The sequence below is a fragment of the Emydura macquarii genome, unplaced genomic scaffold, assembly GCF_026122565.2.
Source record: "Emydura macquarii macquarii isolate MOO-44397 ecotype Brisbane River unplaced genomic scaffold, CSIRO-AGI_Emac_v2 contig_3348, whole genome shotgun sequence".
NCBI lineage: Eukaryota > Metazoa > Chordata > Testudines > Chelidae > Emydura > Emydura macquarii.
The window spans coordinates 2,662,996-2,778,617 of NW_027133485.1; the positions used below are offsets into that span (position 1 = coordinate 2,662,996).

The 115,622-nt window shown below is 50.9% G+C and overlaps 1 protein-coding gene across 1 annotated transcript; it reads left to right on the top strand.

Moving 5' to 3' along the window:
• Window positions 1-475: 475 nt before the first annotated feature.
• COL8A2 (collagen type VIII alpha 2 chain) lies at window positions 476-115,388 on the top strand. Its single transcript, XM_067533955.1, has 3 exons — window positions 476-515; window positions 93,230-93,414; window positions 110,435-115,388. Exons 2-3 carry the CDS (start codon window positions 93,252-93,254, stop codon window positions 112,354-112,356), a joined length of 2,085 nt encoding a protein of 694 aa, XP_067390056.1. The 5' UTR covers window positions 476-515; window positions 93,230-93,251; the 3' UTR covers window positions 112,357-115,388.
• The last annotated feature ends 234 nt before the right edge of the window (window positions 115,389-115,622 follow it).

Sequence of the window (115,622 nt, forward strand, 5' to 3'; positions counted from 1 at the left end):
CTCAGCTGAAGATGGGGGTAATTGGTGCTGAAATCGTTCATAGCCGGAGTCTTTGAGCAGAGACTCTTCTGCACTTGTAGGGTTGGGGTGTGTGTGTGGGGGGGTGAGGGGGGGATTGTTTTTTAAAATAAACACGCTTCCTTCTGTGTCTGTGAAACGGAGAAACAATTCAGAGCTGGAACCCACTCAAAAAAAAAAAAAAAAAAAAAAAAAAAAATCCCGACCAGCCAACCCAGTCCTGAGCTGTGTTAGCCCATCAAAGAGTCTGTGAAAACCTTTCCTCCCTCCCTCATGCGCTCATTTGCCGTGCTGCCCAGGACAGCTCTGTCCTCTCTCTCTCTCTCTCTCTCCCCCTCTGCAAGGTAGCCTCAGTGACTGCTGCAGTTCCCATGGAGTAGGCTGTTCTAACTGCAAATAAACACTAGTTCATTAAATTTCAGAGAACCTCCCTTCCCTCCCCAGACCAAAACCAAACTCCCCTCCGCAAGCCTGAGGAGACTGTTTCAACTAACAAGGTAAGGACTTTATTTCTCTTTCTTGACATATTCCCCGTTCCTCCTCTTTCCTGTCGTTCACCTCGATACCTATCACATGCTGCATTAAGCTCAGACTACAGAAAATCTCTAATTTCTCAGTCACGAGACCCTCTAATTCTGATTAGTTTTTCCCTGTGCAGAGAGGAATATTACAAAGGCTTTTCCAGACTTCTTTCCAGGAGAACAGTCTGTGCTTTCCTGGATTTTTTTTTCTTTCTTTCCCTTTTATCATCCCTTTATTTTTCCCCTGACCCATTTTTAATTCTGTTACTTTTTTTTTTTTAAAGGATCATGAGTTTGTGATGCTCAAACTGTGTTAATGAGAACCAGACTCAGGTGGGTCAGAAATGGCTCTAATGGCTGGACCCCACTTTCCTATTTCCAAAATGCATGTAAGAAGGGACCTTGATTCTGAGCAAATAGACTTCTTTTAGTTCAATTCCATAGTCTGACCGGGAGGCTGTCCTCCTCCAATGTTAGACATCTGTACTCAGCCTTTCCTTACCCTGCTTCGGAGAAGCACTGATTCACTTCAGCTAGCTTCACACACACCTTGGGCTAGAAAGTAGAAGGTGCTTTAGTCTATTGTTTTTAAGGACACATCTGTTAATTGAGCAGTTTGTTAATCCGCCAGTGTGTGAGCTTTGTGAACATTCTTAATAAGCCAAGAGAGTCGCCCCTATAAATTTGCCCCAGGCTGACCTACTGGGGATATTTTCTCATCTACGGGCAGCTTAGCTCTAAGGAACATGTTTAATAAATCCTAAGGCCAGCAAATTCCTGGGATTTTTATTGCTTCTATAAAAATGCAGTTTTGATCCATCAGCAAGGGACCCTGGGAAACTGTTCTTTTTAGCGGCTGTGTCCCATGAATACTGAATGCTAAAGCAATAGCACGGTCTGCATTAGTAAGTTTCATCTTCTCAGGCTGGGGTTGTAATGCTCTGTGTGGTATAAAAGAACTTTCTCTCTCTCTCTCTCTCTCTCAAATGCTGCGTCACACCACATCAAATCGTGCATGGGGCAATCATCAGGCTAACTTCTTTAACTGAATCAGTCTAACTACTATGGTTATAGATCCTCCAAACCCCAAGAAGCGGAACATGAAAGAATATTTGGGAATCTGTTAATATCCATGAGTTATGCCATTTTGCTACAATGTATGACAGATAACACACCATTCCCCCCACTTTTTCACACTCCCAAACTGAAATAGTAAAAACATGCCTGAAGTGAAGCCAGCAATGTTATTGCTAGAAATTTGTTTAGATTGTGGGTGAGGCTTTTCATCCCATTTCTCTCAATCTATTGCTGTAAGGCATAAAAAAGGGAAAAAAAATCTGCCGGAAAATTGGTTCCATTCTTTAATAAAGAACAATCCTTTTTCATTTATTCAGCACAACTTCCAAGATTAGTTTCACTGAAACATTTATCTGTTTTATTTTTCTTCCCTAGTCCACCTGGGTCAGAAAAGACCAGAGCCCTATTGTATAACTTTACTGGAATTTACTTTACTACCAAGTAGTTTTTTATTCACCTGTTCCAACCTGAAGCAATGTTTGCCCAAGAATCGGGGGTGGTGGGGCTAGCTGTAATTTTAGAAGCACATTCAAGTTTGAATTCAAGAGCTTGTCCGGACCTTGTCAAGTTTTTGGAAAATGTGTGATCCTCTAACTGTGGAATTCACTTATGCTTCTAAGTGGGTGGAGGAAGGAACCCAGTTTGGGTCACAATACTGCGGACTGGACCTGAACAGCTGATCTCCTCTGTGTGAGTGTAACAGCTGAGTTGCCCTTTTAAAAAAGAAAGTGTCACTGTCTGGATATATTTGTTTCCTGTTGCCTTCGTTTTAGGCTATGGAAAGCCAGACTGCAATAACCAGGGGTGGAGAATTCAGCTTTCCTTTGTACTGGGTTGTACTGAAGTTCTTTGCAGTGATTCATATATTCCATTCATATGAAACACCAGTATTTCTGAGTGTGAATGGGGACTGCGTGTTTTGTTTTGTTTTGTTTAAAGCAATAAGCTCCCGAAGTGTCAAAAGTTATTCACACCCTGGTGAAATCTAGGAGTTTTCTGTCTGTGTTTTTTGGCAGTGGCTCAGCATAACTCGCCAGGTCAGGTTTTTCCGTTTTCCCTTTTGATATCCTTTCATATTATTGCAGGGGGAGGGCTGCCACAGCAGTTTCTCTCAGATTTCCAAATGTTCCTTGGTCTTTTGTCGCTATCTTGACCTGCAGTCCTGAGGAGCAGTGTGCCCAACGTTGTGTTGGGGGAACCCCAGAACCACAAATTTTGCCACCCGATGCAATCTGAATTCAGTGGCTTGGAGCTAGTTCCTGTTCTCTCTTCCTATTGTAAATTTTACCTGTGGGTTTTCCCCGAGTGCAGGGCTGGCTGCCTTCTCTGCAATGTGCTAAGTAAGATACTAGAGAGACAAGGTGGGTGACCAGCTTCTGCTGGTGAGAGAGACAAGAATCTCTCAGTAAGATACAGCATTTGAAAAGCAGCCACTATTAGCAGCAGCGTTTCAGTAGCTTTGTGGCTTGGTGAACCACTGCCTCCAACGTTTAACTACTCATGAAATGGTAACCGAGGCCATCAGGATTGCAACCACAAATACAAGCAGACTTTTCCCATCAAGAGTGGAGCACTGTCCTGTGTGCACCTCACTGTAAAAGCACACCCAGGGAAGACTGGAGAATGGACAGGCTGGAAAGAAAGTCATTGACTTTCAGGAGTCTGCAGAACAACTTAGAAATCCAGTCAAAGCAAGACGGGTCTCCAAGGCATCCTCCTATTTAAATGCAGTTGAGAGAGATTACTCCACACTGAAGAGGCCTGTTTAACTATCCCCTTCACTCTGTGGGGAAAGGTTCAGGCTTTGGGCCAATGAATGAGCCTTTTCCCCCTTGCTACCTGCTGCAAGACCATACCTTGGAGTAAATTCTTTTGCAGAAAGAGAACGCCAACAAGCCAAACGCAAGAGACTGCAAAAAAAACTCCAGTGACATCCACTGAGTTACTCTGAGGATGACTTTGGTCCAGTGAGTTTTTTTGGAAAGGCCAATAAGTTACTTAAAAAGTTCTGAGGCTAAATTCTGCCCTTGGATATGCTCATAAATCCTACTGAAGTCAATGAGTTCCATGGACATAAACAGATTGTGGCCCTTATAAGATTGAATTAGGCTTTGTTGTTCCTTTGGTGTGACTGGGACACAGTAACTGGGTGGAAGAACCTCTCCCTAGTGGTAAGATGAAAATTGCCAACTGGTTCCTACTGGGGCTCCATTTTAGCAATTGGATTTTGGAACAGAATAATGGGTGTGAGGGTTCCTGGAACTCCTGGTCCTCCAGCTGATAGCAGAGACTCTAAGAGACCAAGAGAAGGAACCTACTGGAATCTCCATCAGATCTTTCATGGTTGGGGACAGAAGGGCAGGTGACAACTAGCCCAGTTGTTCCTCCAGCCCCATACCCTACCTCTGGCTGTGGGCAATCTCTGTTGCTACAGAGGAGGCTGAAAATTATTTAACATGGAACCTCTCCCCTGTGTAGCCCATCTGCCTGCATGTGATAAATGCATTGTGTTGACACCTGGGGGAACTTGGCCAATAATTGTGCTTTGAGCAGGGCCACAGTCTGTCGGTTTATGGCACGCAGAAGCCTTCATTTCAATGGAGCCCCTGTTGCAGGTGGGCCAGCATGGTCTCTAAAGTTGCAGACAGGACTTCTGGGTTCTATTAATGACTCTAGGCAAGTCATGCCCCACCCCTGCCTCAGTTTCACCATCTGTAGAATGGGCTTAATACTGATCCACTGTAACGTGATTTGAGAAGCAGAGTTGCACTAAAAATGTGAGGCGCTCAGATATCACAATAATGGGGGGCCGTTTAAGTATCTTAGATGGAGTGCACTAAGTGCTAAGCATCTTTGTAGCATGAATCTGTCTAGTGCGTGTGGAGCATCAGCGTAGGGTGACATAAAATACAGGGGCTAACCTCAAGGATAAGAGGCCTCTTCCCACCTGGCTCTCCTGGACGGCAGAGTTCAACTCTTGGGGCCCTTCTTTTGCTCTGAGTTTGCCAAGACTGTAGCGGCGAGGCTGGTAGTGGGATAGAGCATGTAGGAATGCAACAATATTCCACGCCGCTGCTCTGTAGAGGGTTTATGGGATTTATGCTTTGTTATAATTCCATTCCAAAGGCACTTAGGAGACGGTTTTTATAGATCTATAGGAAGTGTTGTTAGTTGGGTGGGAGTTTGAACTGATATATAAGGGGATCATTATAAGATATCTAGCTATTTGTAGGTAATTTTCTAGCATGGGTCTTTGGGGGCGTTATTTTCCTACAGAACATTTTTTGTTACTGAAAGAAAAATGGTGAGAGGAAAATGCCTGTTTCAGATGCTCTTACGATAAAGGTTCTGCATTAGAAGGTTATAATGGACCTGTTGCCACAAAGGTTCCCATATGTGACCCCCTGAGTTCCTGACATCCCTTGCTATTACATGGAAAGTGACACCGTCCACTGCCCTGTAGCGAGGGAACGTTGCAGCCACAGTATGTCAGGGAACGTCACCTGCAAAATACATTAGCCCTGGTTGAAAGACCGCGAAGGGCTTTTCTCACACACGCAGTCTCTCGCTCATATTTCAGCTTGTCCACAGCTAGGAAAGCAGCAGAGTTTCCATCTGCTTGTGCTGCAGACAGCTCTGTAACAACACAACTTCATAGTTCTGCAGGGCGGGGCAATAAAACGATAGCGTTCAGGACAAGAAGTGAAATTGTCTCTCCCCCACCCCACCTTCTTTCCCACTGCTCCAAAAGGATCTGCCCTTGCAGAGAGCAGAGCCTCGGTTCTTTTTATATAACCCTTCCCCTGCCTTTGCCAAACTCCACTTCACTTTCGATCCTCATCTGTCCAGGCACGGAGGGGAACCGTTAGCGAGCCCTTGCCAGCCGACTGACTGAAAAGGCAGAAGGTGTTCAGTTCATGACCAGCCTCCTGGTCCCGTTTATACGCATAGACCCGCACATGCTCCCAACGCTGACTCAAGGATCTGAGGAGCTTCCTGCACCTTCCCGCCCTCTTTGCCTGTGTTGTGGTTGCCTGCATTCTACGCAGGGAGGTTAGTGAGGGAAAGGAAAGGAGATTTCCAAAGAAACCAACTGTTCCCTGTGGAATGTCGGAGACTCCAAATTATCCGGTCAAGAGTGGGGGGGGGGGGGGGAGGGAAGAAGGAGAGGGTGTGTGTGTGTGTGTGTGTGTGTGTGTGTGTGTGTGTGTGTGTGTGTGTGTGTGTGTGTGTGTGTGTGTGTGTGTGTGTGTGTGTGTGTGTGTGTGTGTGTGTGTGTGTGTGTGTGTGTGTGTGTGTGTGTGTGTTCTCCATGGAATTTCCACACTTTGACCAGCAAAGAATTTCTCCAAGGCATGTGAATTTCCTCAGCTCGGTTTCTGGTCGGCTCCGGCTCTTCTCACTCTGCCTCCGGAAAAGTGCCTCTTTGAAATGACACAGCCATCCTCTCTATCCAAGACAGTAATAAACCTCGCCCAGTGTGGAAACTGTCTTCAAGTAATTGTCCCCTCTTGAGCAGTGAGCGCAGGACACAGACATGCTGCTTCCTGCAGACTCCAGCGCTGGGGACTGGCCTTTGGTAAGTCCCAGCTCCCATGTAGACATGACACTTTCAGAAGAGCTTCAGCGTGTTGGGTGCTGAATGCTTTGGAGAACCTGTCAGGCACCAAAGTAACCGACAAAGTGGAATCTACTGAAATGAATAACCTTAAAATCATACAATACAAAAGAATAAACTTGTGGAGGAGGAGGAGGAAGGGGTGCTGGCAGAGACAGGGCTGCATGGGGAGTGAAGGCCCTTGGAGAGCATTCAGGGCAGCTTGATAGAGGTGAAGACGAGGGAGGGAAAAGAGGAGGAAGAACGTGAAGAGGAACAGGCGGCAGTGAGCACAGGACAGAGGTGAGGGTAAGATTCTTCTTTTAGCGAAGTGCTCATGCAGCCTCATCCTAGGACCCGAGCACCTGCTGGGGCTGCACTGGCAAGCCAGAACTGCAGTGGGAGAGGAACCCCCTGGGACTGGATTTGGGGTGCCTTGCCTTGTCAAGCCATTTAACTCAAGGAAATCCCTCGTGGCTTCCAGCAAAGCAGCAGATCACAGGGAAGAAAGCCCAAGGCTTCCTCTCCAGCAAGGGTCTTCTTCCTGCACTGAGACCTTAGCTCAAGGCGCTTCCTTTGCCCGGAGTTGGGCTCCTGTCTCTCTTGACCCCACCTAGACATCATCTTCCAGCCTTACTTTACAATAGCCTTTCCAGAGGGCTTCCTTCCTCCTTTCTGGTAAGAATTGGGCGAGAAGCCCCTGGTTGCTTTGGCATCCCTGCACCTTCCAGTCGGAGCGTTTAATAACACTCAGCACTTCACAAAGTGCTGCACAAACCTTTGCTAAGTAATCTTCCCGGCGTCCGCAGGAGGCGGAAGTTGCGTGGGTAGCCCTGTTCTCCGCCCTTCTACCTGCTTTGTACGATGGAGATACAGAGGCAAAGGCCCCACTTCCAAACAGGGGTGTTAAGCATGTCAGAAACAAATGCGCCTGATTATTCCTAAGTGCAGAGCACTCGCCGCTCCCGCTGGCTTCACTGGACTTACCCCCAGTGTAAAGCCGCAGTAACTGGCAGAACTCTGTAGGTTAACTGGCAGGAATGTCTGGCAGAACTCTGTAGGTTGTCTCCTCAAAGGCTGATTGACTTAGAAATCCCAGGTCTAGCTATACGTCCCATGCGGCTCATACTGGGAATAGTTCAGCACTTTCTCTATTGTTCTTCCAGAGGGTTTTATTTCGTTGCTGCTTTCCAAGCCGAGAGGGATTTAAACCCTAAAGAAGGGGGTCTTATCCAGACCCTCCTCCAGGGGAAGGAGATGATATTGCTGGCTATCGAGCGGAGATCTAACCTCTGTCTTGGTGTGCAGACAATGTGCCAGCGGGAGCAAACAGAAACGCAGACGTTCTTCGGAGGTGAATCAGTCAGATGAGAGCCTCTTTCTTTGTCTTGGACAGAAAACCAAGCCCCTGCAGCCAGACCGTCTTGTGCCGTTGCAGTCTTCTTGTGACTCCCCTGCTGTTTCTGCAGGAAGTGGGGTTGGTATAAAAGGTGGTGCTCCACTCTCGGTCAGGCCCAGCGGTGCTCACATCCTGATGAGTGGATTGCCAGTGTATGGAGCTGGATAGACCGGGTTGTGCTAGGAGGGCGCTGCGTTATGGAGAGGTGCCGTCTTTTGCGTGAAACATAAACCCAAGGTCCTGACCCTTGTCGACCGGCAACACTTCATAGCACTCTGCAGGATCTCCGGGTCCTAGCGAAATTCCAGCAGGTGGGCAGTTGTATTCTGCCTACTGTAATTCCTGCACTTTCACGTGGAGAATGTATGCTTCTCTGCTTCCTGATTTAACCTGCTGTGTAGTTAGGGTGACCAGATAGCAAGTGTGTGAAATTGGGACGGGGGTGGCGGGTAATAGGCGCCTATGTAAGGCAAAGCCCCGAATATCAGGACTGCCCCTACAAAATAAGGGCATCTGGACACCCATGTGTAGTGTAGCTGTGGGCCTTTGAACAGTTTGTGTTTCACTCCAGAAGTGGCTGCATTTCAGTGGTGAGGGAGGGTGACCCCTGTGTATAGTTGACATTTGTAAAGTCTGCTGGGGTCATTTTAGGAGAGAGGCAGTGGTGTCATCACCCCAGATGCCTGAAGATGTTTAACTGTTTAACATTTTAAAGAAGTATTGGAGTTGTGGTAATCGGACATGGCTCAGGATCAGGGCCTGCATGGAACACCTTTGCATCAGGTCTCTGAAATAGTTGTCATGCTATTTAAAGCCAAGTGATATTTCATGCACCTGCTTTCAGGTTTTGATACAAGTGCTAACGCTCAGCCCAGTTCTTATTTTTAAAAAGTTACCTGAGGTTGAGCAGCCCTGGGACTGATTTTATGGCTTCCTCTTGAAATCCTGTGGTTTTGCCATGAAACTTGGCGGCTCTGACTGCTTTTGATTTGAGAGATTGGCTTTGTTCCATCCCCCAACTCAGAATAAAATTCCTGGAGGGGGTGGAGTGTGTGAATCCCACGTGCATCAGAGCTTGCCACCTCCACTGCAAAGCAAAACTGAGGCGGCTTGCATGGGTGTAGTGGGGATGTTTTAGTTCTGGGCTCAAGCAATAACCTCTTTGGGGACAAGATGCCACTAAAGCAACGTTTGCAGCTGGGTGGAAGCAATGGGTGGAAGGGTGGGGCTGAAATTCTGCAAAATTTCCTTTGAATTCAAAAGCAGATTTAAATTCTGATTTGTTTGCAGCCCTTGTGTGTTCATTTCCTGCAAAACATTTGAGCAATTGGGCTTTCACAGCACAAAAACGCACAGAGCCAAACTCCCCACCACCGTCTGGTGTAGAGCGCCGGCACAAGGCTCCACTTATGTCCCGCCTCCTCCTTATTTTGAGAACTTAGGTGGGACACAGAGCACAGGCCCCATGCCAGCCATGGACACAGAAGCGAATTTTTCCCAGAAAAGCCTGTTTCTAGCCAAAAATGTGTATAATGAGAGAATTTTGAAGGTACTTTCAACTGTGAAATCCATGCTTTCTCGAGGCCGTGCGTAAATCATCCATTCAGTGGAAAGGAACAATGCTCCATTTGTGATTATGTATTTGTATTGCATAGTATTGCCAACCCCGAGCCTTCAAAATTAATGAGTCAGGCCCCCCAAAATCATGAGATTGGCTTAAATATCTTGAGATTTTTATTTAAACATTGAGCTTGGGGTTCTTGGCTGCCCAGTTTCTGAGTCTTCAGCTGCAGTCAAATCACATTCTCAATTTCTTCTCCAGCTCTGCGGGTTAGAAACTGACTTTTGTTTGTAATGAAAGCTGAGATACATGGAAAATGGCTTGATTCAAGCAGCTGGGATGTTAACAAAAATACAAAATATCGCAAGAATTGTTAGCGCTGTTGTTGTAGCGTTTCTAGACCCCTCCTGTGATCAGCATCTCGCTGTTCTGGGCGCCGCACAGGCAGAGTAAGACACTCCGCTGCTCCTGAGGAGTCAGTCTCAAAAGACAAGACTTGAGTAACCCATCTAACCTCCTGGGGCTTTCCAGCTGTAAACCTACAAAGCAGCACGTTCTGAAGACTAACGATTCTTCGTTGGAGAAGCTCCAGAACAGTTCTGAATACCACATTTGAAAATCTTGGCCACTGGCTTGCTGACCGTTCCTAAACTCGAAAATCGGAACGAGATCGTCACAGAAATAGGGCTGTGAATTATTTTCTCATTTCGAGCCATGAAACGTGAGCCATTTTGTCCTGAAATACTGAAGCTTTCACCCGAGCGGAGGAAGGCTGGACAGTAGGAAGTTGCTGGAGGGTTTAAGTATTTTTGGTTTTTTTAATTTAGCTGCTTGTGACAGTGAAGAGGAAAAGGAAGAACCAGGCAGTTTGGCATCAGTCCCCCCCCCTGCTGTGTGGTAAAAGGAAGATTTTTCTTCCTTTTCTCTTGAACTGGAGGTGAGAAGTGGGGCGGAGCGATTAGCCCCACAATTTCGCTGTCTGGTTCCATAATCCCTTCATTCCTTCCCACCCTGCTTCACAAAACCTGCCCGTGTCCGTGCCAAAGCAACTCCTGAGCCGGCTGACTGGGAAATTGCAAGCTCACGTGGCATGGCCTTCCTGCAGGAATTAGAGCGGCCCCTTTTTGTTCTTGCTGCGCGTTTGAAATGCTGCTTGGCCCTTTCCAGCCTGCCTTCTCCACGAGGAGTTCTCTCGTCTGTGTTCTTCAAAGATCACCTTTAATGTCGTTGCTGAACATAAACTAAGTACTAGGATGAAACCCCTTGAGATCCGGCAAACGGTTATAAAACGTTCATTGTACAGCTCAGCTTACACCAACGCCCTTATTTTCCCTTCCCCTAGTGCAAGTCTAATGCAGAGTAGAGGGGGAGCCCCATGCCAAGCCATACCAAGTCAGGGCTTTGTATGAAATGTTGGGTTCATAAGAATTAATTTAAAACATTCTTTTCATTTTTCATAAAGCACAGCAAATCCGTGGTACTTATTGCAGGAATGCACCAAGAATGCTGTTGGGCAGACGGTGTATTAGCTACAATATATGAAATGTGATGGTGGGAGAAACAGGGTTTGTGGCTGATTAATCTAGTCCAAGCCTTGTACTAGATCAAACGCCCTGAGATGCTTCCAAATAAAGCATATGCGTGGTAAGGCAAGTTTCTGGAGCTTTCGTATCAGGTTCCTTCGTGAGAATGGCTTTAACAAAGCAGGGACTGGTGCGTCTTCTGGAATTGCATGTGATGACGCTTAAAAGGCCGGAAACGTCTCACCAAAGATTCAGGGATTGGCATCTCTGGAGAACCCTTTAATGGCTTCACAGGTTGTTACAGGACCAACGTCCCGGTTCTCAAGCCGCAAAGTCAATGGGTCTTGTACCTGTGCCAGCCTGAACAGCTCTTAACCACTGGGACTGTCGGCCTCCAGTGAAAACTGGCATGTGCAGTAGATGGAGCTTTTTCAACGACTGGCCAACAAACCTACAACTCCTGGAGGACACCAGGCTGGCCAGAGACCTCAGGGGTTCAGAGCAAAATGCCAAGCCCTCATATTCTCACCTAGCTTTCCCAGGAAAACAGGCAAATAAAAAAACCCTCAAAACATGTAAATTCCAGTCTGAGTGGCCTTCAGGATCTCCCTAGACTATCGCTGCATGCTGCCTTGCCTACTAAATGTTCTTGGTGTCTTGTGATGAGAAGAAAGACAGCACCAAGAGAGATACAGGTGGAGACGGTGTTCAGCTGACTTCAGCGTCACTACAGAGGTGCCAATGTTGCCCAGTGGATAGGGAACGGGTCTTGGCGGCAGGAGAGCTGCGTTCGATTCCTGGCTCTCTCATTGACCAGCCTTGATCTCGAGCACGAAGTCGCTGCCCTTTGTTGTGTCCATGTAAATCACAAGCTTTAGGGCGCAGGGAAGGTCTCTTGCTGCGTGTGCACAGTACCCAGCAAACAGGGCCTCGCTCTGCGTTTGGGCACCATGTGGTACCAGAACACGACAGAGTAACTGGTACTCTCGGTGATGAGACTTCCCGGGGCTCATGATGTGGGAATCTTGGGCTTACGGTGTCTTTACACATTGAGGAAACAAGTCACAGGATTTCATTCGTTACAGCTCAGTGGTTGGGCAGCCACCATTTCCCTCCCTCTCGCCCTCCCCGCCCCGTGCTGGCAGGCGGAGGACTAATCCTTCCCGCCCCACAGCAGCGCCCACCAAACAGCAGATGGATTAAAAGTTGCATGGTCTCTGCTTTTCTGTTTATACCAACAACTTGACTTTAGAGGATATGGCTCCTTACCAAGGACCCCTCTGATCACTTCACTCTCCCTTGGCCCCCCCAGCATCGGTGTCAAGGAAAGTCCAAATTCTCTTTAGCTCATAGGAGGAAGTCCAGCCTGGGATGTTCCTCTATGCCCTGCTGGGAGCTGATCAGCCCCCACAAATTAAGCAGGGTCTGAATGAGCTCTCCCCAGCTGAGCTGCTGGCGGGAGGAGAGCAGGCGTTGGGGCCAGACTATTTGCATAGGCACACCCACCCTGCCTCGGTGTCAGCATGATGGGACGGCTTTGCCCAAATGATCCCTTTGGCTGGTGTTGGGTTACAAATCACTTTCATGTTAAATGCAGGGGCATTGCAATGTTTCCCCCCTCGTTGTATGAGCAAAGGCAACAGAACTGTGCTTAGCCTGGTCTAATGGAAGGGTCACGCTCATCTGAATAGAACTGGCTAAGCACCCGGCTTGGATGTTGAGCCCTGTGATGGTTGATAAGGGGCGGGGACAGGTATCCTTGCCTGGAAGTGGGGGCTCTGCCTAAGGCCTTGTCTACACTAGCACTTATTCCAGGAAAACTCTGGTTGCTCAGGGTGTGAAAAAGCCCACTGTGGCTCAGATGCAGCCCTGAACTCTGGGTCATCCCTGACCAAGGACACTTACTGCAAGTGGGGAGTGCGGGAGAAAGAAAGGCAAGGCACAGGACACTGCCCAGTGTGTTCTGGGATGGGCGTTTTGCTCATGGTTTTATGTTGATGAATCCTGCCTGCACTGGTTTCCCCAATTAATGCTGTGTTGCTTCTCTCCTTTTTATTGAACAGTTTTCTTTCTACACTCCAACTCTGCTTGCGGGAGGGGAGGTATCACCTTTTGGAGGCGCCTGGGAGGCTGGCGTGTAATTTCCCAGGTGACTGGGGGCTCAAGCCAGTTTTGTGTTGTATTGTTGAAAGGACCCCTAAATACTGAAACTCGTCCTCCTTCTGCAGACTCCAGCTGGCAGAAGGGTTACACGGACTTGTACCTGGTCAGTACTTGGATGGCAGATTCCCAGGGAAACCCTCCTGCTGTATTTCATTTTGAGTTCGTATTGAACCAATGAGCCAGGATGGTGCCAGAGAGCGCTGCATACCTGCCGGCTCTGTCTATGGGGGAAGAGTAAATCCATGGTCCTGTGGCGGTTAGAAGAACTCAGGGCCCGGTTTCCCAAGAGATTCTACCAAGGCTCATTTCCCCAGCACAAAATCCCCAATACAGTTGTAACTGGATACACGATTCCTCAGGCTGTCCTAACCTGCTGTGCGCTGTCGGCGTGTACTCGGAAACAGCGCCTGTGTAATACCCTGGAGGTGGCTGCATTTCAGAGATGGGCAGGATTGCTCTGTGTGCGTGGGTTTGGAGAGCCACGCGCTCAGTGTGACAGATGCCACCGAGGGCAAAATTCAGCCTCTCCCTTGCAAAAGGGTTCCAGGCTGAAGGGCGTTGTAGGAAGTCTGTTACCACAGAAACAGTGCAAACCTAGACTCCATAGAAACTCTTACAGCTGCGTAATGGCGCTTGACTCGCATTTCCCTGCCCCAAGTGCTGTCACTTACATCTGTGCCAAGTCCATTCGAAGTGCCAGCATGCTGAACGGATAACCTCTTACACACTTTGCACTGGTGTGGATCAGCTGCAGGGCAGAAGGGAATCCGGCTTCTCTCCACTGCAGACACGATATTGAAATCATTCGGTGCATGGTGCAGACCAAAACGGTGATCGAAATGGCTAAGAATGCACCGTAAACTTCTGGGTCTTGCTTTCCCGCTTGTCCCGGTTTTGATGGTCCAAGCCCTGCCGGCTGTTGGCGAGAAGGGATAGTGTCTAGGAGGTAGGTTGCTGGACTGGGGACTCAGGCACTGCAACTGACGTGCTGTGCGATACTGGGCAAATCATTTACCCTTCTGTTTCTGCCATGCTTTGTCTGTCTTGCCTGTTTGAAGGGGAAGCTCTTTGGGGCGGAGACGGTCCCTTGCAGCGTGTCTGTTCTGTGTCTAGAACAACGGGGCCCTGACCATGGTTGGGGCTTTGAAGTGCCACTGTTACCATTATCTGGCAACGTGTGCGCACTTGGGGTAGCGGTCTTCCATTCCTGCTGCATGCCCGGCTCCATCTGGGACTCGCTTGTGGTGTGGGGCATTCACGTTCCGCTCCTGCTCCCTCCCTTCGCTCTGCGAGGTGGTGATGTGTCACTGAGCAGCATGGAAGTAGCCAACCCATCACCCTGCGTGTTACCGCGTTTGGTAAGGAATGGCGCACATCCGATGGCTCAGTTCAGTGTGTCCCCGCTTCCAGTCTCCTGGACATCAGACTGAATCAATGACTGCGGCAGTGCTGTTCATAGTGTGTATTTGGACACACATCATGGCCCTCATTCGGCAGCCTCTTAAGCCCTTGGGTAACGTCACTTGCACGAGGTGGGCCCACTGAGTTCATTGGATAGCTAATAAGTCAAGTCACATCCATGCTGACACGTTTGGGGTGGGAGGAGGGGGAGGGGCGCCTCTCTGGATTGCAAAATTAATGTCAGAAGTGAAAGACTCAGTTTCCTCTTCCTAACCCTAGACCAAGCTTAAAAGCTACCGGCAGCGTGATAAAGGCACAGCCATCATTGCAAGCACCTCTCCAGTCATCCCCGGTGAGCACAGCACTGCAGCACGGGCTCAGTGTTAAGCACGTGGGTAACCCCGGTACTCCTGAGGTCCATGGAATTGAAGCGCATGCTCCATGTTCAGCACATGCTGACGTGCTCGGTGGAGTTGGGACTTGAACGTCTTTCACTTCTGGGGCCCTGACTCGAATTCCGGGCTCAGAGCAGAAGTGAAGATGACGTCCGAGGTCCCGTCCTAGACCCCGTTTCTGCACGTAATAAAATGGCTAGGCCCGACCAGCGCTCACCCCAGCTCCAGGGCTGACAGGAGTTACTGTAGGTCACAGATGACCAGCAGTCCCTGAGCTGTGCAGGAGACGTTTGTAACATACCTGGTCTCTAGCAATAAACTGACGCCAAAAGATTCTTCGAACAAGTAAAGGGAAAAGCTGTGCAGTGGGTGAAAGACACCTCTGTGCGAAGAGCCAGTCTAAGGCCCAGGCACCAGTTACATCCCTCTCATGCCCATCGTTTCTCCAGGGATTTCTGCCCTGCCAACGGTAAAGCAGCCCCTGGAATCGTCCTTGCAGTAACTTGAAATCTTGCAGTCAGATCTTCACTTGCATGACCCTGCCATGGTTGGAAATAGCAAAACAAATAGAAAATCTTCCTTTTCCAAGCCCACCAGCAGATTTTCAAAGCCACTCCGCTGCTAATAATTAAGCAGTGAGCAATCAAAGGAGAAAGCTGGTCCCATTAAATATTGCTGGGGAAGTGCAAAGTAGGTCTCCTGGCATGCCACTTGTTGTTTGCTCTTATTTCAGGTTTGGTGCGTCCAAGAGGATGCTAGCCCAGGTCCCTCTAGTGGCTGAATATCAACTGAACATCTGCCTTTCTTTTCTTCTGTCGGCCGTTTTTGTATCAGCCAGCACTGCTTTTTATATCTGAGCAGCATCTTGTCACCGATTGCATTACATGGCAGGAGGCTGGAATGTTACTGGTTTCTCCTCACGCAGAGAAAGTAACGTTGTGAATTCCAGTGGTCACTTCTCCCCCCTTTCCTTTCCCCTTTGCAACATGTGCATGGAAAATGTTGACTCAACCTAGGGGCTGCTACAAAACCTTAATGCTCAATTCTGCTGACCTCCAAGATTCGATGTGGTATCTGTGCCAGCTTTTGCGCATTTTATGAGGATTTAATCTCTCTATTTACAGCTGCTCTGAAACTGCCGAAAACCATCAGTCTAGACTCAGCACTTCCAAGCTTGCTTTTGTGATCCCTGGGGCCAACTTTCTGTACCACTCAGGAATGGGGTCTGTGGCCTTGTTTGTGAGCAGCTGAGTGCAGGGGTCTTCGGAGCTCCTCAGTTGCAGTTTTGCAGGCTGTAGCACAAGTGGAAGGAAATGTCAGTGAAATACTGGCATGGAAATTGCAAAACCGAGGTCATGATGCAGCTTATAGATGGTTGTTCATTGCCCAATGCTCAGTGGGTTTCAGCACCCTGCAAAGCTGAGAAGAGATGTAATTAATACTGAGTTTGTTTTTGGCTGGCAGTTGTCAAGCTCATTGGGAAGTGGGAGCTGACTTATTCAGGCGATCTGAGAGATTTCCAAGGGCTCATCTGAATTAATGTTTTAAAAAAAAATGTAAAATTGATTCACACCAGGGAGCAGTGTGACTCACAAGCAGACACTGACTGGAGTGACTTTCCTGCACCCTGCAGACAGTGGCCAGCATCGTGGGTGCACTAAGTCTGCTTTTATCTGATCCCCACTGCTGCAAGATTTAGGGAAGAAGGGGAAACTTGCACCGACACAACTCCCTGTCACCCATCACCAACATCTGGGGCCCAAGTCAGTCCGAGTGGTAGTGTGGGTTCAAATCATATTCAAGTGCCTGGGCCAAATCCAGTGGCAATGTAAGTCCCTCGTTAGGTAGAACATATTCCCTGGGGACTGGCTGTCCTGTAAGTAGAGTTTCACACCTTCCTCTGAAGCAGCTGGCGCTGTCTGCTGTCCGAGATCGGATCCTGGACTAGATGAAGTGTGACTGATCCAGTCTGGCAATTCCTGCGTTCTTAGGCATGGATCGAGTGTGGCAGGGCAAAGCGGCCGTGATGGGTAAGGTGAAGTTGGGGAAGAGGATGGCTTTCTTTTTCCCTATCACTGCCCTGCCTCAGCCGTGCAAGGTGTTCACCTGCTGAATACCAGCGGGTGCAGATTACAATACGTTGCCCTTGCACCTGTTCTCCAGCCCAGTGACAGCTAACCTGCTGCTTACATCATTGTCCTCATGGATGTGTTTGGCCCGTTGCGCGGGGGATGTTTTCAGGTCCATATTCTCTGGCAAGAGGACCTTCCTTGCAGACATGCTAAATACAGGGGGTGTAGATGGGTAACAGGAAAATTAATACTCACAATCCCTTTGGCTGTCCCAAAGGGTCTCATCCTGGGAGATGTTGAGCAACCCACAGCTCTCCAGGGCTTCCTGGATGCTCAGCACCTAGCAGGATGGTTCCCAGAGAGACCTTCCTCCTGTCGGGAGAAATTTGGGGCCCTGTACATCACGTTCTCTGGGACCGCACCCTCTACCATCTCACCCCTGTTACAGATATCTGGGGAGCCCCCCAGAGCTTGGGTCTCTGGTACTATTGGTCCCCTCTTTCATCCCCTCTCGTCAACCCTGGTTATCAGTAACGATTTGCCTGGCTCTGTTACTCAGACACGTACAAACTCCTGGCAGGGCCTCCTGTTTGATTTTGCACCCTAGACTTCAAACTCCACGTCCTCTAACCCCCGCAAATGTGCCAGGGATTTATTCTGGGTAAAATCTGTGCAAGCCAGACCCCGAAAATTCAATCTTCACCCCAGCATTTCAGTTCTGCATGTTCATTTTGTTCTGTGCTGGCAACATGGGTGCATCCTTAAATCACAGAACCTCTGGGACTTTTCATTGCTGGTTGGCAGACGGGTGGGTGGGTGTATTGGCACCTGGGATGCGTGTGCATGTTGGAAAAATAAAACCTGCTCTTTGGCTTTAAATCAATGGATCTCATGAGTGATTTGCAGAGGATTGCTCTTCTTCTTCTGCCCAAATGGTGGCTGTTCTACCGCTTGGAAACGAAGCGATCTGATTGACTCCAGACTCAAACTGAATTATAGATGCAAAGCTTTATTTATATAGTGGGAGGTTGCTGTGCCGTTGCTTCTTGTTAAAGGGCCTGTGTTGGGATTCCAAAAGAGATTGCATGTCTTCAGGACGCACAAAGAACTTTATTGAACATGTTGATTTTTAAAGAACAACTAGTGCTGTTCTTGGCTGCGGCCCAGCCACTCTTTTATGAGTTTCATAAAGGCTCCCCCCCCCCTTTTTTTTTTTTTTTTGCTGCCGTTCTCTTAATTCAAACCAGAAAATTGACCGCTTAGCCTGGCAGAGGCAGGAGAAGTGGTGCAGCATGGACTGACTGCTCCCACTCCCTGGCAGCGACGTTAAGAGAACCGCAGCGTCTGCACGAGCCGTCTTTGCAGTCCTCGTCCTCCAGAGTGGAACTGGCTGCTAGACTGTGAACTGGAGAGAGGGAGAGGCCAGGACATAATGTTGACTGCGGGATGTGAGCAAGGCCTGTCTACCCAGGACTGTGCAAGTCTGAGGTGTCGTTTGCCGTGCAGCTGCCCCCTTGACTGTGGTTTGCTCCTCCAAACTTTTCATAGGTCTAAATGCTCCCCTCTCCTCCCCCTGCAGCTTCACAGGATATAGTATAATCACAGATAAGCCATACGCTGGCTCAGCTTTTCTCCCCTGCCCTCTGAATGTCTCTGAAATAAAACCCCTGGTTCAAGCCAGCGTCCAGAGAGCCAGCTTGCATTTGACCTCCTTGCTCCCAATGCTGCCTCATGGGGTTAGTCGTGTACAGATGGCACCATGCCACTGAGGACCCCCACACGGATGTGATGACCTCTCTAATGTGGTGTATCCTCTTGTGCAGCGCAACCCGGTGAGTGCTGATGGCTACAATTGCGTGTGCTGCTGCGCAGTCCTGGAGGCCATCTTGTCAGTATTGTGATGTGTTGCGCCATTTTTGCAACTGTCCTGTTGCACTGACTCACTTTTGCAGAATTCTGCGCATGCATGTCACGGTTTCGTTGCCATGCGTTCTTGCAGTGAGGCGCTGAGTGTCGTCTGCTGGGTCAGGTTTCCTTGGTGCACCATTTTACAACATAACCCCATTGCGTTGCACTGTGATATTGCACCTGTATGTATGCTATACGAACGGCACTGTTAGAATTACTTTGTAAGCCGTTGACACAGCAGTGCAGGATAGCGCGCTAATCACAACGCCACGTGCATTATTTCAGTGCAGCCTGGTACACAATGAGAGTTTGCTGCCCCATATTGCTGCATTGCTCCTTTGTGTCTGATGAAGTTAATATTAAGAGGGGTCACGATGCAATCTCAGGCACAGGTTTCTGTGCTGGGTCGCATTGCGTTGCTGCATAGCGTCATGTGTCACAAAGTGTTGTGGTTGCAGTAGTGTGAGGCGATGGCAATGTTGTTACAGGCAGATGCAGCTATGCAGAAACTTCCCAATGAAGCATGAATCTCCTCATCCAACAGTCCTTCACCCCCTGTCATGGGCATCAAGTAATGGAAACACACGATAGCTGGGAGGATCTAGGGCTTACCTTCCAAATCCAACGTCCTACCCACCTTTCCAGCCCCTGCAGATCCAGTTCTTAGCTCTGTTGCAGAAGAAAAGAACTGGAGACGGACGTGAATTGGTAATAAGGCCTGACCTGGAGGGGCCGAGCACCCTGTGCACCTGCTGGCTTGCGTTAAGACCTATGACCGTTACCCGGAGCTCAGGGTTCGCTCTGGTAGGCTGAGCTATTGGTTGTGTATTGATTACGTTATTACCCAAGACTTGCCAATGAACATTCTGAAACCGGGCAGCTCCCTGTCCCGAGATCAGGTGCAGGATTCTCAGGCTCCGGGGAGTTGGGAACCTTCATGCGCACAGCAGTGACATCAATGATCATGCTCCAGGAAGGTCTTTTATAACGGCAACCCTGTTCTAGGACTGATCATAGCAACACAAAGTGAAAACCACTCGCGCCCTTCCTCGTGTATACACGCTCACCGGACAGATCTGACCTGACTCCAGCATGCCAGGAGAGAACTCAACAGCTTGACTCACGGCTGAATGTCGTATAGGCCTCGCTGTCCATCACACAGGAACGATTCCTTCCTCCTTCACCGTATCTTAGCTGCCTCACCCTCATCATAGTGAGGGGCTCTTATGCTATAGGTTAGTATATTAATTAGTTTAATCTGATTAGCATATATGTCAATGACTCTCCATAGCTACCTGCGGTTAGGCATCTGCTGCTGCTTTCCTCCAGAAATACTCTGAAGTGCTCCAAACTGCCGCCTGGAGGTCGCCTGTCCGCAGTTCTATTCTTCTGTGCAGCACTGGATTATGACAAAACCGTCTCATGCCAGCTTGTGACTTAAGGTCACTGTTCGGTGACTTCCTGACATTGGCTTTGTTAAGCAACTTAGTCCTGCTCAGTCCTGCTGTTGGGCTTTGCCCTGCTTAGCTGCTGCTCCTAGGTCTAGCGCGCTAGGGCTCTTGCATTTCTGCGCGAGATTTCTCTTCGGGTGTTACCTTATCTGCTTAACGGAAGCCTGGAGGCTACATGCCCAGTCACTGCAATGCTCAGTCCCCATCTGCCCAGTGGGGACAATAGATCTTCCCTTCTCCCGGGGGCAGAGCATCATTAATTTCTGGCCTCCACTGCAGGGTCTGCGCAGCTTCCCGTGAAGTACCTAGACAGGGCAGCCTCTCAGGGGGCACTCGGAGAACTGGTGGAGAGAGGACGTGAATGGAGCAAGATGCTGAGTCACTGGAGCCAGCCTGGGGACCTGACTGGAATATCAGTGGGTGATTTACCCTAACTCAGCTCCTGGCTGGATGTTTGCCTGGGTTCGGAGGCTTTCGTGTCCCTCTCGATCCATCCTGCTTCCGCCGCCGTTTGCTGGCTTCCGAGAGCTGCAGTAGCTGAAGCTGGGATGGCCTCTGGGAGCGTGTTAACCATGCCCTATCGGATCAGCACCGAGTTGATCCCCACAGTTCCTGCCCCTGTATCCTGCCTCTGATCAGCCTCCGACCGCATCGGATTGTTCTGTGCGGGTAGCAGGAATTCCCTCAGCTGAGATGCCAGTTGCTGCTGCTTACGCATTCTTACAGGAGTCACGAAGATGGGCCTTTCCCTCCGATACTCACATACATCATTTTACCAGGCGGGTGCATGTGTGGAAAATTGACTGCAGGGCATCACGCCCCCTATCTGCAAGAGATCCCAGCCTTGAAGCCATCTTGCAAACAGACTGGCGGAAACCAGGGCGGATGGAGAAGGAAGGTGCAGGCCGAGGCTCAGCAGCTTTGCCGGGAGGTGATGGATCTATTTCCATAGAAACAGGCGGTGACTGTTGTCAACAGCTGCAAAAAATCATTTCCACATTTGCATCCTGGTTGCATGCTGAGGTTAATAATATGGCTTGGGGGGGAGACTCCACCTTTCCATTCCATTCATCTTTTCGCCTTTTAAATATATTTCGCCCCTCCCACCCGGTTCGCCCTGCTTGCTCCAATCTGATTGGTCACCTGAGAAGCCAGGCCCACTGAGAAGGCAGCTCTCTCTGAAAATGCCAATCAAAGCTCTGCTAAATTGGGGCGCAATCCAGCCAGGAAGCTTTTAATTCGTCTCCCTTAAGCCTTGTCTCCCTGTCTCCACCTATGAGCAGAGAGAAGTGAAATATCTGAATTGGCAGCTGCATGCAGTGCCTCTTCTAATTCAATTCCACATGATTGAGCTTGGGAGACCCTGCCTCAGCTCAGGGGGCTAGAACCCGAGCGTCATATCTTGAGCTGGGAGTCTGTGGGAGTCTGGCCGCACAGGAAGCGGAATAAAGAACACAGCAATTAGCCTCTGGAAGTTAAAGACTGAAAAGGTCCCATCTGGCTTTAGGTCCTACCAGGCTGGATTACTCCCTATCTTACATTTACCAGGGGTTCCCAAAGAGAGGGAGAGACTGTCTGTCTCTCCTAAATCTTTCCCTTACACCGGGTTTTATCTCCTCTGGGCCTGTTTTACAGACTAGTGGTGATAAATCAGAGGAGGATTAGGGGGCTTAAGACTTGTCGACAGAACATCTTTCCTTCGGAGGAGGTGATGCACACGTCTTGCTCTCCAGTGCAGTTGTGCGGATCCCCCTTGGCACAGGCCAGCAGAGCTGCTCTTCCAGGATCCACAAAAGATTTGTTTTTTCCCTTGGTGCTGCCATTAATCAAACGGTGAACCCTTCTGAAACTGGGTTTAAAATAACTTGGAAAAAAAGTTGGCAAAAACCAGGCGGCTCATGAACTCTGTCATGGCTACTCCTGCCAGGTTGATGTTGTAGCTTGTGTGAGGCACTAGGGCACAGGCAAATAGAGGGGTGTAAACGCTGTGCACACGTGTGTGTCCAGTTCTGTTTGTATTTCCTGGTGGGTTGTGCCGCCCCGTTAGTGTTACATTGAATTGTAAACCCCAGTTTACAATGGATGACCCATCCATACTGCACTATGCAGGCTTTCCAACTCCAGTCTGCAGCTGGAGCTGTGTCCACACTGCAAAATAACAGGGCTTGAATCCGAGTCCTACCAAGACTCGGGCTCTGGAGTGGGACCCCACTCCCCTAGACGCGTCCTAGGACCCAGGTCCTGAGAGGCTGGCTGATCCAAGTCAGACTGATTTGCGTGTGGACAGAAAAGGGAACTGGGACTCAAACCGAAGTCAGAGACCAAGGTTCCATGTGCAGTGTAGACATAACCTCAGTGTCTGCCTGGAGCACGGAGGCCTCTCTGTTTTGCTAGCACCCATTCGGTCATCACTGATCCCCGCAGGCCGGCGGTCCTGGGAGCCTTTCAGTGGCATGAATCTGCCCCATTCAGCCAAGGGGGCTCATCGTCCTTGTGCCATTGCCTGTCAGGGGGTGAGGGCTGCAGGCACTTCCCAGGCTGGGAGAATGGGGAGGACCGTACCAAGGTGAGTGGGGACCAGTGGGCAGTGCTGGGAATGGGAGGGATAGGGGAAGTGCCAAGGTTTGGGAGGGGGGGGCGGGGGGGACACACTGAGAATACTATTGTGGGTGAGGATGGGGGGTGTGAAGAAGCAGAAATAAAATGCTGCTTTCTAATGCCATGTGCTGTGATCTCAGCAGCTTCCTTGCGCAGGTACTTGGCCCCTCCTCCCTTCCCCATGCCCTGGCAAACATTTCAGAGCTGCTCTTCTGTTTCTCGCCTCTCTTGGCCGGGAGCCGAAGATCAGAGAGGAACCCTACCTGCCCTGGCCCAGCCACGGCTTTCCTCTCTGTGAGCCCTTTGTGGATGGGCCTGTGTTGAAGGCTGTCTCGAGGGCCCTGCACCCCTTCCACCCCCAGGGAAGACCTGTCTTGTCTACCCAAGTTATTACATGGTGCCTGCCACCATCATTTCTCAAGGACGGGTCCATCTGCACTTCGAGCAGGGGTGGGATTTGCAGCTGGAGGAGACACACCCACGCTAGCATGAGCGAAAAAATGATGGTTTCTTACATCAGTGTCGCCATAGGAGCATTCAGCAGACACTCCAGGTGACCCCGTATAGGCGAGGTCAGATCAATGCAAGAACTGCCGAATTTCTCCCGTTAATCTGAAACCAACAGTAACTAGCAGAGGGACAAAATGGGCTTGAACAAGTTGGAAGAAAGACTATTCTAGACAACCGCTGAAATAGTAACAGCCGAACAGATTCTGCTGCAGCGCTAAATTCCAGGCATTTCGTACCTTCCAACTTTCTGGAAGCTTTGGGTAATAAATCTTTGAATTTATTTGAAAATGAAAGATCAGCAACTTTTTGCTATTATAAAGCAAAGCGTTCATTGAAAGACAGACAGCTGGGCTTGGCTGATGCTTGCAAAGGCTTCATTTCGGAAGGAGATAGTGGGGTAGCCATAAATCCAGGATCATTCCCCAATTGCTGTCCAGATGGAAAAGGGGATTTCTGAAATTTATTTAAACTCCACGATTTATTCCTAATTTAAAACCACCAAAAAGCTCGTACGAAGGGGAGAGACCTGCAAAAGCACCGGTTCTGAGCCCTGCTGTGCTTCACCTGCGTGCTGCTGCCATGTCCGCACCTGCCATTGTGGGATTTTCTCCAACAGGCCGGCTCAGCGTTAGTGCATAGTGATGCGCAGGGAGTTGTGGATTCTGGGGGTAGGTGCATTTCTTGTCTGTTCCTCTCTAAGGCTGCTGGGGTGCGTCTACACTGCCATGGGGAGGGATGGCTGTACCACGGGGAGATGGGCCTCAGCCAGCTTTGCTCTTGTTACAATAACAGGGACTCTGGGGCAGCTCTGACAAATGCCCAAGCTAACCCGGCTTGCCCATCACCCTGGGTACATACTCCAGCAACCTGGGGCATCGACCCCTTTTTTTGCCCCTCTAGGAACCAGTTTCCAAATGTCTGTCTTGGTGCCTAGGATGGGGCTGGTCTGGGGTCTGATGGCAGGGGGCAGCTGGGGTCAGGCCCTGAGACACACAACTTCCAAACAGGGGTGCCTACAGCACCCTAAAGAAATGGACTGAGAAATGCCTGATGCCCCACTGGTCCCACTGACGGCCTGTGGGGCCCTGTCGGGTACACAGCCGAACCCTGTTCGTTGCATGCCTCGAGAGGGCCGGCAGACTGGGATGCGGCGAGATCAGTGTTCAGGTTCCCTGGCGCTTTGCGTGATGAACTGACTGCATTGGGCTTGGTGCCCATGTGTGGCTCTCCGGGTGCATTTAGTTGTTATCCGTAAGGACCTAGGGCTCCACCCTCCCTGGATATTTGTGTGAGCAACCCTGCCCCAGCCTGGTCCCCCTCCTGCCCTCACAGGCTGTTGTTTGTGAGCTGGTCCTGGCTCCGGTTCTCCGCAGACAGGAATGTTTCTCAACTCGGGGGGATTTAGATTTCAAAAGACAAGGTTTTGTTAGAGTCCATTGTGTGCCCTGGAAATGGAGAATGTGTTTTTGCCAGCGGCCCGGCCCCCCGCCGGTGCCTTTCCCAGAGCTCTTTGGGAGCAGATTCGTCCCTCAACCAATGTTCACGTGTGAACACCAGTGTGGGCGGCCTTGGTCCCAGGTGTGCACCGGGGATTCAGCCACCGCAGCAGTGTGAGTGCCTCATCCGGCTGTGACTGTGCTGCTGCAGAGTGACCTGGCTTCACCCATGCTGATTGTGCTCACACAAGGGGTTTGCTCGGGGGGCTGCGGTCCCCAGGCAGACTGGACTGAGGCCTGACAGACAGCCCCCACATTGCCTCTTGCCCCTGGAGTCCCTTTAAGGGGCAGTGAGAACACAATGGTACTAGCAGGGCAAGCCAACCTAAGCTTTCCTGGCCTCCCATCTATGGGCCCCGCTTTTACAAACGTGGTTCACACACTTGGTGCAAACTGGAGGTTTGAGGTGGGAGCAGCTCCGCGGGGGAGCAGCCTGCTTTGTCTCTCTCTGGGCTGGGCACTGTGTGGAATTGTTCTGGAGTCGAAGAGTAAAAGCATTGTTGGGCTGCACCCTTCCAGGAAAAGTATTTGGTAGCTTTTTTTAATCCAACTTCTCTGGATGTTTGCTGTGAACGTAACCAGGACCAGCGAGGGCGGGTAGATCAGCGGATCGGACCCAGCACGCACAGAGCGCGTGGGCCAGCTGGTGCATAGAACTACCTCCCAGGCACCGTCTCCACTCAGCACTCTGCTGCTGGATGTCATGCCATCCTTCCGTGTCCCAGCTGTGGTGCTGACCCAGCTCGGGCGGCACTGGTAGCCGCGGGCATGCTTTGTCTAACAGGGGTGACTTGGGCTCAAGACATTGTTTGCCAGCCAAGGTATCGGGTGAAACCCTGGCCACTCCTAGGTCTGCAGCGGAGGGGGAGAGCAGGGCTGAGCGTGCTGTTTATTTGTTAAATTGAATTGACTGGGGGGTGCTGGGGCTTCCAGACAAGCAGCCTTTGTGAGCGGGCTGCACACCAGTTCCCTTGTGTGGTTTGGGGTTTTTTGGATGATACAATTTTATTCCAAGAACTGCCCAGTAAACGGACCTGGTAAAAGGAGTCCCTGGACGTAACCGGGGCAGAAGCTCCCTGCACCTTTGTCTGAGCTATCATTGGAGCCAATCACTTCTGCCCCCAGACTAGCATTTTAATTGAGCTCCTCGGGGGGGGAAACAATGCACCCGCCTGCTGCAGGGGCAACCAGCTGGTGTCTGCGCTGACAGGACATAGTGTGGGTTGGGAAAGGGAGTGTGACGACAGGCGGAAAGTGCAGGCTTTGTTCAATTCCAGGGCCCACCCGTGTCCGGGCGAGACGCTGACATAACACAATTGTTGCCGCACTAATCGGAACAAGGAGAATCCTCCCACACATCCTGCAGGGAGCAGAGAGCGGCCCACTAGAGCCCTTTCCTGCAGCTGCAGGTTCGCTCTGGAGCTTGGCCTGGCCCTGGAACGACCCCCCTGAACTTTGCAGGGTGCGCCAGGCTCTGAGGCTGGATACGGATTTTGCAAATGGCCTCTGTGGGCAGAACAAGCTGGACCAAAGCCCTGCTCTGATCTGCAGGGCGTGAGGAGGCCTGGCTCTGGGGAGGAAGTGGCAGATGACACTATCGCCTAGTCTGTGACCCACGGTCTTCAACGTGTTTGTCCTCCCACCCCCTTGTGAAGCCGGGAAGTGCTGCCAATAACCAAAAGCGTTCTGAGCGCTGCTGCTGGCAAGCGCTAGGGACTGCGATCATCCCCCGTTCCTGATCATAGAATCAGAATATTCGCGTTGGCAGGGACCTCAGGGGGTATCTAGTCCAACCCCTGCTCAAAGCAGGACTAACCTCAGCTAAACCATCCCAGCCAGGGCTTTGTCAAGCTGCAGCTTAAAAACCTCTAAAGATGGAGATTCCACCATCTCCCTAAATAACCCATTCTAGTGCTTCACCACCCTCCTAGGGAAAAATCTTCTCCTAATGTCCAACCTAGACCTCCCCCCCTGCAACTTGAGACCATTGCTCCTAGTTCTGTCATCTGCCACCACTGAGAACAGCCTAGCTTCATCCTCCCTGGAACCCCCTTTCAGATAGTTAAAGGCTGCTATCAAATCTCCCCTCATTCTTCTCTTTTGCAGACTGAACAAGCCTAGTTCCCTCAGCCTCTCCCCATAAGTCCTGTGCTCCAGCCCCCTCATCATTTTTGTTGCCCTGTGCTGGACTCTCTCCAACTTGTCCACATCCTTTTTGTAGTGGGGGGCCCAAAACTGGACACAATACTCCAAATGCGGCCTCACCAATGCTGAATAGAGGGGAATAATCACTTCCCTCGATCTGCTGGCAATGCTCCTACTAATGCAGCCCAATATGCTATTAGCCTTCTTGGCAACCAGGGCACACTGCTGACTCATATCCAGCTTCTTATCTTCTGTAACCCCCAGGTCCTTTTCTGCAGAACTGCTGCCTAGCTTGTCGGTCCCCAGTCTGTAGCTGTGTATGGGAATCTTCTGTCCTAAGTGCAGGACTCTGCACTTGTCCTTGTTGAACCTCATTAGATTTCTTTTGGCCCAATCCTCCAGTTTGTGTAGGTCCCTCTGTATCCTATCCCTACCTTTCAGGGTATCTACCACTCCCCCCAGCTCAGTGTTATCTGAGGAGGCCCGGAGGCCAAGGGGCCCAAGGTAGAGAAGAACTAGGTGGTGTTATCAGACTCTGTCCCCCTTTGCAAAGCAGCTCAGCATCATTCTCTCCATTTTACAGGTGCAGAAACTGAGGCACAGAGAAGGGAAATGCCTTGTCCAAGGTCACCCAATAGGTCCATGAATAGAACCCACGTCTCCTGAGTCCACTCCTGGACACTGGACCCCGCTGTCTTTTTGGTGGGTGGGTGGGGGGGGGCTACATCTGTGCTCCGAGCTGGTGGGGGTTCCTCTGGTCCAGGACATCTATTCATGCTCGTTCTTGTCGTGCTAGCACGAGACTAAAACAGCAGTGCAGCCGCGGTAGGCTGGGCAGTGGCAGTAGAGAGAGAGCTGAGCAGTGCCTGCGCTACGAGCTGGTTTGTACTTGGGACGGGGGGGGGGGCAGTGAGTGTGAGTGTGATTCAGAGCCTGTCTGTATCCTGTTCGTAATGACCCTCTTGTCCCATGCAGGGTGCTACCAACATAACTTCACTGGCACAAGGTCATAGCTGAACGTATTGGCTTTGTTGCTGGAGTGCTGTGCTGTGGGCAGGAGCCTGCCCGGATGATGCTTCTGCTCCGAAGAGCTCCCCCTCCCAACAGAGTTCAGACAAAAGCTTCACCCCCATCTGCCCCAAGAGCAACTCTGCAGGGGGGCTCAGAGGCTGTGCTGCTTTCCCCAGACACTTGAAGTCAGTGGAAAGACATCGACATCATGCGGGCTGGGGCAGGCATTCTGGGAGTGGTGCTGCTGATCTTGCTCTGTGCAGATGTTCTCTGGGTGCTCGACTTCCCCCTGAGACATTCTCGGAAGGTTGCCCAGCTTCTGCCCCAATGCACCATTACCAACACCGCGTGGTTGCACAACCACGTCTGCTTTTTTTTGGTGCATGGACACGGCTCGGTCAACTTCCTTGCGGTTGGCTCACAGAACCTGTCTGCACCAGTCTGGGTGTCTGTGTTGCATGCACAGGCCTTAGCTGGGCTTGATCCCAGGGCTGGGAGGTCACCTTAGACCTGTTCTGCATTACCTCCCACTTCGCAGGGATGCGGCCTACTCTGCTTTTATTGGCTTGCTTGGGGTTTTTCCTGCCGGTCGTCGCTGGGCGAGAGCCAGCGGGTTTAAAAATAAAACCTAGTGGCTGCGCCGGGAGGTGGAGAGACGCAGCAGACAGCTCTCCCGGGGGTGCTCAACGTTTCAGAAATAGCCTTGCCTCCCGGCCAAAGCTCTTTGGGCCAAAATGTTCATCGAAGCAGCCTCCGTGCTGGGTGTGGAAGGAGGGATGGTCCCACCAACTGTTCCAATCCCATTTCCTCCTCCTGCTGCTGCTGCTACCAGCATATGCCTCCAATGCTGGGGAGTACGGAGCCAAGGTGTTGGCGTGTGCACGTGAACTGCCATGGGGCGCCTCTGCAGACAGCGATGTGCAGAGTGCTGCTCCCAGGGTGATGTCAGGGCAGGCGGAAGGGGGCCGTGTAATTCTTCTTCTCTTCCAAGAGCTGGAGAAGACCCTGTCGGGGTGGCTTGAGGCGCTGGATGAGTTGGCGGGCGTTTAAGGGCACCAGGACTTTGGAAGGAGTCCCACTGCAGCAGGGGAAGACACCCAGGAGCCCAGCCCCAGAGCTGGCTGGCCAGAAGACAACGTATGCCAAGACCCCACAACGTGCAGCAAGAAGAACACCTCCAGCTAGGGTGACTGCACACGCTGGGAAGCCATCCTCTGCGTGGGCTGGGAGAAGGGGCTAGCGACCCCCAGGACACCAGCTCAACGATGGGCAATGACTCCTGCAAGAGGAAGGGGAGGTGGACGGCAGGGCCGGTCCCAAGCTTTTTCAAAGGCAGGCGTGGGAGTTAGGAGCCCAAGTCCCTCTGAGTTTCAGTGAGAGCCGTATGCCCTGCCTTGCGAAACCCTCCAGCCAGCATCCTGCCCCAGCTGCAGTGCGCATCGAGAGGCCCAAAGCAAAGCCAGCTCGGGCACCCCTGAAACAAAATGAAGATTGGATTCCTGGAGGCGAGAGAGACCCTCTAATCCCCAGCACGTATGAGAGAAACCCCCTTAAACTGCTGGCGCTGCTGCTGCTGCTGCTGCTGCTGTATTTGTTGCGGAGGAAAGTGCAAAGACGAGGCTTTGCCCAGAGAGTGCAGCCTGGAGGAAAGAATCCCGTTTTATATCTGTGTAAACCAGCTCCCCGAGCTCACTGGCAGGACATCTCATTTTCACCGCAGCCCTGGCCCAGCGTGTGGAGGGATCGTTAAAGGGGGAGGGGATGTTACCATTGCTCAATGTTTAGCTTCTTTTCACCCAAGCAGCTGCCAGGAAGCCATGGGTTCAATCCCTGGTGGAGCCATTAGCGTTCCTCGCAGGCTCACAATCTCCAGCCGGAGGCCAAGAAACAGAAGTGGGGTCGAGCCAGTTTTTCACCCTTGTTGTTAAAAGGAGAGTTGGTCTGAAGGGGGCGGTTAAGAAGTGAACTCTGAGAAGAACTGAAATAAAAACATCGCCCCTCAGAAAATAGATGGTTCCCAACTAGTTTGTGACTGTAAGGAGCATCCCGAATCCAGACACTTTCCATCCAGATTTCGAAGCTCAACGTTGTGCTGGGTTGACAGCCCTGGAGAATGCATCACAAATGTACAATTGGGCTGTGGAACTCTCTGCCACCAGATGGCATCAAAGGCTGGGCAGGACTCAGAGCCAAGGCCAGGCCATTTGGGCGGTGAACAAGGTCCTCATTTGCTATAGCAAAATTATTAGTAAATAATTATCCATTTTTAGAAGGGAGCTAAACCTTCAAGTTTTAGGGCACAAGCCAACTGCTACCGAACCGGGGTCAGGAGGAAACTTCCCTGAGGGGCAGGGTATGCCAAAACTGCAGGGTTCTTGCACCTTGCTCTGAAGCAGCTGGTGCTGGCCTCCGCTGGAGACAGGTGACTGGGCTAGATGGACCCTGGTCTGATCCAGTGGGGGAATTCCTACACAAGCCTCCGTTTAACTCGGGCTGTGGCACAGGCAGTGGGCGGAGGCTCCTCTTGTTAGAGGGCAGTCACTCTCACGCCAGACTAGGGTGCGATTTGAACCAGGAGCCTAGACGTGAAGGAATCCATAGCAAAACCCCCACATCCACCCAGCGACCGAGCCTGTACCCCCTCAGCGCCCTGTGGCCGTGGTTTTGGAATGAGCAGGTGTACGGCATTTGGAGAGGGTTGTGTTGCAGGGATCAAAAGTTTTTGCACCAACAGCAGGTTGGTGAAGCCTGAGCCATCTGTTCTGAAGCCCAGGGACCCTGCTCGAGGGCAGCCAGGCAGTTGAGGATGGACGCGGCAGCTCATGTGCCCAACCCCTCCCCTTTGCCTTTGTGGTAGCTGGGCCCTGCCGCAGCTGACGGCCACGGGAGTGATTGCTTGGGGAGAGCCGGGCAGGGCTGGAATGCGTCAGAAATTGCCTCCTCAGCAAAGCCAGCCCCCTGGAGTTCCCACAGCACAACGATGGCTTCCCAGGGCGCCCTCACGTCGCAAGACAAGCCCCCACACCAATGTCTTCTCCATGGCGCAGGGGAGAAATAAAACCCGGGGCCGGGCACAGTTTCCTGCCATCCTGTGCAGGGCAAACATCCTGGACATGGGTGTCGGTTGTCGGTGAGCGGTTCCCGGAGGCCCAGGGCCTCGAAAAACTGGCGTTAGGAATGGAAAGGCTCGGCTGCAGGAGGGGCCCGTTGCATGTCATTCCCACACAAGAAGCTCACTAATGAGCGAGTGCGGAAGCCAAGAGCGCCAGGGGATAATAAGTCATTCCAGAGTCTCTGTGTATCCAGGCCCTTCGGCGTGAGGGCTTGACAGTAATGGCTTGGCAAATTTGCTAAGAGAACCAGGCTAATGAATTGTGGGACTGAGTGATGCTGTGCGTGGAGCTGTTCTGTGGGCAAAAGCAGCGTGATGAGAGACGGGCGCGCCACGTGTTTCCTTAGCAGGAGGGGAGGCAAAGGGCAGAGCTGGAGGACAGAGCTCGGTATTGAGCACGCGCAGAGCCCAGGGCTACGTGCTGTGGGGCCGGGGGAGCAGCCTGGCCACCAGCTTGCAGGCCTGAGCCACTGGTGTCACCCCAACTCAGCCCGTCCTCTGACCTGGTCCCATCGGCCAGTCCCATGCAGACCACAGTGCTTGGGACAGTTGGTTGTGGAGCGGGAAATGGCAGGAGGGCACCATCCGGTGAATGCCGGCCCCGCAGCGATGTGTTAGTTGATGTGCTCTTGCACCTCCCAGCAGAAGCCCTGCTTCCCAGGGGCTTGGACACCAACCATGAAGTTCTCCTCAGGGCTGATTAGACCTGTTGAGGCTCCGGCTTGGAGCACTGTGTGTACGTGGGGGGAGGTTTGCAGGAGTCAGTTGTGCTCTGCCCCTCGGGGTGTCTTGTGCTTTGTAACTGGATCAGAACCTGTGATGCCGAAGAAGGAAGGAAGCGAGACAGGTCAGGCAGGGTTACGCCTCTTGCAAGGAGAGGTCCGAGCTGGGGCAGAGTTGGGGGGGGATCAGCAGAGCTGCATTGAGGGACCTTGTTTAACACCCGCCCCGCCTGCACTTCCACATCCGTGCCATGCTCGCTGCGACGCTCAACGGCCGCTCCTCTGGCCTCGGCGCTTCAATGGGGCAGCTGTGAACGGCCGCGGTTTTGAGCTATTCACCCAAATCGAGCGAGTCTCCCCTCTGATCGGCTGCACGTGTTGTTACTGGTTGAGGGACCTTCTTTTGCTAAGGGGCTGCGCAGTGCCAGGCACAGCGGAGCCCAGGTCTCGGTCTCGGGGGGGGGGAGAGTCCATATTGCAGCAGATCTCCCCTCATTTGAGCCAGGCTAGATGCTGTTCCCAGTGGAGCCAGGCCTCTTGCAGAGGGGCCGCCTGGAGCAGCCGCAGGGTGCTTGTTCCCCTAAGGATGCCAGCGCCAGGCGTGGGTTTGGAGCCTGGCACCCCAGCGCCGTCACCTGGCAGCCTGTCACGCTGTCTCTAGCTCGCCGGGTCGGGTGCCACTTGAGATGCGTTAATGGGACTTTTTTTTGGCTCAGTGACTACACAGGCTCATCCGACTTTGTTCTTAGCTGGGCCCAAAACCAGCCCAGCCAAATTCCACTGAGGGTTGACATTTTCATGTGCCTTGGCGCCCAGATCGTAGCATTTCATGTGCTTTACTGTAAATGAGGTGGGAAAAGTGTGTGGTCTGTGAAGAGTTCCCCCGGGGCTCCAAGGGTGACGTGGTTAATGTGCCTGCCACACAAGGGCTTGTAATTGCTTTTGCAGCCAGCAGCGATAATCTCCCTCCCTTGCTTTAATTGCTCATCCTTTCTGGCCCGCCAGAGGGGATGATTCGATGGATTAGTCTTCAGGTTTGAGAGGCCAAGACCTGCTATCCCTGATGTGCCCAGTGCAGCCCTCTCGGTGAGAAACGGAATTCCCTGAGTTTCAAGGAGGAATCTGTTGTTGTGTGTTACTGTACTGAGAGCAGGGCTGTGCAAAGCACCGTACACACACATCATAGGACAGTCCCTGCCCCAGAGAGCTCACAGTCTAAATAGACAAGAGGTGCCTTTTATCCCCCTTTTACAGATGGGGAGCTGATGCATGGGGAGATGAAGGTTCACTCGAGTCTGTGGGACAGCTGGGAACAGATCCCTGAGCTCCTGCATTTCAATTTAGTGCCTTAAACACAAGATCACCTGCTCTAAAGCAGGGTCCTACCTGCCTTGTGTGGACATTACAAGTGGCTTTGACAATCTGGCCCTTTAATTTTATGCCAATGCCTGGGATCAGTTGTGGGAACAATTGTTGCAGTGTCTGGTTATCTGATCTGCAAGCATAAGAAACATTTGGACGTGCAAAGCAGGTAGACATCTAAATGTTGACCACTTGCTGGTACGGAACTGAACATGCACAATGAAAGGCCATTATGGAAAGTTTGCCCGTACAGAGAACACCTGGGAGGGGAGGATTTTCCCCAATGCCACTGGCCACAATTTTCCCTTTTCCTATGATTTCATGTGTACAAGTTGTTTGCTGTGTTCTTCCCCAGAGGTGGCTGCATTTCAGTAATTTGTGTGTGTGTGGTTTAGTCAGGACTAAAAGCAATATACTAATAAAACCATCCTTCTCTGTCACAATCATTACTAAGGGCACTGGCAATATTTTTTTGGTTGTAACTTTTAAAATTCCTATTCCTTTAGAAAAATAGGATGAATTGATTGAGTTCCCGCTCCCATGTTTCATTGCCACATATTAAGTCTCATTAATCTCCGTCAATGACAACAATGCAGCATCTGCAGCCATCGCAATGTGGTTTCAACCAAGTGAGGCGAGCTTGAGCTAATGGCTCAAAATATTTGCTGTTTCCTAGAACACAGAAGTGTGCGTGCGTGTCTCTGTCGGTCTCCCTGGCTGATTCTGCTCTCAATGACACGGGTGTAAATCGGGAGTAATAGTGGGGTCTTCCTGCTGAAAAAGGATCGTGAGTAGGATCAGGATACTTGCGTGTCTCTGCTGCTGCTTACGTAAGTTCTGCAGTGCCTGGCAGACTGCTTTCCCTCTTTTAAAAAAAAAAGATATTTTCAGACTTCACCGTGAATTATTGCTTCCTAACACCTGCGTGATTTTTCTCAAGTTTTAAAGATATTTTGGTTTTGCAGCTTTGCCGGTTCCCATCAGCGCTAGAAATACACGTGTGTGTTGAGTTCTCTGGGCTGCTCGCAAGCGATTATATCCTTCTGCAGTTCTGCTCCCGGGCCAGCATTCCAGCAGGTTGCATAATTGCATACTCAGTCTAGGGGCGTGAGCCATTTGCTCCCTGGGCAGAGATTCCAAACCGCTCTGAGACTGTCAGTCAGTGCAGGCGCCTCGTCTCTGACTTCTGTGCCTTGAGAAGAGTCTGTTTTACAGCCAGGAGTGGGGAAAGCACCGAACCCACTCTGGTCCTGGTCCTGGGCCAGGGTCTGGTCTGGATGGGCACTGAACACCTCCAGCCAAGCACTTGGCATCTTCAGATCCCTCCGATGTCAGTGGGAATTAAAGGAGCAAAGCACCTGGCACTCAGCAGTCAATGGAAAGGCTCCTGTTGCCTGGACTTTGGCTCGGGCTGTCCGGGCGTTGAGCCCTGGGCTGCTGCGGCGAAGACCATGCAGAGGTTTGGTTCCAAGGTGCTGTGTGGCTCAGATGCCCTTTGGTCCTGACCTACCCGCCCCTTCCCCTGTCTGTCTAATCCTGTGTCCTGCCCCCATGCGGATTCAGATGAACTTGTTCTAGAAATGATCTTAGGTTTTTGCTTCATTTAACCCTAACCCCAACGGCTTCAGCAGTGGGCCCTCGTTGTCTGCAAATTGAATCAATGCAATAATGAGCTGCCCTTCTCCGGCTGAAGTGGGGGATCCCATCCGGGCACCCTTCAAACTGAGGGAACCATACTTGCCCCCGGTGGGACTGAGAACAAGGCTTTCTAGAGAGGGCCAGGTTAAGGCATCAGGCTGGGAGGCAGGAGATCTAGGTTCAAGTCTCAGCTCTGCCTGACTCCCTGTGTGACCACGGACAAGTCACCTCCTCTCGCTGCCCCTCTGCTCCCCAGCCACAATGCACAGAGGGATTGGTGAGGCTCGGCTGCCATGGGAGTGTGAAAGCACCGGCGCAGACAGTGTGAACCCTGCGGAGCTGAGCTTGGTGCATTAGTCGCTAGAGCCCTCCAGCTGAGATCTGGGCCCCTCTGCTCCAAGGAGCTTGCCAGTAATAACTAAACACAAGGAGATAAAACGACCTACCTAGGTTATGCAGCCTGCCGGGGCAGAGTGTCAGCAATAGAACTGGGGCTCTGGGGCCCTAGCCGCCAGCCCCCGATGTCCCTAGAGGGTGGCGTGGTTGCTTTCTGGCCTGTCTATTTGTGAGTTCTCACAGAAGGGAGCATCAGCCCTGCTTGCACCTGGCAGCCTGGAGAAAACCGCTGCGCCTGAAAAACAGGAGCTGAATGGTGTTCCTGCTTGAAGCCAAAACAAAAGGTTTTGTAATAAATGCATCCATTTGTCTTCAGCTCTGTAGTTCCCAGTCAATAACCGCTTGGCCAGCCGAGGTGGCAGAAGCTTCTGGGCCTTGCTAACAGGAGATGCTTGAATTTCAGCCCCTTCCTTCAGGGCTGGGTCTGTGTCTCAGACCAAAAGAATCCAGCATACGTTAACCAGAGAAGCCAGGTTTTGAGATCCTGCTGCCTGGCTCCTTTCCAGGCGCTTCTCCCTGACCCATCTGCTCTCTGCAGGTCTCTCTTCTATCGGGACCAGGTGACCCGTGGCTGTCACCTGAGTTCTGGCCTCAACCCCAGCACCAGGAAGCTGCTAATTAGTCACAAGTGGGACTCCATTCAGATCCTTTAAAGGGCCACCCCACCCCGACATAAACCCTTTTAAGTCCAGCGTAGGGCCTGGGGCTGTGGATCAGAGAACACTGGGCTCTGTCCCCGCTTGCGCTCCTGTGCTCCATATGGCCGCAGCGCGGGGCGCAGTGAGGAACAGGGAGTTCTGTGCAGCCGCCGTACCGTAATGTTTGGCAATGACTGGGTGTTGCTGACCGATGGAGGATCCTAGATGGGGAGGATCCATGAGAGCTGACTGCTCCCTTGGCCATGGAAGCGGAGGAAATATCAGAGAGGGACTCTGCTAACCTTTCCCAAGGGCCATCAGCGTCTCTGCAATGTCTCCACCCCTGAGATGTTTGTTCCTCTTTGCAGATTCACGTGCTACCACCCAGGCCTGGTGGGCGTCTCCCACCCCCGCATCTCTGCAATAGCAACCCCTCCAGCCAGCGTCAGCAGGGTCAGCGAGGGGTGAAGGAGGAGCGCCGTGCTGGGGACAACCACAGTGGCTTTTCGGCTCTGCTGCCAAAGCACAGAAAGAAGTTTTGAGTTAAAGTTCATCCACAGAAAGCAATCCCCAAATGGGAACTCTTAAAACCCTTCATTCCTCTGGATTGTTACTAATTATTGAGGGTGGGAGCAGGCAACGCAGTTGGCAAAAGATCCAAGTGAGACTTTAATTGCATCTCTCGTGCCACGCCAGACTTAATAGGGAAGAATGAGTTCAGAGGACTGAGTGTCCCACAGCATGAAACGCAGCCTCCCTGTGTTCAGGGCAGCATGCAAAGATTGCCTCTGGCCGCACGTGCTAAGGAAAAAACAGAACTCTTGCTTAGGGACTGACATGGGCCCAGCTAGACATGTCCCAAGCCCAGGCTATCTGGCTTTGAACAGGGCACCTAGTCGTTGGGTCCTTGCCAGGATTTTGAAGGAGGTACCTCAGGCTTTATCATTCCAGCAGCTGCAGTGGTGGGGATCTTAGAGAAGACAGTGCAAAGGATTCATGTCAGGAAAGCCTAGTGGGTAGATGATTGGCTCCGTTGCTGGCTTGGGTGCAACTGCACTTGCTGGTGTAACTCCACTGACTTGTCCGGAGTTACAGAGGGGTGAATTTGCCCTGAAGAATGCAAACAGGAAGACGGTGTTAACAGCTGATGTAAAGAGCTGCAGAGAGGAAGCCATTTGTAGTGCCCAAGAGGTTGCATTGGTCCTACACAATTTCAGGAACTACGCATGTATCGACTTCTAGTTTACACACAAGCTGCCACTCTTCACATCCAGACAGAGCGAGAGAGCACCCCTGTGACCGACCAGGAGAGAATGGATCGCGGGACAAAGACCCACGCCCATTGCTGGTGCTAACAGGTGCAGGGAGGGCTGAGCCCTGGCTGGAGCATCCCTGAGAATCTGGCAGGTGGGCCAGGCTTTGACTTGCAGCTTAGGGAGTGGAGCCGCCTCTGAGCAGTGCGTGGTAGCGACTTCCCTTTTCTTTCACTCCTTCCTTAAAAGATTTTGTGACAAATGGGACCAAAGGCAAAACGGCTGCATGAAACCAGCTGCTCCCAAATCTAGCCACGTTCCAGCCATTGCAGGCACCGGAGGAATAGCCCAGCGCTCCGTGCATGAGGCAGGCACCTTGTGCAGCCTTTCATGAAAGCCACAGGGGTGTGTCTACACCGCAATAAAAAACCTGCGGCACCAAGACTCAGAGCCAGGCTAAAACTGCAGCCTGGGCTTGGAGCCCCTCACACACATTGTGACATCGCAGAGCCCAGGCACTAGCCCAGGCCCCAGTGTCTACACTACAATTTTATAGCCCCACAAGCCCGAGCCCCATGTCTTTTAGTGCAGTGTAGACGTACCCAAAGTGACTCCTGTTTGGGGACAAAGATGTGTTTTAATCTGGTTCTTTTAAATGGTGCATAGAGTCCCGGAAAGTAATCCACGCCTGGGCCTGTGGCGAGGATGTTGAGCTGCTTTCAAGTTCGACCGTTGCCCGGTTAGTGAGATTTCTGAGCTCGGCGCAGCAGGCGAGGGGCTGGGAGACGTTTGGATCTGGTATTTGTTTGAACTGAAGTCCCAGGGGGTGGAAACGCTGATCTGCAGTCAGTCCCTGGGTAAGTCTGGTGTGAGCCCCCAGTGTGGCAGGCTGCTTCTGCCTGTGGCATCATTCACTGCAAAATCATCTGTCCCCAGCTAATTCAGTGAGACGGCTGGAGCACAGGCTGCCCAGCAGACGCTCGGAGTAGGAAGGGCCGGCTTCAGAGATGACAGAACCGCTGGCCTTGGCAGAGAGCCCGTTTCCATTTACCAGAACAATGTGTGTCGCCCTCCCTGGCAGGTTTCTCTTGCCATGTAGATGGTTACTCCCGAATCTTCTGGGCACGTCTACACTGCACCTGTGGGGCTTGCTCAGCCCCAGCAGGGAGACGATGTCATTTCAGACCAAATTCTGAACGGATTTTAAAGGGTGCATGTGCCTTGGACAGAAATCAAATGAGGTGACAGAGCAAGTGTGTTCCAAGGCATCTTGCTAGCCGAGGGCACTCCCGGCCAGGCTCGTCCCTGGAGTAAATGGGGACTGCAGTGGAGTTACCCAGGGGTGAACATGACCTACTCTGCTTGCTTTGAGCCACTGCGGGGTCACTCCTGCACCAAAGTGCTACTGTGCTACAGATCCTGTGATGGTGGCAGTCACCAGATGGGATGTTACAGAATCTTTGTCTCAGCAGGGGAGGGGAGCACAGGCCGTGGAGGGCGGGGGGTGTTCTGTGGGGCGTGTTCTTTGGGGCTGGAGCTTTTCTCTTTGCTGTGCCTCGCCGATGGAGGGAGCAGAGTTGCGTGCTGGGAAGCCAGCACTGGTTCCAGGGCTGACCTTTCCGAAGGCCGGGATTGGCTGAGTGCCTCCCTTCCAAGACTGGGGCATGTAGCACAAACAAGCTCCGCTAATACCTTGTCTCTGCATCCTGGATTCCTGCTCCGGTGGGAAGCCAACCTGCGGGGCGGCAAATGCCATTTGGCAGCAGAGGGGCAACAGTAGTAAGGACAGTCCAACCACATGAGAACAAACCGGCCTCAGCTTTGTCAATGAAGCTGGCCCTGGGCTCTGACATCCTCACCAAGCCATTCAGCTCCCGAAGATCTCTGGCCCCGTACGATCCAGCGAATTTCAAATGCCATATTCTTTTAATCCCCACAAGCTAGACTCAACTCATGTCTTTCCAGACTTTTTCTCCCCCTGGCATGGTTTGAGGCATATGAAACCATTTCCCTTTTGCCGCTGTGCAGACTTCTCTGGCAGGAGCCGCGTCAGGCAACACACGAGCAGCCGGGTAACGTGGTCTCTTGGGGCAGAGAGTGCTGATCCACTCAGGAAGGAATTCTTACTCGCCCTGTCATCTAGGCTAGGTTTCCGTGAGATAGGATCTCAACAGAAAAGCAACAAGGAGCTGTTATGGTTTTGGTTCAGCTCTTGCATTTCAGTGCTGTGCTCCAGCTAGTCACGAGAAAAGCGAGGGCTTTGGGAATCTGGAACCTTTTAAGAAAGATTAAACTAGATACTTGATTGCAGTGGAAATTAGGGGCATGATAAGATTGACTTTGAAGAGCTAGAGATTAGCATTACGGCATGGGGGGGAAGCGTGTTAAGCTGTTTGCTTATGACAAATGCACAAGATGTGTGTGTTGCGGGGGGAGCAGGGGTTTGCATTGTACATGTCAGCCATGCACAGAGCAACTCACGTGATGGCAGAGTTGGGCACCTCAGCTCACTGGGCAGACCAAGAGCATGGATCTGCAGCCCGTAAGCAGACCCAGAAGTATTTAACTTGCACAAGGAGTCCTATTGACTTCAGTGCAGAATCCGTCTCTGAAGTGGAGCACTGGACAAGAGGAGGAGGAGGCTAACGAGGAAGGGTGGCCTTGTGCTTAGATTATTGGACTGGGACTTTGGAGCTTGGTGTTCAGCTCCTGGCTCTGCCAGAGACTCCTTGTGTGACCCCGAGCAACTCATTTAATCTCCCTGCCTCATTTACCATCTGTAAGGGCTCTTGGCTGGTGTGCAGTGCGTACATTCGTACCCAGGGACCCCACTCAGCCAGCAGGTGCCAGCATGGCTGTGCCCCATCCTGACCAGAGCAGCCTGGCTGTGCCGGACGTCTGCTGTCAGGCTGGGGCCGGCTCCTGTCCACCTTGCCCAACGCTGCCGGCTGCTCCACACTGGCCTGCAGGATGCTCTTTTGGCCGGCTCCGCTGCTGCTGCTGCTTCTTCCACCTTTCGTTGGGCCCAATTCTGCACCTGTCACCATTTCCCATTTGAGCTGGATGGCAGCAGATCCAGCCTTTTCCAAACACGCCTTCCATGAGGAAGTTGGACGATGCCTTCAGCTACTTGAGCTCTTGATTCCCGTACCACCGGACAGCTCTGGAGGAAACCTGCCCTCTGGGGAAGAGGTGGTGGGCTGCCATGCGGTGCCGGCTCCTCGCTGGATCCTAGGAAATTAGCAGGGCAGGCATCAGGGGTGAGTCAGCAGCACAGGAAATGAATGCAGCTGACATCCTGGCAATGCGCAGCTTTTGGGTTTAGATAGACAGTTTTGTTTTCTCTGGGAAGGTGACGGCTCGTAACTCAGGATTTTTCTGTGAGCAGATTGGTTAGCAGCTTTATCTTTACTCCTACACAGTGGGAGGGAGGGAGGGAGGGAGGGAGAGAGAGAGAGAGAGAGAGAGTGTGTGTGTTGTTCACCTGCATTCCTAGCTTGCGTTGCTTTGCAAGGCTTGCTTTTTCTCTAGAACCAGAGAAGGTGAGCCTGATTCTCCACTCACTCATCCCAGTGCAAATCAGGAGTCACTCCACTGACGTCCATGGAGCTACACTGGTGGAAACAGGAGAATCAGGTCCAACTACTTGGAAATGTAGTAGCTAATTTTATAAACGGTGCTGATCTGAGCCGGTTGTCTGACTGCAAAGACTCTCGTGCTAGTCCTGGCTGTATTTTGGCTAGCGTTGCAGGGAGACAAAGATCGTCAACGTTAGTGGAATTGCGCACACACTCCAAATGGGTTATAGGCAAGCAAAATATCACTTTGGTATACCACCTCCCTTTGTCTGCCTGTCAAACAGGGATAATGATCCTGACCTCCATTGTAAATGACTTTGAGCTCCATGGATGGACATCGGAGCTGGCCTAGGTGGTATTAATTATATCCTATAAATCCCAAAGCTGAGATTTCACTAATAGTGTCTCGCTAGACCTTTCTGCTCGGTTGTTCATGACACAGTGATTTCACACTTTGAATTCAGTGTTTCCCGTGGGTTAAGCATGATTTCCCCTCCCCCTACCTTTTATTTTTGAGAAATCTGCCAGACACCAATCAAAATTTCTCCTACGGTTCCTGCTCCCTGCATCCTGAGTGGGGGGCGAAGGTCTCCTACGTCAAGCTAACAGATTGTCAGTTCACATTTCATGTTCGGGAGTGGAACATTTTATGGAACTCAATTGTTCCGCTTTCTATTGAAAGCCTTTTCTTTGCTGCTGGTACCACTGTGCGCTTGTCCTGGGCACTGGATCTGCAGCAAGCAAATGCGCGTTAATAGGGAATGCTGTTTTTATGAATGGTTTGCTTTTATGGGTTCCTCTGACCTTCAACTCAGAAACCTTGTGGAGGATCCTGTGGGAAATTGGCTGGGAGGCCCTGCATCACAGGTGTGGGTTACCTGGCCCCAGGTAGCAAATACCCCTGTGCTGCCATAGCCCTGCAGGGCAATCTGTGAATGGGGACACCCATGTATTCTCTCCTGTCTAAGTAGTTCAAGATCTGTGTCTTCATGCAAATAATACCAAGGCAACTGGCTTGGCAGCTGTCTTGGTTAGTTCTGTCTTCACGTGCTTAAAGAATTCTGTTCCTATCAGGGGACCGTGTCCCACAAAGGAGTGGAAATGAATGAAGAATGGCAGAGGAACCCGCTCTGCTCCACAGGCTCTTGCTGGTACATCAGTACCACGCTAGGCCAATGCATTTAGTTTCCAAGCTGCAACGTTGATCCTGGGAACTCGTTCTCTTGCGGTGACTGTCTGGTGGGCTAAGAATCAGAGCTAGAGAAACGTGTCGTTCAGCATGTCACTGAAGTCGCCTTGCCGCTCTTCCCTTTACCGTTTCTGATCGCTGCCGCTTGATTGCGTTGTAGATCTTTCAGCCTGCAGAGGCCCGAATATGGGGGCCCAAGGAGAGAAAGAGAGACACACACAGCCCTATGATGGGGGGACGTGCAAATTATTCATCCCGAAACTTAAAATGCTGCAGGATTTCTTCCTTTAGTGTAAGTAACTCTCTCTCCAAGCTCAGCATCACGATTCTTTATGACTGACATCAATAGCTGTCAGTAGCGAGCGTGAAAGGACACCAGATTTGCCCGGTAGCTAGCTAACCTTGAACCCACAATGAGTGGGGTCGCTTGAAATGAGGGACATTGGAGAGGTACAGCAGCTCCCACTCTAGTGCTGACAGGCCTCATGGTTAGAGCTGCAAACTGGGAACAAGGAGAGGTGGGCTATAGTACCAGCTCTGCCACTGGTTCTCTGTATGACCCTGGGCAAATCATGTCACCCCTCATTCCAGTTTTGTGGGACATTGGGCCCCCGTTGCCTAAAAAGGCTAATGAACCATCTCCATTTACACCATGTGGTAAATAATGTCTGATCTAGATGATCTACAGTCTGTGTTGAAATGGTCACTGCTCAGCGCTAAGAGAGATGGCAACTTTGTTAAACCGTTTTGGAATCTGTAATAAAGCCAAGGAAAGTCTTACACCCAACACCAGACAGCCCCTGTGTTTGCTTTATGACAGTGAAGGATCCGTCAGAAGTTCATTGTAGACCTTGTGTTTTCAAGGGTCTAAACTAGTCTGTAAATTAAATAAAATTGTCTGGAACTTGGCTAAATAGGTCTCCCCTCTGCCTTGCTAATAAGTGCAAAGAGGCTTAATATAAAATCTGCACAAATTATTCTGAGCTGCCATAAAGCTGAGGGTGAGAGAGAGAGAGGGGAAGCTGAAAAGTTTTTCCTTTTAAGAAATGCCCTTTTTTTTATCATCTTTACAATTCAAAGCCAACAACACTGTTGCTCCTTTGAAAGGTTGTTGTGTAACAGCAGGAGTTTTCCAAGTGGTGCATCCCATCCAACGCCTGGGTTATAATGGTTTCCAATGAGTCACGCTAATCTGGCACAGTTCTGACGTGCTGCACTGTGTGAAACGTGTAGCGTGCCCACTTGTCAAACTGACACTACGCCACTGGGGTAAATCTCATTGGGGCTAATCCAAGCTACAGGCACAATACACAGCTTCTTTCTATGGTCCTCTCGCCTGTGTCTAAGATGTGTCTGTATCTCAGGCATGCTTGCAAAACTCTGTGCAATCTAGGCACTTGGGTTTGGAGAGAAGTGAGAAAAAAAAAAACCAAAAGTTAGAAAAATGTAACCCGACAGCAGGCCTGGTCCCTGCTTTCTAGTGGTAGCTACTACACAATACACTGGATCCAGCCCCTACCTCCTAGAGAGGCCGTGCAGAAGTGGCATACTGAGCCCAAGAAGCTCAAGAGGTAATCCTGATAGGTTGTAATGTTCTAGATCATCAGCAAGATACCTTGGTACTGTGCCTTTAAGAACTGACCCCCAGCTGTCACTCAAAACTTGGTGCTGGCTGGACAGTGCTAGAGGCTCTCTAGTGGCTGAGCGCAGAGCAGAGCGATGAGCTGCGCTGGGAAAGCGATGGCTGAGTGGGCAACGTGGCGTAGCAAGCCGGGCAGTGCTAGCTGGCAGGTGGGTGGGTGGGTGAACAAAACAGAGTTTGGAGGCCTGAGGTGGGGATGGGATGCAGGAAATCAGCTGGGATCCTGGACCACATTGGAAGGGGAAATTAGTCCAGAAAAACACGAACACCGAGACCTCGAGATGCATTTTTTTTTTAAAGGGCTAATTGACAAAGCACACAAGTCACATGCTTTCAAGCCATGAAATCCCGATGGAAAGGCTGGGCTTGTCGGTCATTCTTACAGGAGAAGGGGAGCGGCTCGGCTGCACAAAGGAGCCAAGCGACTGTTTCCTCTGTGTTCGGAGCATGCTGGGCAGGCTCCACAGCTGTCACCGACTCCTTGCACTTTTTTTTTTCTTCCCCCTCCCACCCCCCAGTGCCATCTCGTTGCCTGGACGGACAGACTGCTGTCAGAGCTTGCACCGGTATCTGGGTATGTTTACCTTTTGTCACCTCGCCTGGCTTCTGTCTTGAACCTTCCTTCTGTTTGCTTTAAAACTTGGATCAGTGTTGTTTAAATCAAGCTGGGCTTTTTCTGGAGGGCAGGGAAAGAGTTCTCTGGTGCAGCCCTTGATCTCTGCACCAGCACGGTCTCTACTGAAAACTGTGGTGCAAACTCTGCCATGTTACAGCAGCTAGGCGGACTCCTGGGAAACTACTGGCACCAACTCCTTGGCTGGGAAAAGTTTTGGGAGCCTTGACCCTGTCTGAAATAGCTGGAAGCAGCTAAGATTTCAGGGTGGAAAAAGACGGGGTGGTTGTTTCTCTGGGCACATCCACTGGAAGGAACAGAGCGTAAAGAGAAGCAGGCTGCATGAGCCAGAATCCTGGGGTTTGTCCTGGCATCTAATCCAGCCACTGAGAGTTGGACTAAGAAAAATCATCACAGTTGGACCCCGTTGCCACATAGTCATGGACCGTCCTTCGGGCTGGCTCCGTGGGTTGGAAGGCAGAGAGAGGCTCAGGATCCATGCAGCCCTCTCCACTCATTGGGTCAGAGTTTGGAAACCATCGATGTTTAATTAATCCTTGTGCATTTCCAGTTAAAAGCTGCGCCCGTCTCTGCTTTCCTTCACCTGGGCTTGGGAGCTTTATCTACCAAGTCCATGCCCAAAGGGTCTCCCAGCATGACACTTGTTGGACTGTGCTTCTTTAATGGCTCGTTGCCAGCCCGTGCAGCCCCAAAGCGCCACATGGGCACAGCCGCTGGGTGGCGCTATGTACATTACTGGGTGAAATTTTGCCCCCTCCACCCCGAGGTTTTACGGTGCTGTTCCCACCCCCCTCTCAATCGGCATCCTCAGATCTGTATTCTCAGCTCTCAGGCCTCTCCCACTCTCCCATGCCGTTCTGCAATATTGCAGAGAGAAACAGGCCTCCACCGCTCCCCCTGACTTCCCCTGGGGCGGCTGGTGCCCAGCCACTGCTGGGAAATCAGGCCCAATGGGTCTGTAATTGAGCCCCCAGATATTAAGGCATCGAGGATCAGTGGCCAGTGCTGAAACCATTGGCCGGAATGTGCTGCCATTTGGAAACCACAGCAGAACTCGGAGATTAGCAGTGTAGCCTGGGGGGAGAGTTAATATCGCTCCTGAGAGCCGGTTATTTGTGCGGATGAAGCACACCTCCTGCACAAACAGAGGGCTATAAGCTCTCTGAATGTGTAAATCCACTGCAACCTGCCCATGAAGTGAAAGCTTGTAATGTAGGCAAGAGGTTCTGTCTGCGTGATGCATGGAGAGGATTATTGCACATGTGATTATTAAATGTCACATAGGGGAGGAAAGATTATTGAAGGTAGGACGTGGGGAGAAAAGAATGATTGAACATGTGACGCCTCCCTCCCCACAGCAGCGACACATTACAGTTTTAAAAAGTGAGCCTTTTACGGACTATAGAATTGGCTTTCCACGTATTGCTTTCCTTCGACGAGGCATTTGAAGAGACTGCAGCTCCATGGTAGCAGCGCATGCGAAGGGTGCATTGGGGTTTCAAAGTCTTGAAGCTGCAAAGATTGCAGCAAACTCAACTGGAAATATTTATTCCACGTCTCCCGACCTTTCCCATCTCCAGTTCCCATTTTGGGGGAGCCGTGACTCTGATATCTGTCTGAACAGGGAGCTGGGAGCTGTTGGTCTGTAGAGAATTGAGGATAGAGTTCAAATGGAGTTGGTGGTATCTATGTAGCAGCTGTGGGGGGCCTGATTCTGATCTCTCTGACAATGGTGTAGTTCAGTCACAGTGGAATAAACCTGGTAAAGGAGCGAAGAATCACAGTTGGGTGCCATAAATGCATAGCAACTGCATTGAAGTTACTCTGCATTTACACTGGTGTCACGGAGAGCAGAATCTGGACCAAACTCAGTGTAAACATGAATTTGGCCCCTTAGGGGGTGAACTTGACCACATTGCCTTCGTGCACGAGAGCAGTGGAACAGAACCTGCTGGTTACATTCCTTCCTTCTCCGCCTTTTGTCACAGAGCCTTGACCAACAGATATTTCTTTCCCACCGGAGCTATGGGCTACATTTAATATACCGAGTAGGGGGGCCTTTACCAAGACTTCCCACCCCACCCCGTCACTGAGCTAGTAAAGTATCTAGCTCCTTTCTTCGTGTGTGACTAGCCACTTGGCCTGATTCGCCTTGCGCGCCGGTATGAATCCGGAGTCGCTCCACGGAACTGAATGGATTCAGGCTGGGCTCAGGGGCAGAGATGGCTGAAATGAATCTGTTTACTCAGGGCCTGACCCAGGCTGAGTCACGTGCTTGAATAGCCAAGCGAGGGGTTTCCCTGGATGTGCGTGGGACTGCTCACGTGAGGATGGGCTGCAGAACTGGGCCTGTCACCTTTCCTTCTGCCCCCACCTCCTTGGCAGTGCCCTGCATCGCAGGCGTACGTTACCTGGCCCAGGCACCTGGCAGATGCCCCTGTGCTGCCGTAGCTCTGCAGGGCAATCTGTGCCCTCGAAGTGCCACTGAATCGAACGGGAGCTGAGGGTGCTGCGCATCCATGCCTCCGAGAACGGGGCCCTCGCTGCTTTTGTGTGCTGAGACGGAGTCCTTCACGCTGCTCGATTGATGGGCCGTTTTGTGCCTGGCTAACTGAGTGGTCCTGGAGGCCATCAAAAGCCAGGCCTTATCAAATGGTGGGAGGTAGCGAGTTCCACCCATGCTGAACCTCCAGCCCTGAATGCCAATGGGCCTGGAAGGGCTGTGCAGGGAAGGGACAGTCATAGAAACCACACCCAAGATGAGGAAGGGAGGCCTGGTGGTTAAGCAGCTGGACTAGGACCTAAGAGAGCAGGGTTCAGTTGCTGGTTCTTAATCTCGCTGTGCTTCAGGCACTCTCCCAACCCCCTTTGTCAAACGGGCTATAATGCTTTGCTGCTTCACAGGGTGTTGCAAAGACCAAGTCATTAATGGCTGCCAGGCGCTCAGATGCTGGAGTGACGAGAGATGCGCACAAGACAGGACTCCGTCCAATGCCACGTGCTCCCCAAAAACCCCTTGCTAATTTTCGTGTAAGGCCCCTTCCTCCGGGGCCTGTCTCGTACCCGGCCTGCCGAGGAACTCCGCACCTAACTGGCAGGTAACATCATCCTTTCCTTTCCTGCCTTTCCCTCCTCCCCCACTCTCCTTTCTTCCTTCTGAGAGATTCAGTCAAGCCGCTCATCGCAGACATTTATTTGAATGTGAACCCCGCTCTCAGGCAGCTTTTTCTCATTTTTAAACTATTTCATATCAAGCCTTGGCCTGACATTTGTTTTCTTTAAATTTGGTTGGGGAAAAAATGGCCTACATTTCTAAGGCTATCTTCTCTGGAATCTTGGCAGACGTTGCGCCGTATCTTCGAAGAAACTGCAAATGCAAAACAGAAGGCAGATATTCGAGAAACATAAACAAGATTTTTCCCATTGCTAGCCCCAGAAAGGGGAGAAGCAGACTTTTGTCCTGGGAAGGGCAGAAAATCAAGGCTCCGATTGGTGACAGTCATTCAGGTTCAGAGGTCAGATGTGGAGTAACGGAAGCAACAGGAGAAGTTGTAACAGCCCGTTCCCTGACGGGAGGGTGCTTTACATTGTCTGCTCCTGAAACCTGATTACGTTGTACAGATTTACAGCTTCCTCTGGAGCCACAGGCTGCCAGTTGGTTTTCCCGTTTCATTTATTCTGCTGATTCTATCAGGTGCCTGCTGATGAATAGCCCTCAGTTACCTAGTATGTGAGAGGTAGCTAGCCTCCCCTGCAAACAGCTGGAACAGGGCATCTTCGGGGGGGGAGTGTGTGGGTTTCAGATGCCAAGCCCGTTGTACCACAACAAATGTCACATGGAACTTATTTTCCTAACTATTGTACCTTTCCAGAGCTGAGATGGCGCTCACGAATATATTTGTGCTTCGAGCTGGCGATCTTTGAAAGACAGCATGCTTTAAACTTGAATAATAATAATAATAAAAAACCCTCCTCCAGCTTTGAAAGGTTTTCTCTGTCTGCATTAGGCAGAGCGTTACAGCACTGTGAACACGGCCGTCCCGTAGGATGATATAGGCCAGCACTGCATGTTTCCCTTGTAACTTAGTCTAGGTGTCTGGGAGCAATTAGAATGTCTGAGACGTAAAGAATCTAAGAGGGGGGGAAAAGCCGCCCTGGAGGCGGCCAAGGCAGGTGCCAGCAACACAGCAGAGTGTTAGAGGGCAGAGTGTTAGAGGGCAGAGATGATGCAGCAATCGGCCCCAACCCAGCAGCAGCGTTTTGGATGACTTCATGGCCTTTGTTGGTTTCCCAGGTCAGTGCTAAGGGGCTGAGAGAGCAGGCAGATTGCGCTGAAGCTTGGTTCCCTTATGATGGCTGTTTCCAGGGCCGAGCTAGGCAAGCCCCATAGTTCTGACCCTTGGCCTCAAAGCTCCGAGCGATGCACTAAAGATAAAGGCCAGATCCTCATCTGGTGTGAACTGGCTTCATTCGCTCTGGAGCCACATGTGCACACCAGCTGCGGAACTGCTCTAGAGCGTGACTGCTGGGGGCGGGGGGGGGAGATTGCTTTGGTAAAACGTTGGCCCCCAACTCCCCAGATCTGTGCTCCGTGTTGGTGTCGTGAGCCAGAGCTGCTGGCTTTACTGGCCCCAAAATGTGTCCTGGCTTATACTCCAGTCACTGTTACGTGGTGAAGGAGAAGGAGCTCTTAACCAACAATTCTATTGCTGCAAAGGTAAACTTCCCACTGTAGAATCTTTATCACCAGTGCCCCGGTGAATGACCGAAAGAGCGAAGTAGGGTTCAGAACGGATTTGCCATGGCTGTGGATAAGGGGAACATCAGATAGGATTCAAACAAAAGATATGAGGGGTATAGACCATCTTCTAACTGATGGGGGTCAGGAATGAAGTCACCTCGTGGGCTGGTTATTCCATAATAATCCATCATATGGTGTGGTTCTTATACCTTCCTCTAGAGAGAGGACGTGGGGCTGCGTGGCGGTCAAACGCGTATGATGCTGACCTTCCCTGTGAAGATTCGTGAATGAGCGTGATCTGCCGCTGACTGTTAGGAGTTTTTAAAGGCAGGGCTGTCCCATGAAGTGTGTGTTAGCACTCGGCGTGAGACACCCGATCCTCAGAGAATGGGTGCTCGGCACTGCCTGAGAACCAGGCGCCTTTAGGATGTCTCTGTCTGGGCGCCCAACTGGAAACTTGAGCCCTTCTGGGAGCTAATCTCTTCTCGCTTAGAACAGACTCCTCGAGCCCCCATGGAACCGTTGGAAAGGTGCCTTCTCTCATCTAGCCCAGCCACGTTGAATTCATGGTCAGTCGTGCACGTGTAACCGTCTTTCTGAGAGGACGCGGAGCGAATTCCAGGAGGCAGTCCCTTAACTGGGGAGATTCTCCAGCTGGTGCTACGCAGCAGGTCAGACTAGATGATCACAAGGGTCCTTCCTGGCTTTGACATCTGTGAAACTTCTTCCCAAGGCTGGGGCCCTGTAACCTCCTGAACAACGTCCTTAAGGGAGGGTTGCAACCTCTGAGGTACCCCCCCCCAAAAAGAACATAAAACTGGCCAGCCGGCAGAGTGTGCTGGGCACCCTTACAGATTTCCTGGGACAGCTACCTCAGAAAAGGACAATGCTGGGAAAACCTGGTCGGGTGGCAACCCAACTTGGGGCAAGCTGTCATCGTGAGGTGGCTAATACATGGCAGGGGAAAGACCTTGAGTTTTATGGTAGCTCACTGATAATAGAGGGAATATTTTACCTCAGAAGGAATCATTCCAGCTTGTCTCGTTCTCCTGGGTTCAATGCAAGCTCTCCTATCCTGGTGTGACTGTAGAACATGATAGGTTCATAGCTCTTAATCTTTTCTCTACTGGGACACCCCGTATGAGATTGTTAGCCCTGTGAGAAGGGGAAGGGTGGTCATGATGACCTTCTGGAACCTCTGTGTGGGACCAGAGCAGCCAGGCTGAGAATTCCTGACAGAGGTTTGCCTACAGGCTGGGTGTGTGTGTGTGTGTGTGTGTGTGTGTGTGTGTGAATTAGGCCACTCAACCTGCAAATGGAAACACCTGTATTATTTACTTTAGACACTGGGAGTTCTTAACAAACTGGACCAAGTTTGATGGAGGACATTGATGCAGTGAAGTTAAAGCATAGATAAATTAACTCTTCATTTTACAGGGTGTGTGTGTGTGTGTGTGTGTGTGTGTGTGTGTTTTTATACAGATATATAAACAAACTGTACAAACTGACTCAACTCCTGCACTCAGTCATGCCAGCGTCACTCTAGAATGACTCAATTTTGAAGCCAGTGATCTTATTCCGGGTCTGCATTACATGTAAATTAGAGCAGGATTTGGCCCAGTGACTACAAAATTATTCCTAATTGCAGTAAAAATAATATCCCAGTAACCACATGGTTGTGTAGTCAGAGGAATGAGCCCAGGCTGCTCCTGTGAGGGGGCAGCAGATAATCTCCAACAGTTCTCTGTTATTCCCCCTCCCACGGTACTGTCTTTTTATATATGAGACCTGTGCTAGATGCCAGGCAGCCTTGTATGGCCAACATATAAAAGTACTGAGTTGTCCAGTACCTGCATACTAAATCGAATGAGCCAAATTCTGCTCTGTTTTATACCCCATATAATCCCATTGACTTTAGATGTTGCATGATTTGGTCCAATATGTGTCAATCAGCACGGGGAGAAGAGAGCACGAAATTAACTTGGCCTGCTAATTTTGTATTTTACAACCTAACGTCCATTTCAGTTATCTAGCTGTGACATAATGTCGTGTATGTTATGATACAGTATCTTGGGCCCAGATTTTTAAAGCTATTTATGTGTTCCTGGGTTCAGTGTGGCAACACCAAACTGATTCAGGAGCCTTACCATGTTAAGAACGTGACTGCAGTTCAAATCTCTAGTTACTTCCATTTAGAGAAACAGGCAGCAATGGGCATGATTATGGCCTCTGACACGGATGTAAAGCTGAAATTAACTCCACTGAGCTCAGTGGGTTTACACTGGTCTAACTGGGAAGGGAGTGGCTCCCAGTGAGTTCCAAGCAGTCCTAAAGCATTCCCTAGTTTGGAACGGAGGGTGCTAGAGAGAGGGTGAAATTCTCTTCTGTGCAGAGAGTTTTCATGAGGCCTAGATGCCACTGAAGTCCCTCTTTAGTCGTACAAGGCTTTTGTGCCACTGAATTCCTGCTTCAGCCATTCAGTAGGCCTTGGCCATTCTACACAGGGGAGAATTTCATCCCTCTGGAGTCTGGGGCAAAACTCCACTGACTTCAGCAGGGCCTGGATTTCACCTGTAATCTCTCCTCCAAAGAGTTAACCCTCTAAAGGCCTGATTATGCAATCCTTACTCGCTCTGAGTAGTGCTTGTGCATGTGAGTATGGACAATCCTGTGTAGACCCAGCACTAGCCCGGCTATAAAAGCAAGCTAAAAAATCATGACTTTTTTTAACAACAACAAAAAAATTCAAGATCCATTTTCTCCAGTGGATTATTGTTGAAAGTCTTCATGGAAGAAATGTATTTTAAAGGTGGGATTTGAATCAGAAAAGGGTGGTCATTTGCACATGAGACAGTTCCAGGCACATGCTGCTCAGCCTAGATTACTTGGGAGTTCAGTCTGCAACTGGTAACTTTATCCAAATAGCTGAAAAATGATTTATGGACTCCCTGGGAATTTACATATCTACAAGCAGATTAACAGCCAATGTGTCTGGAAAATCGAGAGTGTAGTTCTACGATGACTTGCACGGTGGAGGACAGCTCAGTCTGGAAGACCCAGCCAGGCTTGTTACAGACATTTGACTTGAAGGCAGTGCCCAAAAGGGAGAACATGCCAGTAAGGCTCTCCTGAGAGCTGTAAAATTAACTGTCCCAGTTACTTTAAGGCAGTGGCTCTCAACCATTCCAGATGACTATCCCCCTTTCAAGAGTTTGGTTTGTCTTGCGTATCCCAAGTTTCACCTCACTTCAAAATGACTTGCTTACAAAATCAGGCATAAAAGTACACAAGTGTCACAGCACACTTGTACTGATAAATCGCTGACTGTCTTTTTTTACCATATAATTATAAAATGAATTGATTGGAATATAAATCTTATACTTATATTTCAGTGTATCGTCTATAGAGCAATATAAACAAGTCATTGTCTGTGTGAAATTTTAGTTTGTACTGACTTCGCTGGTGCTTTTCCTGTAGCCTGTTGTAAAACTAGGAAAATATCTAGATGAGTTAATGCACCCCCTGGAAGACTTCTGTGTACCCTCCGGTTGAAAACCGCTACTTTGTCACCTGGCAGTGATATTATTTAAATGTTGGAAGTGGGGCGAGGGCAGGAAATAAAAATCAAAAGACACAGCAAAACCAGAAAGACAGGATTTTCAATTTACGACATTAAATTGAAATGACTGGCAGAATAAATATTGAAAAAAGTTTCCCCTCCTAGGCAGCCATCTTCACTGGCTAAGGACTAGGAAGCTAAGATTATGGACCTTGGTTTCTTTCTATATGAGAATAAGTCCTTGAAGCAGTTCTCAAATTTACTGTCACTTGTGGCCGGAAGAGCAACAGAAGAACCTAAATGACAAGAAAACCAGGGTGGTACACGGCCTGGAAAACCAGCTAAGCCTAGGATACATTCAATTTTAAATGTGGAACTCCAAAAATAATACTATGTCAGGAAGAAAAAGCTGCCTGGAGATGCAAGAGGCCGTTTATGGTAACTCTGCAGATGCTTCCAGCGCAAAGCAAGAGTTTCCAACACTAATGACAACCGTAAAGAGCTGGAAGATCCTGGTTTTGAGACTGCACCAGTAACTCCCAAACTAATAAAGCAGTTGAAGGCTTCATGGCCCATTTATTGACAGCTCTCCCCAATCACCTGAGGCTGTTAGGGTACAGAAAGTTTTCCATCCTCTGGATTAATCTGGAAAGCCTTTTGAGAAGACAGATGGTTTACAGATGGCATTATTGATGGCTTTGTATTATTAATCAGAACCACCATGGAAAGTCTTACAAACCGAAGGGAGAACTCTGTGGTTTGTGCCCAGATAATAAAAGTACGTGATAGTGATGGATGTGTTTTTTAAATCTTGTAACAGACAAGATACTGAGTAACTTCTATGGAGAACTCTTGCACAGTCACCACTGGCTATTTGAAATATACGATCCATCAAGAAATGAAAGTTGCCTTTTGTATTTCACAGCCTTTTCCAATTCATTCGGCCTTGGCTCATGAGTCATAGTCCCTTGAAATAGCCATAACAAACCAGCTGATTGGTCAGTGTGAATCACTTGATAAAGGGAGTCTTGGAAATGTGGTGTTCACATCTGTTTTGCACTTGTATTGTTCTGATCTATTTTACCGGTTCCCCACCCCAGAGGTATAATTAGCAATCAAATTGTTACTTGCAATTGAATTGTTGCATGCAGTTTCAATCACTGAAAATGTTTTACTGGCCATGGATGAATCTAAAAAGAATGAAAGAAATGCCAAAGCTACAAAACACAGTGAATATTCCCCTTTTTACAAGTCCCAGCAAAGAGCCAATATTTATTCTTAACTTATGTCAGCCCCTTCTTTCCCGTATGTTGCTTGGATACTACAGTAGTGAACATGGCAGGAATGGGTAGCTAAATATACTGTAGTCCTGTGATTTGTTTCTCATAACATAAGGCCACATTTGAAGACAACTGACAGGAAAAACTGGTGAAGAAAATTACCAAGACGGTCAACATCCTGACAAGTTGCACATTAAAATTGACAATTATGGTTTGACTGATCTTATCAATAGCCCTTTTCACCATGACGTCTATCCTCCCTCCAACGTGTGCGTATAGATAGTGTAGCAAATTTTAACTGTGGATTTTTTTAGTGTCTTTAAAACATTTCCATGTTTTGGTCTGACTCCATAGTTGATTGGTTTGGTTCATTTTAGTTGTGATGGACATGAGGGAAAAGAACCTTCCTGGGGATCTGGCGTACCAAAGACCAGAACCCCATGTAGTCCAGGAGTCACCAGGCACTAAACTGGCAAGTAGGAGCAGCTCTTCTACTGATCTGCTCTGTGACCTTGGCTTAGTCCCTTATCCCCTCTCTGCCTCTATTTCCCCTCCCACCCTTTGGTTATTTAGCTCGTAAGTTCTTCAGGGCAGGGTCAGTCGCTCCCTGCGTGTGTGTTCAGCACTTGGTAAAATGGGGCTGGGGTCGTGGTTGCCTACACTAGCTAGGTACTACTGTAATAAAATAACACCGGGGGGTGAAGCTCAGGGATCCTGGTGTAACTGGAGTGACGTTAAGGGCGGTAACACCAGGAGAGCATTGTGCTATTGGACCTTTAAAAGTTTGTGGGGGTTTTTTGTTCACGCTGTTCTTTCAGTTCCCACAAATGACCCCTTCGCGACGCCCTGTTCACATTCAGTCCCTTTGGTGTTGGCGCAGCAGCCTTTGGGGAAAGCCCTGGGGATCATCAGTAACCTTCTTCGTTCTATTTAGCAAACAGAGCCAGTTTATTCAGGGTTTCTCAAGCGCTGCGCTTAGCGAGCAGCCCATGCGGACATTGACTCGATTGCAGGAGGAGAGCTGAGGTTGCATTCGATTCTGCGATGTAGGGAACCCTATGATAGGCCCCCTTGAGAAGGCCTGGCCTTGTGTTCTCCTTAGTCTGGGACTGGGAAAGTCCTTGCCAGCGGCTCGGTGATCTACAGTCTGCACTGGGTGTTGTTCCCAATCAGCCTTCCTTAGATGTTCTGTTTTGCAGCCTGTTGCAGTTGGCCGGGGGCCCTACGTCGCGTGCCCTGTGTGATCTGAGAGTGAGCAAAGCCCGTTCCAAGTGGTTTCGACTTCATGCCAGTTCTGCTCTGGGGGACCAGGAGGTGGGAAATCATCTTTGCATAAGACTGAGGCCAACTTGCTGGCTTATGTTTGTTTTTTTTAAGATGAGCAGTTACAGAATTGGGGGAAAGGATAAACCTTGTTTCACTTAGTGCTGGGGTCAGGGGCTGCTCAGCCGGAGAGGGGGTGAGTCAGGAAAGGCCCCGTGCAGTCGTGGGCTCTGCCTGGGGAGAAGCACTGGGTGCAAGTTACTGATCGTTGTAATTCACCGACACGCATTTTCTCTTCCTGAGTGGTGCCAACACCACGCTGACCCTTCAAGCTATTTCTAGCTCCAAGTTAAGTAGCTTCCTTGTGAGCCAAGGTCCTGCAAAGCCCCGTCTGGGGTTTGTTCCCTTTCTTTTGCTGCTGGAAGCTGCGAACATCCTGACTGCACGTCCCAAGCATAATGCTTTAAAGAACGTACCCTTAGCACCTGCTCCAAAACCATTGCCCCATCCCAGAAACGCAGCCAGGGAATCCCAATGAGGCCAGGCCAATGCAATTATGTTGGTTTATAAAATACACTGTATCATAGAGCAGAAAACCTCTTCAAGGGAAGGGAAGAAAGCCAAGCCGTCCTGCCCAGCCGTCCATTTCCTCAACCCAGCCGCTGTCACCGAGAGCTGTGGCTTTGGAATAGACTCAAGAAAACAGAGTGAAGTTTACCTGCTCTGAGCTCTGGCATCTACAGCCCTGAAATCAATCCATCCATTTCATATGATACCACCACTGCTTACTGTCAAACCGTGTGTGTGTGTGCGTGTCCTGAGATGAACAACAGGGGACTTAAAGCAGCCTCTAAACTAGGAGCAAACTACCACACTTGTGGCTCTCTGCGCATTTACGTGTCACGTGAATTGAGTGCGGGCGGAAGGGGGTGGGCACAACACGAAGTCCTCCCTTTACCGTAGGGCAGGTAGAGCACGGACACCTTTCCTTTACTCAGCCCTGCTCCATGCTGCATCCACCGCAGCTCAGAGCGAATGGGAAGTCAATTCTCCATGCTCTCTCTGCCAGGAAGCCTGTAAGGCTGGACCCATTTGTGTTCCAGTACCATCGCAGAGCTCCATTGTGCAGCTGCACAGACTGGAAGAGGCTGCGCCTGCCCTGGAGATGTTGTAATTTAGTGAGACCCAGGGTGGGAGGGAGGAAGCGTTACCACCTGCATTTTACAGATGGACCCGACCGAGGCTGGAGAGCTTCCCCAGAGTCACACGGGAAGTCAATGCCATTAGCCCAGAGGCCATCTTTGCTGTGTAGTCCTTGTCGGTTTTGAGATGGGGACAACTTGCTCCATGAGGAGCAGCTCTGTGGGTATGTCTACACTGCAGTCAGACCTGAGCTAGCTAATAAGAGCAGCAAAGCTATGGCAGCATGAGCTCGCCATTCAGGTCTACACCCAGCTCCCAGGCGGCTTGTGCTACCAGTGCTAATAGGTCAAACACACACAGCTGCATAAGGAGATGGTGAGCTGAGAGCAAGTCTGTCTGTGGCGGCATGCACAAGTGCTAGAACTAGGGGTGCTGCTGCACTCCTAGTTCGGCTTGAAGTGGTTTCCATTCTGTACAGGGGGTGCAGTTTGGTTCAGTGGCTCTCTGCACCCCTAACAGCATGGTTTAGGGGACAGGTCCTGGAGCTGGGATCCAGGAATTCCCCACTCTGCCCTGACTTGCTATGTGGCCTTGGGCCAGTCACTTTGTCCTCAAACCCATCTGGTTTTACTTTGATGGGAACCGCCTTCAGAGACCTCAGTGGAGTCCCAGCACTGACCGTGTGCAGACACTGGTGCTAGTGCGATCAGAGTGAGGTGCACCACCTCTGCTTGGATCCATTTCCCCGTCTGTAAAGCGGGAATTGCAGCACTTGCATGCCTGTTATAATTTGTGGAGCCATAGGCATGCATGGTGCATTGTAGGCAAGTGAAAGGAATGAGTCTCTGTCCCAAGGAGTGGTACAGTCTAAGGCCCCCAGCCCTTGACTTCACGTTAAGTGCATGCATGAGTGTTTGCAGGACTAGGTCCAAATTCAAAAACCCAAGCATGCAGGACAATGATCCAGTTTGTCTGGGTGCCAGATACAGCGTTAAGGATAAGATTTAGCTCTTACGGAAACCAGGAGGACATGGTGAAAGATCTTGTGAAATTCACCGGTGGGCCAGCACAAAACCTAGGCACCACTTAAGTCTCCAAAATAGGGCATAGGTGGGGTTGAAGTGGTGCCTTGACCTCCGGCTGCCCTGTCTGCCCGTGGGTGACTCGCACTCCTATCACAGCCACTTCTTGTTAGAAAAGGAACGAAGTCCGTTTTCTCATCCCCGGGTGTTTCGGATCAGCACTGGGAGCCCAGCCCAAAGGAGTGTCTAGACAAAGGATTTGAAGGAGGAGAGCGAGGTGGGCCGGCAGCCTGGGGCAGCAGGGCCCTGGCATAGGGGAGAGTTGGAGAAAAGCCTACCTCACCTGCGTTTGTGAGAACGAGGTTTTGTGAAAGGGGTTGAAAATGTAGGTCGCTCTGTGCGCGTGCATATGCATGCCTTGGCACGTGCCTCTGACATGCCTGCACCTGTAACGTGGAAGTGCGAAATGTTAGCAGAACTCTAGTACTTCTGAGAGGACTTGATTTCAGACTGAGGTGGTGATGGTGCCCACGAAAGCGTAACCAATCTGAATGGGAAACACGGGGCCTGATGCAGGCAAAGACGCCCTTCGGAGAAAAGATGCCTTGATGTGGGTTTGCTTCCGGAGTTCTTTGTCTCTGCCTAGCAGGCAGGCGGTGGGTGCGTGAAGCGGCCCATCTGCTTGTGCTGCTGAATTGCCGTGACTTCCCTCTGCATCTCCCCTGGAGCAGGTGAGGTTACTTGTCTCTGCAGCTTTCGTTGCTTCCCTTGGAAGAAACAAAGCTGATAATTGGAAACATCTCTCTCTCTCTCTCCTAAAGCGACTGGTCCAAAGTGACAGGATCCAAATGGCAAAGCAGTTCTCCTGCTCTGACATGTCAGTTTCTGCCTGGCGCAGCCGCTGGCAGCCTCTGTCTCAGTCAAATGGTGAGACACTGAGCTGGCCAAGACAGATGCATTGAATTGTTGTGGTTAGCAAATAGATGGGCTCTGAGTGAGGCCTCTTTTACACCATCGATAGCTGATTCTGCAGTGCCACCTCCCGCGCGCCGGGGGGCAGGAAGGCCTAGGGGTGCTTTTGAACAGTCGGTTTCCGCAGCGGAGAGCAGAACTGCTTGCTGGGGTGGCACATGTCCTTGTGTCTCTGTATTTCACAGTGCGGTGGGGGTTTTGAACCACGGCAGCTAATCCCTAAAAGATCGCTGTACATTGTGCATCACGGCTCGGCTGTGTTGGGCTGTAACGCCCTGCAGAGTCACTGCTTTGTGTCACCCTCGTCACCACATCCATGTGTCCCTGTGCACCCTTAACTCCGTCCATCACTACAGATCATGCCCCGCCATGAATCTCTCTGTATCCCTCACTGGGGATTGCAGAACACCCCTATGTCAATGTGGATCACGTGCTTACTGACTGCCTGCTCGGGGCATCGCTACATGCATCACTCTGCCTTCGGGTTGGCTGAAAATTTTCTATCAAACCTGTTCTTTTGATGGAAACGGGTTTTTAACTACAAAATATTTGTAAAAATTGTCTGTTTTCTGTGGGAAACATTGATACTTTAACAGGTGCCCTGTAATATTAACATCTAAGGGGAATTTAAAAGGCATCTTTAAGCACCACCAGGTTTATTTATTTATTTTCCAGGGAAGAATATTTGTCTTTGGGGAAGATTACAGGAAAGGCCGCACTGGCCACAGACAAAGCACAGCCTGGCATAAATAACACAAGCATCCATCGCAGTCTTCTGCAGGCATGCTTGACTCTGCCCTGGTGAGACCACCGGGCCCTCTGTGCTGGGCTTTTCGCCATCTGCTCAGACAAAAGAGCCACATGAGATTCCAACCGGGAAACGGGTGCGTGCAAAAACCAGTGCAAGCTATGCAGGCACTGTCACTTCAGACTTTGCAAATCTCTCCCTTGCCAGAGACTGGCCAAGTGTGGTGTAAGAAGCAACCTGTGCCAAGGAGGTCTAGCCTGGTGCAGGGTGCCTACGCCTGACTCAAACAGATGTGTGCAAATTTAAGAGGGAGGCTGGGTCCTGAAGAGCCAGTTTGCGTGGGGCGGGGTGTGGTAGCGTGCTCGAGGATATCCAAAAATATCGAAGGTGGACTAAATCCTGCCTCCTTGGCCACCCCCAGGGAGTACTGCCCATCTGACCTGGTTCACTTGGTAATTAACTAGTGATCCCAAACCCAGGCTCTGCCCAAGGTTCATGTCCACTTGTCTGCAGATTCTCTGACACATGAGCAGCTCTCTGTAGGTTTTGGGAGAGTTCTTCGCAAAATTTCCATTGCATTAAAAAACATAAATTCTTTCCATGCTCTGCGATGTAAAACCAGCTGTTTCAACCACAGAACCTATACAAACACCGTGAGCTTTGCCACTAAAGCTCATATGTTCCTTGGACCAAACACTTTTGGCTCACTAAGCATCTCTGGGTGAGAAGCGCCTGCTGTGAACGATTTGGCTGGGGGCGTTTGCACACTCCACCTGAGTGTTTACAGAGATTCTAAGCACCATGAATCAGAATGACTCTATCATTAGAGCGCATATGTAGTCTGACAATAGCATCAGCTGGGACTCAGGAGATCCGGGTTCAGTCCTTGGCTCTGCCACAGGGTTCCTGCACCACCTTGGGCAAATCCCTTAATCTCTCTGTCCTCCACCTGTAAAATGTGGCTAATGCTTCCTTTGTCTTTTCTGTTTAGATTTATAAACTCATCGGGGCAGGGACTCGTTCTTTTATGTCTTTATACAGCGCACTGAGCACCACTGAACACTACTGTATCACAAATGAAGCAGCAGTGTCTTTTATAAATTCTGCAAGTCCTCTCAAGGGGTTTATGAACTGCACTGGGACTGGAGAGCTCAGAAGTCCATCCCTTCCTAGCAAACAGCACCCAAACGAACCATCCAGCTTTCTTTAGAGAAAAGTAAAAGGAAACAAAGAAACCATTCCACGGCACTAACCCTCACTATGGGTGGTCCAAGGAGACCAACTTGGAGATTCTAGCCCAGGCCACTTTAGAGACGTGATGTTTCAAGGGCAATGACTTTTTTTCAAGAAGTGGGGGAAATTCTTCACTTCCCAAACTCCCTTTTGTCTCTAACATCCTCTCTGTGGCTAGCCCCACCTTAAAAACCGAGCCAGGCTTCGGAAAGTAGATGTGCGTGATGTCCACAGAGTCCAACCTCTGAAGGGACCGTTGTGGCCATCTAGTCTGATCTCCTGCACAGGCCAGAGAAGTTCCCCCAAATAATTCCTAGAGCAGAGCGGTTAGAAGAACAGCTAAGCTTGATTTAAAAATGGTCAGCCAGGGGGAACCCCCGCGACCCTCGGTGAGCTGTTCCAATCATTGAGTACTCGCTCACTGTTAAAAACGTGTGCCTTGTTTCCAGTCTGAATCTGTCGAGCAGGCAGGAATTTTAAAAGGCGTTAAGGAGGTGGCAGGGCCTTGCCAGAGGTCTGATGTTATTGCAGCCACAGGCACCGATCCTGAAACGAGCTGGGCCTGAGCCGACTTACTGGTGTTTGTTTGTGCTGCGGTAGCTCCTGGGAGCCCCAGGAATGGGCTAGGACCCCCCTGTGCTAGGAGCTGCCCAAAGACAGGACGCAATACGACCTCTACCATGGCCCCAGGCAGGTCCCACCGTGCGCTGCTCACGGCAGCACGGGCAGTCGCACTGACCTCAGAGCTGTGCCTCTCTGACTAGCACTGGTTCTGCTGGAGGGTTCTCCAGGGACACTGGGCGAGTGAGAGGAGGCGGCATGTGCCCGGAGCTCTGACCTGGCCAGCGTTGGTACCGTGCTGGCAGTGACACCTCCCACTCTCCCATTCAGCTAGAGAACGAGTCCAGCCTGAGACCCGGCTTCTGTCCTCCCCCTGGCCATTAGCAGGGTGGCCGCCGCTCCCCAGGGCAACCTCCAGGAGCTGACCTTCCAGCAACTCCCGCATCTTTGGCTCTTGGAGAAGCTCAGCTTCCCCCCCCCCCCCCCCCCGGGGCTTGCGCAGCTTTTGTTTATGGCTCAGCCCACTGCACGAGCCAAGATGCCCAGATGTCATGGTGATGGGCACAGCTGCGGTGTCTGTCTGGATCAGGAGATGTGCGGTGCAGTTCGCAGTGCAGGAGTTGCCTTCTGGTGATGTCTGCTCTCTCCTTGCCTAGGGCTGGTGCGGTTCCGGGCAGCTGCCTTACGTCCTGGCTGCACAAGGGCTGTAGAATCTGTCCCGGTCACTGACATGGGGCCAACACTGGCCAGGAATAGGGGAAGGGTGGGCATGTGGCAACAGGCCAGACCGGAGCATTGGGAGAGATGGGTTCTAGTCTGGATCCTGCCACAGACTCATGCTCTGAGCTGGGGCAAGTTAATTCCCCTTCCTTCTGCCTCAGTGTCTCCCTGGGGATGACAGAACGGAGGCTAACCCATTAATGTTTGGAGACCCTTGATGGAAGGTGTCATGGGAAGGCCGGTGTCACTGTTAGAACCTTTCCATCCTAAACAAGCAACGTGGTGGTGCCGACGCTGATGTGCGTTGTCCCCCGGTGCTCAGGCAGGGCAGCCCAGAGGGAGCCGTGAGTGAGAAGGGTGGGCCAAGGACCCTGGGGCAGCCCCTCCTGGGGGAAAAAGAGCCAGTGCTGTAGAGCTTCAGCATCCATGTGGGGCAGATGAGATCCGGTGTTCATTGGCACAGCTCCATAGGTGTCAATGGGTTTGACATGCCCAGGGGTTGGAAGACCCACGGGGCTGAGTTGATTGCTCTGAAGATCCAGTGAGTCTGAAGTATTTAAAAATAAACCTTTGGGCCACTCAGCCAACCCTCCTGGCAGGATCATCTTCTCCACGCACGGAGGGGGGGAGGTCTTGTCAAGCAGGACCACGTGGCTGTTGCTTTTTCCATCCTCTTGGTTTTTAATTAAAGGCATCTCTCTCTGTTCATCTAAAAGCAAAAAAGAGGAGAGAGGCCCTGCTAATCCCAGCATTGCGCGGAGCAAACTGAGCCCTTCCTTTCCATGGCAGTGTTCGGCACGAGATCGAGACGCAGAATCGCTGACACAGACGTGTTCATGCTAGGGAGGGGTGAGAGAGAGAGAAAGAGAAGGTGGGGTGGTGGGGGGGGGAGGGGGAGAAGACAGAAGGGGGAGGAAGAGTCCCCACAAAAATTTCTTCATAACAGGAAACGTCTCATAAAATACCTGTGGTTTGGCATATGTAATTCACTTGGTCAAAATATGCACCTGGCAGGCAACCCTACTATTACTGCTGCACTCGGTCGGTGTCTCAGTGGAGCTGGAAGCTGGGGGGAGGGCGGGTTTGTGGCTCTCAGAGAGTGAAAAGGCAGAGAGGAAACAGATCGAAGTTTGACAAAACGAGTCTCCGGATGTTTTCGTCTCATCCCTCAGCACAAGGCGTTTTCCTAGCCCTGCGGAAGGGGGGCACCGGGCTTTGGAGCGGGGTCGAACTGAGCTATTCCCCTTTGCACTTCTGAATGTTGGCGGGGAGAGGGGAGCTCTGCCGCTATCCCGGCGTTCTTTCACATTTAAAACCTCTTCCCTTATTGGCCCTGCTCCCCTGGGGATCCCCCGCTCAGACCTGGCTGCTGTCAGTGGTCACAGCAGGTTAGCAGGGAAGATGGTCTCCCGTTCAGCTGTGGAGTTTGGTCTTCTCTGATAAGGCCCAGCTGAAGTGTTTCCAGGAGAGGCAGGCCCCAGGAAAACCCTCCCTGCCACGCTCTGCTAGGAGCACAGGGACTGGAATAGCCTAGGATCTTGTCTCCTGCCTGCAGCCGTGGGAAGTGCTGGACGTGCCAGAGGAAAGGAAAAACCCTGGGTACACGGCCAACTTGTGGGGAGGGTCCTGGATTGGCATTTACAGCTGGACTGGTGAACTTTAGTTAACTGCCTATCGCTAACTTCCGTTGAAGTAAGGCAACAGGCTGGTCTAGAATACACGCGCTGAGAGTCACAGGGGCAGCCGGTGCGAAGCGTTGCTGGTCTAGTCTGTGCCCTGCCCTGCCTTGCTACACCAGCCTGCGCTTCTCTGGGAGGTCTCAGCAAGACCTTAACTCCCAGTTTGCTGGAAAGCGAGCCTGGCCTTCGTGCCCCGTGATATCTAGCACAAGCAGAGAAGGTCCAATGAGCTGGCTCAATTTGCCAGGCTGCAATATCCCGAGTCTGCGACAGGTTGTTGCGAACACATGCTGTGGCCAGGCCTGACAAAGTAACGCTGGAAAACACCTGCGATAGATGCTGCACACTGAAGACGGGGGGGCTTATGCTGCATCCGCACAAATAATTCCGAGTCACAGATCGTGGCCACGGGGATCACAAGTCTAACCACAGCGTATGCAGGCTGGAGAGTGGCGGGGCAGGCACGCTGCACAGCTGCCAAGTCTAACTTAATGAGTTCACAACACAGTGGTCAGAGAGTTCACATCCCACTGGGAAGGAATGAACCGCGTCTCTGAGATGGGAGAAGGATTCCTGGATGGGGGCTCTTCGAATGGTACAGGGAGAGCTTTCAGTCAGTCAAGGGCTCCTAGTTGAACATCTGGTTTCAGCAAAATCTTATCATGCTGGTTTAAAGAGGTGCTCAATTAAAATGTTTTGGCAGGCTGGGATGTGCTGGAGCTAATAAAAGAGCTGTGCACCGAGTTACTTCCATAAAGCAGTCACCATGCGCAGCAATGCTGGCTGATTGTCATTAAGGGAGCTTGTTCCACAAATTAACAGCATAGCTGCGGTGCTACTAAGCAAGCTGGGAAGCCAGCCCCTAACGTGCCATGGCAGAGATAAGCAGAGAAGGCAAGCTGCTGCATGGAGAGGCTATGAAAGGCGAGGAATGGGGTGGTCTGGACTGGGCACACCTGGCAGTGTGGATACTGGCTGCCCGGCAGCATGCTCTATTAAACCCCCCGGTTTAATGATGCCATTTCCAGAAATGACACGCTGCTCAGAGCCGCACAGTATTCAGTAATTGAGTTCTGGATTGACATAATCCCTGGAGGATGTGAGGAGGGGTCAGATCCTCAGCTGATGCAAGTGAACAGAGAGTGGGGAAGGGAACAGGAGTGGTGAGTTCAGCAGGAGGCAAGCCAAGGAGTTTTGTAATTATACTCCAGTTTTGAGCCGCACAGGCCCAGTTTGTCTTTCTCTTGAGTAGCTTCGCTGGTGCCCAGCTCTGAGGTTAACTCCACCAGGCCTGGTTTATCAATCGCTGTCAGTTTCAGGGGCTTTCACAGTTCAGGCGACAGTTTGCATGTGCACAGAGAAATGGATGAATCAATCTGAGGCTGACGCGGCCACCGATCTGCAAGGGTGTTCCCTGAAGAGAGGATGGGCTATAGCAGCCAAAACTGACCTCAGAGAGACGTCCCATCGCAAGGTCACTGGCGGGAGTAGGGAGAACAATAGATCTTGGTATCTGGGTTGCCACAGTGATCCCCTGGGTGACAAAGACACTGGTGCGCCCCTTGGGGTTCTGGTATAGCAAAGAGATCTGATTGCTAGGCAGCAGCCAGCTGGGTAGAGCAAATGACTGTCCCAGATGCTCAACCCCCCGTTGCTGCCTTGTTTTTCTTGCACATGCAGCACGCAGGGAGCTGTTTTCGGTATTCCCCAGTCTTGCCTCCGCGCACTGGTTGACTTGAGGAATCAAGGCTCTGCTCAGTGGAGAAATAGAGCATGAAGGGCCGCTACATAGATTGTTTCCTCCGTCGAGTGAGCAATAAACCCTGGCTCCCGTGGCAGCCATGGTCACATGCTCAAGATCCAGGGAAGTGCCGAGGATCGGGCGGGACGTGAATCATGGCCACTGACAGCGAGTCTGCCGTCCTTGAAGAAAAAGCTGCTGGGCAGGAGGCTGAGAAATGGTGCCAATGAGGAGCAGATTATATATATTCCCCCGCCTCCCTGGTCTGTCTGGAGAGGGTCTCTCAGTGTGCACACAGGCTGGCCCTGCCGCTGGGCGGGTGGGGAGCTGTGCATGCAGCCAGTGTATGTGGGTGGGCAGGTTATAAACAAACGAAGAACTTTCCGAAAGGAAGCAGTCCTGGTCCGCATGAGCCTGACAAACTCCCCGGAGTGTCTCAGCACAGAGCCCTCCAGGTGTTTGAGCTCACCACTCCCCGAGATTAGTGGGAAGGAAGGAAAGATGGATCCAGCCCCCTCGATCTGAACACACCCTTGAAGTTAGGCAACGGATTCTCCCAGGGGTTTGTCAGGTGGGCAGGGAGGGGCCTGGGAAATCCAGTGGCAACATGGGAAAAGAGGTGAGGGGGAGCAAAGGAAGGGGACAGACAAAGTCAGATTACAGGAACAAAATGAAATGGTTTGTGGTTTCCAACGTAACACAGAAATTTGCTTACAAAACCTGTCATTTGAGTATTTCAAATACCCTTTTTTCTCCCTGTTCCTGGTGCAGTTTTGTGTCCCTGCTGCGCTCTGGTGGCTGGAATGCAGAGCCGGCTCCGGTAGGGTTTCCTGACTGTGGCAGTCCCTGCTTGGGACAGAAGCCCACAGAGCTCTAACACTGCAACCCGCACGGAGCTTTTCCTCCAGCTCGGGTGTTTGGAGGCCTGCGTGTTTGGCACAGAGCGTGCAGCGTTCTAACGCAACGTGCAGTGTAGCCCTTGACTGTGCTGCTTGTTGTCATAGGTGAGTTACCGTCTGATACAACACTTCAGATTTGCAGCCATCCCCTCTTGGGGCTGGTCTCCACCCCACGCCCTGCATCTCTCCAGTGCGAAGGTTTGCTGGAGCAACTAAAGCATCGGTCTGGTTTGGCGATACTTTAACTGACCGTGTTTCCCCTGCTACGGCTGAGGACAATCGCTAGCAATGAACGCCAGGGAAAGAATTCCGTTGCCTCTTCTGCTTCATGTCCGTGATCGAAGCTGGAGAATCTGAATTCCACTCTTGGCTGGTAAGAGCTTCCAGGATGCAGGTGCTGGAACTCCGGGTGCAGGGGGTGCTGCTTCACCCCTTGCTTTAAAGTGGTTTCCATTACGTCCAGGGTTTCTGGTTTGGTTCAGTGGTTCTCAGCACCCCCACTATCCACATTGTTCCAGCCCCCCTGCTCCAGGGATGGATTTTCAAGAATAGACCCTTAATTTTACACTTGTGATCAACTGTGGGCACCAGTGACCGAATTCACGGGCCAGGATCTGAACTCTCTTGCAAATGTGCAAATTGAGACTAACCCCCTTCAACTTGCCAGAATTACATTCCTGCCAAAATGGCATCGGTGGGGGAGAGTAAAAGGCTCTGGGCCAGATTTCCTGCAAGGCTCAGCATGTCGGGTGTCAAGCACGCACTAGAACGTGGCCAGAAATGCTGGGTGCTGAGTGCCCTTGCAGACCCAGCCCTTACTCCGGTCCCTAAAGGAGAGCAGAGCTCTTGCTTAACAATCTGCTCCTGACTGTGGATGCTGCATGTCTGAAAATCAGGCCTTGCGTCCTTTGGAAATTTGGCCCTGCATGTCTAACTACTGGACTGTAAATCCAAAAATAAATCTGTAGGTGCAAGTGGTGTAAAGTGGATCTTTGCTATCCGAACCAGCGTCAGTCAATATTTCATCAGAGGCCACCCTGGGGCCCATTGAGAAATGTATCCCTCTTTTGTTAAGCAGTCCCTGGGTAAACTAGGTTATCTGATGGCTTGTAACAGAACAGTAATTCCATGTTCCTGCATGTTCTGCTTCAGAACCAAACTTCCTCTGACATTAGCTCCGGAAGTTCGAATTCGGGATTTGGCCACATACCTCATCTCTGCCAGAGATTACCATTAGCAGGACCCACTGTCAATAGGGCCCCACTTTTACCCATCCCTGTGCACTGCAGTGTCTTGGGTCAGAGTGACCATACCAGGACGATCCCGTATGCGTCTGTTCTTCGAAGGAATATCAGAGGAAGTCATAATGGTAAGCCACATGTTGTAGTGTGTAGCCAATAATTGCCATGTAACCCATGCTCTGGTTTGGATGGCAGGAATAATGACATGTTTGCTTCCTAACTATGTGGTGCTTACCACAAAATTAGATATTCGGCAGCTCCCACTAGAGAAGAGGATTTAGATGATGACAGTTCAAAGTGGTGGTGTGTGTTTTCTTCCTTGACAAGTGACTGGCATTGGCAGAAGCAGCCAACACCGCAGGGGCATGAGCAGCTTGTGCCTAGAGCAAAGAAAAACACCCAGGCTTGCAACTGATTTTCTTCTCCAGCCAATCCGCCTTGCTTGAGGAGCTAGGCTGGGAGGAAGGCATTGCAATTCCCAGACGCCTGCCCGCCCAGGACAGGATCTTTGTTTTCCACTCGTGCAACTCTACTGATTTCCATGGAGCCGGTCCTGATACCCCGGTGTGAGACTGGAATTAGGCCTGGTCTCTTGGAAGGAGAAAAGCCCCAGGGTGTTTTCCCCTGCTTCCACCCATCCTCTCACTCCATCTTTTTCTGATTCCTGGAATCTCTCTAGACTAGATATTTGTATGGCTTACTCCCCATCATTGTCGGATCTGAAAGTGAGATGATCTGTCCCCTTGTGTCGCAGCTCACAACTTTTCCCCTTAGGTTAAACTTTCCTGGAAGAGGAATATTTATTCTTGCAACTCATCCCCCTCAATGACCGGTATCTTGGTTTCACGGGGATCAAACCTAGGATCTCTGGAGTTGAGTGTGAGCCTTGACAGCTTGAGTCAGGGATTAAATCCTTTAGTGGTGAGCTGTAGAAGTCTCTTGCCATCTGTGAACTTGTAACATGCCCTGGATAGAAGGTCACTAATCCATCTGCACTGATCTCCGACCTGCCTCTAGGATCTCCTGAGCTGGATGAAGGAACTTCGCTGTCTTTGGTAATCAGTGCTGGCAGGCCAGAACGCTGAGTTCACCACCACCTCCTATGTGGGAAGATATGCTCCTGTTAATGATCAGCGTGCAAGCCTCGAGGTTGTGCAAGGTTCCACCTACAAAAAACTTCCTCCCGTGTGTAAGGTGCCACTGGGAAGCTAAACCAGCGCCTGCATTTGGGGTTATGTAAGGACTGTTATTTAACCACAAGACTTTGGCGAGCACATGCTTCTTAGAGCAGGCAGGAGGAGTCATTGCCTTTGAATCAGAAGCAGCATGATCTTTACCAGTTGCTCTGAATACATCGTTTCAGACGTCCTGCTTCCATTAGGTTAACTTTTAGTCTGTGTCCTGTAAGAGAATGCAGTGTAGGTGGCTCAGATATTGATGCAGGCCAGTTAAAAGGGAAAGAGAAATACAGATATTAATTTTAATAGAAATCTTAGCAACAGCCTGTATTTTTTCCCCAATGTGGCTTTATCCCTTTTAGGCCTCATTGATTTGCACGTTTTGTACCAGGGGCTGTCACAGGTAAATGATCCCACGCCAAGAACAGAGCCCACAGCTAACGGGGCTCAGGTTCATGGGACTAACCTAAAACTCAGAAGCTGCAGGGATGGCAGGCAGCGGAGTGCATACAGGGCGGAGTGTTTTTCTTTCTGCAAGGAAAATGTTTTCTTGTTCCTTCTGATTAAGCGCTGGCAAGATTTTGGATCTTGTGCAGCGCACACAGCGGCTTTTGTTGGTATCAGGTGTCGTGCATTTAAAACTTTGTCAGTGCCAAAAACCTCCCGGAATATCACTTTGCTCTGGGAAGGGAACTAGCAATCAAGATCACTGGTTATTGCAGTCTGACCTGGAGGAACGGATCGTTCTTTCTTTCTGTCTCGTAGGTAACGCAAACCAAAGCTTCAATTTTTTATCCGCTCCTGGAGCGTATCCCGCGGATTAGGCTTGGAATAGTTCCCGGTTTTATTCTTAAAAATGACTAGGATGGAGGATGGAGTGGTTTGACGGGACAAGGAGGTCTCCAAAACCTGTGCTGGTTTCCAGCCCACCCACATTGGTCAGGGCTTCTTTTTGGCCTGCTTACCTAGTAGAGTATCAATCCACTGCCGTACAGCGCCACACTGCAGCAGCCTTTGGAATGTGGATGGAAACCTGCTGGGCATTCACCAGCTGTCCTTTCGCTTTCACAACCAGCTCCTCTGTCACTCTAGCAATGAGTCCATCAAGCAGGGGTGGGCCTGCTGCAAAACTCCGCTGCTGGATCCTCCTCCAAGTCAGAGGTTGTTCGGACGGGGGTGGAGAACAGAGAGGGAGGTGATTTGGCCCCATCCTCGTGTGATTCATTACAGCCCCATGTTTGTGACGTTCCAGCGTCATCAGGCTGGGGATAAGTGTGATGTCACATGCGCTAGGCCGTGGCCTCACTAAACAGATTAGGCAGGAGGCAATTTATTTACACATACCTCTTGCTTCGAGTTTCTGGTCCAAATGGCCTCTGAAAAAAATTCAAAGTGGCGTTTGCTTTGAAATGGTTTGTTGGAGATTTTCTCTCACACACCGCTCTGATGTATCCACCCTGGGCCACTCGACAGGGGAGACGGGCCAAGTCAGAGCCGTCCAGCCCTGCATTTTCCCAGTTAGGTGGTGTACGGTGTTGGGTGTCTGGTTCTGCTCTGCTGTGGGGGGGGAGGGAAGCCGCGGAGCCCAGATCTGCAACTGAACAGCATCCAAGTTCTGGGCTGGAGTTTGGGTCTCTGAACTTCTCTAATCGTAACCTGCATTTGGATGGAGCTTGGCTAAGAGTCTGTGTCTGCAATGAGATCTGCAGGCTCCAGATCTGATCCAAGTGGCATTTTTTGAAAGCTTTCTGGAATGCAGCATCCGCCTGTCAAATTGCCAGGGAGCGAGAGAAGCAAGGGGAGACTTTTCAAAAGGAAGCAGAAAGAGCCATCCTAGCAAGTTGGTGATCTGCTCTGAGCACGCCCACGTGCTGAGTGCTTCCAGGGGCATGTCTCCAACACCTCCGAGTCCTGACTGCAGCACGCCGCGAGTGACTGGCCATATCACTTGCCTCCTGGCCTCTGTTTCTTCTTGCAAAGTCCAACCACTGCCCTGCCCCCGTCTTTTTAATATCCTGACCACTCTGGCCTTGACTTAGCAAAGCCCGTGCTTACATGGTAAACCGACGCATTAACTTCAAAGGCCGGGGAGGCGTGTGCTGAGCGCTTTGCTGAATCAGGGCCAGAGCGCGTGGTACCTTGCTGGGTCGAGGCTGATGTCCTCCTCTGTCTCGCTCCAGGCGCCCCCATATTCTCCTGTCTTCGCCCCAGCAAATTATGCACCACTCCTCTGGGACACCGCTTCTGTGAGCGTTGCGTGCCATTTACGGCAGCCGTCGTTCTCCAGAGCCGATGGGAGGCGCGCCCACGTGATTCAGTTCCCATGTGCCAGGCTGCCGCGGCGCAAGCGGCTAAAATGTTGGATTCTCAAGTGACAGGCGCTTGCCAAGACGATGCAGGAGTGAGGCGCACGACAGCCGGCGCACGACAGCGCTTGAGGCTTGCTGCACTTTCCTCTTCTCTCTCTTATTAGGCTGTTTTTAATGGCTGGTGATCGCTGCTATTTTAATGCTCCTGGGGGGGATTTTCGGAAGCGCCTGGGTGCAGAGTCCTGGGACCTGACGATAAGTGTTGGCGTTTGAAAGTGATGGACTGCCCCCTCAGGATCTGGTTGGGTTGGGTCGGGTCTGGTCTGGTCCTCTTCCCAGGCTCGTGGGGCTGGGGTGGGGGCAATCGTGGGCCGAGTGTGTCGACGGGTTGTGGAGCCTTTCCTGGCAGCAGGCGGCCAGTGCTGGCCGGAGCAGAGTGTGCCCCCCCCAGGCAGGATGTGGCCGTGGTGGCACCGAGGAAAGGTCAGGGTTGGGTCAGATCAGGCTGGAAAAAGACTCAACCCTCTTGGGCTTGGGTCCAGGTCGGGCTTCAAAAATTACGCCTGAGCAGATCTCTACCGAGAGGACTTAGGAGCACAAGCCCCACTGAAAGTCAATGGGAGCTTGTGTGCCTAAATCACTTGGGTGCTTTTGCAAACCCTACCGTTGGTAGGGCCGGAGTGTGATTGGGGGAACCCATGCTGGTGTTAACAGCTGGTTAAGGCAGAGCTGACACACAGGCAGCTGCTGAAATTCTGTCGGGGCGTCGACTTTGTTCTGTTCTACAGAGATTCTCTTCCTGCCTTCGGCGCCGTAGTGCGGGGCAGCCCGTTCTGTGACAGGGCCACCAGAGAGAGCCTCTTTCCTTTGCTTTGGGACGGGGGAGGAGGATACGAGTTCTCTGTCTCACTGGTTGCCTTTGGTAAGTTAGAGTTGCAAAAACAGTTGGGGGGGGGGGGGATTTGGGGGGGGAGGGTGAGCTTGGTGCACCAAATACCAAGGATAATAGCTGCTAACAATTCTTGGTTGGGGGGTGCTTTGCCCCCTCTCGTGGAATGCAGTTTCTTTCATGCCTCTAAACAATAGTCTGAAAAAGACATGCCTTATTGTCATCAAACAAAAGGTCTGGCTGTTCCCCTGTCCAAACCTGTTGGGGGGTGAGCGAGCTGTCGTCGAAAGACCCCCCTCGGCCTCCCCACTCCTGTCCCAGACTCCTCTCCAGTCCTTTGTCGAGCTCTGTTTCGCGGCTGGCGCAGCCTGCTTGCTTCTTAAAACAGCTGAGCACTGTTCATCCACCCACGCCAGGTTGCTGGGTGGGACTCTGAAGCTGCTCCCCTGTGGGACGTCACAGCCAGCCTAAAAGCCCCAACAAGGGGTCAGTTAATTTTTAAGCCTGCTCCTGATGCGCTTGCTGAGCACGTTGAATGCCAGCCCAGTGGGCTGGGATGCAGGAGGGAAGAAGCCTGTGAGGCCCCCCCAAATCATGCACACTTCATGGACAGGCTCTTCTTCCCTGCACAAATCCCCAAGCTCCGGCTGGAATTTTATCTCCGTCTAGACTGGGATGCCCATCGGTAATCTGTGTTGCTGCATGTCTTGATCCAGGGTCCTGGCCCCGTCCACTGCTAAAGGCTGTTTGGATCCTCTGGACTGGGAAACCCTTAACATACTGTCTCAACTGCTCTTCGGCTGGCGAGGTTGCAGCCAGCCACGCACTGCAGAGATCTCCACACCGCTCCTGGAATGAATTTTTACTGATTCGTTTAAATAGGTTTCCCAGTTTACTGACCTTAAACCATAGTCACAGAGCGCCCCCCTCCCCGCATCAAATGTGTTGGCTTAAAAAATCATTAGGCTTGAAGTGAGTGGGAGCTCTGCCTGCCAGACCTGCGATCACTATTGCAATAACAGTGATCATCCATCAACAGCAGCTTTGAGAACAAGGCCAGGGTTGTGCCGAGAGAGAGGAAGGGCGCGTGTGGTTATGCATCTCGGAGTACAGCCATGCCACTTCCAAAGGAGGGCCATGCCCAGGAGTTCTGACATGTCTCTGAAGCCCAGGGAAAGGAGCAGAAATGAGACTGAAATAGCCCAAGTGTCACGTGCCAAGAGCTTTGTGATTGGATGAGCAAAGATGATCTAGACTGATCCAAGAGAGACGGTCACAGAACTGCCTGCGCATCCTCCGAATCCTGGTCCTCCGTGGAGAACAAGGTGAAGTTTCTTGCCGCGTTCTCTCTTTTCAAGCGTGAGATTGATTGATTTAGATTTCTATTGGATGCCAGGAGGCTTTAACACGTCTGCTTGTTGAGTGGCAGTGGAATAGACACTGGCATATTTAATAGCATGGTCTGATTAGGTGCCGAGGGTCTCTGAACGCAAGCATGGAGCTGTGAGCCGAAGGTCTGGACTCCGTGGATCTGTTTCTGGCCATGCCCGGTGCCAGCAGTCAGAGCAGATAAGAGGCCCATTTCCACAGGAGACAGATCTTTCCCAAAGCAGAGGAGCTGGGAGAGCACAGCTGGTCCTGAGAGGAACTAGCCCAGTGTGCACAGCTTGGAATGTCACCTGTGTCTGGAAAGTGGACATATCCAGCATTTAGTGTCACCCTGCACATGTGAAACACACTAGCTGGGGGTGGTGATTGGATGCAGGTGGGAGCAGGGGAGATGGCAGCTGCCCTATGACATTGACCTTGGATTCCAGAAAGGTGTGAGGTCTCTGAAGCCCTGCCGTCCGGGGGAAAAACTGACAGGGAGACTCAGGCTTTGTCTATATACTTGGGATTCAGCTGTGAGTGACCGCAAAATGGTGTGAACCCCAAACGCAGAGCAGGAAACTGCCGTTCACATTGGTTTCAAGCAGGGGTAAGATCCACTTCTGTGACCTGCAGCTTTCCGTGTAGCTACACTGGCTGCTTAAATATTGTCTGTCCGTTGTTAGCAGGGGGAGGCCGTGACTGAGAGCAGGACTCCCTGCTGCTAGCAGCTGGACCGACACACAGCGAGAGACAGTCCCTGCCCTGAAAAACTTACAAACGAAAAACGAAGCAGACGAAAAGAGGAAGGGGAAACTGAGGCACGGGGAGGAAGTGACTTGCCCAAGCTCTCACAGTGGGTTAATGGCAGAATCAGAACCCAGGTCTGAGCGCTCCCAGTCCTGGGCCATGCTGTCATTAGTGATGCTCTGAAGCTCCTACGTTGTATTTCATTTGCCAGCTACATGACACCCTGCAGAGTCGATGCAGATGACAGATTGGGGCAGTGGGTGATACACAAGTGACTCTCCGGTGATGCCTTGAGACGCGTCGGGCAGATTAGCCCAGCAATAGGCCTGCTGGACATTGGTTTTAATGTTGTGCTATGGCACTACTGTCAGGGGGTCTATAGCCATCAGAAACGAGCTAAAACAAACAACCCCCCCCAAAAAAACCCAGAAGCTCTCCCCTGCCCCCGTTTGTGGGTCACCATTCAGTCTTTCTCTGTTCCTTGTCCACGTCCGGCATTGCTGCTGCTCTTACCATACATCACCAGCGTGCTGCAGGCTAGCTTGCTGTTGTGCAGAGAAGGGGAGAATGTGGCTGTGCTCCACATAAAATTGTTCCTCTGAATTAATTAGGCTAACATGTTTATGAGATAAGCCAGCGTCTGGCTACCTGTGTCTGTCCCAGTGCTGGCTCTCCACATAACACAGGTTGACTTGATTTGGCATCCAGAATATAGTGAAACCGCAGCTGAGCCAAAACAGATGGATTATTTTTTACTCTTCTGCTCCTCTCCCCCGCCTGCCCCCACTCTGGGTTTAATAAATGGTCGCGTGCAGTTTTGCAAACCAAAGTAGGTGAAAGCTGTGCCAACGGCTAATAGACAAGCTTCACCGCGTTTCTGCAAGCAAAGCAGGGATGGCAGAAAGGCTCCCTTTCTCCAAGAGTTTGCGTCTTGCTGCAGAGGAATGAAAGGGGACTAAATGCCAAGCGCTGTGAAAAGCTTGATTACGCTGGCACCTTCCACTCGGTCCCCTCTGCCAGGTGCTGAGTTTACCCTTATTTCCACTGACCTCAATGGGAATTGGTCCCTCACAGAGCCCTGCTGGCTGCCTTTCCCCGCATCACAGCCGCTGCGCTATGTGAAACGGCGATTTGACATCAGTCCTGATCCTACTTTCTAGTTACTTGGCCTGGCTAGAGTCTGGTGGACGACCAGAGGGTCGCTCTAAAATGCCTCCCTAGGACAGCTGAGAGAAATGTGTGGGGTGCGGCTGCCCTGCCCTAGTGGGCAGGAGCTGGGTGTTTGGAAGAAGCAGATTGTGCCAGTGATGGGCTCTCCCGTTCCACCCCGGGGAGTTCTGTGGAACTGAACGAAGCTGAGATGAATCCCGGGCGTTCAATATCTGACAGAGAAGCCGTGTGGCCAGAGGCTGGGATGCTGGAGTGGGACTCAGAAGACCTGGGCTCTGTTCCCAGCTCCAGGATGCCTTTGTCTTATCTAGAGAGTGAGCTCTTTGGCGCAGGATCTGTCTGTCACTTCGTTTGTACAGCACCTAGCACCATGTCAGGAAGCAGGCCAGCATCAGTAGGCTGCCCCATTGACTGCAAGAGTCAGCAAACTGGCACTTAAGCCCAGCAGCAGCAATAGCTGAGTCCTGCGCTTGCTTGTTCCCATCCCTGCCCCTGCCATGCCTCCTGCCAGGAAACCCCGGTCCTGATCCTGGGCTCCGATTCCTGAGTTCCGAGGTGGGGGCTGACGTCTGGCCTCTGGTTCCAGCTGATTCTTGCTCTAGGCAAGACCACCCACGTCCCGGTCACTGACAGCCTTGACCCTGGCATCTAGGTTGGTGCTACCGTAGTGCCTGCAGTCACACACCCTCAGCAAGACGCAAACACAAGTGCGCAGGAAGGCAGCTCTGGAGAACTCCTCCGAGGAGCTAGTGCTGACCGGCTCAACAGCGAAGCCAAAACTGAAGCTTCCCAATAGATATAAAACCCTCCCCTCTCCCTTTGCTTCCATGGGTGCAAATCTCACCATGGTGCTAAACGGGTGTGAAAGAAGCAGGAGCCCCGTTCCCAGGTTGGAAAGATGGCACCCTGGTGAGGAAGGGTGGCTGGGCAGGTTAGGTTTGGGATAACTCCGAATCTCAGCATGGCTCGTTCTGGTTTATCCATAAACGCATCCAGGTGCTGGTTGAGGAAGGGACGGGGGGAAAGTAGAAGCATCTTCGCTTGCCCGTGGTCACCTCTTGTCCCAAGTGAGACCAGACTGATATCTGAGACCAGATGTGCAGCCAATGGATCGGTGCACAGGGCTAACTAAGAGCCTCTGTGGACAGCCCCATGAAAACCCCACTCTAACAGCAACAGACTTGGGGACAAAAGGCCCTGGGGAGAGCAGAAGGTCATTTTAAAATGCCTCCCTAGGGTGGATAATAGAAACGTGCGGCGTGCAGCTTTTATGCCCTGTCAGACAGACTGCTGGGTGTTTCGAAATAGCTGCCAGAAACCTGGTGGTGGCAAAGTTCTGATCTTCGTCTCTCAGCACAGAGGATGAGACACTGAAGGGCAGCCACCTCTGGGAAGAAACACAGCATCTATTTCACAGCGCACCACAACACTGCCGTCAGTACCCTCTTCTACTGCACTGAATCATTTCACGTACAATTGCTGGATTGGGTGAAGACTGACGTAGCAAACCTCAGGCACAGGATAGAGATATTCATGAATGGATCTCACGTCTTCTCACCATGTGTTGAGAGGCCCATCCATTTCCCATCTTTGTTTCTTCACTTTCGGTCCCACCGGGTTGAGACCTGACAACTGTCGCTTTCATCTGCAGCATGTCAAGGCCTAAGCGTCTGGGAGGAAAGACCCACACGTCTCCCAATATGGCTTAGCCCCCTCTGGTTACAAAGGGAAAGCTTGTCTGCTCCCAGACTGACTCTTAATCGGTGGCATCTCTTTAGCAGGTCCCAAAGCCACTTCCTTTCAGAGTGTAGAAAATCGCTTCAAACCGTCCATGCCCCTCTGCCCCTTGACTGATCAGAGCTCTCCTGCTGAAAGAGAGGAGGAAATTAGCACGGTTAAAACAATTTTATCATCACCATAGCAAGGGAAAGGTAGCTGTGGGGGGAATTCTGTCCACGTAATGCAAAGCCCCCCTGCTTGACTGACTCTGAATCAGCCCCTCTGAAAAGGAAGGAATATGGCAGCTCAAGCGGTTCTCGCTTTAAAATGCAGCACACGCTGTTTGGGATAATGGTGCATAACACGCTGATTGTTTATTCATGAAGTTGTTACCATGAAAAGCTGTTGACCCGCAGTGGCCATTATGCGTGCACCGTGCTGGCCACGCATTCATCTGCATGGAAACCATGTCATACAAAGACGTGTATCTGTTCAGGCAAAGCAAGCCCACACAATGGCTTGGAGGAGGGAAGCTGAAAGTCTAATGGGGCGGGGCGAGGGGGTGTTGATTAAACTGCTTCACTTCTGGAATGCTTGGCTGAGCAGGGCAGGATACTTAGCGGGGTCACCGCATTTCACAGCAACAGCTTCTTTCACTCCCCTGAAAGACTGTGTTTTACTATTGCGGTCCCATTAACAAACTCCCTGCTAAATCGCCTCCAGGCTCCAGTGAGATAATCCACACACACTCCTTTATGCCTGCTTCTACCTGCCCCTGGAAAAGCCAAACTCCAGTTCATTGGACTTATTTTGGAAAGAGCAAGCCCTCTGTCCTGGGAGAAGAACCCTACGGATGGCAACAGGCCACCGTCTCCTATGGGAATTCAGTGCGGCGCTGTAGAAAGCCACAGACTTAATCCGAGGCCTTGGGTGTTTTCTGCATGTTTTTTAGAAGCATTCTGCAGGATTCTATAGCGGGGGGAATTCTCTCTGAAGTTCTGCAGGAGGGTCCCAAAGAGAAAAGCCCTATAGAAAAGTTCAATTCTAGAAGGCACTGGCGTCGGGGGACATGGAGGATTCAGCGCTTTGGGCAGAAGCTTCTCCTCTTGGCACAGAGTTCAGTGCCCAGTGGCAGCTAGTTGCTCCTTAGGTGTCCTCACAGCAAAGGGCTAATTAGCTTCCCTGGGCAAGTCTCAGGCTCTTTCTCGCCAAGGGCCTGGAAAACTTCATGCAAGCATCTAATTCGTTAATAAAGGAGGAGGATTCAGTAAAGTGATCGGCTGGGTTATTTGTGCAGAGGACACCAGCACGTTGAAAAGATGTGTCTCTGGGCCAGCAGACGCCAATTCTTTGTTGGCAGAGGGGACTTGAGCGAGATGGGAAAGCCTCCAGTGGCCGAGGAGCCTTTCATCCACAGAGGAATGCGTGCTTTGATCCTTTCTAGTGTCTCCTTTCCAGGCGGGAGGGCGGGGGAAGAGGAGAGACCTTTTCTATTCCACCTTGGCTAGTGCAGGTGAAGTAATCCTGCCTGGCTCCTGCAGAGCGAGCTCTGTCTCTGCCCCATGGCCGGTTGTTCCCATGGCACGCACATCTCCCAGGCCAGGTCAGCCGGGCTCATCCTCCACTGCCTCCCCTGCTGTTGAACTCGGCTCGAAAAGCCACTCATGACTCCGGCAGCTGTTTCTGCTTTTGAGCCTAATGGGAACTTTATGAACTGGGATTTCTGTTTGTTTGTTTGTTTGTTTGTTCTCCCACCCATGGTAAAGAGCAGCACAATGGAAATCCCGCCCTTGCACTTCAGGCAGCAACACCAACGCGCAAGGCCTGGAGTCCGACCGAATAGATTTTGAGGTTTGTTGAATCAGTGCATCCTGCTGGGGCTGGTCCCTGGGGGGCTGGAGCAAAGAATGGATTCCTGTTGGTTTTTTCCATCTCTCGGGGCGGTCACCTTGAGAGGACATGAGAATCCAGAGCAAGCCCTGCAAGGAAGAGCAATGGGCTAGAAGAACCGATTGTTTGTATCAAGGCTTGTGAATCCCTTATCCACCCTGGTGAGACGTTCTTTGCACTGGCTTCCATGGGGTTACCGGTGCAAGGAACTGCGTTTGAGGGTTTGCGATCCGGACCTTTTACGTTTTATTTCGATTTATAACCAAAAGGGGATCCTGGCCAGAAGGCGCCTTTGGAGTCATTTTACAAGTAGGACGTGTGTATAAAAAAAATGAACCAAACCCAGAGCGTCCAGTCGAGCAGCAAATGTCCCACCAGACAGAACAATTGACTCGGACAAGACAGTGTGTGCACATCAGCTTGAAGTGGAGAAATAATAATATCTGGCTGTCAACCAACACTTTTCATCAGTAGAGTTCAAAGCATTTTCCAAAGAGGGCAGCCTCATTATCCTCATTTTACAGATGGGAAAACTGAGGCACAGAGAGGGGCAGTGACTTGCCCACGGTCACCTAGCAGGCCAGTGGCAGAGCCAGGAACAGAACCCACGTTTCTTGCATCCCCATCTAGTGCTCTAGCCACTAGGCCACACTGCCAGGTGAGGTTTTCCCCTGAGGAAAAAATCCCCTTGCATGAGCTGTACCTGCCATGTTCCCTCCAGACAGGTGTGACGCTCAAGCTGGTTTCAGTGACATCACTCTGCGTGAAGGCAGCACTGGGGTTAAAGGCTTTTCTAACTAGAATCAAAGCTCAGGCAACTCCCCCCACCGCACCCCAACCAGAACCCCTCCAATGTGCTAAAACTGAGCACTGTGTCCCGGAGCAGAGCATGCCAGTGTTTAGAGAAAACATGCAATGGGTCGACGTCACTGCTTGGCAAAGGACAATAAAAGTATTCAGTGTGCGGTGAAGTCCTGCTACAGCGAGTAGGGGGGAAAGGCTGGGCTTGGAGAGACAGCAGCTCCAGGATACCACAGGCTCACCGGTGAGTGAAAGACGAACCCAGCTTCTCGGTACTTCTCATTCCAACGGGGGGTGAGAAAGAAAATTCTTGCATCTTCCTTTCCAACCAAAGCTCCATTCCAGACAGGTTTTTTTTCCCTCCCCCATCTAGTATTGAGGAAAATTGACTCAGCTGCAAGCTTAGACTTTCTTAATGCCAGCGAGTAAGTGCGTATTTAACCCTTATTAGGGGTAGCAGGCTAAGGACAGGATTGCGCAAAAATTTTGATGGGATCATATTGTGTTGTGATGCACTTTCATTTTGGCTACTTTGGCGTCTGAGACGGAGGAGATGAATTTTTGCTTTTATTGGTAAGAAACCAGTGGCAAAAAATATTGTCGGGCAATGGAATTTCAATGGAGCGGTTAAGGTGGTGCTGAGATCTCCAGCAAGTTATGTGAGAGGCTTCCTAGAATAAATAACAGGACGTGCTGTGTAACCTTTCATTGAGTCTCCCAAATGTGCAGTGGAATCGGAATTCAGGGGTTTGTCTGAAGTTAGCCAGAGTACGATTCTTAATTCACAGTCGGTGGTGGTTTTAATTTGGAATGGATGAAAAAAATCCGCACGTGAGGCACCCGGTAGCATACGGAGGGAAAGGAGCTGGCTGCCTTTTTCTAAATAAAAGCTTTAATTTCATGCACTGACGGATCTCTAAATGTTTATGTCACTCCTTGCCTTGACTATTACCTCTTCTGGGTTTCTTCTCCCATATAAACATGGGCTGGGTGTCCTGCTATTAATGAGAAACGTGGCTTGACCATGTATGATGTTTTCCCCCTATTTTGCCAGGGCCAGGTAGGATCCACAATAAAACCCTGCTTCTATTTAGTGCTTTTTAATGTGTGCGGATGAAACGCATTATCTCAATGTTAAACAAATCCATCAACGCAGCCAAACTCGCCCAGCCTGAATGGTTGTGGCAGGGACTCCTGACAAGTTCAGCGTTCCATTCTGCATCCCGTGTTATTTATCCCTGCCTGGGGATCTGCATTGTTTTTCTTCAAGGTCTGGACTGTGATACTTTACTATTCTTGGACAAGGAAGCCTGTGTTACAGCCTTGTAAATTCATATTGGCTTGAATCTCCTGCTCTCTTAAATCTCCACTTACAGGATCATTGTCCCTGGGACTGGAGGCTACCTAGGAAGCCAGGAACTTTGACCTTAGTTATTTTTCTAAGTCTTAGTTCTCAGCAACCTTCCTCACTTGTAACTGGCATTTTAGCTCATTGCTTTGTTATACAGCTGGGAATCTGTGAAATTCTGACCAGTCACCAAGGTTCTGATTTCATACTCCTCACAGACTATTTATTGGGACAGAAAGGCAGTTTGGAGTGATGAGGGGGGCGGGGAGGAAAAGAGATGGGAGCCAATTTATTTGAACCAGATATAAATTAGCAAGTGAGAACTTGCTTTGCCTAGTTCAGAACCAAAACAAAAACAGCAGCTTCTGGATTGAGGATAGAACTCAGAAGTGTAGGATTGCAGCGCTGCTGGGTGAAATGTGACTCTTTGGGGTGTTTAAGTTCCCTGACCATTCCAGAAAGTGGGGCCAGAATGACTTGCAAACAGGGATCTTTGTTTCCACTGCCACTTAGCTAGAAATACTGCGAGTGTGCGAGTTGTTCTGATGAGTGAATGTCCTTTGACATACAGGGGTTAAAATAAAGGGGGGGAGGGGGATTGTTTTACAAAACTCAAACTTCTTTTGCAAAACCTGATATTAAAAAAAAAAAAAAAAAAATTCACAGGCCCGGGTTGAGTCTCTCTATATAGTGGGCAGAGGTTCAAAGGAGCCTGAGAGTTATACATCCAACAAACTCCCACTGAACCTAGGCACATAACTCCGTAAACCTCCTTTGAAAATCCCAGACACGGATGTCAGTGTAGCAGGGCACTGGTGGCTACAATGGAAATATAGACGTGGCTGCTCCCTAGGCCACTGGCCCCGATTCTGTGTTGCTTACTCACAGGAGTAAGGGTTGCAAGATAAGGCCCATAAGATCCTGATTTTTCTCCTGTCTGGACTTAATAAAAAGTCCCTGTTCCCTGTGCCTTTCCTCCAGCAAAAAGAACAGGATGGGTCCAGATTGAATCCCTGGTGTCACACTTCTGCAGCAGGCGTGCACCAGGGCTGGATTTGGCCCCATGGAGTCGGAGGGGCTGGAAAATGCAGCAGGGGTGTTTGTCATGTGTGAGCGATGGCTTGTTTTTCACACCCCATTTAAGCAGATTTATTTTAGACCTGGGACGTGATCCCCAGTTGCCAAGGTTCGTGGTCTGAGAAGCAGTTTGCGGAGGTTTCTCCCTCCCTGATGTTTTATAAACATCAATGGAGCTGAGTGTTGGTGTCTCAGGGCCTAAGCACTTAGCCAGCCTGACATCTGATCGCTAGCCAGCTACATTTGTAAAAGTAGCTTTGATGCACATACTCTCCTGGCACCGCTTCCCCGGACGACCTCTTAGAGATGGAAAGACGTGGCCCAGAAAGCAGGGCCTTGCCCAGCGCAGCACATAGGAATGGAAACTGGCCTGTTACTGATATTGCTCAGCGCCAGCTTACGGTATGTCTGCTGCTGCTGGCTGCACCGTGTCTGAAGCCTGAGGGGGAAATGAAACCCACCCTGCCTCCTACCCTCAGGAGCTGCTCATGCCAAGGGGATGTGGGAATGTGGCCGCTAGGCAGGAGACCAGAAGGGTGCAGTTGTTAGGGTGCTGGCTGGAGGATCCGGGATCCATCTAGCGCCGCGTACCGTGGGGCCACCATCCATGGACCATTCCCAGGGGCTGTTGCCAGCTCCTGGGAGCAGAGGGAAGGCTGTGTTGTGGGGGTGTCAGGGACTCTTTTTCCGATTGTCAGGGAAGTGAGCGGAGCTGAGCTCAACATTCGGGAAGGCCACGAGGCACGGCTAGCCCACCATAACTCTACACTGGCCAGGTTTTGGGGCAGTCAATAAGTAGCTAGATAGGTTGCACCATCACTGGTTTTCATGTTACCTGAAATCCAAGGAGACTTTCCCTGACCCAGAATAGATGCTGAGAAACTTTCTGTTTCTATTCCAAAAGGGGCCTCTATCTAAATGTAAGCTGTGGGTGTACATTACATCCCCTGGCCTGCTTGCCGCGTGTTTTCCCTCCCTTGCACCCACTGCCATGAACCAACATAAATGCAAATCCAAACCCAGGGCCAAGCATGACGTGCCTGTTCTCGGCTAGTGTCAGAATCGCCGGGGATTCCACCCAGGTCGATATGGACTCGCCCCTGGAGCCAGTGATTTGGTTACTGTGGCTCTCAGCCCCGTCCTGCTTTGCAAGTGCAGATTAGGTCGCATTTTACAGAGCGCTTTAAAGAGGAAGTCTCTTCTTTCTGTTCATTTAAACAAGCCTCTGTCAGCAGAGCAGGGATGGCCTTGTCGATTCGTTATTTCTCTGTTTGGGCTTTAGAAGAGGAACACTTATTTTTATGAAACATTATTTTACAGGAATTTGTTTAAAAGGGGGGGGGGAACCCCCGTTTTAAAGGATTGCAGCTGGGAAAATACAGTTTCTGCTATATAAAAGAAAAGGAGAACAGAATCCTGAATCAGCTAGGTATTTATTTTCCTTACCTGGTACGAGCCAGGCACCTCTGCCTCTAACATCATCCATGTCTCTCCCCTCTTGCCCCTCCCTGTCCATTTGAGTTTTATTTTCCCTCAGCTTTATTCATATGCATTTCTTTGGGTTTTTGTTTGCTGGGGTGCTTCTGAGTTTGTGACCAGCCACTCTAAGATCTGGGGCCCAGGATTATTTTTCAGGCTTTGTAAATTGCAGGGAGACGTAGGGGACACATTTTCACAAAAGTTCAGGGCTTGATTTAAGAACTCAGCTCCCATTCAGGCATCAAAGTAAGAGCCAGATTTTCCAAACTGCCCATCACCCAATGTGCTGAGCTCCTCTGACAATCTAACCACTTATTTTGACGCCTAAATGGAAGCTGAGCCCATCTGGAAATTCCAGACATAGCTTCATTTTCTCATTCCCTTGAGCACCACCATCAGTTGCAGGGCTTCCCGTTCCCTTCTCAGTCTTGAAGGCTCTGTCCTCATTATATCCACAGCTGTGATTCTGTAACCAGTTAAAGGCACAACCGTTTGGTTACTTCTCAGTAAGAGCGTCCAGTTTGCCTCCACCCGGCAGCTTTTCTGCAGTCACAGCCACGTTTGGGCGTCTGCACCTACCACGCTGCGTTAGCACGTGTGCGTGCCAGGTAGCTGTCCCACCGGTCTGGGATGTCCTGCCACACCGTGTCATCCTAATGTCAGCCCAGCTCTCCACAGGCGCAGTAATCCACAGAAACCCTCAATGCGCTTGGATTGGCATGGCATGCAGAGCACAGAGATGCAGCGGCCACCGGTCAATGGCATGGTCCCTGGAGCTGCATACATGGTGCTTTATGGCCATTTAGCACAGGGCTGTGTCCTTTTGGTAGAAGAGTGACTGAGCAAGAGGAGGATTAGACCAGAGCCCCCGGATCTCTGCCTGCCCAGCCTGTGCAGGTTTCAGGGTTCATTGCTGAACTCTTTTTCTGTCTGCTTAGCTGTAAATTGAGCCTAGGTACCTGGTGAGGTGATTTACCAGCAGCCAATTAGTCGTGGCCTTGCTGACAGGTGGGAATCACAGCAGCCGATTGTCCTGCAGAGTCACTGTTCGATGGCGTTAACTGGTTGTTTGTGGCTGTTCCAAACATGCTGTGCACATGCCCCTGGCCAGGCTGCTTGTGAAGGCAACGAAGCCGCACTGCCCTGGCCTGGGCGACACCACCGAGAAAGGGCTGGACTTCGATAACGTGCACATGAAACCATCCCAAAGGGAGGTCGTCTGCACACCGACATTGGTGTAATTGCACCAGTGTGTGTCTCTCGTGCAGACACTTTGCAGCGTGATTAACTCTGCTGCACCGTATAGTGCACATGGCTGCAATCCCAGTGAGGACAAGGCCTTGATTTCTAGGGCATCCCATGACATTTCCCTCGCTTACAAACGAGCCCCGGAGTCCATCTGGGGACGGAGCTCGCTTCCAGACATTCGTGGGAGATGCCCGTGTGACACTGGGCTGGGATTAATGCATAAAAGCAGGAAGCCTGGCATTTTGATCCTATGATCAACTTGTTAAGCAAGCGGTAACGTTTCCTAGCATTTCTGGGAGAACCTGGGCACACTCAGAGTGATGCTCTCCCCCCGTCAGCAGCTGGACCTAGTGTTCTCGGGGCAGAGCAGCCCCTGCTGGCTATCATGTTCCTACCTAGCTCTGGAATGCCTGAACACTGCAGATGCTGGTCAGTTTTTGCGCTGAAGCATGAGATTTGAGTTCATTGGCAGAACTACAAATGGACATAAAATTACCCAGCCATATTGTTTTCCACTCAGCAGCCTCTCACCGCTGCAAGCGGCATAGGTTGCTGATGCTCAGCCCAAAAGTTATGGTAGATACACAAATGTGTGTGGGTCGAGATGGGCTCCCACAAAATCTCAGAGCCAGACACCTCGGAAGAGCAGGAGAGTTTAGATCCCAGACCCTCTGTGTGGATAAGGGCTCTGAGGGACAAGGCTTCTGATCTTGGCTCTGCTAGTGGCCTGTTGGGTGGCCTGGGACAAGTCAACACCCTCCCATCCTATACCTGGTTTGCTCCTTCAGTTTATGAGTTCTTCAGGGCAGGGCTTGCCTCTCACTCAGGGTCTGTACAGCCCCTAGCAGAATGAGGCCTTCCTCTCAGCTGGTGCCTCGGTCCACACTATAACACACGATCGGGATGTTGCCCCATCATTACACAGCTTCGCTTAATCCTGCAGATAGAAGCAATCGCCCATAAGAACAGCCGCACGGGGTCAGACCAATGGTCCGTCTAGCCCCTCCCATCTGCTGACAGTGACCAGTGCCAGATGCTTGAGAGGGAATGAACAGAACGGGGCAATTTTGAGTGATCCATCCCCGTCATCCAGTCCTGGCTTCTGGCAGTTGGAGGTTGAGGGACACCCAGAGCCTGGGGTTGCATTCTTGGCCATCTTGGCTAATAGCCATTGATGGACCTGTCCTCCCTGAATTTATCTAATTCTTTTTTAAACCTAGTTATGCTTTCAGCCTTCGCCACATCCCCGCTAATGTGTTCCGCGGGTTGACCGTGCATTGTGTGAAGAGGTACTTGCTTATGTTTGTTTCAAACCTGCTGCCTGTTAATTTCACTGGGTGACCCCAGGTTCTTGTGTTCTGGAGTAAATAACGTTTCACGCTCTTCACCCCATTCATGATTTTATAGACCTTTTACCCTCTCTGTTCGTAAACAGTTCGTTATCGGGCACTCGATTTGTGCAGGGTTAATGTAGCATTAGAAACTGGGGCCGTAGGTGTACAACCATCGTCACTTGCGCGTAGCACTCAAAGGCTGCCTCTCGTGCTAGCTGAAGACAATAAGGGCCATTTTCAATAGCCTGAGTATTTCTGCATGTTCTTGATTTGCGCACTCTCAAGGTCTGGTGTGACACAGGAGATGCACATATAACATGAGGCCCTACAAAGGCCGGCAGTAGCAAGGATTGAATCTGGGACCTTTCCATCTAAAAGCAGCTCTTGTCTGAGCTCAAAGACCCAGAGCCAGCAGCAGATTCATAAACTTCAATGTAGCCCAGCCACTTGAGAGAGACCGAGCCCCGCGCTGTCTAAGTGTGGGTTGCACATGCACCGATAGGAGCAGGCACACTTGGAGTGGCAGGTGTGCAATGGAGGGTTCACGTGTATACAAATATATGCATGTTTTACACAATCGGGCTTGAAAAGCGTCTTGTATGCACATTACAGTAGGGGCAAGAGGTATTCATCAAACTCTGTGTTTAATGGCGACCCAGTCCCATTAAAGGAAACCAGAACAAATGCAGGATATGGAAGGCTGCAGCCTCTGATCAGTATATCAGATAATGCAGCTCACCGAGCCGCTTCCATCACGCAGAGGGAGCGAGGGAACATGCCATTGTCATATGGAGCTCTTAAAACAGCTCTCCCTGTCCCCCTCTCCGGGATAGTGACTGACACGCTACCTGTGTAATCTGGATGTTATCGCCTTGGCTTGATGGACGCAGTTTCCAGCAGCGAGAAGCCTCGCACTGGAGGGGCCCGTGTTATGGCACATTCCATAGGTGACAGAATGTCATCGACGAGGGAACCCGGCAAACTGCTGCTGCCTACTTCCCCCGCCTGCTCCTTTTGAGTCAAAACACATGTAGGTTATTTATCAGTTTCATAAATGAGGCCCTGGGAGCAGGGGCTGATGTCAGGCCACGGGGCTGGGGAAAGGAATCACATGGCTGCATGTCGCGGTGGGTTTGGATGGCATCTGACTTGTTCGCTTTCCCAGTAGCAGTAACCAAAACCACCCTGGGTTTTGAAACGGGGCGGTGGAGCCGCAACGAAAATGTCACCGGGGGAGAGAGAATAGACATTTGTATCAATCGCTTCAATTGATGCGCTGCTTGTCCTGTAAAGAAAGAAACTCTCCATCCATTCCCTAAAACACCCCTATACTGACCCATTCACGAAGGTTAGGCATTAGGTCAGAACTGCATTAAAATGGCTTTGCCTGGTGCCAAATGTCCCAGAAGAACTAAATACTGCGAGCAAAGCTCTCAGCCAGTGTAAATCAGGGCAGCACCGCTGAACTGAGCAGAGCTACACCGACGCCTCCCAGCTGAAGATCTGGCCAGGTATTATCATCATCGGCATCATTATCATTAACGTCTCTGTGGCGGTAGCACCTAGACGCCAGCCAGGCTGGAGGCCCCACTATGCTGGAAGCTTATGTGTGAAATGGAAGCTCCTGTCCCAAAGGGCTTGCAACCTAGACTCCCTCTCTGCTTCCTGCTTGCCCACTATTGACTGATGCAGTTCATGCCTGATTTCTGCATCCCTCTAGCCAGCACAGGGCGTGCACTTGACCAGCCAACTGTATTGCGATGCACTAACAGCCATGTTGACCCATTGCGCTTCATTTAGAAAACAGACGGGCTTGAGGGAGAGTCAGGCTGCGTCTGGACAGAGCTGTCATGTTCCCCTGCGAGGGCAGCTTATTCACTGTGGAGAGCAAATGGAGATCTATGCCAGGTGGCAGGATGGCAGCTCGGCCGCCCAGAGCTCAGGGCCCGTGACTAAAATACAGTGAAAGACAAAACATTCAAGAGTATAGAACTGCCTTGCAGTTGTTACTCTAGTGTTTACACTGCAGTAGTGGCTAAAGTGCCCCTGCAAGATCGGGCCCCAACAGGGGTGCCAGAACAATGTGCATAGTGGGGGTGCTGAGAGCCATTTGCACCAAACTGTAAATTGTGTACACGATAGAAACCACTTCAAGCCGGGGTGCAGCAGTACCCGTTGTTCCAGCACCCATAGGCCCCGCTGTGCTAGTGCTGCACAAACATAAAAGGGTTTTTGCCAACAGGCAGAGTCGCACCAGTTTGACTGAAAGTGCAATTTGAATCCAAGTTAGTGCACAAGGCTGCGTGGATGCCCTTATTGCGTTTTAAACCAGGCCCATTTGGTTTCGTGGAAGTCTATTGGGAATCGGGTTAACCTCACCTGAAGTAACCCACTCTTAAATTGGAATAAGTGTGTTTATACGGGAGTTTGCACCTGTTTAATTCAATCAGTTTAAAATCGAACAGGTGCAAATTTCTCATGTATAAAAAGCTTCAGTCAGCAAGGTCGGTTGCAGAAGCAGGGCTAGAACCAGGGGTCCTGATGCCCAGGGTCTTGCCCTAAAGCCCAGGCTCCCTGCCTAATAACCTACAGCAACATGCTGCTCTCACTGGCCTAGAAAACATCCCTTTTGTCATCAGGACTGGCGCTGGCATCCTCTGCAGCAGCGTGCACCAAAGAGGGGTGAGATTATGTGCAGCAAACTGCGAAAGGATGCCCATTTCACCTCTTGGCTTTCAGATCTCAGCATTTGCCATTGGCCCCCTGGGGATCTCTGCCCTGTCAATTGTGTCTGTAATAGACTCATAACTATAGCTTCAAATCCTCAAGACAGGGCATGTTTCGGCCCCACTGTGGCAGTCGGAGCTCGAAATGGTGAGAATTTTGCCTGCTGAGAAGATGGGACAAGTTTGGAAAGCTCATGTCTTTCGCTTTCAAGCCCACTTACCCCTAAGGGTATAAAAATGCGTGGCAGAAGAATTTGCAGGGCCTATTTAAAAATGCATCTGTTTCCAATCCTTCCAACGCTGCGTGCACAAATCAAAACAAAAAGTACCCAAGAAAGGAATCTCTACGCTGCGCGCTTGTTTTCAGACGCGGCTGTCAGCAGAAACATCCAGCATCCTTCGTGCCTCTGAGCTGACAGCTCTGACCCACAATCCAGCCAAATATTCCTTTTTGCAGGCGGCTGTTTTGTTTTGGTTTTGCTGCAGGTTTGGCACAGCCCACTGTCCGCTTTATCCTCCCAGCTTCTGCAAGGGGGGCTCCCGGGAGAGGGGAGCTAGACTTTGCCCCGCTCCCTTTGATGTTGCGCTAATGATGCTCTCTGCCTTTTGTTAGCGCTCTCGCACTGCAGGCACGTGAAAGGCATTTTCCCAGCAAACCCACACGTAGCAAGTTGCCAGGGTGGCCGTAAGTGAAAAGCCAGGTTCAGTTGGAGCTTTTCCGGGGTGCTCTAATGCACAGAGGGGAATTGAGGCTAAAGCAGCCCTGAGAGGAAACTGAGATTTAAAGGGTGCAAACACTGGCTTTCAGGCACCAGGCTGCCCCTTGGCTTCTACCAACAGCAAGGCCGTGAGGTGTTATTGAGCAGAACACAGAGGCGTGTAAACCTGAACCCAGGGAAAGCTGCATCCTAGTGGATGACGAGCTGCCGCGGCATGGTGCACTCTGCCCGCGGGTTAACGCTGGCGCCATGCGCAAAGGTAAGACGGGAGAGCTCCGCCGGGACCATGTGAAGTACACCTATTTCCCAGATGGGGAAGAACGAAGAGCAGAGAGAAGTGACTTCCCTGTGATCCAAAAGTCTCTGAGCCTAGAACCCCGGTTTTCTGGCCCGCTGCACAGCACGGCCTCCTGCCCGGAATGAATCAGGCCGTTCCAAATGACCTTCTGCGTAATGTCTAGGGGACTTTTCCTGCTTTGGGGGAGGCGAACAAAGTGATGATTCAACACGAGGGTGCGAGTGGGGATTTTCCATGCGGGCGCATGGCAGGAGTGACTGGATGCTGCCTGCATCACCCCCAATGCAGCTCACTGCTCCCCTCTCACTGAAAGGCAAGGCCGAAACGGGGGATTTCTCAGGTCCCGCTGAACTCAGCGAGCAAGTAATGACTCCTCATCAGCCTCCACCCCGGAAGAAAATACGTCTGCTCTGTGCGGTTGGTGTCAGTTTTTGACGACTGTCCACTGCTGAGGGGCCGAGTCCCAGTTCCTAAAGCGTCCCCAGGGCAGGCTCAGGCTGGTTGCTCCAGGAGCAGAGCACACGGGAGTGTTTGGAGCCTGACCCAGAGAGCTTGTTTTTCTTGCCTGTTTTGTGAGTGCAATAATGAGAGCTGGCAGCTTAAGAGTGGTTCTCGACTTCTCGGCCAGGCTGGAGGTGATGTACGCGCCCGCCCCATTCAGCTCCTCGCTCTGTGCAGAGCCGTACTGCGGGCCGATCGGAGAAGCTGGGAACAGAGATTCTGTGCTTGTCTCAAGATAAAGCAGCAGTTCTGAGCCTTCTGCATTCTTCATTCTCGGCCCTGTTTGGTACTGCCCCACTAACATGCAGTAATAATAGGGATGGCTTCAGGCAGAGCCAGGCATTTATCTTTGGCGTGAGTGCTTTCACTTTGGGGTTTTGCCCGTGGTTCAGCTCGATGACTGGGGGGAATGCGCATCCCAGAACTCCTTGCAGCTCATTATTGTGTCGGTGTTCGGGTTTAAACAAGAGTTGGAGCTTTGAGAAGAATGTGGAGTCTCACGCCCAGCCAGGCTGTGGTGCATGGGGAGATGAGAAACAGCCTCTGCTCCCCAAGGCGGTGCACAGGGGACCCAGAAACAGGTCGTGAGGCTTGCCCTCTGGCTTGCTTGTGCCCTGTGAGAATGGGCAAAGGGCTGCGGGAGGTTGGAGGGAAAGCTCCGAGGCCCTGAGACTTTACTCACACCAGCAACTTTCATGGGACAATCCCCAGGCACGTTCGTTCATTAAACCTCGTAGCCCCCAGCGATGCAGGTCAGCCAGTCCCATTGGCCCCGTTGTACAGGTCGGGGAGCCAAGGCCCAGAGCAGGGAAGTCACTTACCTGAAGACGCACAGGGAGTTAGCAGCAGACGCAGACATAAACCCAGGTCTCCTGCCTGCAAGGTTTGTCCTTCAGCCACTAGCCCACGCCTGTGGCTAACAAAGCAGCCCATCTGACTGAGCCACGCAGAACAAGCCAAGCCTCGGGTTTTCATCTCGCGCGTTGTCTGTGGTGTAAGGAGGAGCCTGTCCACGCTCTCGTGGTCCCCAGTAAGTGGAACCATCTGCTGCACTTGTGAGCACCATGCCCTTAAAAAAGTCGCACTCAGGGCTTGGCCTTGTTTTGCGAGGAGCCGTTTCCTCCCCTCAGGACAGGAGAAGGCGGTGCGGGGACATGGAAGCTGGAAGTTGGCAACCAGAACAAACCCTTTACCCCAGCACGTTGGCACCCTGGGCTCAACTCGCCGTCTCGCCCCCGATTCCGTGTGAGCACAGGAGTGCTGTTCTCCACCTGGACCTGATCCAGCGAGATTCACCAAACATTCACTGGGGCAGGAGAAAAGTGTTTCAAGGCTCGGCATCTTCATGAAAGACCTTTGATGGTTTGCCTACAGTTTGCAGCATCAGAAGCTGCTCCGTGCTGGGTTTTATCTTTTTTCACTCTTCCCCCCCTCCCCCCCCTTTCTTTACATTTTGTTTTGTTTTGTTTTCATTCTGCAGCTTTCTGCTGCCGTTTCAGTGGAAATGATTCCGGAAATGCCAATCGAATCCAGCTGAGGAGCAGTTTTGCTCGGTTTTTCTTCGGCCCAGAAAGACCAAGCACGTAATTCTTATTAATAGCAACCATGGGTCAGTGATTGCAAGAGTCAAAAATACCCACCTCTTGGGAGTCGCATGTTGTTTAAGCTTCTGAAAATGATTTGCACCAACGAACATTTCATCTGTTTGCCGCTCTCTGCTTGGGACTGGCATGGAAAGTGTTGCTAGAGGAAAGATATTTATGGAAGGTATTTATTTTATATAAACAGGCACTTAAGTCGGAGTCTGGCGTTCTATAGCATCCTAACCCTCTGTGCTTCCACGACCCAACCTTCTCATAAGTACTTGACCAAACAAGCAGCTGTTGTTTAAAAAGCACCGCAGCAGAAAGCTACCAGCGCTGGCAGAGCTCGGAGTGGGAATTTGTTTCTGACATTTAATTTTTCAGGCCACTGGCCGCCAAAAGCTACAGGCGTTTGGGAACCCAGTGCCTAGTCGGAGAGCAAACAGAGCTCAGGGCCTCTACGGTTTCAATCACAGAGTGAGGCCCGGACTTGGAACCTGACATCTTTCCGAGGGCCAAGTCCAAAGCGCACACGGTTTTGTTAGAGGAAATCCTGTTCATTCAAGAGACGTGACAACAGCTCGCAGCTCAGCGAGATTTTTTTAATTAAAAAAACGCCTTCATGGCAGCTTATGACATGGGTATAATTCACCGGAGCTGAACATTCACTTGGGTAGCTTTTGAACCTACAGATTAGGTACCTTATTATTATGTATTAGTTATATTACTGTAGCAGCCAGATGCCTTAGCCAAGATCAAGGCCCCATTGTCCAAGGCACTGAGCATTTCAGGGTTTATCTACACGGCGGAGTTATTCCGCAACCATAATAACTATTCCTGATTAACTCCAGGATGCTTTTGCTCCACTTTGGAAGTGAATTACACTAATTCAGAAAAAGGCACTTTTCCTCTGGAAGACCATTTAAAAATGGAAGTAACCAGGAATAGTTAGTCCACTTTAATCCATACTTTACCTTAATCCAGATTAATGTTCATGTGTACACATACCCTGAACAAAAGTCACAAAGGATTTACCATTTAAACAGAATTAGGATATCCATTTGTCAGGCTGCAGAACTGAGGCCCAGAGAAATGGAAGGATTTAGTCAAGGTTGCACAGTGGCTCTATGGCAGAACCGGGAATTTAATCTAAATCATTTGAAACCCAGTCCAGCATGCTCCCCACAAGAACAGCCTTTCTCTCTATACTCATCAGCTTTCCCAGTTAAATCTGGTACTGCATTTTTAACAGGCACTTTCCAGAACATCCCAATCTATTGCTGTATGGAGTCAATTATTTTTTAAGGTAACCCACCGATGGGAATGGCTCCTTCGCCATCCCACGTGTATTTAGCTATCGGTATTGTAGGATCTGACAGCCGGCATCTCTGCGCTGGCCCACTGGCTGCAATCTGGCCCAGCTCACGTCAGTGGTGACTCTCTAGTAGCCATCTGAAGACCCAGGTGGGAAATGACTTTGACTCTGTCCCATTCTGACTGGCAGGAGAGCGATGCAGTGGAGGGGAGAGGGCGCTGAAATGTGCTCTCATTTTAAGGATATGCTCAGCCTTAAAAACTGCCCATGGACACGCAGATGGCTGTGGCCTGCGTGGCGTCACTTCAGTTTCCTGACACAGGAACACCTGGGACACTGCAAATACTGCGGTCACGTGCTCTGAGCCTTCGCTCCCTGCACCTTCTGCTGGTATCTGCACTGGTGCAAAGTGGGCGTAAATTGTTTGCAGCTCAGAATCCGCCCATTCTGCACTGCTGGAAGTCACCGTGTGTGGTGTGCGTCAAGGGAGGGCCCAGCCCTGAGTTTGCACAGGTGAACAGTGTCTTCTTCTCTTCAGGCTCTTCTGGCACGTCCAGCCCACTGAGCACTGGAAAGGTTTATATCTGGCAACCCGGCTCCAAACGGAGTACTTGTCACAACACCCAGAATCCCTTTTGTTCAGGGCGTATAAGGGACTTGGCAGCAAAACCTGTGGCTTCCGTGTCTCCCTAACCTCGCTCCCTTTTCTCCACAGGAAGACGAGCAGCGAAGCCAGGATGCTCCCCGAAGCTGTCTCCGTGCTGCTGCTTGTGGCTGGCATTCGCTCGGCGTCCGGAGGCGGCGTGGGAGGTGGAGGCTATGCTCAAATGAAATACATGCAGCCCATGGTGAAAGGACCCCTGGGACCCCCGTTCCGGGAAGGCAAAGGGCAGTATCTCGGTAAGGGGCACGTTTACGCACAAGGTGCTCTGCCTTTTTTAAAGGGACCGGGGGGGAGTTTGATTTGGGCAGGTGACAAGTGGCAGCAATGGTAACACCGTCTGGCAGTCTGCAGCATCTGGAGCCCTGCAGCTGCTCAAATGGGGTGAAAATTCTCCCCCCGATTAGTGAAGCATCTCGCTTCTGCCATCTGCTCTGCCCATGTGCTGCGCACCTGCGGCTGGGGCTGGGGAGATGCCCATAGCTGTACTGGGGAAGGTTGCTGCGGAGAGGGAAGTGACTTGTTTCTTTGTGTCCCCACCCCACCTTTTACATGGGCCTTTCTGAATTCCCATCCCCCAGCTTGTGGGGGTCTGTAGCTGTCAGCAGTACCTTTCCCAGCCATGCTGGCTCTTTCCAGTATGTTTCTTGGGTGGGAGATGGACGAAGCCAGGAGACACACCAAGATAAACACAGAGGCACAGATGGCCTGCAGCAGGGCAGAGGCGGCTGGTATCCCAGCCTGGTTTATGCAGTACCACTGCCCAGCTCATTAGCCTCTGCTGCCTGTATTCCGGTGGGAATCAGTTCACATCCGTGGCTAGCTTGGTACATAGGAAATGGGTTTACTGGGCCGGAGGGAGCGGGTGAGGCGGTGGGATACGATGGGTTAAAGAGTTCTGCTACACTAGGATAGGGTTGGTTAAAGAATCATCGTTAAAGAAATGATTGGTTAAGATATATTATAAAACCTGAGGTAAAACAGCAGCGGGGGGGGGGGGGGGGGTTATTGGTGTAAAGGACGGGGGGCCCTAACGGATGCTTGCTTGAGAAGATCCCAATAAACCTGTCCTGTTGCCTGCTGCTGGATCTGGACTTCTGTTTGTGTCAGCGACCTGGGGACTGAAAGGCCTGGGGGGGGGGGGGGGGGGTCCTAACACTGAGCTCCAAGGCTCACCGCTGCTGCTCTTGTCTTCTCCTTTGCAGCCCTTCCTACCCGGGACTCGTCAGTGGCTTTGGAGATTGAATTTGACGCCTGCCTGGGCCCGGCTGGCAGTGGCAGCACCATTGCCAAGTTCTGATCTCAGGAGCCGGTTTAGATCCAGAGCAATCCTGACGCAATCTGGATTTACACCCGAGAAACTGAGATCAGAATCCCTCCCTGCCACCGCCGTCCCCGGGTCACGTTCTCATGCTCAGCTGTTCCGTCTGACCATTCCCAGCCAGGTTTCCCATCCTCGGCCTGTTTTGGTTTCCCCGGCTGCCTTTCACACCAGCCAGGAGGGAAGACGCCTGCCGGTGCTAACCCCGAGAGCCCCAGGAAACCGAAAGGAGAGTGAGAGAAAGTGTTCTCCTCCCCTTTAAGAGCAGGTGGCGAGAAGCCGCACACATGTTAAATCCATCTCTGGGAAAGGCCATGCGCCGACCAGCGGGGCGGGGCTGAACTCATTGCTTCGCGTGATCCAGCCGTTCGGAAAACCACCGGCCAACCCTCGCCTTTCTCAGAACGGGCGGGCCTGCTCCCAGCATTCCCCTCCCTCCCTCTTGCCCTAATTGCTTTCCACCCTCCTTTCTTCTGGATCCGAAACACAGGTGCATGGAGTTCATAAACCAAGGGCGAGGGGCCTGGCTGTCCGTGCTCTGCTCCTGGATGCAGGGTGTGTCAATTACATGTCCTTAGAGGAATCGCTTGGTCCAAATCTGTGTCTCTGTAAACAGTGATTGCTTTAGTAAAAGGCAGTTTTGGACACTAAATGAGGGCAAATGCATGACTTGGCTCGCTAAGCCACTGATGTAATAGACTTTGCTACAAAGCTGTCTTCTCCCGCTTGAGCCAGAGGAGTAACTCCGTTAGCTGGCAGCAATATTAGGGTTGTTATCCTCTTGTGGACCCGCCCCTGGGGCGGGGGGGGGGGAGGGAAGGAACGTGATACACGCTTTACCAGTGTGTTTCCCTTACACTGCACATCAGGTCTCATGGGAGAAACCCCCACTTTTCACCACCTCTGCTGTTGCTCAGAACTGGACTATGTTGCGGTGTGTGGGGGAAACGTGGTGTCTGAACATTCACAAGCTCAATTACATCAATCCGTCTGTCGTCTTCAAATGGGACTGTCCGCCCCTGGAAAGTGCTTTGAGATTTACTGATGAAAAGTGCTAAATAAGGATTATGATTATTACTGGTCAGGTGCTCTGGATTTGGCCCCTTGTGCTTTGAGATCCTTAAATGAAAGGTACCAGAGAAGTGGCAAAGAATTGTTGTTGTTATTTTACCAGCCCAGTCGCTGCAGGATGTTCAAATTACAGCCCTTGAAAAATGCAGCTGCTTGTTACAAAGACCAAGCCAGCGAGATAAATGTCAGATGATTGAGTGACTAATTACTCCTGCCGCGCTGACCTCGCCGCTGATGAAATTCCACGGCAGCTGCAGTCCAAGTGGAGGGCCAGGGATATCCAGGCTGCACTGTCACGGTTAAACGGCTGACGCACTCCAGCAGTGCGGCAGCTCGAGAGGAAGGGGCAAAGAAGCCTCGCTTAGCTCACATCATCACCTGCCTTAGCCAAGAGAGAGACGGCTGGCAGTGTGGCAGCGTGTAACCTGACGGAGCCAACGTGCTTCTTGTCAGAGAGAACAGCGATGCGAGGAGGGTGCCTGCCACACCAGTGCTCTCTGGGCCGGGTCTCCTCTGAATGAGGTTGGAGGAATGTGGCATATGAACATTGTCTGTCTGTCATGTTAGCGCCTTCTCTGGCCCCCATTTCCACAGCATCTGAGCACCACACAATCTTTCATGGGTTTGTCCTCATGCACCCCTGTGAGGCAGGGCAAGGCTGATGGGAAACTGAGGTACAAAGAAACAAAGTGGCTTGCCCGAGGTCAGAGAGTAAGTCTGTGGCGGAGCTGGGCATTGAACTCACCTCTCCCAGGTCCCAGGCTAACAACCTTTCTCCAAAGAGAACAAGTTCCCTGGGCAGGCCAGCAGCCAGAGGCCTCAGCGCATCCAGAGGCACTCTGTTAAGCTCATCTCTGCTCTGCCGCTTACGCCCGCAGGAGAAAGCTCAGCTCTCTCCCCCCCACTGTGCTAGGTGCTGTACAAACAGGTAACAGAGACAGTCCCTGCCCCAAAGAGCCTTCAGTCTAAATGTAGAACAAGAGCCAACAGTCCCAAGCAGCAAACAGATGGGGGAGCACAAAGAAAGACTTTGTCTTCTATCGGCTGGCCACAGCACCCCCGGCTGCTCGCTGACCTTCCTCATCCACTCGCATGGAGCAGACGTGGTGACTAAGAAGGGGACGTTTATATGCAGTCATGTTTCTAACCTGATCTGGATTTGAAGCTGTTGCTCTTCGTGGCTTCCCTAGGCACCCTGGCCAGAGCAGCCTCCTCCACTGACCAGCGCACGCACTGGGGGACTGGCTCTGTTCTCATTTGTAGCCGTATAAATCTGGAGTGATCCCACTGACTTCAGCGAAGAGACTCCAGATTGACCCCAGTGTAACTGGGAGCGCAGCCCTGACTTGGGCGCTGTAAATTAACGTGCTGTGGAGTCTGCCTAGGAAACTGAAGCGAGCCGCAGGCTGTGGTGGGGAAGGAAGGTTGGACACCACAGAAGAAGCTGCAATACGATGGGCAGCCCCTTCCCTAAATACAAGCGATGATTCGATCCATCGTTGGTGCAGGGCCCTTGCCAGGAGCTCTTTATCTCCGTAGTGTCGGCCGAGGATCCCAGACGCACCTGAGCTCGTAAATATGGCTGCAGACAACACAGCGCAGCAGCCCAGTGCTGAAACATTAGCTGGATGCTGAAAGCTGGAGTGCAGGCTAGTTCCAGCTGGGGAAAACCTCTGGAGTTCTCCACTGAGTTAGCTCAGGGCTGGACCCTCCAGTGGGGCAGGAGGAATAACTTCTCGAGGGGTTTGCAGGCTGCGGTTGCAGAAGGCCGGCTCACAAGTGCCTGATTTACAGCAAAACCGAACGGCGGATCAAGAGCTTAGATCCGCACACGCGGCAGGGGGCAAAACACCCAGCAAAACCTGGCGTTAAAGGGAGGTAAGATCTCCAGCGGCCAGGAGGCTGTTTGCTGAATCCAAGCCAGAGACAGAAACGCCACAGGCGGCCTCACCAAAAAGGAATGTTTGAGCTGCTGACAGGACTGGAGTCACATATCTCTTTGCTGTTTTGTTTTTCCTGTGTATTCTAGCCGCATATGCTACCACCAATGAGTCAGAGTTGTTGTTGGGAGTTGCACCTGCAGTGCTAGGTGCTGCACAAATGTAGGCACAGAGAGAACATGACTTGCCCCAGGTCACACGTCAAGCAGTGGCGCAGCAAAGAATAGAACCAAGGTCTCCTGTGTCCCAGGCCAGTGCGCTATCCACTAGACCACACTGCTGCTCTAAGAGCAGGTGCCAGCCAAGAGTGAGTGTCGTAGGAGAGAGAGAGCAGATTAGGGCAAGCAAGAACTGCAGCAAAGGCCAATCTGAGCCACCCAGGAGAGGCCAGAGGCTGCGTCTGTCCGTGAGCGCGTCAGGCAGGACGTTCTGTTCCGTTTGCACAAGGCCGAGCACAGTGGAGGCCCCGGGCCGTGTCTGTGGCAAGGCAAAGACCGACTGGTACCGCTAGGAAGTACCTCAGAGCCACGCAGCAGAAGGGACCTGGCTTCCTTCCTCATTAACCATTGGTCGCAGCAAAGGCGCCGGCGGGGTTTGTCAGCCGGCGCACGCCTGCCTGGCCTGGCCTCTGCCTCGCCAGCGCCGACGTCACCGGACTGCAGGTGGCCCTTTGCTCGGCGTGGCACTTACAGCCCACACGGCCCCGCTCACCGTGCACAGGTGCAGTGGCAGGAGAGGGCTCTGCTCCAGCCCTGCTGGTGCAGACGGAGGGGGTGGGAGGGTGTTTCCAGTCCAAGAGCCCGGCCCAGCCAAGGAGCAGGCGATCGCGTGACCCCGTCTCTCCCTGCCCTTGCGGTGACCCACTCAGCTGCTGCCTGGATGCTTTAAGACACTCGCCCTACAGCTGTTTTCAGAGTGGCCCAGGCTTTGTGTTGCTATTTCCACCAAGGAGGGGCAGGAACCGGGCATAACGAAGCATCACGTCTCTCCGCCAGGCCCCCCAGAGCCTTATTACAAACTCGGGGCTTGCACTGATAAATCCTGCCCCCCTCCACGCCGCACCGCACAGGGGAGCTGGCTGCAGGTGGGGCCAGGCTCCGGACAGCTGGGGAAGGGCTTGCACAACTGAGCGCGGTCAGGAATTGGCTCCTTGGGACGGGGCAGGGGGAGTTTATCGACCCCTTCACGTCCCTCTAGACCCACGGGTCACCCGATGCAATGAGCGGGTTTCAAACAAACAAAAGGACGTGTTTCTGCACACAACGCAGCGTCACCGGGGAACTCGGGGCCAGGGAATGGCGTGACGTGTGACTGAGTTCACAAACAAACTAGCTACGTTCATTGGGGGGGGGTCCATTGATGGCTGTTAGCCAAGGTGGTCAGGGATGCAAAACCAGGCTCTGCGTGTCCCTAAACCTCTGTCTGCCAGAGGTGGGGAGTGGACGGCAGAGGATGGAGCACGTGATAAATTGCCCCTGTTCTGTGCATTCCCACGGAAGCACCTGGCACTGGCCATCGTCAGGGACAGGACACTGGGCTAGCGGGTCCGTCGGGCGGACGCAGGCTGGACGTTCTTATGATGGGAGGAGGTTGCACAGCCGTGGCCAAGTGAAGGCCCTCTTTTTATCTATGCCAGCAGTGTACAAAGGGAGGCGCGCCCGTCCTTCGGAAAGCTGTCCAGAAGGGACGTGGCCCACTGGGCTCCGCTGGTGACGCCAATGGCTTGTGGTGGGAGCTGGCGGAAGGAGCAGGAAGAGGATGGCTGGCCCCGATCCTTGCCGCTCGCCCCGACGTTTATCCCCGGCAGGTGGCGGGAGGAAGCGAGGGTGCTGCATGCCAGCTGCTTTCCTGCTGGGAACTGACAGTCAGCGTCACAGCATAAATCTGTCACTGCACCCGCTGCTTTCAACGGCTGCCAGGTCAGCCACGTGCTCCAAACCAGCTGTTGGCCTGATACTCCCCCCCTGTCCCCCCCATGCCTGCAGCACCTGCCTGCAGGGCTCCTGCACAGCTTGAAACTTTGGCCCATGGCAAAACGCACCCTGGGCTCCCACCCCCCCCCATACCTGGGGGGCATTGCCCCCACTTTGTTTTGCATTGAGTTGTAGTTGTACATGAACGATGGCAGGGTCTGGAGGACTCTGTTAAGCTGGGTGTTGCCTCGGTGTATAGTAAGAGCTGGGCCCTGAGTTCAAGACTCTCTAGTATCAGTAGGGAAGAGAAGGGCACCAGAGGGGCAGCGACTCGCCCAAAGTGGCTCGAATCCAGGTTGCCTGACTCCGAGTCCAGTGCCCACGCCACTAGCGCACAAATGCCCAGCTGGAGCATGCCCGCCTCCGCTGGCCGGGTCAGACGGCAGAATCCAAACCATGGCTCAGAAGGGAGGCTGCGTCCCCCCCCCCCCCCCCCCCAGCTCGGCCACCGAGGTACATTACAGCAGGTCTGCCTAGTTTGGCTGGGGGATGCTGCCCCTGCGGGGCGTGTTGCACTGGCACCCCCTTCTCCCAAGGCTCAGCTTCGCCACGCCGTGACGGTGCACCGCTGCAGGGGAGGAAGGATGGGTTGGGACACAGAAGGACGCAGGACTCCTATCTCTGGCTGCGCAGGGGGCCGTGCGACTTTGGCCACATCATCTTTCCACCCAGTGCCTCAGTTTCCTCCATCTGTAGAAAGGGAGTAGTAATGCGTCGAACCCCGTGTGCTAGGGACAGCTTAAACAATAGCCCTTGGCGGTTAGCTAGCACCCACCCAGCGAGGATCGCAGCACTCCTGGCAAACACGAGCTACCGTCTCATGCCGGTGTGCAGAGGGAGGGTCAGGCTCCCCTGCTGCTGGGGGGGCGAGTCCAGCGCGAGGGATCCTGGAGAAAGCCGGATACAGCATTGCTGGGTGGGAAAGAAGGTGGAGGAGATGCTGTGGCAGGGGCTGGAAGAACATCCCCCCCACACACACACACTTCTCTCCCCCGATTCGAGCTCAGGATGCATTGCCGGTGGCAGACCCTGCAGCCGCTCCAGACCTCGCGTGCAATTAACCCTGAGAGAGGGGAACCTGCAATGGAAAAATGCGGCTCACGGGGGGTTTCAGGGCTGGAGCAAGGGCCTGCCTGGATTGAGCTCTTGCAGGCTGAGTTCCTAGCTTGCTAGCGCCACCCAGTGACCGTGCCAGGCGTTGCCTTTCTAAAAAGCCAAGTTGCTTTTCTAAAATGAAAAGGGGGCGTGGGGGGAACACCCCCAAATTCCCTCCCTGCATGTTAGTTACCGGCCAGGGAGATGTGCGGCCTCGTTGTAAGTAAGTGAAATCCTGACCAGCTTGCAGCGCTCTCTTTATTGCGGTGCAGGGTTTACTTATGGGGGTTCCTGCGCCTTTGGTGCTGAGCCAAACCTTGCCCATGGCTGCATTATTATAGGGTGAGCGAGCAACAGCCCTGGGTGGTACTAAACGCAGAAGGGCCCTAGCTTAACGGCATCGCAGCCCAGCTCAGCCCAGCCCAGGGATGCTGACAGCTCTGGATCCGCAGGTCCCCGGCGCTCAGGAGCCCTTGCAGTGCAGAGGACTGGGCTAGGGCCTATTTCAATAGTTTGTGAGACCTCCAGTGGCGCTCACTGTAGTGTGTGTTTTACAAGCCCTCAGCCAGGGCAGCAGCGGGTGTGTTTGTTCAGTAGCTGGGCCCTGTTATCCCGGGGAGTTTCGTTGTATAATTTTTGTTGCGCTAATGGTAAAATACCCATCAGTACAATCGTTCTCAGTTTGGGCTGTTTCTCCTCCGCGCAGTTAAATTCCCCAGCTGCTGTAGGATCCCTCCATGACCAGCCCCTCTCTGGTGCTCTGACACCAACTGGGTTGAATGCGACATGAGCAATTTTCAAACAAAGCTGCTGAACCCCCCCCAAAAAGACTCTTCACAGCAGTAAAATGGTGTTCCAAACGTGGCTAGGAACATATCAGCTCCCCCCCCCCCCCCGCTTTGGGGAATCATGCTTATCATGGAAAGCTGTGAAGCCAGACGGCTTCTAGGAGCAATGTTGAGCTCAGCGTATACTCCAGCATCCTGTGCGTGGGAAAGTGAGATCATCCCATGAGGGACTGAAGCCCAGATTAGCTGGTGGCAGTGAGTTTCTACCTCTTCTGTGTCCTGGCCTCATGTAACAGCAGATAAATCTTGCTCCCTAGCCCAAAGAGCCATAAATAGAGGGAGGATGGTCATGACCCCTGCACCCTGTTGACAATGGCTGAGAAACCAGGCGAGGCTCTACTGGTTAGAGCAGGGGAGTTGGCTGCCTTGTTTTAATTCCAGGTTCTGACTCCACCTCACTTTGTGATCTTGGGCAAGTGTGCGTCTTTGGGCACTTAACTCTGTCTATGCCTCGGTTTCCCCATCTGTCAAATGGGGTAATGATACCTACCCACCTGACACAGAGGGTTAAGAGCCTTTGCTTTATCAGTACTTTATGATCGGGGGGGGGAGGCAGGCAGAGTTCAGAAATTATGAGCAGGGGCTGAAGGATCTGCTTGCTGAGGAGAGGACTTTACCAGCGCTACGCTCCAGAGTTTAAAGCTAGCTGTAGCTACTGGGATTTGTCAAATGCACCTAGGCCCCAATTCCCATTGGAATCAATAAGTTAAAAAGCTGGCCCCAGCCGGGTCGTGTTTGGCTCTGTGATGCTCTCCTGCGCGGTGAGCAGGTGTATACCAGAGCTGCAGCGGTATTGCGTAGGGGGATTCAAAGGGACTGTCCCATGTTCATGCAGACCTAGCTGTGTGTGTTGTCAGTGCTTAAAAATAATCCATAAACACTGCTGAAGAACACGAACGATTAATCAACGAGTGAACCTGGCCCGTTCTTGTGGATGTGTAAGAAGAACTAATTCTATCCGTTCTGGAGTTGTGTAAACAAAACCCCCAGAGTTGGTGCCTCATCTGCAGCACCTCTGCAGCTGTCTCTCTTGATCTGAGTGCACTAAGGGGGCCCTACTCCCCTTAGCTAAACAAGGGGGAGTGGTGTCTAGTGGTTAGAGCACAGCCAGCAGGGTTCTACTCCTGCTCTGCCTCTGGCATGCTGCATGGCCTTGGCCAGGTCTGCAGAAAGGCGTAGTTATTACTGGGCAGCTTAGCAACTGTGTTGGCAGTGCTCTGTCACGGCCTCAGAGGGCAGCTGCTCCCCAAATGCTGCCTGCACTTTCCCAGGAGCAGAGGAAATTGGTGCTTCCCCCGCAGCAGCATCTCCACCTCCAAGGGTGACGCAAATCCGAACCGTTGGCTCCTGCACACAGGTTTAGATCTGGCTCGGTCTAGCTGCTTGTCCCGCAGGAAGGAACACAGTGGTCAGGGAGGGCCTGTGTGTTTGGGATGCCATGACCTGGAAATGTAGTTAGGGTAAAATTCCCCCCTGGGCAGAGGGCGTAGGCATCACTTTGTTCCACTTCAGCCCAGATGTAACACAGCCGCGTCAGAGGAGCCGGCTAATGGCCTGCTTCATGTGAAGGAGCCAAAACGATGACCGAAACTCCTCTCCATGCAGAAGCGGAAGCACAAGATTATAAAGCCTTCGGGGTATGGGAGCATTGTTTCATTATGAGTGTGTGTGCAGCGCCTAGCACGGTGGAGCAGAGCTTCCTGACTGGGGCTCTCGGAGCTACCGTGATACAAGTAATAAGGCCCAGGCGTTAGTTAAGTCAGAGCCAAGAGGGGTCTGGGCCTTTTGCTAGGTCTTTGCCCATGGCCCAGTTTCCTCATGGAAGATTACAGCTTCCTGCCTTGTTTTCTTATGTTTTTGTCAGACTAGGTAAGCCATGAGCCCCTGTCCCGGGAGCTGGAGATAAGCTCTGTCTGGGCACCTCAGAGCTGTACACAGAGGCAGCAGTTCTGCGGTGGGACCGTCTCTTTGTGTTCTCATCTCTTCGGCGTTTGCAGCAGATGGTTGGAATTGAAACAGAAAATCTCTAAAAGCATCTTGTGCCTCGGCCAGCAGAGCAATGTCAACGCTGTGCCGGAGTCCCACTGATGTTCACCTGTACTCACCCCCTCCCATCCCGCCTGACCCGCAAAAACAAAACCAGAAATGTTTCATGGGCTTTACCTGGACTCAGTGTTTGGCATTGAGTCCCAGGTTTGAATAGGGGAAAGGACAGCGGATCTTCTCCCTTTAAAGCATTAGCAAGTGAGAAGCATTGTCTGCTGACGCTCCAGGCCGATGGTGTGGGAACAGTCAAACATGCCTGGGGCTACCACCCTGGAAAAGGGTTACGCTGTAGTCGCACCTGGATGCCCCATCGTGCCAGATGCTGTGCGTACGTGTGGACGGACACGTTTCCACGTTGCTTATTGTCTGCCCAGACGAGAAAGAGAGCTTGGGAGAGGACACGCAAGCAGAGAAGGGGCATGTGACTTGCCCACGGTTAATGACAGAGCCAGGAATAAAACTCAAGTCTGCTGACTTCCAGCCTGGACCCCTCTCCACTAGCTCATGTGGCCTCCAAAGAGTCACTCAGGCAGCCCCTGTAGTGGGGAGAAAGGAGGGGTGTGTCTTTGAACCCACCCCCGGGAGCACTGCCTGCTCGAGTCACCCCCACATCCTCCCCTGGCCCCTCACAGAATCAGAGCGCCAATGAGCTCCTGCGTTCAGCTGTTGTGGAGGGTCCTACCTTCGTCTGCTGGGAGTGTTCAGCTTCGGAGGAGGGAAATGCGCAGGTCACCACCCGTCCCACAGCAGTGGCCAAACAATTGCTACCAATGGGCAGTTGTTCGGTGGCCTCTCTGTGAAATGAGTTTGTGGCTCTCAGCCCAGTACCGAGGGCAAGTGTCTAAATCACAAAAACAACCCTTCTAAGAGCCCAAAGGTGTGGGAATGGTCCACAGACACGGAACTCCCCCATTTCCCTTAAAGGTGGCTCTTCCAGAGACACATTAGCAGCAGGGCAGTGAGGGGGACACGGGACTACTGCCACAGGACCTACCCTGAGGTCTTCAGAAGCTGCTGGTCCAGCAACTTTCACCTGTATTAAAATGTTTATAGAAAACAAAGGGAATAACGAAGCCCTGCAGACCTGGTCGAGTGGCTGCTCATTGTATGAAGCCAAGAGGCCTCCAGTTAACATCTAAGCAGCTCCCACATGTCCTGCTAAATGTGAAGAAACTTCTCTTGCCAAGACGACGATTATTTTCACAACGTGTTCCCGTCCAACTTTAATCCCAGTATGCTCCATCCTTTCCTTCTTCCCCTCCTAAGCCGGCGAGGACCTTTGAGGAGCCCTGCTGCTCCTCATGATCTGCTGAGCTGTGGCCTCCGGAAGAAAATGAAAAGCCTGCAGAGAACATCAACGCCTGCAGAAATGAGAGGGTGATGTTTATCGAGCCAGAAGGCAAAAAGAAAAAAACTGGGCAAGCAAGGAAATCTCCCCAACAGATTGCTGAGATGTCTCCACAAATCATGTTAACAAGAGAAGGTCTTAGAACCACCACCACATGTTCAAGACCAAAGTCCTAATGGCTGATACATGGGAGATTTCATTAAGGCCATAGGGTTTTTAAGACAAGGTGATCAGAATGTTAGAAGCTTGACTGATATGTCTTGGAATCGTCTCTCGATTGATCTGAATGTTCCAGGATGTTTGGCTAGGTGTTGTGATTTAGTCTGTAATGCCGCTTATCCCTCCAGTATCCCCTGGGATTTGTTGCATGGTTTCCTGTTCACGTTCCCTGGCAACCCCAGCTGAAAATGACAGTTTATTTGTTGTAACTGCCCTACAGGATGCTGGTAGAACAAGGGACAGGAGCTGCTTCATAGGGTAAACTCTTTGGGCTGCCCCCACAGCATGAGGAAGGGTTGGGTAGTTCTGCGGCGTGAAGAATGACTTTTGATAGAAGATGGTGATGATAAGTTCCAGGTGGGAAGATAGTTGTTGTCTCGTAAAAGGTCCCCGGAATGGACAACCATCGTTGGGCCATAAGAGTTAAATGTATTTCCGCTGGAAAGAAAGGCATGGGACATGAAGGGTGTTTTTTCAGGTGCTGAGCACAGCTGGAGATGGGATGGTGGACTAGATAACCAATGGCCCAATCTGCCATGCACATAGCGGCCTGTGGGACCCACTGTCACAAGGCACTACTGAGGCCAACAGGTCAGCCACATCCAAAACCAGAGTCAGACATTGTTATGAATAACAAAACCACCCTCAGGGATAGTCACTAGGATGACAATTCATAAAGGGATGTATCAGCTCTCCTACTTCAGGGCACACGCCAACGACTGCCTGCTTGGGTTCAGGAAGAAACGACTTTCGTTGGCAGATTATTCCATCACAGTCCAGGATGAGGTGTCTGGCACCTTCCTCTGAAGCAGCTGCTGCTGGCCATTGTCAGAGAGCAGGCTGGATGGACCATGGGTCTGAAAATTCCTTTGTTCTGGAATTAGGTTGAAACCTTCTTTCTGTACCTGAGGAGAGACCTTCTGTGGAGGCTCCGTCTGTTGTTTCCCCTCCCAGACATCCAGGTGGCTGTTTCCATTAACATTCATGGTAGTTTTGTTGGTACACAGAGGGGAGCACATAGCCCCATTCTATTGCTGTGAAACGCAGACTCTCCAAGACGTGCTTCTGTGGTAAGACGCGGTCTTTTGAAATTGGATACCGCTGGGACTGTAATGTCCCCATTTCTCTGTGCTAACGTCCCCGGTTTGGTTTTCCTGTCTGCTTTCTTGGCTGCCCGCAAGTTGGCAACTCACATCTGGCTTTTTTCTTTTGGTGAATTTCTTTTCCCCTGCCTCTCCTTCATGGGCTCAGCTCTATCTCCTTGTTCTGATTCCATGTGAAGTGTCCTAGAAAACTAATTTTTTGCAAACCATAGCCTCCACGGCAAGAAGAAAAGAAAAAAAAAAAAAACATCTTGAAATCATTTTCCTGGGAAGATATTTTCCAGAAATCTGCTTAAGCGCACAGTTTAAATCTCTTTTTTTCTCGGCTGCAGAAATCCAGTGGTGATGTCTCTATAGACAAGTATTTCCTTAATCAAGATACCACGTGACCTTTATTACAGCAGAGGATGTGGGCAAGTCTTTGATATGCAGATAAGCTCAGGAAAGCATAAGCTCTGAAAATGTTTCCACTAATGAAAGGAAAATAACCACATTTTGAGATTTCGTTGAAATGACCAGTGCTAATTTTTGTGCTTAAAGGAAAAGCCCCCTTTGATACTTAGCTGGGTCCTTATCTGCTGTTGCTATTATTTTTACCACCTGTGCCTGAAAACTCATGTAATCTTTCCCCATTGATTGAGCAAAATCTCCAAGTGTTGGCAGATCCATCCAGTCACACGGTTCCTTCCAGGAAGGTCCTCTCCTGGGTCAGTTACTGGTTAAAAGATAGGAAACAAAGGGTAGGAATAAATGGTCAGTTTTCAGAAGGGAGAGAGGTAAAAAGTGGTGTCCCCCTGGGGTCTGTACTGGGACCTGTACCATTCAACATATTCATAAATTATCTGGAAAAAGGAGTAAACAGTAATATGGCAAAATATGCAGATGACACAAAACTACTCAAGATAATTAAGTCCAAAGCAGACTGAGAAAAGTTACAAAGGGCTCCCACAAAACTGGGTGACTGGGCAACAAAATGGCAGATGAAATTCAATGCTGATAAATGCAAAGTAATGCACAATGCAAAACATAATCCCAACTACACATATAAAATGATGGGCTCCAAATTAGCTATTACCACTCAAGAAAGATCTTAGAGTCACTGTGGATAGTTCCCTGAAAACATCCACTCAATGTGCAGCAGCTGTCAAAACAGCCAATAGAATGCTGGGATACATTAAGAAAGGGATAGACAATAAGACAGAAAATATCATATTGCCTCTTTATAAATCCATGGTACGCCCACATCTTGAATACTGCGTGCAGTTCCGATTGCCCCATCTCAAAAAAGATATATTGGGATTGGAAAAAGTACAGAAACGGGCAACTAAAATGATAAGGGATATGGAAAAGATTAATAAGACTGGGAATTTTCAGTTTGGAAAAGAGACGACTAAGGGGGGATATGGCAGAGGTCTATAAAATCACGACTGGTGTGGAGAAAGTAAATAAGAAAGTGTTATTTAGATCAGTTCATGGAGGACAGGTCCATCAATGGCTATTAGCCAGGTTGGGCAGGGATTGCTGTTTGCCAGAGGCTGGGAATGGCCGATGGGATGGATCACTTGATGATCACCTGTTCTGTTCATTCCCTCTGAAGCACCTGGCATTGGCACTGTCGGAAGACAGGATACAGGGCTAGATGGACCATTGCTCTGACCCAACATGGCTTTTTTTATGTTCTTGCTTTTATGTCCTCGGTTCAGCACACTGATTCCTCGCTCTCAATGGGATGGACCTGGCTCTATTCCCAACACAAAACTTGCAGATCCTGCTTCTCTCCATCACCCACTTCTCTTTTAACTTCCCCTCCTGGAACTTTTGAACCTCCTTTGCCCAGAGCATGGACCCGGGCAGCCCCAGACCTTCCTTTAGCTTTTACCATTCACAGTTCCTTCTAAAGCCGAGACCGAAAGTTAGGCCTGTGCTTACAGCCTCTGGTGTTCAGAGCTTCTGTCTGCCCATGGGCTCTAGAAAGACTTTGGGCGTAGGTTGAAGTTTGGAGGACTGTTCATCCAACAGCTCTCTCAGATGGTGGGTGGCTGGCTGGAAGGGAAACCTCCCTTGCTAATGGCAAACGTGATCGGAATGCTTCAATGAGCTTAAATTGCAATATCGTAGAGACACCTGGTGTATACAGATACTAGAATTGCAGTAGGAAACAAACCTCCCATGTAAACAGCACCCAACGGTCTGAGAACCATCTGAGGTCCGTCATGTCACTGAGCTTACTTGATTACATAAACTCGGACACACAGGGCCAGCTTCTGCCCTGGTGCCCAATGCTTCTGTGATCACTTTTAAAAGGTTTGCTGGTGTAGCCAGTTTGCTAGATTTTGGTCACATTTGACTATGAAGTCATACCCAGGGCACGGAGAAGTCTTTGCCAACCAATTAGGGTTCTCATTTTAGGATGTGTCTAAGTAACCATTAAGTCTCTCTTTTCTTTCAAACCCACCTGGGGCAAGAGCCAGTCAAATTTTTCACCCACTTCTCAGTGTCAGGTGGAAGGTGATGGCAGGCCTGGGCTACTCTGGTAGGAGTACTCCTGCTGAACCTGCGCCAATAGTACTGAGCTGTAGGGAGCAGCAATTCTGACACATTCTGGATGGCTTACACCTCCATCTCCTCGTCCTTTGTGATGGATATTTCTTTCTTTCTTACATCCCTTTGCAAAAACCGCTAAATGGCAAGTGCTGATGAGCTACTCCCGGCTGCGCTGAATCATTCCTGGATGGTACTGCGTGGCATTTCCTTTGCAGCTCTTCTGCTCACTGTGTTTTCTGTTTCCTCCCTGATGCTAAGCTCCAAAGAACACAGCACACAGCTTAAGTGAATGAACAAGTGACAAACCAATGTCTTCTCCCAAGACAATGTCCTAAAGTATTCTACTCCGCCTAGTAAGAGAAAACCATTATAGGACTAGAGAAGGCCAAGATTTTTAAGGGCGACTCAATCAGTCAGAGGCTTTTTGACTATTTTGTACATTTAGGTTGCAAGCTGGTTTTGAGTGTGGACTCTCTCACTAGCTGTTTGGATGGTGTATAGCCCAGTCTTGGCTGATGTTCTAGGTGCTACTATAATAGTAACAGTAATAGCAGATCTATGTCTTTTTTTTTTTTTTCCAACCCAAACATTGATTTTGCATCGTCTGTGAATTTAGTGAGCATCTTAGAATTGTTATTGAAATGGATATATTGCTCACTGAAGATGCCAGAATGATAACCCTGCATGCTGTTAGCAGCATCAGTGGAAGCATATGGGGCTATTAGACAATCCAGCTGTTCTAGAGTTAGCCTGCACGCCAAAAAATTATACTGTTAAACTTGCCACATCATTGCTGGCTGCCTTTTACCCAGAAAGCAGGGAGTCTGCATCAGGGAAGCCATCCGCTTCAATTTTAGTAAAAGCTACACTTTCACTCTTTCCCTTTTGCATTTACCTTGAGCACAAGGAGTCTGAATTGTTCATCTGTAGTTAGTTTTTTTCCTTATTTAGCTGAGCAAATTCATCTGACACCTGATTTAATGTTCAAGTAGCTGGTGGGAATCGTTTCAGCTACTTCTAAATCAGTCATAAATGATAACGTGTCTGAACAGCCTTCTTTTCATCTGGTGCTCATTTACATTCCTACAGCCCATCGCTTTTTAAAGGGTGAGCTTGTTTCAGGATCCCAGGTTACTATTCCATTTCTAGTCCTTTGGTTCCTCTGAGCGATTTATGGCTCTTCTAATGGTAACTTTCAAAGGCATTTCAAACAACTGGTGTGCTCTTTTTCTTTTTGCGAATGGCCCTTGTGAGTGGTAGAACACTTTGGCACATGACTTGATAAGAAAATGAGGGGCAGCTGAAGTTTTCTATCTGCATTAAAGCAAAAGGACAGCACCGAAAGGAGCCACAACACTGCAGGCGTGTAACTTATTTATGGTTAATGATACCCCAACCCCATGCCTTTATAGCACCTTTCATCTGAGACTCTCCACGTGCGTCACAAATATTAATGTACAACTTCAGAGGGAGGTTGTGAGGTTTTATAGCCATATCTCCAGTAAAAAAAGGGAGGTATGGCTCAGATCCTCAAAGCTATTTAGGAGCCTAAATCTTATTGAAATCAGGGGAAGTTAGCCGCCTAAATACTTTTGAGGATCTGGGCCATAAATGACTTCACTAACAGTCAGCACCAGCCACAATGCCCTCTCCTCCCATGACTCTGAGGTTCTGATCTTCTTGGGAGTGGCCGGGGACTGGGCCTTCTCTCACTTATTCAGTAAGGGTTTGGTGTCTTTTGCTCTTAACAGACATGCAACCACTCCTGCCGATGGATCTCAAAGGGGAGCCAGGCCCACCAGGAAAGCCAGGCCCAAGAGGACCTCCAGGCCCCCCGGGCTATCCAGGAAAACCAGGCACTGGGAAACCCGGACTTCATGGCCAGCCAGGCCCTGCTGGGCCCCCTGGATTCTCTGGTATTGGCAAACCAGGTATCCCAGGGCTTCCAGGAAAGGCAGGTATGAAAGGGATGCCCGGACCAAAAGGTGAACTCGGCATGAGAGGCGAGCAAGGCTTGAGAGGATTACCTGGCCCGCCAGGATTGCCTGGGCCAGCAGGCATCTCAGTCAATGGTAAACCAGGCACGCAGGGCACTCCAGGCCTACCAGGCTTTAGGGGTGAGCCTGGGCCAAAAGGGGAGCCAGGTCTTCGTGGGGAGCGGGGCTTAAAGGGTGAAAATGGAGTTGGGAAGCCAGGGTTTCCAGGTCCCAGGGGAAATGGAGGGCCTCCTGGCCCTGCTGGGCCTCCAGGGCCTAACGGCATTGGGAAACCAGGGTTCAATGGCTTGCCAGGTGCTCCAGGGGAGAAAGGTGAGATGGGTCCACCTGGCGGACCTGGGATCAATGGGGAACCTGGGCTGATGGGGCCGCGGGGCCCACCGGGCATTGATGGAATAGGCATCCCGGGTGTAGGAGGGATTCCAGGTATACAAGGCCCTCTGGGACCCAAGGGAGAACCAGGTATCCGTGGCCTTCCTGGTTTACCTGGGCCAATGGGCTATGGGAAACCAGGTTTGCCTGGCTTAAAAGGAGATCGTGGGCAACCGGGGATCCCAGGAGCCATTGGTGACAAAGGGGAACCAGGCAGAGACGGGGAAGCAGGCGAGCAGGGCCCGCAGGGAGTCATTGGATCACCAGGTGTGCCAGGCTCCATGGGCTTGCCAGGCAAGTATGGGCTGCCAGGCCTCAAGGGCGAGGTGGGGCTGCCTGGGCCCCCAGGAATTCCAGGGATGCGTGGTGACCAAGGACCAAACGGTTTTGCAGGGAAACCAGGGGTGCCTGGAGAGAGAGGTTTGCCTGGGTCACAGGGGCCTCCTGGCCCCACGGGCCCAAAAGGAGAACCAGGGTTCACAGGGCTTCCTGGGGTGCCAGGGTTAATGGGTAGCCTGGGACCAAAAGGGGATGCGGGAATTCCAGGCCAAGTAGGCCTGAGGGGCCCATCTGGTATTCCAGGCCTACAAGGCCCTTCTGGTCCCATGGGGCCTCAGGGCTTACCAGGGCTGAAAGGGGAACCTGGCCTGCCAGGCCTTCCAGGTGAGGGGAAGGTAGGGGAGCCTGGAATTACAGGACCCATTGGCCCACCTGGAATACCAGGGACACCTGGATTAAATGGGCCCCCAGGACCTCCCGGGCCACCTGGTCCCCCCGGGGCACCAGGGGTATTCGACGAGACGGGCATCGCTGGGCTGCACTTGCCAGATGGAGGTGTGGAAGGAGCAGTGTTGGGGAACGGCAAGCCTGGGAAGCCTCAGTATGGCAAAGGGGAGCTCTCTGCCCGTCTAGCACCCGCATTCACGGCCATCCTGACCTCCCCCTTCCCAGCCTCTGGCATGCCAGTCAAATTCGACAGGACTTTGTACAACGGGCACAACGGCTACAATCCAGCCACCGGGATATTCACCTGCCCCATCTCCGGCATCTATTACTTTGCCTACCATGTGCACGTCAAAGGGACTAATGTCTGGGTAGCGCTTTATAAGAACAATGTGCCTGCCACATACACCTACGACGAGTACAAAAAAGGCTATCTGGACCAAGCCTCAGGCAGCGCAGTGCTCGAACTCAAAGAGAATGACCAAGTCTGGGTCCAAATGCCCTCGGACCAAGCAAATGGGCTGTACTCCACAGAATACATCCATTCCTCCTTCTCCGGCTTCCTGCTTTGCCCCACATAACAGCTGTTGGGTGTGTTTCCTTTTTACCCACTTTAGCCATAAACTGTCTTTTTTAATAATTTTTTTTTTAAAAAATAAAAGAAATACAAAAAAGAAAAAGCACTGGGAAGAACGCGCAAGTCAATGCTGCAGGACCTCGCTTCGCACTGTTCAGTCAGTGAGTTGAAAGGATAAGTGGAGACTTTTTTGTTTGTTTGGGGGGCAGGGGGCAAGAAGGGGAGGTGTATTTGGCATAAATTTTAACTTTGTGACTGCACATCAAACACAGAAACTAGCGCGGGAGGGCAAGGACCCAGCTATGCAACTAAACTGATCATTAAACCAGGAGAGAACCTGAAGAATCTAGAACCTTTCTGGTTTGTAATCAAGTGCGATTATTCCCGCTGTTGAGTACTAGTTAAATAAATAAAGCCATTTTAACTGATTGCATATTCGTTAGCCAATGCAGGGGTCCCAAGCATTTAACCCAAACCTCTAGAGGAATGGAGCTCTTTGGTGAACTGATGTATCTATCATTTTCCCATGTTTCAATTTCATTGATGCTTGTTTTAGTTTGTGCTTTGAGTCAGTCTCTCGGATTTGATCAGGATTCAGGTGGGTGGATTTAGTCATCAAAAGTGGAACACTTTGCAGAAGCACCTTTTTATAAGTAAATATTTTTTAAAAAGATCTTGAGGAATAAAAAACATCATTAGTAGCACCTGGAAATACGATGAGTGCCAAACGTACTCCAAAGCCATTCAGGGACTTTGGACGCCTGTGATGAACAATGGTCCTCGACCTTGTGCTAATTCATCCATTGGCGAAGCAAAGGGCTAGTTCTATCACGTATATTACTGCAGCCCAGAGACTTGTGTGGGTGTATGAACATTTTATTATCTGACCATCCAAAGATGGCACTGCAAGCATGGCTTACATTGCTACTAGCCTGATTTAATGGAAGGTTGAGCTATGCTTTCTTTAAAGTGCCATTTATGGACAACTTCCTGAAAGGTAGACATTAAAAGTATGTGTAAACTTTTTTCATTCCCCTTTGGGAATCTTTTAATTAAAAAAAACCAAACAAAAATTAATTCTAACTTTCCATTCATTCATTTTACAACGGTGCTATTATCTACTTAATGTTATTTACAAGTGTAGTGCAATACGTATCTTTTAAAGGTGCACCGTTCTGCGTGCAGATTTCTGTGACTTAGGGGGGAAAAAAATCATTTCATGTTTGTCCAATTGTTACCACTTTGCCTCAATAATGCTTGAAATGTCATTGATGCCTGGGTTACAAGGTTTATTACAGCTTTCGGTATGCACACCTATTGACCACGTGGCTGCTCTGGCCTTTGCTAACTGGAACAATTGAACGCTGTTGCTTTGCATCTTACCTTAAGGGTGAGATGGTTACAGACCGTTGCACTTGAGAGTTACTAAAGAAATTCTCATCCTGGGTAGACAGAATGCTGTTGAAGTTAAGCCACATATAATATACTGAATTCCTTTCTACAAAGACATGTGCCTAAAGAAAATAGCTGAAATTAATTCAATAGCTCAGTGTTCATTACTCTCAAATGTCCATGATGCCTGTAATATGGCCAAAGGAGAGAAAAAGAGTAAGAATGTGACTTAATATTATTCTCCAGATTTATTGTAGATAAAAATATTTAAAGATTTCTTTTTCTTAAACTACACTGTGTTTGTGTCTTGCCATCCAGGGCTTTCATTTATAAAAAAATGAATCCCTGAATTACAAAATAAGAAACAAAACAAAAAAAAAGCTAAAGAAAAAAATTCAATAGCTCAACATTTCAGACACAATCTTTCTGGAATTGGGTCTCCCCTCCCCTTTGTTTTAGTTTTTATTCGGATTTACAAGAACAGGTTGTGAAGCGATGGAACTTTTAACAAAGACAAATATGGCCTGGTATTTTGAATTCCATTAGATTTTTTAATTCCTGAAGGCAGAAGAATGTCAGAGCCAGTTCTTTGATTTTCCATCCAAAATAGGAACCATAAAGATAACGCCTAAAATTAGAAGAGGAGCTCAGTTGCTCTCTTCAAATCCACACTTGAAGGACAGTGCCAGCATGGGGCTTGTGCCTCATTGGTTCAAATGTATTTTCCTGCAGAGAACCACAATGAAATCTAGTTGATAATAGAGCAGACCCCTTCATTTCAGAGAAAAGAGGTCTCACTACTTTTACCATACAGCACTGCCAGAGGCAGAGATGGTAACTTACATACGCTACCTGCAGTAGGGTAAGGAACTTCCACACCGTTGAAAATACGCTCAATGGTGGAAGGTTAAGCCTGTTACTCAACAAAGCAACTTATTTATACTGTGTTCTAACCTAGGTTCAGTCCTGTTTTTCTTTTGTTTTTATTCAGTCTTCTGGTTCTGGCTGGCAAAAATAGTAACAGAAATGCACATTATAACCACACTCAAACATTAACTCATTCAGTTCTTTTTGCAATTTCACTTTCCCTTCATGTGCAGAGCATAAACCACAATCAACCTTCTGCAGCTCTATACCGTTACATTTACACAGTAATTGAATGACAAAGATATTACACACACAGAGGCTAGGAAAATTATGCACATGGTGAAGCAGGGAAGGTGTTCAATAAACCAGATGTCGGGGTTTTCTTCTGAAATATGTAGTATGTAATATTTGCCAGCAGAAAGATTTATTTTCTGTCACTTGTGTGAGAACTTGGGATTGTGGTAAAAGTCACACACACAATGGTTGGGTTGGATGACATGTGTCAATTTTTAACTATGAAAACTACATTACAATGTGCATTTTTTTTATATACAAATTCTTACTTTTTAAAAAAGTTTGCCTCTAGTATCTTCTTTTCTAACCTAGTATATAGAGGGTTTTAGTTTTGTAAATACTTATTACATGCACTGTCTGTCATAGCAAAATGGGTTTAAAATGCACTCTCTTTGATTGTGATTGGAAACTGGCCTCCTCAGAACTAAAACTACAGTACTTGATTGTACTGACACATCATCAATAAAACTTGTATAAAAATCATCCCCGCTGTGCCTTTGTCTTATGATGATTGATTGTATTGCAGGAGCACCTATCCATAGCAAGAGACAACCCCGGCCCCAGAGCTTACACTGAGCAGATGAAGGAAAGATTAACATCCCCATTGTACTTATGAGGAATTTAGGCACAGGGATACCCTATGACTCACTCAGAGAATCATTGTCAGAGTTCAGACTTGAACCTACACCTTCTGTAGCCCCAGCCAGCACCCAACCC

Coding starts and splice junctions, on each gene's coding strand:
- COL8A2 (XM_067533955.1), top strand. CDS start 93,252: ATGCTCCCCGAAGCTGTCTCCGTGCTGCTGCTTGTGGCTGGCATTCGC. Junction 93,415..110,434: donor AGGCAAAGGGCAGTATCTCG/GTAAGGGGCACG, acceptor TGCTCTTAACAG/ACATGCAACCACTCCTGCCG.